The sequence below is a fragment of the Ischnura elegans genome, assembly GCF_921293095.1.
Source record: "Ischnura elegans chromosome 13 unlocalized genomic scaffold, ioIscEleg1.1 SUPER_13_unloc_1, whole genome shotgun sequence".
Taxonomy (NCBI): Eukaryota; Metazoa; Arthropoda; class Insecta; order Odonata; family Coenagrionidae; genus Ischnura; species Ischnura elegans.
In genome coordinates this window covers 6,831,033-6,947,035 of record NW_025791657.1, presented here as the reverse complement: position 1 = coordinate 6,947,035, position 116,003 = coordinate 6,831,033, and the positions used below count along the sequence as shown (strand labels likewise).

Below are 116,003 nucleotides of genomic sequence, written 5' to 3'. Positions count from 1 at the left end.
ATTCACATCAATTTTGATTGATTACATCCCAAATATATATGGCTAAATACATAGATAAGATTCATTCCTGTTCATGCCTTTTATGAAATTATTTGTTTCTGTAAATAATTTAATAGATGAACACTATCCTGTTTTAAAAATGCATCATAATTTGTGAAAGTATTCTATTAATATTGTTGTTAACAAGTTTATTTTATATATTATGTTAAATTAATTTGTGGTTAAAGTTTAAATATGACCTCAGTATTAATAAGTTACCTGTACCTTGGTTGTTACCATTGTTGGGAAATACATTTTTTAGGTACTGAGATGCTTATCCTACATAACAGCCTTAAAAATCTTGGCTAAGGATATGGTGTGCAGAGGGTTACCCAGGAATTACACGGGGCCAGATTCTTCAACTCAATTTTCTATGAACCAGTTGCCCAGGTGCCCTGATGACGATGGGCAACTTGTTCATCGAAACTTTGGCTGATTGTTAGATGGAGTTTGATAACCTGACCCAGTGGAATTCCTGACTTACGTTACACAGTACTATACTCTGGGAAAACCTGTGATAATTCTTTATATGCTATGCATGCCTGACAGGTTTATTGCATTCTTAATTTTTCTTGGGCTACCAATTTGAAGGGTGTGTACGGAACGGAGCAAATAATAATCAGATGGTACAATGTCTGTGGAATTTGACTGGTGCGTTCAGCCTTTGTTTTACAGTGTTTCCAAATAGGTTTTCATGTTTAATGTTTTAGGTTTTCTAACATTAGCTCAAGCATTTTATGTTGTGGAATCACTATAGAATCATTGGGAACCCAAGTTTCTTGCTTAATATTTAATTCCCAACACATGCAATCACTAGGAAATGGCTTGGTTGGTAACTCCAACTAAAAAGCAAACTCTTCTTGAGTTTAGCATTGATCTTCCTCAAGAAATGTCTCCAATAATGATTCTTTGAAGGTGTTTGGCCTTCCTTTACGTGGACAGTTGTCGTCATTGAAATTACCGTCGTTGAAGCAGTGATACCAATCATGTCACATTGTCTCTCTTAGATCAGCATCATGGTTAAATTTATAGGGCTCTTGATGCACTTTATCCTGTTTTATTTAAATGACAGAAGGAAATCAACTGCTCATGCAAATGATGGTTAATTGGCTCAAACCCAGAAATTTTCTCACAACACTAAGTATCCATTGCCAAGACAAATTCATCATGGTCGTCCAGCAGCTTGTTTTCCAAATGCCTAGGCTTAAGTAATGATGCTACTAATATTTCAAAATCGACCATCTGTCAGTGCGATATCCATCTATTTACTAACAGCAGGAACTTTGTTTAGAGGGTAATACATAATTGTTGCATGATTGTTTTTGCAAGTTTAAAGGATAATAATATCAGGGTTATTTAAAAACAGTTTCATGAAATGGTTTTGTAAGAGAAGGTGACTTTAAGGTTTCTTTTCTTCTACATAACCCAGTACCTATTGCAACGAGTATTCTCTTCCAGAGTTAATATTTAAATGTTAGCAGAAGGCCTAGAACGTAATAAATACATTGACATTATGTTCACCATGTTTTTTCCTCTACTTCTCCTTCGAGAAAAGAATAAATTGACATTTCAGCCTTTTAGAAGCCACTTATACAAAAAGTATGACTTCACAAGAAAGAATCAGAAGTATAAAAATCAAAAACTGTGTCATTTTATTTTCTGAACGGCAAAAATTTTAAATCCTCATTCTCTAATTTGATTTCGTGTAATTTGAAAAAAAAACTGAAAATAATACCGCTGGATGATCCCCATTCTCTATCGTATATTTTGCAGTGAAGGACCAGCTACTATGGTCCCAAATAAATTTAAAATAGGCACAGCAGTAACTCAGAATATTAGGGATCTACCTGCGAGAATTTGTTTCATTCAGAAAGATAGATTTTCAGTGACTGATTAACAGGCAGGCAGACACCACTCTATTTTTATATGAAAGCATGGACAGTATGTTGAACATCCTTCTTCATATTGCTTAAGATCATCCCATATATTTATTTTTAAGGAGATAATTGTTTTTTCTATTACTTTTTCTGCAGAGTTTTAAAGAACGAGGGGCAGGTGATGACCATTCGGGGCCTTATGTGGAGACTAAGGGCTGCATTCAAGATGTGATTGAAAACAATTCACAGCTCACTTGCTCATCCCAAACCACTGAAATATACCTTCCTGTGCCAGACTTGGTACTGCCCAGGGACAATGAGTTGGTAAGTTATGTTGTAGTACACAGTGAAACCTGATTTGAACCACCTTCAGTTATACAAATTTCTCAGTTGCAATAAGAAAGAGAGTATGCCTGTTATAAAAATGAGTATATTTATGGGAAGTTACTCACAGTAATGCCACTGTCAGTTGAGGTCTTTTCCAGTTGTAATGTATGAGGCAGAAAGCTGAACCGCACTAAATTTTTCTGTCAATATCACTTGTACAACACCGGAAATCCTCGGATAGAGTATCTGATGGAGTAGACTTGTTGATAACTATGTGAAATGTCTGCTTAAGCCATTTGTCTTAGCTATAAGTGGGCTTTGTCTCATTATTGCCCTGTCTTTGTTTTAAGCCACCTTCCTCCTTCATTTCAATGAAGGATCCAGCTCTAACTCTTGTGGCACCTCTTTATAAGACTGAGTAACAAAAGATGAGGGCAATTAAATGTACAGTGGAACCTCGATTTATCGTTCCAGTTGTTTTACCTCTGCTCTAAGTGACCATAACTCTCATTCAAACCGCATTCCCTTTGTGATATAACTCCCCCTCCTTAGATGAACGTTGATATTCTAGAGTTTGATCTGTGAGTGGCAAGAATCTCATGACTACATTGGCCAGCTGAAGTGGTTTCAAGCAAAAGAGGATTTTTTATTATTGAATTAGGTTCTTATTGTTTTCCTTTTATTGAGTGAAGCCCATTATTCTGTCCTAGTTTCATGTGAAAGACGAGGACGAAGGTAACCTCAGTGAAGGGAATTATCCTGTGCTGTACACATCAGATCCAACAGGAATTTCAACTGATGTGTCAGATCCATTAGCCACTGATGAATTGGTGAGTTTACTTGTGCCTTGTACAGTTCTATTTTTCTACTGCATAATATCATTCCTTTGTGGAATATTCGCAACACCTCTCAGCAGAAACGGAAACCATTCTCCCTCAGCTGATCAATAATGACCAACTACAGAATAATTTCACGAGTGAGTCATTTAAAATTAATTATTCGTAATAATGAACGGTTTTTTTTTTGCTAAAGTGACACTTCAAATTTGTTTACTAAGCGAGTGAGCACACTGTCTTCACATTGGTGAGCAGTTATTGTTCTCTTGATTATATAACACAGTTTTCACTTCTGTTCATGACAGAGTAGATGTGTGATTAGGAATTGAGAGTTAAGCGGAGTACTGTTGAGTTTGGAACAGTTTAATAGCATGACCATGACATCATGATGCAGCTGCTAGCACGGTCTAACAACATAGCTTGTTCCTTATGAGAGATTGATATTCACAGGAATCAGATCAGGTTTGGATTTTTTGATGAAAGTCAACAGGAGTTCAAAAAACAAGGACTAGGGATTTGTCCTTCTTTACCACTTTTGTATAGGGTGTTGTACATTTTGCAATTCAAATGGATTACCAAAAGACGTCAAAAGTTAGTGACATGAACTAATTTTTATATACTTTGACTCAATTTTCTGCTGCTGTTGATCATAGTCTTGAGACTCTTCCACTATGATTTTAATATTTTGCTTATTGTTGGATATTTATTAGACATTTTTGTACACACTCATCTTATCTTTCATCCCTGGCATAAGGCAGGAATATCCTTCATTTTGGTAAAATGACTGAACTGAGTCCACAGTAGTTTGTTCTATGTTTTTGCCCCTCCTTGGATCTGGTATAGCATTCCATATTCACTAACATTAAATCTGGTGGCTACGTTTTTCGTGCTCCACAAAGTAGGAGCTAGTGTTAGTATCTGAATTATCTCTCCCCGACTGCCTGCTGTCACCAGTTTTTCTTTTAGTAACCCCACTAGCACATCCATATCACTTGCTTTATCAACAACTTTTAATTCATGCTCTGGAAGGAAATCTTTATCCAATAGTTTGCAAGCCTTTTTGTTCAGAGTAGAAGTTGCAACATTCAGTTACCTTTAGGAGACATTGATTTGCTGTGAGATGCAACTGCATGGAGATTCAAAGGAGATACATCCATTTCCTTGAACGATGAATTCATTTCCTCCAATTCTTTTCTTTCGATGAATCTTTGTCGAAATCTACTATGCTATCATCACTGCCAGCAATTGGGATTAGCTCTTTAATGCCAGTTTTCTTCAATATGTATGGTGTATGTATTTATCCACTTTTTCTGTACATGAATCACGTATCTTTTGTCCCGGAATTTCTTTTAACAGTTTCTAGTATGCTACTTATCATGAATGAAAATGCTGGTTTACTGGCTGAATGAAAATGCTGGCTGTTTGTAGTGATTTACTCCTTTTTTTCTATGACATCTCAATGGATCACAGCAAATTATTTGATACGTTTTACATTTTTCTAAGAAGTAGGTTTTTTGGTGCTCACAATTACTCAAAAGAAGTCCAGAACTTATTCCATGCCTGTGTTCACTCATTTCTCTTTCCAGTGTACTTTATTCTTCAAATTTCAGGAGATTCACTTAGTGTAGCTAGTTTATGGTACTCTGTACCACTAATTGTAAGTTCTTCTCAACTACAGTTACCAGGCTCTTGATACTGGGCCATTATAAAGACATCAGTCTGAATGATAAATCAATATATGAGAGTGAAAAAGTATTGTTAACTGAGAAAGAAAAAACAAATTTTGTCAAAATATTTTCCATAAGGCTTACATACCTGGTTTCTAGAGATGGACACAAATATTAACTACAGTACTTGTTGGAAAAAAACTTGATGATCGCAATGCCAAAGTTGGAGGGCAACTGGGGAAGACAAAGGATAAACAATAGCTACCTTCCGAGAAAAAAACTACATTGTAGAAATGGTGAAGGTGGCAGGCCTTACTCAGCTCATTTTCGCTTTCTGTTCAATGAACCCTGTTCAGGTAAAAAATATGTGGTTACATTGCTGCCATATTCCAATGTAATCTGATCATTTTCTAAGCTCCACTATGAAGTTAAAAAGTATCATTTCTTCAAAGGAGATACAGCAACAAGTTAATATCTAATCCTCAATAGAGTAAATGCTTGTCAAGGTTAGACAATGTATCTTCTCACATTATTCTTATAAGTTGCACATCAATCATAAAGTAAAACATATTCGTGAAGTTTTTGTCAATACAAAATGGAGAAAGTTAACTTGTACTGACATGTATCCAGTATTTTAATGTGTTCTATAAAGCAACAATCAAGTTATCCCCAGCAATGATGGGTAAGTGCTATGAATTCCTTAAAATATCCTGTTTCTAAAGTATATTTCTCTTATCGGGAGAAAAACAACGTGCACATAAAAAATGGTTTAATGTTGGAACTTATTATGTGCAAGATTCATGTCATAAATATTTACTTAGATAAAGAAAACGGAAAACACAAGCATTTCATCACACTTGAAGTAGAACCCAACACTGACTGCCAGAGTTGTGAAAATGGATTTATTTTAAATAATTTTTTTAACAACAAAACAAGCAAAAAGCCATGAATTTTATTTTTATAGGTGGTGGGTCATACATTAAGGAATATTGGAAAAATAACATAGCTCTATTCAAATATTGCCTCAGGTCAAAGTAGAACCATATTTTTTTAGGAAAAATTTTCTAAAATCTTATGAAACATGAGTTTAGAGAATTTCCTTTATTCCTTAGGATATTTTCAATTGGTTTTTGGAATCCTCATGACTTCTATAGTAAACCTGTAAATGTTCATAGTGAATCAGATGAAAAATATGGCTGAGACAAATTATTTCCCTGTGTAGGTACTATCATTTGCAAAAGTTGTGTAACAAATCGAGCAAATTAGAAAGTAGAATATTAATCACATTAGCTTCCTTAATGTTGACAAACAAACATCACACAATGGCGGAACAAAACTATGGCTTTGGACTTACTTATCAATGATACTTTTAGTCTGCAGTTGTTAGGGCATCTGCTGCGAGGTCATCATTGTCTAGATCTTCTATTTAATCATCCAAATATCATAGTGTTGTCTTTCTCCTCTACCAAGTTCTCTTGTGCCATTGTTATGACTACATACATTGTTGGTTCATTGGCTCTAAAGTATATTGTGTCTCTCACAGTATGCAGTTTTTATCCTTTCCATGCAGAATATCACTTTACATTTAGGTTTCTTCATTCTTAGGATATTTTTCAATTAGTTTTTGTAATCCTCATGACTTCTATAGTAAACCTGTAAATTTTCATAGTGAATCTGATGAAAAATATGGCTGAGACAAATTATTTCCCTCTGGAGGTACAAGTGCCTCTGGAGACCGCATTCATTGAAAAACTGCGGTTTCACCAAAACTTCAGATAGTCGCAAAAGAACTATAAGAGGAAGACAAGAAATATTTTACACTGTTTTATTCCTATATGGAAGGATGAAAATTTTCAAGTGTCATCAAAATACGAGTCGGTGGGTGTCATGCCTGGATGAACTGACCCAATGATGATTTAAGTTTCAATTACCCGGTTTCACTGCTCTGCGACTCCACTCAAACGACCCTTCTTAACGAATTAGCTGCAAAAAAGCTCTCTACGAAGGGGACTGAAGAGCCTCTTTGGGCTCAGTGTAGCAGTAATGCTATGGCGAAAACTCCACCATCTGGAAATGGTTGAAGGTTGAATGAATATTTATTTTCCTTAATAATCTTTTGTACTGTTATGGAAGGTTAGCAGAAGAAAGTATTTTTAATGTGAGGCAGGTGACATGATAATTTGAGGTATTGCTGATGGAGTATTCAGAATGTAATTTGAAGTTATTTCCCACCAGCTTTATTTCTATAGCTTCCTTTGTGAGGCTGGCGCAAGGGTAGTTGGACCCCATGGTCAGCGCACAATGAATTTTTTGAAAAATATGTAAAATTACTGCAAAAATACAATTTTAATACATAATTTTATTTTTACCTACACCAAAAAGAAATAATAAGAAATTTATAATTTTACAGAAAAAAAACAATGAATTTGACTTTGATTTTGGGCAATAAAACCTTCTTTCTCTTCTTTCATACACCAATCTAACACATACTTTTGACCTTATACACGCAACAATGCGAAATATCCGCTAGAATATTTCACCTATTTCAAAAAACATTGATCCAAATTCTACTTATAATCCACAGATTCTCTCAAAATCATGCTCGAACGTTTTATAAATGGGTCACTTTGATAATAAATCCGAGATTTGTTGAAAATATTGAGGTAACCATGAGGTAACTGGGGGATATGCAGCTATAAAATTAGTCAAACACAGAGAAGAAACCTATCCAGAAAATGGTTCTAGAAACCGCCGCCAATCCACCAATGGTCAAATAAGGGGTTCCAACTCTGTTTCACCCATGAGGCAATCCCAAAAACCTTTGGTGTGGTCTTTGAACTCGTTGAACTTTAATAAATGCTGAATACCTTGTGCATTGACAGGCCCTCAAAGGTTGTGCGGAGGCAGATGGACCTGAAGGTGATCTTCCTGAGAAGCAGCAATCTCAGGAAGACGATGAGGAGGAGAGCTTCTGTCCAAAGCTGGAGAGCGATTTGGATGAACGGGATGAGTGCAGAAATAGTGATGCCGGAACCAATGTGGTGAGTTTGGGATACTCCCTGATCGACAGTTTTTTAGTAGACTAAGTACAGCAGACTTGTGATTATCCGGCCTCGAATCATCCATGCATGATTTTCACTCTCGCTCAGTATTTAATGAAATAAAATGCATTTGTATCCAAAAATATCCGATCCAAAAGATCCAGCTCCGAGAATCAAGGATTTGATCCGAATCCGGATCAGAAAAAAATCCTGGATCTGTCCATCCCTGAATAAAAGCATGGTGTTACAGTTGCTATTAGCGCCCATACTTTTTCTTTGGCAGAAAGACATTTCTGTAGATGATTAGAGGGACGGAAAAGGGGCATGTCGAGTGACAGGAAAAGGAATGCGTACAAGGAGGTTGTAAATATAACAGACTCCTGATAATCAGGCTGCAGTATCTGTGTTGTGGATTACGTGCGTGATTTCACTCTTGCTCAATATTTTAGCGACCTTTATAAAAAAAGAAAATTGGATGCAAAATCATTGGAATAACTTCATTAATACTAGGATACACCAAGCATATTATTTCTGTTGGAATCCCCTTCGAAATGGAAGCAATAGTGAGCTAGCTGCATTCTCGGGAGTACCATGTTCCTTTTTTCCAAGCCTTGCAGCTCACCACCGCGCTCCGTGATCATGGATACAAGTCCCGCTGCAATTGCAAGCAGGGAAACTTGTGTGATCAGCGACTACATGGCATGGTGCCTGACAGTGTAATTTCAGACATCGAGCAGTGGTTTTGAAGCATTAGTCCAAACCACTTTTCTGTATCCTTGATCACACAGCCACGGATGTATGGTTTTCACAACCAGGCCTTATATGGAGCATAAATAACGCAAGTACAACCATGTTATCACTGCTAAAAAGATCGCGAACTGGCGAAGAAAGCTGTAATTGTGTCAAGGGAGCACTTTAAAATAGCGGAATTATGTCATTAATAATAATATATTTTGTGTTTTGATGTAAATTATGAGCATAATAATACCAATATGAAGTGAAAGTTTGGGTTATCCGTGTTCTCCGATTATTCGTGTCGTCTCTTCCCATCATTTGTATGTCCCCTTTTGCGTTTCCTTATGGCTGCATGGATCACAACCAAAGCAGACAGAAAGGTGCATAGCATGTGCCCGAGCCCCCCAGTGCAACTTTTGGGTGCGTCTTGTCTCATCTTTTGCGTCGTTATCTCATTACCCTTTGTTACATCACATCGCACAATTTCTGGTAATCCAGACACGAATTTCTAGTAATCCAGACACATAGGCACACCTCTTGACACGCTCAAAGATGAATGAAACATTTAAATCCTATATGATCGAGGAGGTTATTACTATCTGGAGGCTAAGATATGCGTAGGATTAAGTACTATGCAAATGTTAGAGATTTTCTAAAACATTTTTTCCTCCATTAGATATGATGTCTTATCATAATTTAAATGGCAAAAGTAAAATATTTTGTAATGGACGATATACAGTATCCTTGATCTATTGTATAGCAGCTTTGTTTGTTTACCTTCCAACAAACAGCACAAATATCTTTATCCTTCTCAGCACTGCTCAACCCATTAACAACCTTATCTAATATTTCCATGTTTTCATAACTAAGGTGAGCCCTTCTTCTATGCTTCAGTGCAGTACTTGAAGTTGCTGTTTAAGTATTCCCTATTCCATATTTATCATTGTCTTTTTTCTTGGACATCATTAGTTTCCAAGGTGGCTTATTGATTGTGTCAATTCAATTTATTCCTAGAATTCTTGATAATTTACTGGATGCAGTGTAGATGAATGGGAGTCAAGCCATCACTACTGGTTTCCTTTTTTTGTTTTTTGTTCTATTGAGGTTGACATGTTTTCCTCGTAGGGTTTCTTAAGAGCAGGATGGATGTCCCTTTCACAACTGAAATTTTTACTTCACTTTGCTATCACAAAGGACTACATAATGTGTAAAAATCGTGTATTTTTATCCAGTCCCATCTGAGATATGCAGCCTCAAACTTAGCAAAAATTTAAAAAAACCAAATTTTAAAAATTCATTAACAATTAACGAGTGAGTTGTCAATTCTTATACTCTATAAAATGTGTGTACCCAATGATATCTTACTGTAAAAAAGTGTTAACTCTGATAAATTTCTCCTTCATGGTTTTTTTTTAATTTCTAAAGAGTGGAATTCTTCAATTTTTGACCCCCTACTTTGGAGACCATTTAGACAGGTAAGATTTGCATGGGGAATTATGGCTATGAAACACTATTGTATGGAAGAAAGTATTGTAAAAAAACGATGCCAATTTCAATCTTGTAGCATGATGCAATCCAGGGATAATCGACAATACAAACGTCTTCAAAGGGAAATAAACGCTCCGTGATTCAAAGCAAAAATGTCCACCCCATGTAAAGGGTGTAGAATGAAATTTTTTTGAATCGGTTTTGAACTTCCCATTTGTGTAGTAAAAACATATTAAAAAATTAAAAATATGAAAAATGGTTAAGCAACCTACCTTTGATCACTTCAAATGGATTGACCATTAGGGTGCCTCGTTTCGCCACCTTTTTTTGGGAGCGAATCGTAATACCCGGCAAAAGTTGCGTACCCGGGTGGGTATTACAGATATGATTTTTTTTTTCAAAATCGGTTAATATCTTCTGTTCGCCATTTTGTCTTGAAATTTCGAAATTTTTAACAAAAAACGTTGAAAATGTAAATAATTTAAATTTCGTTTTGGCAAGCACTCATTTTTTCCAATTGTGTGTAACATTGGTCTTTCGTTGATATTTTAGACCAAACGCGACAGCTCTATTCCTTCTAATTATCGAGAAGATGACCTTTTCTCGTGTCCCCGAGAGCAGTTTTGAAGGTAGGCAATCCGCAACAAACCGTCTAATTTTACGCTATGCATGCGATAAATGACGCGAAATAGAGATGTTTTTCAGTTAAAAAACGTGTAATGAATGTAAAACGATGAATCAATTCCTCGGTGTCGATGTCAATTCTGCGGTCCCTCAGGAGGCCCTTAAGTCACCTACCTCTCTTCTAATTCACAGCACTATTGTTTCACACACTGCACTACAACTACGCACACAGCACCTACAAATTTGCTTAGATAATTATTGACTTAAGTCGCATTGGACTACTAGATGTCCCTGCACAATTATATCATATCGTCGTGTGAGCACCAAGCGAGCATAAAGTATCTATTTGATTTTTTTTCATTCTGGGGAGGATCAATCCCCCTTGATCCCCGCCCTTGCAATGGCCTTGCCTGATGAGAATGACTCATTTGTTAATTTTGATGTAGGTTACTTTTTTACCACTTTTGCTTTCTGCGCAGATCATCAAAGAGGAGGAGGCAGCTAATGATAATGCTGGATCTTCTGCTGGCACAAAAGAATGTGTTCGAGATGCGATTGAAGAAACTTCACAGTTTGCATGCTCCGTTCAAATGACTGAAATATACATTCCTGTGCAAGACTGCCAATTACCCGGAGCCAATATTGTGGTAAGTTTTATTATCATCTAGGAGCAGCATGGCCTTTATTTGAGTAAAATTCTTAGTTGTATGACAAAATTAGGATTGCGTTGAGTGTATGTATGCGTTTGTATGGGATGTCACCCTCAAATGTGCGAGTTTCTGTTGTGCAACTTTTCCAAATGTACAATATAATACAAAACCATTGAGATCTTTATCGATTTTCATGTAAATCAATCTTTTTTGTACAGCATCACTATTCTTCTGACGGAAAAGTGTTTCATTCCATTGAGTACTCCAGTGGTGAACTTTATTTTGTCTACTTTCAAGGTAAAAGTCTTTGCTATGTCAGAGAGCCTAAACACGAATCTTTTTCACCTGATTAGATCCTTGTTGTAAAATCCTGCTAATTTTCTCATAGAAAGGTGATGCTTCCCATTCCTTTAATTATGTTTTGCTCTGGTTGAAACCTTGCATCTCTATTAATTCCATTCTTTGAGAGTCCAATTCCAATCACCTCTTTGTTGATCCGATCCCAATATATATCTGCATAGATGAGAGATATGGCTTCATTAATCAGAATGGTGTAATTGTATGCGATACAGTGGTTGGCTACTGTAGATCCCCCTGGGTATCTTAGTCTTATGCAACGTTTGTGCTCTGACATCTTGGTTTAAATAGTTATTCCAGTTTTACCAATCTGTATGTCTCCACACTCATGAGGCATGTGATAGTAGTCGCCAGAGGTCTTTAACCCTTATATGCATTTGCTGCACCTTAGCGGTGCTCGTGGTTTTAAAATTGGTGCAAAAATTTTCTATTCCGATGGAAAGATGATGATGAAAGATTCAGATGTTCAGAGACTCTCGTTAATACGAACAACGTTATTACGAAGTACTCGTTTTTACAAAGAAAATCGTTGGCCTCAACGAAAAGGCCTATCCTAGCTATAGGAAAAGAAACTTTAGTACGAAATTTTCTTTTTTACGATATTACGAGCCTCATTCCCGGTCCTGGCGGTTAAAAAATGAACTTTATTACGAAGTTCCACGCATAAGCTATGGAATTTAGATTGATATTCACTACGCTAAGTTTTAATAATCACGCCACGTTTAACTTGTCCTCGTGTACTGTGACCGAGAGCGTCATTTATGGTATTTCTTCAACATTCGTGCAACGTTATGCCATAAGCTTCATTCCTGGGGGATCATGGTGACAGACTCATTACAGCTCGTCAATTTGATGTACAGTTAGTGCTCTTCCTACGCACATTCGATTTACGAATTTTCAGGTATGACAGCATTAAAAATTTCAAATTTGGAATTTGGCGCCTTTTGATTTGGCCGTTTTACGCCGTGCGGCGTAGAGGAAATCGTACTCTGGGCATAATCTGAACAAAGTATCATTCATTCCGGCGTGAAATTAGGAACTGTTCAGCGTTTCGCCCGTTGTTCCTTGCCGCGGAGAATGATTTTTTCGGCTCCGGCTGCGTTGCACGCCCATTTAGTTCACTTCGTCACAATCGTGAGTTAGCGCATGATTTTTGTGAAGTGTTGCATTGTGCAGGATAACCGTACTCCTCAATGCCTTCCATACAGTACGACCGGTCCGGTGACGGCACAATAGGGGTGCGGATAATCCTTCGCCAGCACGGTTTGCAGCCAATCGCTGTCCCCCAAACGCACCTCACATTATCGCCTAGTCATATAACGTTGTCAAATTCATACAGAGCAGCGGAATAAGCCTGATCCACTAAAACATGCCTTTTCTTTGAATCCCCAAAACAAGTGATTCTTCCACTGGGTCCTTCACGCTCGTCGTCCTTTTCCTCTCCTTTGTTCACGGAGGCCATTATAGGCGTTTCACTTTCTCACCGGCAACGCTGCCCCAACCTAGACTATTCTGCAGTCATCAGACAACTCTCGGCGGCCGGACCGTGGGTTTATCAACTTAGGACCAAGGTCGTGGAACGCATCGAGTTCGTAAATGGTGCTTACTGTATTCGGGAGGATATCAACCCTCGATTACGTCATGCCGCATGCCGAAACTGAAACGAATTTTCCTGTTTATATATATTTCCGCGTAATTCAATCGCATTTATCATCCACGGAGTTTTCGACGATTCCTGAAAGACTCGTTCATACGAACTTCGTTATTACGAATCTCCATATTTTCGGTCCCGTGACTTCGTAATAACGAGAGTACTGTTTTTACCATTATCAGTAGAAATTTTTTAAATAAACGCTAACTTTGAAAGAAATTATCTAAAAATGAAACACCATCTCTGCGGCACCGTTAATCCTGTGACGTAACTAAATTCGTAAATCCATATGAGGGTTAAACTCTGCACTTAAGCTCCGTAGATTTTCAGGATGCATGTGGATTGTCTCAATGTTTCCATTTTTACGAAATGCATGACAATTTTCCAGAAAAAGTGGAAAGAAATGAAACAGCGAAAAGGGAATTGGTGTCAACACCACCAGCATCTTTCGCCAACATTGAGAATGTTGAAACATCTAGGTTGGTGAAGCTGGAAGAACAAAATATGCAACCCCTTGGTTGCCAGGCGACGATGTTTGCTTGCTGTTGCTGAGTCAGCAAGTGCATTAACCCTTTCTCTGCCATCGGGCCGATATATCTGCCCTTGCTGGTTGAGCGAAAAATGCCAGGGGCCAATTTATCGGCCCTAATGGGGAGCATGCACAATTTTTTTAAAGTACTAGAATAAGAAGTCCTTTACCTCAAATGTACTTGCCGAAGATTTCGCGTATGAATAATGCTTTTCAGCTGAGTTATGAGTCTTTAAAAATTGATCTTCATCGGCTGCTTGAAAACACAACGTCATCGGAGCGTGACGTCATGGCACGGTATCCACTGATGACACACTGAGAAAGTGGATAGAAAATCGATCTACGAGGGTTCAAATGCAAATTTGGCGAAAATAATTGCTGTTATAACGACAAAATGCAGACTGTGAATATTTTGGGTTGCCAAGGCGTTGTTGAAATAAATAAAGGGGATTGTTTGGGGAGATTTGGAATGAAAATAAAATTAGCCTCCATAAGGAAATCGAGCGAAAGTAAACTGAGGTATTTTGCTTTCTTAAATCCCTCATAAGTCAATTTGTCCTTTTAGGATCTACTACACAGCTCGACGAAGATTTTTACTTCGATATCTTGCATTCAAGGCTCTACCACTCTACTCTTTTAGCGAAGTGAAAGGTGTACCATGCGATGCCATGAGGAGGCGTTTCAGGCCACGTGACTTCAAGCGATATTTGAGCATTTTTAATTAGCAATTATTGACGTAAGCAGAGTACTAGGAGAGTTTTGGCTCATGTATTTGGACTCGTGAGAAAATTTTCTACTCAATGAGACTAACTAGCATGATGAACAAATTTCATGCATGTTCCCCATTATTTCACTTTTTTTCCTGATTGTGGCCTTTTCAGCGGCTGTAATTTATGTAAACCCCCATAATCTTTCTGTGGTTATAAGAGGTAAATATATCTTAAGAATTGGGAAAAAATCTATACGTATTAAATAAAATTGAGTAGCTGTAAATTTTTTTAAAATCTGAAATGATGCTAATTTCAGAAAATAGCCTTGGCAGTCTTCGTACATCCCACTTGCAATTGGCTGGCAGTGAAAGGGTTAAGTTTGGTCATAAGAATCTCAGGCATCCACAGTTTCGACCAGCTTGAGTGGTCTCTGGAGTAGAGCATGGTTCTATTATTATGGATTAGAGATGTTATAGTTATTATATAGCTTTTATTGAGTGACACTCAACTATCCCTTTTAGTTTAATGAGAAAGAGGAGAAGGAAGAGCTCCTCAATGAGAAGAATTATCCTGCATTTAACTCACCAAATGCAGTTGGCATTTTAAGTGATGCTGTAGACCCCCTGGAAGTTGATGACGAGGTAAGTGCACTTTTACCATGTTAAGTTTTTCTGTCTCAAAAATTCATTCCTCTCTGGAACTTTCCTGAAGTCATTCAGTAGAAGCATTCAATTTTTGTCTCACATGGTAATGTAAACTGTCCCTTTTGTTCATTACCTACAAGTTTGAATTTTGCTCCTGAAAAAGCAGTGAAATCCATTTATTTGCCGATGATAATGTCATAAATATATCAAGCTAGTGTTTGCTCTGACTTTTAAATTCTGCGTTTGGATTTGAATAATGTTTATCTGAGGAGAAAAGGGTGGGGCATAGGAGTTAATCTGAGTAAATCCTACTTAACTCATGGGGCTGGGTCTGTGAAAACTTTGCATGGTTGGCACTTGAAGGAACATGCATCCTTTGCAATCACAGTACCAAGAGCTGACGAGGACCGATGTGAACGGCATATAGAGTTTTGAAGCAGTGGTCGCACTCGAGTGACCATTCAATCCCAAGGGAAAATGGCATAACTTTAGCAATAACTTAATTTCCCCTCCATTTTGCTGAAGCTTCGTTGGTGTGCATTATCAAACTTATTGTTTCAAAATGATAATTTCATTCTTCTCTTAATACCCCAGCTATTATTGGCCACACCAACATTGCTTACCATAACCTGGTGGTAGCATTAAAAAATACTGTTATTGATACAAAAATATTATTTCGGTAACCCGTGGACGAAGTCTTTGCGCAACTATGCAAGCTTCGGCAGTTAGCCTGGAAAAATCAGGATCCAATATCTACTTCGAGTTTTTATTCTCAACCATTTGTAAAAAGACTCACAACAAAGTAAAACAACAAACCCTGGACTACAAAAAAGTACTTAGATACTTTTTCTGTTAATAAAAAAATGGCATTGTCTGCAAATATACAAAATTATACATTTCATATAAATCTTAACAGTTATATGTATAGGTAACCAATCGGGTAGTTTCCTTCATCATAGAAAACGAAAGGCATTGGTGCGATTCATTACCCACCATTAGTGAATTCATAATATACAAATTCTTTCGTTTTACAAATCCCAGTTTAGACATGTGGCAAAGGTCCATTTAACCTGCTTTAAAAAAGGCCAGATTGGCGCCCATGCGATGCCACTCCACATGACGTCACAGGGACCTAGTTTCTATATGAGTCGATAGGAGTTTTACATCGTCTGAGATTAGCAATGCATACATGTGGCACAGAGCTCAGGGAAACATCCCTTAATGATCACCTATTAAAATTGCCTAAGTTTGGAAAGTTTCCTTTGTTTGATAGGGGAATAACAATCCTTGTTTAAGCCAAGAGCTACCTGCTAGGAGGTACTCTGCTACCTGCTAGCAGTCTGCATCACAGTGGCTCACATATAATCACCACAAGGTCACCTCACACGATGGCAGCGGGAAACAGAATGAAGTCACATGGGCTTTTCCCATCATTCATACTTAGCTGTCACATTTTCGTGCGCTTGAAAATTTTCACTTCATTTAATCGCGAAAAATAGATATTGTCATTTAAAAATCCAAAAGTGTTAAATGCGTACTCCAGAGGTAATAATCTTTCGATTAAGGCAATAAAAAATTCAGTAAAACCTTTCTACATCGTAATGGAGGGGACCAAAATTTGAAATTTGGGCAATTTGATGTATGTAGGTTCACTATAGAGAGGTTTCAGTGGTAGGCAACATTTTTTCATATCCTTGGGAAATGAAAGGTGTACAGTCTTTTTAGCCATTATATTAATATATTTAAACATGTATGCATGCATAGGTAAACAGATATTTACAATTTAATGATTAAACAAAGATAAAAGTAACTTGTTCAAGAGGCCTTCTTAGAAAATAAATTAGTTATTGAGTTTGCTTAAAAAAATTTTCAAACTCTTTCGAAATAATGTTTTCAATTCCATGAGCACTTTTTAAGGTCATTTTCACTATAAATAAATCACTAGCTGTTTTCGTTAATACCTTTTGACCTAAGAAATAATTCCCTGGTCTTAGAGTTGTAATTAACTAATAGTGTTCGGAGGAAAGTACAATAGTTTTATATTTCTAAACATAATTTCTTCATCCTCATATTTCACAGCCTGAGTTATTTTTATTTATGCAGCCTAGATATACATTTTCTTATGTTTTTCTCGGTTTTTTGAAATAGATTTCAGGGTGAATGATGGCATTCCAAAGGTCACTGCTATATCTTTCTTCTGACTGCCCTCTTTGATGGCTAGGAAAATTGCTAATTATGTGGTAATATCAAGCAGTTGCCTTTTATTTCTCGAATCCATCATCAGCCTATGATGAGTTAAGTAATTTTCATATGTTATGGCAAATAATTGAAAATACTCCTTATAAAATCTTTCAGAAAATTGATTTATTATTCTTATAACATGTGACTTGTTAAAGATTATAATAAAATTAAAAAAACACGTGACTACTGCAAAAAAAAATAGACAAGAAATTGAGCATAATTTTCAAAATTTCGTTGAACTCCCTCTCTCCAAAATACAATGAACGTAGCGTTCCGAAGAAAAACTCAGTCGAGGGCACACAGAAATGCTAGTTCTGCATAAGGAAGTGATTTCTTGGTGAGAATGCTGGGCGAACTACTTCAGAATGTGGCGGCGATGGTAAAAAATTTCAATACCCTACCGCGTATCAGCTAGTTAGCTGTCCTTCACCTACCGTTGTCGTGCAAGGATTCATTCAGTATTGCTAGAACCAATTCCGATACCCGGACTCCCGATGGAAGAGTAAGATTTCGCGGCATAAATACGCAGGCAAGACATGACTGTTGCTAAGTGCAATAAATTGTAAAGTACCATCGTTCAGGAAAGCATCGAAAAAATTACCAAGGCGGTAGTAAAAAAGTGCTACGCCGGGAAATATGGGAATAAAATAATTGTAAAACAGTATTTGATTTATTTCAAGTCGCGGTGAATTCATGAAATATTTTCATTTTGGAAGCGGAAGTAGCAATGCGGTTGAGTAATGCAGTCTCCATGGATGGGAGTGAAGTTGGTTGAAATATATCCGCCAGCAAGCGATTCAGGGTGCGCTGGTGGCCTCTTTTATTAACTGAACATAGTATGTAGGCACTTGCAAGAAAATAAAGCCATAAGTAAAAGAAAGCAAGTGCTATCGCGCGATTTTGTCCATGATTCGAGAGAAAACGACGTGTTCCATCTTCATTTACTGTCACTTAATGTGATTACGATAGTTGGATGCCTTTTTCTTATTTACTGTCAGGTATGCTCTCCTATGGAACAAAATTGCCCTAACTAATGGTTAACGTAATTGTTTAAGGTTTATAAAAAAAATAAGCCTGAAAAATTTATTGCTGAAAATGTCATTCCATGTAGGTAATCGCGGCTGCATTAATGGTCTCTAGTGGTCTCGGTACGATTTGCGGAGGTAGTTAGGCCATCTCGGGGGTGTCTTGTTGGTATGATGTATGGAGGTTTTACGAGATAAAGATGGTCACTATATAGAGGTTTGCCTATAAATATACATGTAAATCTGATGGGACCAGAGGGTTGGTACGAAGTATGGAGGTTTACGATGTAAAGAGGTTCACTACATAGAGGTTTTACTGTAATAGGAAACCACCCAATACCTGTTCAGATGATGGTGTAGGCCTAAGGTGTTACTGACCATGGTTAAGACCGCAGTTGGGTGAACAATTAAGTGAATGATTTTCTTAAATAAATATGGAATCTTCTAGTTATATAATGGACCAAAACAGAAGAATTGTTGCTTCGATTACACAGATATTTACTTTGCAAAAGGATTGCCCTGTGCCAAAATATAGCCTTTATTCTTTGCAGCACAGGAATTATTACTGTTGAATATAAACTTTTGGGCTATGTCACCGTGTCAATTACTGGGATGGCCTAACATAACCGACCGATTCTGGTCGCTTTCTCAAGGGTGACGTGTACCCACAGAAGTAATAAAGAATCAGGAATTATAACCTTTGTAGGGTTGGTAATGTTATTAATGTATATCGCTTCCATGGACAGTGGCTAGTTTTCCATTGGGTAATGGAATTACTATCTGCTCTAAAAGTAGCTCTACATTCTGTATGAATCATGAGAAAATGAAGTCAACGATAAAAATTGTATAAATGATTACAGGAATGGCACAGTATTTAAGGCACAGTTATTCAATTTAGAATGAACATTATTCAAAGACTGTCTCATTGTTCAAAGAAATTACAAAGTGTTCATTGCTGTATATGTGTGGATGATAGTTCTATATTGTAAAAGAATGGTGTATTAAAAGAATATTGATTCTTATGTGCATTGATTAATGAGTTGATTCCTACTTTCAGCTTATGTTTACAGAGGACGAAAAAGTGATTGGTAATTCTGAAATGACCAATGACTCTATGACTGAGGCTATAGGTGAGTAAACTCTAGGTCTTGCAATTTATGCGTAGAGCTGTTGTTGTAACTTTTTTGGAGAATGAAGAACCTAAGTTAGTCATCCATGTGTAACTTTTGTTTTATTTAGTTTACATGTCACTTAAATATGAGAGAATGTTTATCTTTACATTTGTGTGGTCTGGATTTCTAATAATATGAAATGTAATGTATTATATTTGTAAATGTAATGTATTTAATGTAATGAATTATCACAATTTCCTTTAACATTTATGTACAGTAGAAGTCCTTTTAATGTAAAATATTTTATTCTGATGAAGTCTATTGATATTTAACTTGTGCGACCATTGGCTAGTAAAATTTCATATTTTAGTGACATATTGCATTTATGGCAGTGAAAGATTCGTATAAGATCTGCACTCTAGTCCAGTCAATGAACTTCAACAAATGAGTTCTTTATGACTGGTGTTATAGACAAAAATTTCTAATTATTAATGATCCATTACGAGTGCTTAGCATGAGAAACCAGTGCCCGTACAACTAAGGGTGGTATTTGCATAAAAACATGTGGGTGGAATTCAGTGAAATGACTGAATGAAATTGTTTCCGACTTTTTTTGGCAGAAATGCCATACATCCATGTTGAAATACATAACACCGGTAGTACTTTCCACCCATTTATGCACTACTCCACCGCCTACTTTTTGCCTAGCTTTGACACTCAAATGTCATTCTGAATTCTTTCTGGCCTGTGTCTATGGAAGGAAAACGTTTTCTGTGCTATGGGTAGCATGATAATATTTGAAACCTCTTCGCAAGGAGTTCTTTTTTTTGGGGGTTGAGTTACCCTGGTATCCTTTTCCTTGTTATTTGGGACCCAGCCGGTCCCTTACTCCAACCACTGGAGTGGACCGTAGAACCCTTTCTTAGCACGAATCCACATTCAACTCATTGCATTGCTAGTGCATTTTTCTACGAAATATTGCAATTGATTTTCAAAAATTTATTCTTCCAAAAGAAATACTAACATTATATAGGCATTTTTGAATTTTAAATGGATGTCTAGCATTAATTACAGCCAAATTAGTGAACACAAGGTACTGAGAGTTGAAGTCCAGAAGTGGTATTAGCATGTTAAATTAAAAAAATTGGCTTGAAGTTTGTAATGCACAGTCTTATTCAATTATTTTTGTAGGCATGAAAACTGCTTGGTTAGGTGTAACAGTGAATCATGTCAGAAAATACTTTGTAACAGAAAGTAAGTAGATATATTATGGATTTCAGAAATAAATACCAGAAGACAAATCAATACTGCTAAGTTGCAGCACAACTCAATTTGAATAACTTGTGTGTTACAGTTTGCTGCTATTGATTAAAAAAATGATAATCCCTAATATTTAAATATATAAAATGATGTTTCCTGGAGTTTAGGTCAATAAATTAAAAGTTAGCAGCCAACGTTTCGTTTTATTTTAAAAACATCTTCAGGGCTATGTTAGAAAAAAAAAAAATTATGAAACAATATAAAATGCAGAGAATTAGGCAATATACAATATATATACTTAAAAAAGGAGCAATCGTGCCTTTTTTTATATAAACAATATAATTAATAGAAATATATATAAACATATATATATGAACAGAATGGATTATACAAAAAATTTTGACATACCTCTAAACTTTGAATACATTTATTGATATTTGGTTTCTACGGTATTGAAACAACCTAGGTTACCATTAATTTTGATGTATTAAATAAAAATAAATTTTGCTGAGGTTATCGATGTCTGTTTTTTTATTACAGCAATTTTTTGTTTTTGAAATATAAACCATTTCTTTAAAAAGTCTTTTTTTCAATATAATTTCATGATCCAAAATTTCGGCGTTCTCAAAATCAAAAATATGGCCATTGTTTATGCTATGGCTAGCTAGAGCACATAGAGTTATACCACCTTTTATTGTTGATTTATGTTGAGAAATTCTATTTTTTAAATATTGCGATGTTTGTCCTACATAACAAGTGTCACAGTCGAGGCAAGAAATTTTATATATTATATTACTGTTTAGATTTTTAGGGGTTTCAGATTTTATTTTTGTGTAAATGAGCTTGTTTAGAGTGTTATGATTCTTGTGTGCAATTTTATAATTTATTTTTTTGAATACGTTCGAAATTTGTTCAGATAATTTACCAATATAGATGATTCCACGGTATGGGGATGTTGTACTTGCTGAATCATTTTTGTTTAGTGAATTTTGAGTACGTGAAAGTCTAGTGTTGTTTTTGTAAAGTATAGAATGAACAAGTTTTTTTGGAAAATGGTTTTTCTTTAGAATATCCTCAATTATTTTAATGTTTTTTTCGTGAAATATATTATCGCTCAAATTCAGAGCTCTAAATTTTAGTGCAAGCGCTACATTTACTTTATGTTTAAGAGGGTGATGTGATTCGAAATTCAGAAATCTATCCGATTTGTGTGGTTTCTTCCACCAATCCACATGAATCGAACCATCATGATTTCTAATGGTCAGCATATCAAGAAATGGTAGAGTATTGTTTTTTTCATATTCTATTGTAAATTGCAATTTAGGGTGGAAACTATTAAAATAATTTAAAATGGTGTCTTCCTTGATGTCATTGGGAAGTGCTAAATATAAGTCATCAACAAACTTGTAAATGAAAGGAATTTTGAAAGGTAAACTAGTAATTACATTGTCTAAGAGATGGTTCATCGTCAAATCAGCTAAAATGGTCGCTACTGGGGAACCCATGGGGACTCCATTTTTTATTTGATATTGACGGTCCTTATATTGCATATATCCTTGATTGACAGTAATATCATACAATTCAAAGAATTCTTCCTTGTTTAATATTGTATGATCAGATATTAAAAGCCAATTTTCTATAATAAAATTGTTTAATAGATCTAGTGGGATGTTTGTAAAAAGAGATTTAACATCTAGAGAGCACAGTTTATGATTTAAGGGAATCGTTTGTTGTTTAATTGTATTATAAAAATGAAAAGAATCTTTTAAGTTATATTTATCTGAGGATAGATTCTTAAGAATGCAAGCAAGGAATTTGGCACATTCATAAGTTGGACTATTTATGAAACTCACCACCGGTCTTAGGGGTATGTTAGGTTTATGGTCTTTAACTAAACCATACAATTTTGGAGGAATACCGTTGTTTTTTGTTAATTTACATTTTGTCTTAAAATCTATTTTCTTTTCTTTAAAAAGTTTTTTAACCAGTGTATTTACTTTAGTTTGAAGTGAAGTAGTAAAGTTTTTATTTTTTGGAATCTCCGTATATATGTCATTATCATCGAGTAAATCATTAATTTTTTTATCATATTCTTCTCTATACATTATTGCTGTGTTATTAGTTTTGTCTGTTTTAAGTACAATTATATTTGGGTTATTTTTTAAAAAAACCTTTGTTTTATGCAATAGATTGATCATATTAGACGATTTAAAGTTTACCTTTTCCTTTTGAATGAAGTTAGTTATTATATTAGTGCATTGTGCTCTGATTTTGTTTCTAATTGATGAATTGTTCAATTCAAATATAATACTGTCTATATCTGCTAAAAGTTGTGTTATTGGAAAATCTTTAATTGTGTAGGGGAGGGCAAATTTTGGACCTAAGCTTAGAAAATTGGATATGTTATCCGGTATATTAATGTCTGTTAAGTTTTTAAGCCATACAGTATTATTTCTCTTTAAATCAATATCAATTAATTTTTTAAATTTATTAATGTCTCAATTTTATCTGATTAAAAAATTTTTCAAAAAATTGTTTTTGGAAACTAATAAATGATTCATATAAAAACTTAGGAATAATCAAAGATAGTGCCTCCTTTTTATAATCGAGTTCCTTCAAAATTTTGCGTAATTCCCAATTACAAATTCGTATTTCTGTGAGTAGTATGGATCTCTTAAATTTATAAATCATCCTGTCAACATCATTGGTAAAGGGATGATTTGAGTTAACCAATGCATGCGTACATTTCACATTTTGTATTATATGTGATGGAAAAACATTTGATAATTTACATTTCAGTAAAAATATGCTTGCATTCTTTTTTATCGCCAAATGCTTGGTAAGATTTGAAATTTCCTTTGCAATTTTTTAAACAATTTTATTATAGAAAATTGGCTTTTAATATCTGATCATACAATATTAAACAAGGAAGAATTCTTTGAATTGTATGATATTACTGTCAATCAAGGATATATGCAATATAAGGACCGTCAATATCAAATAAAAAATGGAGTCCCCATGGGTTCCCCAGTAGCGACCATTTTAGCTGATTTGACGATGAACCATCTCTTAGACAATGTAATTACTAGTTTACCTTTCAAAATTCCTTTCATTTACAAGTTTGTTGATGACTTATATTTAGCACTTCCCAATGACATCAAGGAAGACACCATTTTAAATTATTTTAATAGTTTCCACCCTAAATTGCAATTTACAATAGAATATGAAAAAAACAATACTCTACCATTTCTTGATATGCTGACCATTAGAAATCATGATGGTTCGATTCATGTGGATTGGTGGAAGAAACCACACAAATCGGATAGATTTCTGAATTTCGAATCACATCACCCTCTTAAACATAAAGTAAATGTAGCGCTTGCACTAAAATTTAGAGCTCTGAATTTGAGCGATAATATATTTCACGAAAAAAACATTAAAATAATTGAGGATATTCTAAAGAAAAACCATTTTCCAAAAAAACTTGTTCATTCTATACTTTACAAAAACAACACTAGACTTTCACGTACTCAAAATTCACTAAACAAAAATGATTCAGCAAGTACAACATCCCCATACCGTGGAATCATCTATATTGGTAAATTATCTGAACAAATTTCGAACGTATTCAAAAAAATAAATTATAAAATTGCACACAAGAATCATAACACTCTAAACAAGCTCATTTACACAAAAATAAAATCTGAAACCCCTAAAAATCTAAACAGTAATATAATATATAAAATTTCTTGCCTCGACTGTGACACTTGTTATGTAGGACAAACATCGCAATATTTAAAAAATAGAATTTCTCAACATAAATCAACAATAAAAGGTGGTATAACTCTATGTGCTCTAGCTAGCCATAGCATAAACAATGGCCATATTTTTGATTTTGAGAACGCCGAAATTTTGGATCATGAAATTATATTGAAAAAAAGACTTTTTAAAGAAATGGTTTATATTTCAAAAACAAAAAATTGCTGTAATAAAAAAACAGACATCGATAACCTCAGCAAAATTTATTTTTATTTAATACATCAAAATTAATGGTAACCTAGGTTGTTTCAATACCGTAGAAACCAAATATCAATAAATGTATTCAAAGTTTAGAGGTATGTCAAAATTTTTTGTATAATCCATTCTGTTCATATATATATGTTTATATATATTTCTATTAATTATATTGTTTATATAAAAAAAGGCACGATTGCTCCTTTTTTAAGTATATATATTGTATATTGCCTAATTCTCTGCATTTTATATTGTTTCATAATTTTTTTTTTCTAACATAGCCCTGAAGATGTTTTTAAAATAAAACGAAACGTTGGCTGCTAACTTTTAATTTATTGACCTAAACTCCAGGAAACATCATTTTATATATTAAAATAAGGTCAAGAAAAAGGAGAAAATATTTAAATATACTTATGAGGATCTCATCAGGAGGTTGATCAGGAAATGATTTAGATTGATATCATATTCAACCTGGAAAAATGTAATTGCTCCCTTTATGACTTTTTAACTGTTATCCTCAAGCGGAAAAAAGGAGGAAATTATTTAATTTTTAAGAATTTTTATTTTTTTTAATCAAATTTACCTCTGATTGTTAACTACGCTTGGTTTATGGTTGATGCATTCCTTTTTCAACAAAAATGTGGTGTGAATTTTTAAATAAAAATGCATTAACTATTGCCTCTTCCATGGCACACGTGTTTCTATTGCTAAGTACTTTATGAAAAATGTTTATTTACTGACGTGAAAAGTAATTTGTAGTTGCTAAAAGTAAACTCATATTGAAAATCTGGAGCAATTTAATATTTTTGGAATTATATTCCTTAAATATTTTGATAATTGTTGTTCTCTCACGTAGAAGGATTAGGACAGCATTATTTTCTCCTCAAGTATTCTCAAAAGAAAAATCTATGCCATTTTAAATATTAACTTAAGGAACATTACGATGTGTATAATCCATAACCACTGAACACATGTTTTTGTCTTTTAAATGGATATTTTTTAAAAGGGCATGATTTCATTTTTCTTCAGCAATTTCAAGCTTGATATGAGATAATTCTTGATGCCTGACTTTTCTTTTTGGACAAAATTGTAGTTTATTGAAATTACCAAAAAAGACTGACTTCTGATCTACTTGCAAAGGAATGAAAGGAAAACATTATTCTCCCCTTAAGTATTCCTAAATGAAAAATTATTTGTCATTTAAAATATCAGCTTCAAGAATATTACAATTTACATAATACAAAATTACTGAGCACACATTTGTCTTTTGAATTAACAAATTTTTATAGGGGATGATTTCATTTTTCATCAACAATTTCAATATAGTGATTATTATGGATGCCTGCCTTCCCTTTTCAGACATAATTGAACCAATATTGGAATTGCCAAAAGGGAATGACTCCTTATTTGTGTTTAGCAACCAGCGAAAATATTAATTAAAGGGAATAGGTTTCAATCTATCAAATGGTTTTTAAAAATTAGATCTTTGAGTCCTAGATTGTAATATGATTTTCTTTTCTAGGGCTGTCAATTCCTGACCAAGTGCTGGTAGAAACAACACCAACTTCACACCTGCTGGCAGAAAGAAATGTATGGAATGACCTTAAAGATGATTGTATTGGTTCATCAGCCTCAGTGACACACATTCAATCCAAGACTGTGGCATCTCCATGTTGGGATGGAATGAATTCGAAGGATAAAGATTTGAAAGAAGGCATTGCCCATCAAGCTGACAAGGTACTGTCTAACTCAATTCCTGATGATGGACACAGTTATATGGAACACATTCCAGCATCTAGAAACAGTGGAAATGGAGCCACAATGACTGTTGTAGGGGATAGAAGGGATGCACCAAATATCACAGGTAGCCTTAGGTTGATCAGAGTCACTGAAAACAGAAGAATTGGCATTGAAGCAGTAATGGAAAACCAAAAAGAGATGAGTTATTGCTTCATCAAAAATCCTAGAAATGGTAAAAATTCAAACGAAAAGTTATATTATTGCTCCCACTGCAGAGATGGATTCAACACCAATGATGATCTGATCAAACACATGGAAATTCATTCTGGTACCAGCAATTTGGATCCTAATGATGAATCATCTATGGGAAAAGATGAGTCATTCACAGTCCCCGCATCAAGAGAAGAAAGTAATAATTCTCCTGAGTCGTCCATCTCTGAGACATTGACGGGATTGAAAAGGAGAAGACGAGGGGCGATGCAAAAAGTAAATACTCCTGTGTTAGAAATCTGTGGTGGAATTGGAGGGAGGAAAACTGCGGAACGAGTGGGAAGTTCTGATGGGGATGGGAAACCATACATGAAGAATATGTCCTCAGAGTCCACCACCTCTTGCGCGAGAAACCTCAGAAATGATGCGCTAGGAGGCGCAAAAGGAGGGCCTTTCAACTGCAACGTGTGCAACAAATCGTTCACTCGGAGAGGCATTCTTGGCAATCACATGCGTTCGCACAAAGAAAGAAAACGTTATCCGTGTACGATCTGCAGAAAGTCTTTCGCTTCGAAGTTTCACATAGCTCAACACATGCGCACGCACACGGAAGAGAAGCCTTTTTCATGTAGTGATTGCGCAAAGTCTTTCTCTCTTAAATGCAACCTCATGATGCATTTGCGCACCCACACAGGGGAGAAGCCCTTTTCGTGCAATTATTGTGCAAAGGCTTACACAAGAAAGGAGAAACTCATCCTACACTTGCGTGTACACACAGGAGAGAAGCCTTTTTCTTGCAATTATTGCGCAAAGGCTTTCAGTGGAAAGGACAATCTCATCCTACACTTGCGTGTACACACGGGGGGGAAGCCCTTTTCGTGCAATTATTGCTCAAAGGCTTACTTTAGAAAAAATACACTCGTCCAACACATGCATACGCACACAGGGGAGAAGCCTTTTTCGTGCAATTATTGCGCAAAGACTTTCTCTCTTAAATGCAACCTCATACAACATTTGCGCACCCACACAGGGGAGAAGCCTTTTTCTTGCAATTATTGCGCAAAGGCTTTCAGTATAAAAAAGAAACTCATCCTACACTTGCGTGTACACACAGGGGAGAAGCCCTTTTCGTGCAATTATTGCTCAAAGGCTTACACTAGAAAAAATACACTCGTCGAACACATGCATGCGCACACAGGGGAGAAGCCTTTTTCGTGCAATTATTGCGCAAAGACTTTCACTAGAAAGGACAAACTCGTCGAACACTTGCGTGTACACACAGGAGAGAAGCCTTTTTCGTGCAATTATTGCTCAAAGGCTTACACTAGAAAAAATAACCTCGTCAAACACATGCATACGCACACAAGGGAGAAGCCTTTTTCGTGCAATTATTGCGCAAAGACTTTCATTAGAAAGGACAAACTCGTTGAACACTCGCGTGTACACACAGGAGAGAAGCCTTTTTCGTGCAATTATTGCGCAAAAGCTTTCCCCAGAAAGGACAAACTCATCCAACACACGCATACGCACACATGATAGAAATCTTTTTCATGTTATCACTAAATCTTTAATTAGAAAAGAAAGTCTCATCGGATACTTGCATGCACACACACAGACAAGAGACCGTTTACATGCAAGATTTGCAGGAAGTCTTTCACTTCTTCTCTTACCAATCACATGCAAAAACACTCAGGAGAGAAACCTTTTTGTAGAGATGTGCGAACAGTATCCGCGAATACTCAAATGCTAGAAAGTATTCCATATTCGAGATCTCGATTAATTATGCTACAGCTAAAATCTTGAATGCTTTGAATTTCGTGCCATACACTGTCGCACGCACATCGTTGGTACTTTTTTCAGAAAATGTAGAGAACTCTAATCACTTAGTGCATGCAGTGCTGCTTTAGGCAAGTTGACGAAATACATCAAATTCGCGGATTAGAGTGGTGAAAAGAGTTCGACATGAGAACTGAAAATGACTGGGTGTAAAAATCGGAAAATCCCCAGTTTCCCCCACCAGGAGAACCTCAGTGCCATGAGATAGTAACTGTGTGGCACAATTCCCAAAATCAGCTACCCCCTCCATCCATCAGTCATCGGCCCCTTCTCCGACGCTTTCCTCCTCTCCAAAATCGAAACGGCCCCAGCTTGCGCAGGGTTCGTATTATGAAGACCATAAATCAAAAGCTTCAAAAGAAAATATCAGGTTACAGGAGAATAATAGAAACATGTTTCGCTCTTCCCTTTTTCTCCACACTGACCTTTTTCTGCTTACCTGATTCGAAGTTCCCCATTTCTGGAGGTCAACTTCTGCATGAGTTATCTGCTTGCCCAAAAGCTGTCACACAATGACTTTAGGCAATTGATATTGCACCTTTATTAGATTGAAATATTAGTAATGTGCGCATAATGTAAAAAAATAATAAGACCTAACACGACATATTTCTGACTTTATTTAAGCATTTAATGTAAGGAAATAAATGCCAAATACGATGGAGACTTATTATTCTGGCAACACTCAATGTCCTTGCCACTTAGTTTCTGGGAAGTTGATGGGGTATTTTTTTTTGCAAATATATCAAGTTACAATTTATGACTATGCTACGAATCTATTGTCACAGTTACAGATGAAGGGGTATTTTTTTCAGGATATTTGGTTTCTCTCTGCTAGCAATTTGAATTCATCTGCCTATCTTGTGAGAACTTTGACTGAAAGTAATTCACGAAGAAACCCTGGTGGAGAAGCACGTGTGTTTTTCAAAATGCCTCGGATTATCCACCAGCACTTGACAGTAGGAGTCAGGGTAAAGTGATCTACCTGTTGAAAATAAGAAGTTGGATTAAGCTGAGTATCAGATGGGCGAGCCTCTGAAATGGCTTTTGGTAGATAGGAATGTATACATCAGGCAGAAATCCATGGTAGCATTGTAAATGCCGAGATGGCATGCAATCATTTTTTGTGAGGTGGTGTCCCCTTTGGATATGTGAAAGAGATGTTAGTTGAATCAACTATATACCCTAATTATTTCCATAAAATTAAAATATTCCATTAATCAGCTAAATTTCTGTATCAATCCTTTAAAGGATATCATAAATACTCACCAAAATCCTGGGTTTCCTGCTGCACAGGCCACCTAGTCAAACATTCCTATATTCATCGTTTTCTCATCCATCCCCTTGAAAAAGGATTGATCGAGGTTCCATTGTAAGACATCTTTTTCAATAATTATTGTGCAGTCTTTCTCTCATGAGAGCAACCTCACTGTACACATCTCCATAATACCCCGCAAGCCGCCTATAAGGCATGTGGCAGGGGGTGTTTGGACGCCAGCTGTTTACAGCTAAAAAAATGAAGTTCTCTAACAAGGTTGGGACTAGCATTTATTAAAGTCCTTTATGGTTCGGGGGAAACAAATTCCCATCTCTGTCCGTTCGGCAACACATCTCTCTTAATTTATCGCTTCTGTCGGACCTGGAAATATAGTGTGGCTCTAATATTATGTTTTCTGTGTCGCTCTTAAAGATATCCATTCTCAATTGTTCAAGCAATCTAAGCCTAGGAAGCAACCTCTGAGTCTCCAATGGCTCCCAGCCTAATTCGCTTAACATCTGGGTAACACTGTCTGCATGCCCGAAGCAGTTTTTGACGTAACACACAGCCTTCCTTTGTATTTTATTCAGTTTGCAGATTGTCTTTCTGCACCGGATACAATACGCTTGCTGCATATTCAAGGTGCGGTCGGACGAGAGCGAAATAGCACCTTACTTTTACTTTCTCATCCAAAAATCTTCCCACAATGCGCTTGATTAATCCTAACTTCTTCTGGGCTTTGCCACAAATATTCTTTATATATGTTCCCCACATGAGGTTAGTGGTTATCATAACTCCCAGGTACTTCATTTCGCCTGTTGCTTTTATGTAAATACCATCCACTGCATAACACATGGTTAGAGTTAGACGAATTCCGCAAGAAATGTACCACCATACATTTGCTCAGATTAATTTCGAGTTCCCACTCTTGGCTCCACAAATGAACATTTTTTAAGTCGATGATAGAATTTCATAGAGTGATCTCTAATTTTGCGATAGATGACAGCGTTGTCAGCAAATAAACATATCTTACTGGTAATGCGGGAGAAGAGATCATTAATGTATATAATGAACAACAGGAGGCCGATTACGCTTCCTTGTGGAACACCTGATGTAACTTTGACCACATCAGTGCTAATTCTGTCAAGAACTACTTTTTGTTTACAATCTCTGAGGATGTCGCATATCCAGTTTACAACTGTCTTGTTAAATCCGCATGACTGTCATTAGTATAAAAGTTTGTTGTGGGGTACAGTGTCGAAAGCTTTCTTAAAATGTAGAAATAGTGCGTCAACTTGTCTTTTCAATTCACCAGATTTTATAACGTCGTGAAGAAAGAGCACGAGCTGTGTTTTGCAATATCTAACTTTTCAGAATCCATGCTGACAGTCATGGAGGAAGTTATATCCTTCCAAGAAAGTCATGATATCTATTAAATTTATTATTATATTATGTATATTATTTATTATTAGATATCTATTACTATTTATTTATTTTATTTTAGAAAATCGGTGTAAGAAAGAAACCTCCAGAAGCGAGAAAATGAGGCCGATCCTTTGACCTCGTATTTATCAAGGTTTTCAACTGTACTTACATTTTTCTCATTACGACTGTAAAAAAGTAAACCACTGATTTTTCGCCCATTAAAAAAACCCATGATAAAATACCTAGCATATCCTGAATGCTATGCAGTCCAGTCTGGCCTACAAATTTAACAGTGTTGCATTTTGTAAGGATGACCACTCGTGGCTGGAAATTGCGGGCCCGTTTGTACATGTATATTTTTTTTCAATTAAATGTTATATGCACCCATTTGATCCCTCAATGCTGTGATGCGTACCCAGTACACTGACTGATCTTCTTCAAGGAAAAAATTTCTCATTGAGATATTTTATTTTGAATAAAAGAAAATCCAGTATTTTTTAAGGAATTGAAATAGTAATGTGTACTTTGTTTTTCTGACCCCCATGGCAAAATTATTAGGTATTTTCCATTCATAATACATTTACAGCGGTATTTTGTATTTTTTGTAGCATTTTTCTCGTTATGTCTGTAAAAATAAACCACTGATGTGCTACTAATAACAAAAAACCATTGATGAAACATCAAGCATATCCTGAATCTTATGCACTCAAGCCTTTCCTGCGAATATAGGAGTGTTGCATATTATAAGGATGACAACTAGTGGCTGGAGAATGCAGACCTGTTTGTTCATTAATTTTTTTTTTCAATTAAAATGCTACACATACGGCATATTTGACCCCTCAACGCTGTGCTGTGTACCCAGTACGCTTACTGATCTTCTTCATGCAAACATTTTTCTCATTGAGATATTGTTTATTTTGAATTTAAACAAAATCCGTTTTTTGAAGGTATTTAAATAGTAATTCGTAATTTGTTTTGCTGACCCCCAAGTCAAAACTACTGCGTATTTTCCATTTAAAATACATTTGGAGTAGCATTTTGTATTTTTTGTGGCATTTTTCTCGTTATGCCTGTAGAAAATAAACCGCCCATGTTCTACACATTACAAAAACCCTTGATAAAACATGAAGCATATCCTGAATCTTATGCACTCAAGCCTGTCCTACGAATGTAGGAGTGTTGCATATTACAAGGGTGACAACTAGTGGCTGTATGTCGGAACGGTAGATTGTACCTTTGCTCTGTGAATTAAACATGTGGAACCAGACGTCTGACTTGTCATCTCATTCTGCCTTCTACGAACCTTGCCCTTCCGATTAAGCTTAGCGCTTACAGTGTATATTTTATTTTGTATTTCAAATATGTTCAGAGTTTTGGTATTTACCCATTCTAAAATAAAAAAATGCGTCTTTAAAATACTTTTGGAGTAGCTCTGATAACACTTCCGTAACATAATAATTCAAAGAATACTTCTTTTTTGTAATTATAGTTTTCTTCATGTTTCCAACTATACATAACTTGCCACGGAGGTTATATTTTTTTAAGATTCTTTAGTTTCCATAGAAATGTTTTTCATATTTTAAAAGGTATTTACATAGTAATTCGTAGTTTGATTTTCTGACCCCGAAGTCATAGGAGCGGTATTTTGTATTTTTATGTAGCATTTTTTCATTTTTATCGTTATGTCTATAAAAATAAACTGCTGATGTGCTACCCATAACAAAAAACCATTGATGAAGCATCAAGGATATCCTGAATCTTATGCACTGAAGCCTTTCCTACGAATACAGGAGTCTTGCATATCATAAGGATGACAACTCGTGGCTGGACCTGTGTTCATTTATTTTATTTTTAATAAAATGTTACACATACGGCATATTTGACCCCTCAACACTGTGATTTTTTATTTTGAATTTAAAAATATTACTGTGCTTTTTGAACGAACGTTTTTTTCTTCCCAATAAATTTTCATTGTGATTTCATTTATAAAAATTTTATTTTGTAGTTTTCCATGACTTTCGGTTTCACACTGGTGAGTTGGCGAATTTGGTCTGAAAAGTAAACGCCTTCCTTTAACTGTAGTATCTTGAAAACTGCTGCCTACTCTGCTAGTGAGACGTCAAAAGGTGTCAACTCCTTTAGCATTAGATGTCTTTGTTATTAGCTCACTGCTCTCTCTTTGTCTTTTGCTTGTGTGTCATCACCTTGAGACCCAATATATACATGCAGCTAATAAACCACATGCACCAATACCACTCTATTTCTAAGACCGTGGCCAACACAGAAGAATATAAAACAAGTGAACACATTCAATTGACAAGCAAATTGTTGCATGCTGATAGTACGACATATTAAACTACCACACAATGATAGAATTATTAGAGACATTTGAGTGAAGCAAGATTGAATCAGGTCAGTAAATGGTGGCTGAAGTGAAGGACTGTCTATTTAAATCATTCACAATAGTTTAATTAATAAATACGAGAAAAGAACGTCATTGACACAATGCTTGAAAATTTGGAAGAAAGTCCTAGAAATCGATGCTTTCATTTCAACTTATGCAATGATCTTTGAAGTTGTTTTTGATTGAAGAAGAACATTGTTAAAGTTCTCCTTGTCAAACGGAAGAAAAAAACAAGAGTCAAATGTCATTGACTACAATTCTTGTTGTCCACTTAAAAATAAAAAAAATGAAGTCAAGGAATGGAAATTGTGGTGTTAGGTCAAATGCATTGTCACTCCAGATAATTCGTCCTGAAAATTTATCCATTCTGTTCATTTGATTTGTTTAATTGATTAAAACGTTTACTATTGGCACCACAACATGTAGGGTATGACTACTCCTTCAGGCAAATGCCATTGGAAAGCTGAATTATAGTTGCGTAGATTGTGGAACTTTCATAATAGCAGGTGTGACTAGAGATTTTACGAGATAAACAAATGATCAGATTTGAAAAAACATGCTAAGGGAACGGGGATCAGTGATTCAGGGGGAAAATTTAAAATTAATTGAAACTGGTGAAAGAAGGCCTCGATATAAAAATGGATGAATTTATGATTGAGACTGAACAGAGAAGAGAAATTGAAGTACAGGTACTACTAAAACATTCACTGAAGAACATGAGAGGTGAGATAGGCAGCTGAGAGAAGAACAAGCACAGAGGGATGGGACAGTAGGGGAGATATAAGAGAGTTTAAAGGATATACAAGATGGCCTGGGAATTAACTAGAAGGCGTATAGTGGGAGATCCGGCAAACATGGGCGTACCCAGCAAGGAGCAGGAGGCGACAGCTGCCCCCTTCTTTTTCAAAACTATTTAGGCACTGTTATATTTTGTTAAAATATTGGTTTCATGCTTAACTTTTACTACTTGAAAAACCATGGCTTGCCCCTTCCCTAGTTTATATCCTGGGCACTCTCGTTAATCGGATAATAGAGGAACATACGCAAATATGTTATCAGATGAGACAGGTGATCGCTGACGTAAGCGGTTTATGGTAGATAGCAAAACAAAATGCAAAAACAAATATTTTGAAGAGTAAAGAGAGGGTAAATAACTATTGTGGGTAAAAATTATTATGACTCTATGTATATTCAATGTATTTACATTAGTTTGTAGTAAAGAGATGGCCAAGAAGGAACAGATATGGAACTTTAGGACACTCTCGATTATTTGGGCTAATGATGGGGGAGAGAAAACACGGATAACCCAAAGTTTCACTGTAATGTCTTTTAATGCTCATGGTATGGTATTTGGAGGAGGCGATCGACAGCTTAGGTCATTTGCGCCATGAGGGAAGGGGTAGGTAAGGAAGGGTGGAGAGAAACCTGGCGTCGGCATTAGCCTGCTCTTAACGAAAGGCGCTAAGGGGACCACGGCTTAACGTCCAATCAGACGGACGGAGTGTTGCGCTTGAAATGTCCTCCACAGAACACTCAAGCAGGGATCGGGCAGTCTCTGAAAAATCTCTGCCACCGCCGGGATTTGAACCCGAGCCTTTTAATGCTCATAATTTACCTAAAACGGACAATATGTTGTTACTATTAATGCCGTTATTTTTATTTTAGAGTGCTTCCCGGACTCATTGACATCTTTCTTCACCAGTTCGCGATCTTTTAAGCGACGACAACATGCTCGTACTCGTATTATCAATGCTCCATGTAAGGCCTTGTTTCGAAAACCACACATCCGTGGCTGTGTTCGCGGATTCAGAAAATTGGTTTGCACGAATGCTTCAAAACCACTGCTCGACGTCGGAAACTGCACAGTCAGGCACCACGCTATGTAGTCACGTCTCGCACAAGTTGCCCGGGTTGCAATTGCTGCGGGATCAGTGATCACAGAGCATGGTCGTGCACTGCGAGGCTTGAAAAACAGGATCATGGATCTTGCGTTAACGCAGCTAACGTGCAATCGCTTCTGTTTTACAAAGAGGATTCTAACAGAAATAATAAGCGCGATGTATCCTAGCATTAATGAAGTAATTCCGATGAATTTGCGTACGATATTATTTTTTTTAATAGCGCGGAAAATGTTGAGCGAGAGTGAATATTATGCACGGATAATCCACAGCACAGATAATCCGCAACACGGATACGTTGCAGCCGGATAATCGGGAATCTGCTGAAGTTGAAAACACAATAATTTTTGCATTGGAGCAGTATGAATGTGTAATTTGACATATTCACAGTGCTGGTTAACCCTTTCACCGTTGTTCAATCTCCAAAAACTTTCTCCTCTCATGTGGCGAAAAGGTTAACATGCGTTTCGTAGATCCATGGAGAAGGTACTACCAGGATGGATTCTCCGAGCTCACCCTCGCTGGTCCCTCTCTTCGACCCTCCAAGCGAGGGGCCTCCCTCCCCAAACGGGACCGCTGTGACTGCATTTTGAAAATCTTTATCAATCAATCCGATCATCAAAAAATGATCATTTTCATCGCACTCCTGCCAATCAAGCAATCAAATACGCCTTTGAACCGTGTTACTGCGATGTTAAGTAACGATTCTGTTAACTGTGATAAAAACGTGGCTGCGGACCACCGGAAAATGGCCATTTTAGCAGGAGTGCGATGCAAACAATTATTTTTTGATGAACGCAGTGATTGATATAGAATTTCAAATTGCAGTCCGAGCGGTCACTTTCCGGGAGGGAGGCTCCCCCGCACGGAGGGTCGATGACAGAAGCCAGCGAGGGTGAGCTGGTCGAGGAAAGGGTCCCGGATTAGCGACCCTTCGGAGCGCTTCGGCGAAAGTGCTGACCGCTTGGCAGGGACAAAGAAAAACTTCGTTCACAGCAGCCTGCCGTGCGAATGCACCAGGTACGTTCACATCAGTGAAAGGGTTGAAAATGAACAGGAAGGAGAATTGATGCGACGAATAGTAACATGAGAATATGGTTTTTTTACTGCCTACATCGAAAGATTATTACTCCTGGAGTGCGCATTTCACGCTTTTAGATTTTTAAATGACGATATCTATTTTTCGCAATTAAATCAAGAGTGAAAATTTTCAAGCTCGCGAAAACGCGACGGTTAAGTATGAATGATGGGAAAAGCCCAAGTGACCAAGCCCAAGCCAAAGCCCAAGCCCAAGTGAAAAGCCCAATTTTGGTTCCCGGTGTCGGCGAGTGAGGTGACCTTGGGGTGAGAATATGTGCACCGCTGAGATGCAGGCTGCTAGCAGGTAGCGGAGTACCATGCTAGCTGGTAGCGGTTGGCTTAAATAAGGATTATTATATTTTATCAAACGAAGGAAACTTTCTGACCACAGGCGATTTCATTAGGTGATTATTAAGACATGTTTCCCTGAGTTCAAGTGCCTCATACATGCATTGGTTATCTCAGACGATGTAAAACTCCTATCTATTCGTATAGAAACTAAGTCTCTATTACGTCACGTGGAGTGGCATGGTATGGGCACCAATCTGGCCTTTTTTATATGAGGATAAAATTGACCATTGCCATTCGTCTAAACTGAGATTTCTAAAACCAAATAATTTGTATATTATGAATACAAAAAATGGTGGGTAACGAATCGAAATCAATGCCATTCGTTTTCTTTGATGAAGGAAACTATCTTGTTCATTTATTCGACCGAAAATGACATAAGGTTACACTCGAAGGTGTTGGGGCTTCGATTGTAGAAAATAAGAAAGACTATGGCTACACAATAGGGTAGTTTCCTTAATCAAAGAAAACGAAAGGAATTGATTGTGATTCGTTGCCCACCATTATTGTATTCATAATATACAAATTATTTGGTTGTAAAAATCCCAGTTAAGACGATGGCAATGGTCAATTTTAACTGCATTTGAAAAAGGTCAGGTTGGCGCCCATGCGATGCCACTCTAAGGGTGCGGTCCAATGAATGCTATTTTTGCCACCAGACGCTACAGACGAAAGTGCTCCGGAGCACCGGTCCATAGGCGCTACGTTCGCTACGAGAATTTCTTTTCGGACCAGTCAGGAGCAAAGTCAAAATGGAGGAAATGAACGAGGGCGGGAAAACTGGTATTATGAAATCAAAGAAATGGTTTTAAATTAAAATTGAGGCGATTATGGTCATTGAATATTGATAAATATTTTCCAATATCATTTTAATGAATTTTATCTTCCAATAGCGAGGTTCCACAAAGTAAAGCAAGAAACTTTGGACCATATTTCTCACACCTACTCTCGCCTACCCCTTCTAATATAAAATCATTACCCTAGTACAGGAAAAAGTAGGTACTCTACCGTTTTCTCACTTGAAACATATTAACTTATTATGGCTGACAACTATTATAAAACATTAATCCATTCCATGTTTATCCTATTTTTCTTCAGATTTTAATTTATGGCATGAGTTGATGCGTCGATATATGTTCTTACAATCCTTTCTTATAGTACATGTCCCTTTTAATAATGTTTTGTTGCCTTTTGAATGTTACGGTTGCTTCCAGAGACATTTGAGTTCATTTTGGGGGAGATACGAGAATGTCTACGGAGATATAGTGCTTGCTACATATTTATTTTAATCGCTATAAAATTTAAATCTATCTACTATGTGAGCCTACTTCGTAGTCACCTTTACAGAAAAAAGGCGTCCAATAACGGCAACGTTAGTAAACTCTCCATAGCCTCGGTGAATTCCCTTCGAATATCCGCCAAAATATGACTCGCTCGTTCGCAGACCCTAGTTTTTACGGGAGTGTCTGGAGCGGGGCGAGAAATGGGTGTATGACGTTTCCCCGACGTCAAACCTTAACCTGAAGCGCTCCGTAGTGAATGACGGACCGCTTGGGAGCTCGTCTGTGGCGCAGCGAAGAAGTAGTAGCGTTCAACGGACTGCACCCCAAGTGACGTCACAGGGCCCTTGTTTCCATACGAGTAGATAGGAGTTTTACATCGTCTGAGATTACGAATGCATGCATGAGGCACAGAGCTCAGGGAACCATGTCTCAATAACCATCTACTAAACTGCCTACGGTCGGAAAGTTTCCTTCGTTTGATAGGGTATTAATAATCCTTATTTAAGCCGAGAGCTACCTGCTAGCAACCTGCATCTCAGCGGCGCACATATTCTCACCCCAAGGTCACCTCACACGGCAACAGCGGGAACCAGAATGACGTCACGCGGAGTTTTCCCAGCATTGATATTTTGCCGTCGCGTTTTCGCGCACTTGAAAATTTTCACCCTTCATTTAATCGCAAAAAATAGATATTGTCATTTAAAAATCTAAAAAATGTGTGAAATACGTACTCCAGGAGCCTTTCCATTTCGGCAATAAAAAAATCAAAGAAAACAACCATATTGTTTGGCTGCATTATCAAAGTTTCGATGTCTTTTTCAAGAAAATGGTTAGGCACATAAATAGTTTCTTTAAAATATAGAAATTTACAGCCAATGAAACATTTTTCCGGGACAATGTGAGAAAAAAACAGGAAATATATAATAATGGATAACAATTTTTATTTTTACAGCTAAAATAAGGAAAAAGAGTATCATATAATTGAAACAGTGGTGTTTGGTCGACCGTGTTATCCTTCCTAGTTTTTCGTCCTGATTGCCAATCAATGGTGTCTTTGATTTGTATTAATTCGATAAGTGTAAAGAAGGTGAGCATTTCATTATGAAAGAATAATGGGCGAATCAAAACTTTATCTCAATAGTTAACTTACTAGCATCCTTTACTTCAGCCATTGGTATTTGGGATTTTAAGGTCCTATGCCAACGATGACATAAAAATTGTAGTGAATATGCCAAAAGATGAGCTATGGTTCCAATCTTAACCCACTGTAACCGGATGTTCCTTCACATAGGGATGCAAGTATAGAATTACAACTACAAAAATCACATCAAAAACACAAACATTTTCAGCTCAGTTCAGGAAAAATTTCAAGTTACCTTAATGTTGTATTGTTAAGTTTAAGGGTGAAAATAAATAGCTGCCACAATAACTATGAACGATTAGAAAATTTTTTAATTGGAAAGTCTAAAATTTTATTATTCCCTGAAGAAGCTCTGGGTTAAAAAGGGTGAAATTGGATATCCTAAAATTCTTTCCTTATTTTATATACCTACAGTGGTTATTAACCTTTTCGCGCCGAGCTCTTTCGCGGGAAGTTGCTTTCGCCCTCTACGGAGTTTTTTTTTCGGCTTGGGACTGACCAGGTACCCTTTCCTCGGCAACTGGGCAAATATAATCCTCGACCCTTTTCCCCGAAGGCAGCTAATCCCGGCGTACTTTTGCGGTCAGTTTATTATTGCCAGTGCAATTTTAATTTTTTTAATTGTTACTGTTGCATTAAATGTCAGTTCATCAATGTATTACTTTCATTTTGCAATGCCTGTAGAACTTTTAAACGAAGTTCTACGGTTATTTTTAGGGTTTTCAGCAAAACGGCACTATATCATTGCCAAATGAGCTTTTCCGAGAAGAGTGAGGTTATCATCTTCCACGTGCATATTTCAGTAGGACAATACTTACACGAATGAGAGTACTTACAATATGAGCGTAATTACCTGGGTAGAGCAGTTCTTATTCCTGCATTGGTATGGAATGCTTCTCACATGTGTCTACGTAAAACATTCCCTATTGGTACATTAAATTTACGAATTTTTAGGATATGCATTAATTAGTATTTATAGCAAAATTCGTTTATAATACCTTTGTATTTAAAGGTTGGTAAGAGGTTATTAAAAATAGCCGCTGTAATTTTGGCTCACGACAAAGAACTGAGAGAATCAAATTTTATTACATTACGAGGGCTTTTTTCATAGAAGTTAAATCGGATATTCTATCGAATTTCACCGCAAATGTACACTTAGAATGTAATTACAGAGTAACGTATATTTTTAGATGTAAATCATTACAATATCGCTCCTATAAACTTGCTAGTAAGTTATAAAAATAACAATTAAACATCTAACCTTAGCGTCTCCAAAAATTGTTCTAGGTGATGATCAACTCCGTTAATATGAACGCTAGAATTCCGTTTAAAATTTGGAACCAATCAGCAGAACATACAGAATGTAATTCCTCGCATTGATTTTCAATAAATGTAACATGAACGTTTTTAGTTATTCCACCTTATAAACAAATAAGTGACCATGAGCACCTTCCTTGAGTGGGACACTGAGAGCCGGAATGGGCCGAGGTAATCCCCACACGGACAATAGGAAAGGGTCGGACCTCTCGCGCCGAGGGACCCTAATGACGGTTGGGACCCACTTGGCATTCTTGACCGCGAAACCGTGAAAACACGGCCTTTGGCCATTTGCTTCGAAAAATACAGGCCGTGAAATCACGCCCTGCGTAGGGAAGAGGTTAAAAGACTTTTCTATAGTCCATTCCTAAAAATCTGTAAAAACCCAATGCAGCAGCCATACCATTATGACTTATGGAAACTGGGCCTTTTAATAATTTGCAATTGAGTGTATATAAATGCCGTATTATATTGAAAGTATTATACTCTAGAAAATATTATCTCTGGATATAGTCCTAGCCATACATAAGCAAAAATTTGTAGTAACAAATTTTTAAATACCACAGGGACCAATGAGACATAGATACCATGGAATTGTTGGTAATTCTAATGGAAATAAAATTCCCTACATTTCTTAGTGGATTCACTGTTAATTACAAATACTGGCCGGCAATGTTTTGTATACAGATGCAGTTTATTGCCATTTGTTTAACACATATAGGTGCATAATTACAGTAAGAAACAGGTTACCCTAAAACACAACAATCACAAGGCTAATGGGAAGCACATGGTAGCAGCAACCATAACACAGACCCCTAAGTCAGATGCCTTAGGTTAGACACTTTCCATGTCCACCCTACTTTACCATCTAGTTGATCTATAAAGAGAAATGTATTCTTGAGATACAGTCCAGAAAAATCAAATAATAGACTAACAAAGGATTGATTACAATAAAATAACTACGATATGCGAAAGGAAAAATTTTCAGTAAGAAAGAATTGTGACAGTTGTATGACAATATTTTACAATATAAAAAGACAATATTTTACCATAGAAAAATTATCATCATTACCATTCCCTACTGGGCATTTTCTCGTCATTTTTAACAATACTTGTGTAAACGACAATGAATTATGCGCCTATATATAGATTTGTCTACGGTAAAATAAGAACAATCGTGTTACAAGTGTAACAATATTTTTGGGCTATTGTCACAATTTGTACGATTTCAACCCAAAAAACATCATTGAATACATTATTAATTCACACTGAGACATACTAAGGAATAAGAGGAACATAACAAAGGAGATTAGACCATAGCAGACAAATTTGAGTAAAAGTAAGTGGCATATTGTCTTTATGCAGAGTGAGCTAAGTGCCTTGCACTTTTTTGCTACCCAGCTCCTTCAAAATACAAATAAAAAAATCCATGACTTGTTCATGCATTCACTACTACGCCTCACCATCCCTATTGGATATTTGCTCATCATTATTAAACACTGCTTGTGTAAACGATAAAGAATTACGCATCTCCTGAACACAGATTTGCTTAAGGAAAAATGTCAACAAATGCAATATCTCAATGGTGTATCATTCCAGCGAGTATGCATGCCAGGTGCATTTCAGTAACCAATTTGAGTAAACCCTTCATACCGTCAACTAGAACAATAATGCCTCTTGGATGTGGGGACGGAATTGCCTCATGAAGTCGCTCTTCCCAGAGAAACTTTTCCCACATTCCCTGCAAGAATAGGGTCTCCCTCCTATATGGGTGATGGTCGAGGGTGGACTTGTGAGCAAAAGACTTGCTGCAGACATTACCTGAATAAGGTCTAACTCCTGTGCGCGTGAGCTTATGTACGGTGCATGGAGATTCTAATAGAGAAGGATTTCAAGCAAATGCTACATGCATAAGGTTTGTCTCCTGAGTGCGTATGTTTGTGTGTGGTTAGCTGGCTACTGTGATAGAAAGATTTGCAGGAAATGTTACATGAATAATGTCAGTCTCCTGTGTGCATGTGCATATGGCTTTTAAGGGCACTAGTATGTGTGAAGGACTTCCTGAAGACACTGCAGAAATAGTGTTTCTTCCGTGTGTGTGTATACGCATGTGCTTGGTAAGGTTATAATTATGACTGAATGATTTACAGTGTATTCTACAGGTAAAAGTTTTTTCTCCTGTGTGCGAAAACATATGGCTGTACAAGGTGCTTCCCTGAGTGAAGGATTTCCTGCAGACACTCCTGGGTGTATACGCATATGCTCGGTAAGGTGATCACTACGACTGAACGATTTACAGCATTTTTACATGAATCAGGCCTCTCTCTTGTGTGTACCCATGTGCTTGTTGAGGTTGCTCCTATGAGAGAAAGACTTATTGCAGACACTACAGGAATATGGCTTATCCCCCGTGTGTATATGCATGTGCTTGGTAAGGGCATCACTGCGACTGAATGATTTACAGCATATTTTACATGAATAAGACCTCTCTCCTGTGTGGGTACACATGTGTCTGGTGAGGTCAGAACTCTGATAGAAAGACTTATGGCAGATCCTGCATGTATAAGGTTTCTCTCCTGTGTGTGTACGCTTGTGTTTGGTGAGGTTGCTCCTCTGAGAGAATGACATATTGCAGACACTACAGGAATAATTCTTCTCCCCTGTGTGTACACTCATGTGATCGTTGAGAGTAGAATATTTAGTGAAACACTTATAGCACACACTACAGGAATAAGGCTTATCCCCAGTGTGTGTAGCCATATGCTCTTTGAGGTTGCTCCTGTGAGAGAAAGACCTATTGCATACACTACAGAAATAAGGCTTATCCCCAGTGTGAATACGGATGTGCTCGGTAAGGGAATCACTGCGACTGAATGATTTACAGCATATTTTACATGAATAAGACCTCTCTCCTGTGTGTGTACACATGTGTCTGGTGAGGTCAGAACTCTGATAGAAAGGCTTGGTGCAAATGCTGCATGTATAAGGTTTCTCTCCTGTGTGTGTACGCATGTGTTTGGTGAGGGTGTCCCTAAGAGAGAATGACTTATTGCAGACACTACAGGAATAATTCTTCTCCCCTGTGTGAACACGCATGTGATTGTTGAGAGTAGAAGATGTAGTGAAACACTTATAGCACACACTACAGGAATACCTCCCTCTTGCGCTTGAACACTTTCCCTTTTTGATTTCTCTCTCACAAGGGGAGGAATTTGAGGAAACACTTTCTACACATGGGTCAGCTCCTACAGCAAATTTTCTCCCTTTTCTACCCTTTCCTTTCTCCTGAGTCCCTCCGGATATTTCCTTTATAGGCCCATTTCCTTTTCGACTCAGCCCTTGTCTTTTACTATCTGCATCTTTTATATCTAGCACATTGGATGACTCAGCATCAATGTCCAAATTGCTGGCACCAAAATGAGTTTCAAGGTGTTTGATGAGCTCCCTTTTGCTGCTGTATCCACCGTTACAATGGTAGCAATTATATGAATTTGTGTTTGATCGTTGACCACTAAGAGGATTTTTAGCCTCGCAATTGCTAAACTCATCTGTGTCCCCCATGACTGCCTCTGTGCAACACATCTTTTTACTTATTCTAATCATCCTAAGGACATTAGGGATAATTGGTGCGTCACAACCACTTCCACCCCTCCCAACAGACCTTGTGTCTCTGCCTCCACTGATGATGGATGCTTGTTTGTCCATCGCCAGGAATTGAGCAAGACGTTAACTTATCAGCAAGAACAGTTCCACGTTTTTCCAAGTCTTCATTCATCATATTCCTTCATTCCCCTGTATCGGATGGTCCACTCTCAGATTCAACGAATGTCAGTGAGGCTGAGGAAAGAATAGTCACCACTTAGATGGTTCCCTAATCTTCCTTCCACCAGCTGGGAGCCCTAGAAAAAATTTAATATTTTAACCACAAAAGAAAGTTATGGTGATCTAACTTCTTAAAGCACTTTGGTTGATAACCAAAGCAATTTTATAGAAAGCAAAAACCTGCTTCAAAGATTCAAGACGGTCCGCCCCTTTTAATATATGCTCGTTTAGAAGTAAATTGTGAGTTAAATGCTAATCTAATGTAACAAACAAAAAGATACCATAAAGCGTAACCTGTATCAAGTTAGGTAACCAGAATTAGAAATAAGCTCAGGAATAGGAATTAATAAATGGTGTAAGCACAAAAGAGAAAAGGGGTAATGGGTGAGGAAAAGGAGCACACACTATCAACTATTCAAGAAATAAAGATCTGGATTGAATAAAATGAGGGAGTCATAGAATGGACATACAATCTAGCACTTAAAATTAAGCTACTTAAAGGAAAATCAAACCATAATCTGTGGGATCTATGAAGTTTTTAGTTTCTATCGTTCTTGTGAGATAAAGGTGAGCAAATACACTTTTATTTTGCTGTATTACGTGGATATTTATTACAGATTTGAAAGAGTACAGGATTTAAAAAAAGTCACTTGTCATTTCAAAAGGTGACAATAAAATAATCAATTGTAGAGACTACAACAAAATAAACCATGCTGTCATTATTCTGAAGTTCCTTCTGAGCCAATGCTGGGGCTAGAAAGTCTTTTAGACAAGTGAATTGTTTTGGAAACTGTAGAAAGGATTCTGAAATATTCCACTCAGCAAGCAGTATATGATTCCTGTTGCAGGAGTATGATATCCTACCATTCACAGTGAAACTATCCTTTTCTAGATACATAAGGCTATTTTATCTGGGATTCTTTTCGTCAGTGGTGATCACCCAGTCCTCCCATTAATAATTTACTCTGGTTTACTCTGCACACGGTACTACCACAAAATAGGAACTTGGGAATCATTATGGTGACTTAAAGAAAATAACATTTAAACTACTGTGGCAAAGATTCTACCTAGTGAGCAGAGAAGGAACTATAACCACCATACTCCAGAAGAGTGAAGCACATGACTAACTGTGGCTCTTGGCTCCATAAGTCTCTCTTTCTGAGAAGATATCTAGTTTATACAAATCAATACATTTTTATTTATAAACAGTCACTGCTAAATTTTCACTTGACGACAAGCATTGTCCATTTCGAAGGTAATGTCAGACTGTTCTAACATGCCAGGTTCTGGGTGTAGGTATATAATTAAATTCAAAATTACAAGTCGTTATGTTTAACTAAAAAGCAAGCATAAGTTAGTACATAATATTAGAATGTAGAACGAAGTCAACATTCATAACATTGGAAGCAGAGATAGCCCACAGGTCTACACCAGTAATCCATGTGAACATTAAAAACTACCTGACACCTATGATGAAACCTTGTACTACTTGATATACCTATACTAAAAATGCCAAATGTAGTAAAAATCAAATGATATTGCAAGAAGGGATAACCTTTAGACATAACGCAGTCATGCTCATAAGCATGAAAACAAAATTAACATGTTTACATTACACGATGCAATATTAAAACAGAAAGCATCATATTGTTGGCAGGGGTAACGTTCAAGCATACCTCAGTATATCATATGAATATAATTACCAAATTGACAGAAGTACCTAATGTTAGAATGCAAGCTGTGGTCAAAAATCATCATAATCGAGGCAGAGATAACTGTCAGGCATATCTCAGCCCTTCATGTAAACAAATACTCTAATTAACGTATATATTTTGCATGAAAAAGTCACACTTATTGTTACCCTACGCATGGAAAATCTACCATGCATACCTTAGTCCTCCATGTAAATATTAAAACCCATTTCAGAGACCTAACCCTAGAATGCAAAATTAAGCCAAAACTCTTAACATGTTGCGGACCGGTCACTGAGATCTCCATGTTTTGCGCGCTGAAGGCTGAAGACCGGCCACGGAGATTTCCGTGTCTTCACATATGATAATAAAACTTATTCTGCTTCTTTTAACATTAGTTACTTATAATAGCATTTCCTTCAGTTGAATTTCAGAATGTGTTTTTATTGATATAGATTAGGCTTATACCATTCAAATTATAAATTTATCAATATTATTTCAATGAACGTAATCCACTTTTAGAGATTACTAATGTATAGGAACAAAATGTCACTTAGCCGTAACGTGTGAAAAAAACTTGAATAAACATTCATTTTTCTATAACAGCAACTCTCTAAATTCTACAATATTCTGAAATTACGAATTATTGTATTTTAGATTATCGGGAATAATAATGGTTGGATTTCTTAGATCCTTTCATATGGCTCCATCAAAATCTATTGTCGGTAATTCTCTCATCGCCTACTTTGTGCCATACAATATAATGTACGGAGCCAAGTGAAAAATGCATATTTCACCTGAGAGTGAATTCAGCTTTCCTTCTCACGCGCCATGGTCTGGATTCTCACAAGACATCCTATCTTCAGCACTCCATGTAAACACATCAACGAGTCTTGAGGGGCAAGGACAATGAGGGTCATTTCAGTGGGACCCTATCTTTTGGTCCTTGATAGAAAAGGACCAGATGGCCACAACGCTTATCTTTGTTAGTCTCTAATGTTTCCCTTTGCTAATAATGCATATTAGTCTCCTTTGGGACGTTCTTGTGTCGTTTACTCTCTTCATTAGAGATCTGAAGTCACGTAGTTTAGTGAGGAATCAATTCCTTGGATGAAAATTGGTGTACGTTTACCCTACGAAAGTGCATGCATATGTAGCCTACGTATATTTCATTAATTTCCAGCAATAATTCCTGTGTACCTTACCAACTGAAAAATTACTCCAAAAACAATAAGACCCCGTCTATAGTAATGGCGTTAACTAGTGGTGGTGCTTGCGTGTTGATGGAGAAGGATATATATGAAGAACTTTGTGTTGATGCATAATCAGACATGTCAGATGATAGTGTAGACAAGTGTGAGAGCTCAGATAGTGAAATTGGTTTTGATATTGGTGGAAGACGACCTAAAAGAAAAGCTGCACAGTTAGCTTACCCTGATGATAGTGACTGGGATGCAAGTGATAGCAATGGTAGCTTAGTAAAAGACACCTCCGTAACATGGAATAAAATTGACCTTCCAAGAAGTTTGGAAGATTTTCAGGGAGTGGCAGGAATCATCAATAATAATCCTGATAATGTGTTTCAGAAGTGGCAAAAATTTTTTTTTGGGATGATCATCTTGAAATGATGTGTAAAGAGACCAATTTGTATCGAATACAGAAGAAAGGCAGATACAAGTCTTCGCAGAAAACTGGGAAGTGGAAAAATTTAATGGTGAGAGAGATGAAAGATTTCCCAGCAATTATAATTTTGATGGGAAAAGTCAGGAAATATTCAATTCAAGGAATATTGGAGCACTGATAAATTTATCAATACACCCAATTTTAGCATTTTTCTCAGCAGGAACAGATTTGAAAAAATTTGGAATTCTAGGCATTTCAGTGAAAACAAATCAAATTCAAAATCATCCAATAGGCTACATAAAATTAGACCAATACTATCATATTTCTTACAAATTTTTAAAACTGTCTGTATGCCTAAATGTGATCTCTCCCTGGACAAATGAGTAATACCTTGGAGGGGAAGATTGAGATTTAGAACATACAATCCAGGGAAATTGGTGAAGTGATTATGTACTGGTGAGAATGGTGTGTGAGAGTGAAAGTGGTTATATTTGCAGCATAGAAATATACACAGCTGAAGGAAAAAAATAAGAGGAAACCATTTTGACCCTTTTAGATCTGTATTTACACCATTGGCATCATGTGTTCCAAGATAATTATTACAATAGCGTACAAATAGCTGAAAATCTTTTAGCGAAAAGAACTCAAGTTTGTGGAACCATCCATGCCAACAGAAACTTCCCGCTGAATTTAGGCATGAAATAAAAAGTATGAAGAAAGGTGACTACACATTCTGTACACGGGGGAAGTTCTGCTGCTTGCGTGGAAGGACAAGAGGGTGGTGAGGATGATTTCCACACTCCGAAACTCGAGTATGGGCGAAGGAAAGCAAAACAGATGGACGGGACAGATACACAAAAAAAAAGATTTGTATTTTGGAGTACAATAAGCACATGCGAGGAGTTGATAAAGCTTATATGAACTTGGCTTACTTTTCAGTACTAAGAAAAACTATGAAGTGGACAAAAAATGGTGTTGTGGTTGATCAACTGTGCCCCATTTAATTCTTTTGTGGTTTACAAAACATTGAGCACTTCTACCCGTTTGACCTTCAAAAAAGTTGTTTTGGAAGTAGCCTAGGGCTGGGTTAAATGTGAGGAGGGAAGAAGTGCGTCTTCCCGCGATGATGACAAAGAGGGCGAGATGGAAAGGCCAACTCAGCGAGCGCATCGTGGATAGCCCGGCAAGGCTAGCAGAGGGAATAGTGAAACACACTCTAGAGAAGATAGTGGGGCACGGAGAGAAGAAATATCCATCACGGATATGTCGAGTTTGTTCTGCTAATAAACTTAGGAAGGAAACTCGGTATATCTGTGGATTCTGCAAGGTTCCCCTGCACAAAAGGAGCATGTTTCACCAAATATCATACAAAAACTAATAGTAAATACTAACACCTCTGGTAAGAAAAACGCTTCAAATTTTATTAACGTACGTTGAAAAGTAAAAATTTTTATGAGGGTTTTCATGTAAATGTCATTTAGGTTAAAGCTCCTTTAAATGCCCGGTCCTACCCGATGAGATTGGAATTAAATACCCAGTCCCCAACGTGTTAATGATGGAGGCTAACATAACATTCTAGGCATATATCTCCTTCATGGAAGCAAAAATAAAACCTAGGTACTTCACTTAAGTACCTGACCTAACAATGGGGCATTTTATTAGACCTATAGCTATTCGAGGCTTGGTTGACCCACTAGGACTATCTCACTTCTTCACAGAAACATTAAAACCAATTTTGGCATACCTTAGCCCTGCTTCAGAGATTCAGCTAAAATACGAAGGAAATGGTAAAGTAGTAAAATTTAAAGCCAGAAATGTTGCCCAAGGTTTTTCTCAGATACCTGGTGTGGATTTTGATGAGATAACTAGTCCTGTTTTAAAGAAGAAATCAGTAAGGATACTAATTGCATTAGCTGTGAAAAACAAATGGCATATAAATCATCCAGACGTCAATAGTGCTTACCTTAAAAACCCCATCTGCGATGAAGTTTATGTCGAACAGGCTGAGGGATTCCTGGATGGGGGAAGTGTTCAAAACAGTTTGTGTACAAATTGAAAAAAAGCTTATATGAACTATATCAGTCAGAAAGGGAATGGAATACATATGTCGATGGATTGTTAAAGGGCATGTCATTGAAAGAATGTATGACTGAACCATGTGCTATTCATCTGAAAACCTCATAATTGGTATGCATGTAGAGGATTTATTGGTAATTGGGGAAGAAAATAAGATTAAAGGGTTCAAGAAATCATTGGGTAAGTTGCTACATTTTAAGGATTTAGGTCATCCCAATGATATTTTATCAATGAGTATTTCCAAGGAAAGGAAAAATGTTGTCCAAATCGGTCAAATGAATTATATGGAGAAAATTTTGAAAGGGTTTCCAATGGACAATTCCAAGAGCTGTTCTGCTCCATTGCTAGTGGGAGGTGAGCTAAAAAATATACAAAATGATGAGGCTTTTGATAAGCATTTATATCAAAGAGCAATTGGGAGCCTACTATACCTATCAAATTGTACCAGACCAGACCTAGCATTGACAGTATGTAAATTAGGTCAAAAATGTATTTCTCCTTTGAAAAGTTATTGGACGAATGGAAAACATGTACTTAGATATCTTGTTGGAACAGCAAATTTAACTTCGATATATCTCAGAAAACAGGAGCCTGTTGTGGTTTATTCGGATGCTGACTGGGCGAACGATCCAAGAGACAGAAGAAGCCTAAGTGGCTTTGTGATTCTTCTCGCAGGTAAACCAATTGTTGGGCAAAGCAAAAAGCAGTGAGTGATGGCAAGTTCCACAGTTGACGCTGAGTATAGAGCACTACATGAAGCAGTTAAGGAGGTGTTGTGGTTGAAACAATTTTTATTTGGAACTTAATCAAGAAAAATTTGTGACATTACCAATCAATATTTTGGCTGACAACCAAGGCACAATGTGTGTCCAAAAACAAAATTTTATCTTAGCAAACTAAACATAAAGACGTTAGGTTTCGTGCAATTAGATAGAAGGCAAATGATGGTGTCATTGATTTAAAATATGTGATATCAAGTGGAAATATAGCAGAAATGTCAACTTAATCTCTCTCAGGACCAAAGACATTGGAATTAACCAAAACCTTAGGATTGTCATAATAAAAAAATGTTAAGTGTAATATTGTATGTTTAAAAAGAGAAAAAAAGTGTTTAGACTGATGATAAACCATTGCTTGTCAAGGGGAAGTGTTAGAAGCTAAATTTAAAATGTGTGTGCAGGGCATTGGTTGTTGCTTGTTTATTTTTTGTAATGATGATTTGCTTGTTGTCGGAGAAGCCATATTACTAAATAAAGTGAGACATAGAGAAACTGAGTGAGACAGATATTTTAAAAAATTTTAGACAAAACATACGCCATGAAAATCCCCCAACGACAGCACTAAAAGTAGCAAATAGAACAAATGAATATAATCACTTAATTAAGGCAAATAGAGAGAGTACATCGAAGTCATAAGGATAATCACAAGCACAAAATAATCAGGGAGCTTCAAAGGGATTGTCACGATAATCCCCCAAAACTCAACGTTGAAAGAAGTATTATGAACTAATGGAAATAAATAGTACATGATTTCAATAAAAGAGAGCATCTATCAGCACTAGAAAAACATGGTGAGAAGCATAAAACAATAAGAGGGCCTAAAATGAAATGTCTTTAGAACAGCACAGTTTTTGGAACTTAGCATTATTATTAATCGGAAATAGGAAGTATTTGATTGCCATTCAAGAGACAGAGAAATCAGCATGGCTAAAGCAAGCTCACAGGCACAAACTGATCAGACAGCTTTAACAGAATGTGATGAGCATTCACCAATACTAAGCACTAGAAGAAGCATTATAAACAGATGGATATAGGCAAATTGCATATAAAAAAGGGCCTGACATCACTCGAAAAAAATGTTCATAAGTACAAATTAATCAGGGGGCTTCAAAAGGAAATTCCATGAGCATCACTCAATGGTGAGCACTTACAAAAAATTATCAACAAATGGGAATAAGCTCTTCATGGTGACCATAAAAGGGAGCAACTATAGTATATATGACAATTGAAAAGTATTTTCACAAGCACAAAACCATTAGGCAACTTAAAAAATATGAACATTCCTCAATGGTCACCACTAAAAACTTTCTGAAGAAATGCAAATTACAACTTTATCAACACTCAAAAAGTAAATTCAGAAGAACAACACAATAAAGAATCTTCGAAGCATATGTCATGATAATCCCCCAAAACTCAGTGCTAAAATTAGCTTCAAGAAAAAATTGAAATAGGTGCTTCATGATGGCAATGAAAGATAGCATTTATCAGCACTCGAATAGGATTTCCCAGAGCACTAAGTAATCATGCAGCTTCAGTGCATATAAGTTCAGCATTCCTCACTAATTTGCACTGCAGGAAGCATTATAAAGAAATAAAACTACGATCTTTAAAATGGCAGTCAAATATATCATTCATCAGCATTTAAAAAAATGATCTTCAGCACAAATAAATTAGGGATTCTGAAAGGAAAAGTCAAGAGATTCTCCCAATACTCTAATAAAGCATTGAGAAAAAATGTAAATAAGCAATTAATGAAATCGTCTATCCGCAATAGAAATGCTAACTCACAAGCAAAACAATTAGGCAACGCCAAGAAATTGACATGAGCTTCACCAATGCCCAGCACTAAATGAACCAGTACGAAAAAACGGCAAGAGATACATAATTCATGATAGCAATTACAAAGTGCGTTCATGAGCACTCATTTAAATTACCAGCATTGTATCTAATGGATGAAACATAGGATGAGTCGACCACCACACTGAATTGTTTACGATAAACGAACTTATGCTTATATCGATCACGTCAACCATTATGTCATCTTATTTGATACCGATTCAGCGTAAATTATCAACCGAGACATCGAACCAGGATGCCCTCCAACGAAATAATGTTGATACAATTGGCCGGATATATAAAACTTATATTTTCATTGTTGATAAGTGGACTTTCGTATTACGCCATACTAAACCACAGCGTCACTCATAAATTTCTCAAGTAAAAAACAAATTTTAGGAGCTATACTATAAAAACGTTCGAAACAGGGTCGTAAATTGTTTTATTCTTATTTGACATCACATTCCAGAACAGATCTTTGGCATTCACAATTCTCTAAAATACAAACAGAAGAATCAATTTTTAAATTACAAGTGAATTGATACGTTGACATTCAATTGTAATTGCAATCGTTAGAGGTTTCCTGCCTTTACACTAACGATAGTTTATTTTCGCTAATTTTCCCAAATATTATACATAGCTGTAATACTTAAAAGTAGGTACTGAAATTTTAAACGATTACATTGTGAGAGTGAAAATATTTCCGCGACGCTGACTGAGAAAAATGATAAACTAGAATCGTCACAAGAGGTACTTAAACAAATCTATCACTCATAGGGAGTAAAAACACAAAAGATTCATGGTTGGTAGCATGATTTAAATACCAGCGAACATTTAGAAAACATAATCAAAATATCAAGAGAACAACACAGAAATGTATACAGAATACTCAAATATGTAGACTAGCTATTCACACCAAGAAAATAATCTTAGTTCAAGAGAAACTATACGCATGATGTTACTATGAGATTCTAATATGAAATTGTGTATTTTAAGAGACCTATCATCACAAAGACACCATAGCAAATGCTCATTACTCACCGTAAAAATATGGATTATATACACCAATACTAATTCCGTGCTACGGCATTAGAATACAAGATTACGTTTAATTTCCTCAAATTATGACAGGCATCAGTGGATCCAGCACCAACTCAAAACCTATATAGCAAATAAGTAAATAAACGGAAGTCTTCCGTTAAAGGCCAACAAAAACATGTTAACATAAATAGCGTAACCACTAACTTTCTTACAAACAAAAACTAACCTCGAGTAATAGAATGTCCGGCATCAATATAAATGTTTAATTATGAGACAATATCTCACAAAGCACACAAAACAGAGAATTATTACTCTCCGGGATAACAATGTTCCTGCAAGCGCCCGCTCAGGAAGAAATCGACCATCGATAGCGTCGCTAGGCTCAACACCACGTCACCACGGCACTCAGAAGGAAACTGATCTTGGGTCTACTTTGACCGCTAGGAGCGCTTCGTTCGCGGTACACTCAGAGACGCCTGGCGCTATAACAAAAAAGTTCAGAGGCCTGGTGAGGATTTGACGCTATGACGGGGTCCTTTAAAATTTACTAATAAAGGAGATAGGAACAATCTAAATGTTAATTGATAATTTTGTAGAGGAATAGGCCTTTCCTGGTGGATCCTTTGTCGTGCAAGAGTTTTCAAATTGACTAGGGAAAGAATATATGAAGTGTTTTAATCAGACAGTGAGATTCCTAAATCGTAATTATTTAATTTGAGTAATTTATTTTGGACACGTTCAAGCCGGATTGAGTCGATATTATAATAAAGTGACCAGTTAACAATATATTCCAATTTGGAACGTAGCAAAGCGACATATCTACTATCTCTACCACATGAATATTGTTTATATTTGGACCAATTCCCATAATGAATACCACAGTCTTTAAAGTTTTACCAACAGTTCGGTCTACCTTTAGTTATTGCACATGAAAACATAATATTCCTTTGCTTCTTAATTTCCAAGATTTCAATGTCCTCACGCAGTATCGTCGTCGGTTGACACAATTCCTCAACGAGGCAGCACTGAGTTACGATGGTAACTTTACATGTGTAAACGTGCAGTAGTCGCGATCGACGTCGCGACGATCGTTGTGTAAATAATTTTAAACGTTGTGTAAATAAAAACGGGGCATAATTTTTGGGTCAGAAGTGGAATTAAAGCGCCATATCGGCAGCCTCAGTGACAAACATAATTCCTAAATTTCTTTTACATGCAATTCAAAAAAGGTTTTCTAAAAAACCACTTACGAGTTCATGCAAATAAATTCAATATATATCAGTTTACGTTCAGAATACAAGAATTAATCAATTTTCGATGGTTACAAGGTTCCCTAGCGGCAAGAATTGCAGCTACAAACCTGGACTCTAAACCAATCTTTTCTTACCTTGTCCGATATAAAATAGGGAAACATATACCACAAAAAGGGACTATAAAAAGCTCACATTTAAATATCACCTAAAAATCACATTGAAACATATAGACATAATATACAAATACTCACTGAAACCCTAGTTTAAAATAGCCCAGTCAAGCAAACAGTAGTTCAGACCTAGGGCTTTAATTGCGTATCTTACCACGAGAAGACCACGTATACAATAGGCCTACCATCGAAAAATGAAGAATTCTTCCATTTGCATTAATTTAAACTGATATATTATTGAGGTTTATTGCATTAATCCTGACATGGCTATTTTGAAAAAAACATTTTTGAACTTTAAAATAAAGAAATTCTGGAATCCTTTTGCTGACAAAAGGGAGTTAAGCACTGTAACCGTAAGGGAGCTGAAATTGGGCTTAAATTCCTTTCTGGTCTTATATTTACGTAATCTTAACAAAAAGTTGATAATCTACCGTAAATAAAAGGAATATAGATGAATTACAAATGAAATGACCAATGGATGCATCAAATGGAAAGCAAGTTGTCCTCAAACACGGATATTTGGCCTGTTATATAGGTATGCTCTTAGCGGACGAAAAAGCAACTATAAAACCGCGATTCTAAACCAATCTTGTATACACGATCTTATGATAACATACTAATTTCACAGGTAAAATGACCGTGTCATATGGTCATGAAAATTGTTGATAATATTCTCTATCCATGCTGTTGCATCGATATATATATTTGAGATGATTTATTAATAGTTGACTTATTTGGACCTTTCCTTGAGCATTCCTAATTGTTTTCACGTATCATCCAAGTGAAATTAGTTTCCTCCTGGGATTTTGTGATCTTTGTCAGTGCTGTGTGGATGATTTCTTTGAAGATTGATCTGATTTAAAGATTGCATGAGATTTTGAAGTGAAAAAATGAGTCGTACCACTGGAATTTTCACGGATTCGTCGGAAAGGAATTCAGGGAATGACCTTTGTAGACTTTGCAGGAGGAATCATGGTTATTATTACAACATATTCACTTCGAAAGTAGAATGCAAAACAACTGTTAAGGATGCCCTGCATGATTTAGTCGGTTTACAAGTAAGTGGCATATTATTCCTTATCAATTTTTTTACAATGGTGTTACTTCATCTCGCGTTTGCCCAGATAATTTCGAATAATGTTGACGAATACTTGTTTTTTTGCTATCTCAGGTTGCTGTGTTGCTGTAAGGCCTGCCCACTACCATGTGCCCACTGTGTTTGAAGAAACTCACGGAATTCATTGTTTTCAAAAACACTTGTTTGGAATCAAACGCCGTTCTGAGAAAACTTTTGCCGAGAAATTACTGCTCGGTGAGTACTTTTCGTTTTTTTTGTATTTTTATTAGAATCCTGGTTCATCATAAGTTTCGGTGAGTGTAAAGTGACACACTTGCGTTGTGTGACAGCAGAAAGAACTGTAGGGACATGATTTTTTTGCGGACTGAAATAGTTATGGTATACATTTGTAAGGATTAACTGAATATGGTGATAGATTAATCGCTTGGTGGCTCAAGTGGAGGAAAAATATTGTGTAATTGCTTGATGCCGTTGAATCCCATTTTAACTATATAAGCACTTCGATTAACGATCAATTGTAAATTGAGCCTACTTATTTTTCAGCTACAATAATGGGGGAATGATTGGCTTATACATGGTCTACGTAAAGGGTTAAAAGTCCGATTTCCCACAAACGGTTTTTCCCTTTCTGTGAATCCTTGCAGGATGCTATTTATGTTGTTCAGCGGCAACGACTGAAGACATTTGTCTTCAGGCGAAACTTGGTGTGTACTAAAAAATGATATCCAGGAAAGTATGGCATTGAAATTGAACATTGATCAATTCACAAAGGTAATCAACCCCTTCGGTTGTACCACACTCCCTGTTTGAGTATTCGATTATGTAACCGGAGTATATGAAAAGGAACAAACAAATCCATAGCCATTTGTTACTAAATAATGAAATGTGAGAGACCTAAAAATTAGTTCATCAGTTGTCAAGCATAGCCTCTTGTGGATGTATACATATGCAAATATATTGGCTTAAATGAGATGCATTTTAGTTCGTGCATAGATTTTTGATTACTATGATCTAATTTGGGGTCTATTTCCTTGAAACCTTTTTTTATTTGTTTGGATAGCATTTTGTGTAGTAATTCCGTAATATTTGAAATGGGATAATGTTTTATTTTGTTGATCAATTTTATTCAGTGAGTTTGAAGTATGTGGACAGAAATCATTTTTAAATTCACAATGGAAATTTTATTGTTGTTTGGTGATTTTTTTCAGGATATAATCGACTCTATGCAGATTTCTGTGGTGAAAAACTTTTTCACCTATATGTTGAGTTTAAAATTTTCATTTCCTAGATTTATTAATTTTGCATTTTAATGGTTGATGTGATTAATAATGAAAAAACAGTGATCGATATATTCTATAGGGTTTGATCCACCCCACTATAGAAATGGAGCTATCAGGATTTCTTATAGGTGACCTTTCAGGGGAAGGAAGTGTCCATTGCTAGCTGCTATTTTTCTCGGTCACTGTAGCAGAGCTCTAATACAATAATGGTTAAAGTGTTCATCTTTTGAGGCTCTCCATGAATCAAGCCATTTATTTTTATGCCTTCACATGAGCAAAACTGCTGATCTGCCAGAAGGTGTACCATCAAACAGAACAAGTAATTATCAGATTGTGCAATGTTTGGGGAATTCTGGGTGTGAGTTTGGTCTTGCCATTTGAGCATTTCCCGTTAGATTTTAATAGGTTTTGCAATGCCAATTCGAGCATTGTCATGCTGTAGAATCGCTGTCGAATAATTAGGAACCCTAGGTTAGAAATTATCACCCAAGAATAAGTATATATTGTGGAGCAAACTCATCATGGCTGTTGAGCAGTTTGTGCACCAAATATTTAAGCTTCAGTCACGATGTTTCAGGTATGTCGAAATCCAGCAGCAATCACTCCCACAGCCATCTATTGATAGACAGCAGGAACTTTGTTTCACACCTGATACATAATTTTCTACATTATTGGTTTTGTCAGGTTTAAGGATAATAATATTAGGGATAGTAAAAAAACAGTTGAATGAAATAATTTTAGTATTGAAAGTTACTTTCAGGTGTCTACTCTTTCTGCATAAATATTACACCCCATATTGTCTTTTCGACTTCATATTTGAATATTAAAACAGATCCAGGGCGTAATAAATATATTGAAAATATGTTCTACATCAATGGTTCCTACTGTAAGGCTCCACTGTTTAGATAAGAATAAATAGTTATTTTGGCCTTTCATGAGGTACTACTCTGAAAATTATATTTGCAGAAGCAAATTAAGAGTTAAAATGAGAATCTATTTTTTTTTTCATTTCCTTAACTGACAATTCCAAACCCCATTCCTTATTTTGAGAAGCCCTAATGTAAAAAATGGCAATTTTGATTTAAAAAAAATGTGTTTGTATATCACTCTTACCTTCTTTGTAGAGTATTGAAGGAGATGGAGTAGCTGATGACAAGTCTGGGCCTTCTGTGGAGACAAAAGACCAAACCACTAGAATATACATTCCTGTGCAAGACTGCCTACTTCCCTGGAACAATATGCTGGTAAGTTTTATTATCATATGCAGTGAACCGTGAGTTGAACCACCTTCAGTTGTAAAAAGGTTGTATGGAGAAAGAGGGTGTGTCTGTCATAAATGTTATTATTCCAACATACTTTTATTGGCACTTTGGCAAGTGGCCTTCTTGCCTCCACTGCAAGGGAACGGAGTGAGGGTGCAAGCGAATTAAAGCTCTATACTAGTGAAGAATCTCACCTCTTTCCCTGCAATGAGTAGCAAAAGGCTGTACTCCTGCAATGTAGGGGTGTGGATTCCCAGCGGTAGGTACTGTTCGTTGAAAGTACAGTGACCATTCTTCAAGATTCCTTTTCTCTTAATTACGCAGGAGTATTTATATGCTTATGTGTGTTATGTATGTGTGTTACCTTTTGTGCACACCGAATGAAAAATAATTAGGTTTCTTGTCCAAAGAACAATAATAAGAAAGTGTGCATCTCTGTATAAGTGTATATGTATGTATGTATATATATTTCACTCATGTGTGTGTATATAGCTTCAGAAGAGATGCATAATTTTGTATTTTTTTCCCTTATGTATAATCTTGTATGAATACCTAAGCATGTTTTCACTGTAATGTAATTGGAATTTTGTCTATGATAACATATGTATACTCATTTATGAATATCTACGAATGTTTCTATTGGCATGTAATGCGCAGGTATGAAATTCAAATAATTGGTTTATAGTCCATTTGCAGCACCAAAAACTAAAAAAAAAAGGTTAAATTGTAATCCTGTTCCATAGGACACTAGTCCTCGAACAATAAAATTCTATTCTATTCTATTTACAGGCAGTGCAACCCATTCAGTTCCAAGTTTCTAAGAACTGAAAACATGCATTCTTATCTCAAAAGAAGCCGTTTTTTCCATTTCATGTTGTCTGCAAGTGTTGCAGTGTACTCGCTTTTAATTTTACCTAGTTAAACTCTGCTATTGAAAAATCACATCTCAATACGATAACTGTTTTACTATGAAAAATCCTGGAACCAATAAATCATATCTCATGAAGATGTTTACTTTACGATATAACATCCTAGGACTGATAAATCATAGCTCATTAAGAAAACAAGGTCTCAGATTGCAATCAAACTTTTTAGTGATGTAGTCCATCAGGGGCTGTCCACAAACCACCCACCACATGGGGTTATGTAACCAATGGTTTAAACTGAAAACGCAGTTCAACATTCACAGATCTATTTTTTCCCATAGAAACGGTCTCCCTTCAAGTAGGAGTACTAGCCCAATAGTTATGGTGCGTGACTACTATCGGGATGTCCTAGCTTCAATTTTTGCATTGAGCACTTTAATCATAATTCGTTTCTACTTTTCACTTAACAAATTTCTGCTGTTCATCATTATCTCGACGATTATCACTGAAAAATTTAGTTTTCTGTGTGGATATCTTTTTCTGCAATGTGGCGGCATCAAATTTTTTCCCATTTTTTCGCACAGATGCCTAGTTTCAATTATGTTATTTAGGTTCTTTCATTGTCAAAGAAAACTTAATTCTTTTACAACATCGTTTGAATAGAATAACATAAATTGCAGAGGTATCTAATGAAGATAATATTGCAGTGCAGGCGTAACATATATCATAAACCGCTTTCATGGTGAAAGAAATGCGTGACATATATTTAATTTTCTGAGAGTTGAATAAACATTTATTCTGTGCAAAAAATATTTCTTAGGAATACCAAATTTTTATGTTACATGGTTTATAAATTAGTTTTAGTCAATCATTTAAAAAATATCCTGTATCCACTGTTAATGCACGATTTGTATCTTGATGATCACTTCCAGCCTACTTCAGGCGAGAATGGGGACCCAATTGAGAGCTCCACTTTTGCCCTACACTTTGTGTCCACTACAGGGGCATCTGGTGAGTTCTATTATGGATTGCAAACAAATAACACCATACATGGAGGAATTGATGTCAATAATAATGGACAATGTACTTGTTAATCCTTTAATTTACACAACTTTTCGTGTGACTTCAGAAATGATTGAGAATTTGACAGTGGCCCGTGAATCCGCAGTAGACACGAAGTGATCTCAATGGCTACAAATAGCTGTATACAGTTAAGGCTTAGGCTACCATCAGATGGCACGGCACCACGCTTTCTATGATCATATGTCTCTATGGATGGCTTCAAACGAGTCAAGAATTCACTAATTCTTGATTAACTTTGTGGTGTTCTTTTATGTTTTCCTGGATATAAGACAATTACTTATACCACTTACTTTTTATCTGAGCACGACCTCGGTTTCAATGAATTATCATCATCTTCATAATTTGTGCCTGAAGTGGTATAAGTAATTGTCTGATATCCAGGAAAACTTTTAGTAAAATATCACCAGAATTTAGCACTTGGTGTGAACATGGAGTATCTATAAGTAAATTTCAGTGTTCATAGGAAATGTGAACATGTAACTTGTGCAAATGAATGCAAAAATTATATTTGCTTTTCGTCCATTTTATGTTAGTGATAAAATAAGTGAATATATTTTAAATGAGTGCATTTCCATTCACCCTTTTTTTTCCTGAGGTTGGCGTTGGTCCTTTGTAAGGTTTAACAGAGAATCAATTATGAAGACTCCTTGGAGTGGAAAATATCGTTGACATAATATAGAATTGAGATACATGCCCCGGAAATGAAATCAGTGTGGCTAATACACAACCGAACTTGATTTCCACCCCATTATTGGAGGAGTTTGGTATGTTAGTTCTGCATAGTAATGATAGAGGGGTCTCATGCTAATTTTTCTGAGTTAGATAATGTTTCTATCTATTTGTTTTATCCATATTGCCGCAGGAGCTGAATTCTGGGGCAGCCACATTTTCCCTCTAAAACCTTTGGTGCCAGCATCACGTGGAGCTGATGGGCATTAATGTGCCGAACACGTAACGTCGATTATAGCTGTTGTGGATTTTTCAAGGCAAATGACCGGACGTTGGCTCTCGCCCTTAGGGCCACTCTCAGGCAATTTATTCTTTCCTGCCGACATCTACAATTGGAAAATGCTTTCTTGCTATGAGAACCATGAGAATATTTTAACCTCTCTTAATGGAGCTTTTCTTAATGGGGCGAGTTGCAAATGTATTTTCGTCCTTCAGATCTGGGACCTAGGTAAACTAGCATCTGTCCCTTACCCAGGCCACTGACCCTGTCATAGAATTCATCCACAGTCAACTCATAGCATTACCATTGTTCATTAAACCAAACATTGTATTTGATTTTGAATAGTTTACTCTTTTAAAATAATACCTTCAGTGAGGATGGTTCATAAATGAGTGGGAGGGTTGGGCTTAATTGGCGAGGAGTAGCCCTAAGGACTGACTTCGCTGGGTCTCCGGCTGGGCCTGAATGCATCAGACAATTGCTGCCTCAGCTGTCACTCCCCTTCCCTCGTGTCGGTAAGAGCCTACGTCCGGTCGTGTGCCTTGAAAAATCTGTCACACATATACCCCACGTCAGGTCCTCTACATGTAGGAATTTTTACCCAGCAAGAGCAGAGCTGTGAGTTCATTCCTTTTTGGTTTCCGGAAGAAATATATGCTCATTTTATACTGCCCCAAAACAATAAATCAGTTATTGGTCTTTCCCCAATGCATCACGAATCTGCCATTGATGCTGAAATATAGTTATAGTCTACAAAATCACTAAAATGGACGACTATCTACTGGATCAACTCTGTGCAAATTATATTATGTGGCGTGGAATACAAGATGGTGGCCAATGGTGATTTTTTATAATTTATTTAAAATATCCGCTCTTATATCTGTGTTTTCATGGTTGATTGAATAACTTCTGTAGTTATAAGAAATTATTTTTTTTGCTGAAGATAGCTTGGGAAATGGTTAACCTGAAATAATGAAAAAGAGTGGAATTACTACTGTACTTAATCTCTTACTGTACTAATTCCCCTGGAATAGAATCCTTGTAGTCATCTTAAAGATCTTTTTCCAATCTTAAAAAATAATAATTCTACAGCCAATGTTTTTGTCAAACCTTTCTGATTTATTTCACTCGACAACACCCTTACAAAAGTCACCCACTACTGCCAATGGTATACCTTCGCCTTGTGGTCATCCTAGAAGTAGAACCTATCCAGTTTTCACCCCTCCTTCTGTCCCCAGTCATCTTCCCCCTTGTCTAAGATCCCCCTGCGGCCTATTGTATTTCCAAAAATGTAAATTATCTTATTCAATGTCAACACGCTCCCTCCTTTTGCATAGGTAAATCCTCAACCTAACCTAAGGATCAACAACCTCAGGGCATCATGCGCTCTCTCCCACTTTGTATTCCTCCATGTGGAAAAACATATAGCCACCCATAAATGTCAATTCAATGATTGTTACAATGTTTAAGTTTTGGCCTCCCTTCCCCCATAGACCACCCACTTAAATTTCATTCCACCGAATTAACTTAAATATGACTTTTTGTAAGCATTACTTCCTCCCGGCTTAAATATTATCAGATAATCCCTTTAATTGCCTCAGCACACTCTTCCCCCTTGCACCCTACCTAGCCTCCATTCCCCCTTCCCTCTCCCTCAGCTCTCTCTCATCCTTAACCTAGTCATCTGTCTAACTCTGAGGAAGGTGGATGTGTCCTACCAAAAATTTAGTTCTGTGAATGCTTTTATCTTTATTGTTTCTTTTGTATGTGCTCAACCTGGGATGTTTTTGTTACATATATATTCCATGTTCATGCCAAAAATATAAAACATAGACACATAAAAAGGAACAGTCACAAGAAAAATTAAACTTGGGGCTTTCAAAGTGGTAACCTTCTTTCTCAACCAAAAAATAAGAAGCTCTCTTAACAGAAGAGTGTTTCTTTGGTTGAGAAGGAAGGTAATCACTTTGAAAGCTCCAATTTTTTTCCTATGAGTGTTTTTCGTGTTTGACTGTGATAGTTGTAATTTGAAATTCTTTTCCAGGGCTCCCAGCTCCTGAAGAAATGCCCACGCAAATATCATCAGCTTCGTATCTCCATGATGAATGCATTGGTCCCAAATCTTTGGTGGCACAAATGGATTCCAAGACTGGAGCATCCCAAGTAAGGATTGGAAGAAACGTTATGGATAAAGACTTGGAAAATTTTGGCGCTCTTGATACTGATAAGATATCATGTTGCTCAATTCCTGATTATAGACTATGTAATACAAAAGAAATTGAATCACTTAAAAGCAGCGGAGGCAGAGCCACAATGACTGTTGCTGTGGACGAAGCTGGTTTTGTGGCACCAAATACTACGCATAGCCTTAGGTGTATTGGAATCTGTGGAAATGACAGGAGTGGCTGTGAGGTAGTCATGGAAGACAATGAAGAGGTACTTGATTGCCCAATCAAAAATCCTGGGAACAGTTACAGATCAAACGAAAATTCATATCATTGCTTCCAATGCAGAGATGGATTCAAGAAAAAAATGATCTGATCAATCACACGAAGACTCATTTTGTCGCTCGTAATTTTATTGCTGTAGCTGAATCATCAAACCAAGATGTATTTTCAAGCGGAAATGACAGTTCTTGCGAGCCTATCTCCTCCAAGACCATAAGTGGAGTGGTGAGAAAAAGACTAGAGCCGAGGCAAAATGAAAGTGGGCTTCCCAGGAAAACCAGTGGGGGGAAAGGCGATAGGAAAAATATGAGACGAGTGACGAGAAGCGTCGATGTTGAAGAGAAATCGACTTCTCAAAGTCATCATGTAATAGAAACCTAAACGATCATATGGGTGCGAGGGAGAAAGAGAGACCATTTTCATGCAGTGTGTGTACCAAGTACATCGCTCAGAAAAGTTACCTCGCCTTACACAGTCTTACGCACACAGGAAATAAAACTTATTCATGTGGTAGCAAGTCTTTCACTCAGACAGGTAATCTCGACAGACATATGCTAACACAAGTGGGAGAAAAGCCTTATTCATGCAACGAGTGTGGAAGGTCTTTCTCGACAAAGGGCATCTTAGTAACACATTTGCGAACGCACAGTGGATAAAAACCATATTCATGTAACGAGTGTGAAAAGACTTTCTCGTATAAGAGCCACTTAGTCATCTACGTAAGCACACAGGAGAAAAGCCTTTTTCATGCTTCGAGTGTGGGAAGTCTTTCTCGACAAAGGGCATCTTAGTTACACATTTGCATACGCACACAGGAGAAAAACGTCATTCATGTAGCCAGTGTGAAAAGTCTTTCTCATATAAGAGCCAGTTAGTTAGTCATCTACGTAAGCACACGGGAGAAAAGCCTTTTTCATGCTTCGAGTGTGGAAGGTCATTCTCGACAAAGGGCATCTTAGTGACACATTTGCGTAAACACAGTCGAGAAAAACATTATTCGTGCTACAATGTGGGAAGTCTTTCTGGACAAAGGGCATCTTAGTGACACACATGGATACACACAGTGGAAAAAAACTTCATTATTGTGCTGATTTGGAATTCTTTCTCGACAAAGAGCCTATTAGTATAGACATCAGTACACAAACCCTTGAGGAGCCTTATTTCTGGTACATCTGCAGCATGTCTCTAACTTATTATTGCAACCTAGAAACATTCCTACACACACGAGAGATGAATCTTATCAATTTAACATTTTCCGGAGAGCAAAAATTATTCATGAATAGTCTGCATCAAGTCCTTCACTCCAAGGAACAGCCCTGACTACCACATGTGTGCACATGCAGTTGTGAAACATTTTCTATGCTGATTTTTCACTGTCTTTCTCTGTTAGTTCTAACCTCAACTACTACTTCCACACACACAGTTAGAGGCACTATTCATGTCGTGTAAGTTGTGATACTTTCACTCAGATGAGTAACCTTTGCTCACAGACAGGATAATTCATATATATATATATATATGTGTTACAAACTTTTAATTCAGCTTCATTCATGTCTGTACTGAGGAGGTCAATTGTTGATTCTCGTCTTCACAACGAGGAATGAATGATAGTATAGTGCCAATAGGATTGATAGACCATCTATATATTTTCATGAAGTACATACCAAGTCATATTTTTTTGGATTTTCATAATGAATATTGAAGGAGAGCAGTAGCATAAAAGGACATGCCCTGGCTAGCAGATCGGGATCGTGAATCGTGCATGCTAATTTTTGGTTGCAGGCATGCCCATAATTTTCTGTAAAAGTTGTCTTCCTCGGAGACCATTCTAAATTGTAATGTCCGTAATGGTTCTGAATTTTTCTGAAATTAATAATGTTTGCTTGCAGCATACTTGGTTGAAATAAACAAAATATTTGTGTTTGTTGGTGATAATGTATTATTTTGCATAGTAAAAATATACTGAGTTTGTCAATTATATAAATTTTAATGTTATTTTAGTTTCTTAATATTTGAAATTTTATTCCGTATCTCTATTTTCAAAAATATTTGTTTAAAGATAATTACATAAGTTGAATTAAAGCAACGAATTCTATGACTTTCTTTCAAGCATTGTGTCATAGATGTTCTTTTCTCGAAATTATTAAATGAACTATTGTGAATGATTTACATAGATAGTCCTTCACTTCAGCCAACATTTACTGACCAGCTTTCATATGTCTCTAATTCTATCATTGTGTGGTACTTTAATATGTTTAACTATCACCATGTAACAATCTCTTATTTTTCAATGGAAATAAAATGCATTGGCTAAGAAAATGTGGCAAAACATTGTTGTGGCATAAAAGTGGTCCCACTGAGAAATGTTGGGAATTCCATTTCCATATTGATTTCCAACAATGCCAGAGTGAATGTCTCCGATCCATTAGCAGTTAACCTGTTGACATCCCTTCGATATATGAAGGTAGATTCAACGAAAATTTTATATTTTTAATACGTGCTCATGCAATGCTAGGACCCTGTCTTGAGATTACTTTATTTAAAATGTAATATTTTGCGTAAAGAATTTGACTTATATTTCTTTAAGCATGAGAAGCCCCAGGCCTAAGATGACGAATGCAAGATTTCTAGGTTGAGTATTTTCATTCGCTTGGTAAGTGGTGTGAAATAATGTGTTTTAACCAAACTTTAAGGTTTAAAAAAGCCACTTTTGCTTGAATTTCCATTGAATGTTATTAAGTTTTAAATTGCAGGAACGGCCATGGCGCTTTTAACCGGTGACCTATTATTCCTGAACCTCTGACATTACCAACATATCTATGCATTTTTGGAATAGCAAAAAATGTAGAGATTGTGTGTAAGGAAGTCCGGAGCTTCGGCCATTTTTGGTACTCATTTAAGTACTCTGCGACTGAAAAGGAAGAAAACTAAAACAGGCTATTTAAAGAATCATTAATAGGTCATAACCATCTCGTACAAAACTCACGCACCTTAAGGCAAATTGACCATTATTTAGCACGAGAACCGCGGGCGGGACTTTTTTGTCCCATCGCCCTTTGCAAATGTTTTGCCATTCATGCGCTAGTGGTTTGATCCCTTTGAAATTGACTAACTTTTACTCATCTTTTATGCTCTTTAGAAAAATCATATTGAAAATATTGTACGATGTTTGGTTCGCGAGAAAAACTATTTACCTAGAACCGCGGGATGGGACTTTTTTGTCCCATTTGGGGAAAGATAACAATTACAGTTTTTTTGTACACATATTTTGTATTTAGTATAACAGTTTATTACGAAGGGGATCGATGCACAGATACCGTTATTCTGCCAGTTAGAAGCGCACGCTCACGCAGCGCCGGCCGCGTCACCTCTGCCCGGCGCATCTGCAGGTCTTACCTTGCAACCAACACGTCAAAATAAGTTTACTGTATTCCTAGTTATACTTAATAAAACGTTTTAAACATTAGCTAAACACGTGTTTTGTTCACACAAACCACAAAGAACCGTCAATTATACTTACACATGACAGGATCAACGTATTTTGAAAATGGGACAAAAAAGTCCAATGCCGCGGTTTTGGTGAGGTTGGAAAGTTCATCGGTTCTACTGTTAAAAGCCAATTGTGATATTTAATTTACCGCAACAAAAAACTGCAATTGAATCCCGTCACACATACTTTTCCTGATTCTCCGTACTGTCCAAATCTTAAAATAAGCGACTTTTAAAGAAAACATCATCGGTTAAAGTGAAGTATGCGATGGAGTCAACTTTGGAGAGGGAACGTTCTAATTGAGATCGATTCATTAGAAAATTCGTCGCCCTCAATTCTTTGTTTAGTCTCATCTTTAATGTCTGTAATTAAACTTTTTTTTGTCACTCAGAGTACTTCACTTATTTATTTTACATATAATTCCATTCCATTCTATGATTGTCTAATTAACACCATTATGTACAGTGACGAAAAAAACGCAAAGCTCATTGACCGCCGAATGCGGCCCTCACAAGAACTATGAGTTGAAGACTTACACCTTTCGAAATGTTGTCCGTTTATTCTTTCAATCAACTAGGATTTTCCTGTGATCATTATGTATTAACAATAGTTATGATCCCAGCAGTTATTTTGCGAAATTAGTGTGAACCAAAGAAAATTTTAAAGGTTTTGCGATCCAATTTTTGTTACGACAAAATCGTTCATTGTTTCGGGTAATCTCTGCCTATTCCGTCAGGTATGGCCGTAAGATGGGGTTTTTCAGGAAATCATAAAGAGATTTTAGAGCGTCAAGGTTGTCTTAAATTCAGCCTCCGCCATAAATAATGCAGCAACTTTCTTCTGGGACCATGACTTTTTAAGTGAAAACTTCTTTAGCGGCGTTAAGCACTTTTGCGGGATGGGGAAAAAGCATAGAATTCGCGTGAGCGTCACCGACCCGACACCGCGATCGCTACAGCGGTATATACGTTAGCATCTTAAAATTCGTCTCTTTGTATCATATTCTCGGAAGTATAGTGGGCAGTATCCCCGCCTGTCACCCGGGAGACCGGGGTTCGATTTCCCTGCGGGGAGGATTTTTTTCTCAATCTCATACAATTAAAAAAATTACAATGGATGTTTCAACTACGCAGGCTGACTACGTATAGTAAATAAACTTAGCTAATATATAGACTTTTGAAGTCTATTTTTTTTAAATATTAAATTGAAAATAAAAATCTATAGAGTATATTGGTATAAGTTCATTAAATAAAAAGAGCTCGTGCATGAACGTGCAGAAGAGTGTGCACGCTATAAAAATACATGTCAGTACAATTTAAGGCAGTTTATTTTATGTGCATAATGAAAAATTATTGGTTTTAAACATATTAAATAAAAGAAATAAAAGCATATTATATTCTAATACTTAAATAATATTACTTTCTATTCATACACATCATATTTTTAATGTATGTTTAATAATAAACAGTTTGCTCAACAAAATAATTTCAATTCTTGCTGAAAAATGAGTAATACAGAAAAAATTAGTTCTTTTAGGATAATAAATGGATAATAATTATTTCAGTTTTCACTTCTGTCGGCCAGTGCCACAACTGCCTCGATTTTTTCCTCCTTTTTCAATATCATATGGACATCACGTCGTGTAACCAAATGAGGAGGCATTTTCCATAGAATTATTTAAGTATACTATATAAGATTAAAAGATAGACTTCAAATTGATAGAACCTCGGGTTCTTCGGGTAACTTCGAAGTTAGACTATATCCTAATAAGTTCACGGGCAAGAACGCATGGTAAATGTAGTTCGGGGATGAGTTGTCTAGACAGAGAGAGACATGAGAGCTCTCGTAGCACGAGCATAAATAAAAACAGTGAAAGAAAAAAACAGAAGTGACGATGAAAATGCTAAAAGAACGAAAGCGCATAGCATAGGTCGGATGGAACTGAGAGAATGATGCACGTATTTGAAAAGCGAGTTCTCCTGGAAATACCGCGGTAAGCCCGTCACAGGCTCCGTTCCGCTGTGTCATAAAACGACCTTTTTCGCTTAGAATCCGGGGTGTTAGGGATCGCAAAGTAAAGAGGGTGCGTAGATATTAGGTGGTATCTTTGCAAGAGGTATTTCTGTATGGGTCTCAGGTAAATAGCTAACTTTTTCGAGGTTTGAACACTTTTAATAAAAGCATGGTCCCTAGGCTGGTCTTTATTTTACAGAATTGAGAAAATTTATGTTTTCCTAGTCTCAAAGTGATCCAAATGAAGTTCATATTTCCGTATTAAAATTTGGTTACTTTTAAATGACGGCAACCGCACCCAGTTTTGATTCTAGGTATGCCCATGCTCCCTCATCAGCTAGGAAGACCTCATCATGATTTCAGCTCTACCAACACTCCAGTCAAGTACACCCAGGACTCTGTCATCAAATATGGGAGCTACTTACCAAGCAGGAAGTGGTTGGACTGACCAGACATCTGCAAACTATCCCAGACAGCACACAGTGGAATCCATATGGATTACAACTGTAGTCCATGGAAATTCCATGATGGAAATACCGTGGTTCAATGTGGATTCCATATGTATATTCCATAGAACATAGGCGGATCCAGGGGGGGGGCACGTGCCCCCCCTCAGACCCTTAAAAATATGCTAGATTTTTAATACGGTCCCATTATCATTTCGTTCTTTTTGTATAAAAAAGTATCCTTGTGCCCCCCCTGAACAAAATCCTGGATACGGCCTTGCTTGTGCCCCTCACAGAAAGATATCCTGGATCCGCCCCTGCCATGGAAAGTACTGACAAAAGTCCTCTAAATTCCATGGATTCCATATGGAATCCGCATGGCTAATTGTCATGGAATCCATGTATAATCCATGGAATATTTACACATGGAATTTCTATGGAAAATTGTCATGGAATCCATGTATAATCCATGGAATATTTACTCATAGAAAATTTACATGGAATCCATATGTAATCAAGTGATGACCTAGATCAAATGCAATTTTTGGTTTGTCCATTGGATAGTAAATTTCGAAAGAGACAGGAGGTCACATAGATGACCCCCTGTCTCTTAGAAAGGGAGCTTTGTAGTTGTGGAGCAGCAAAAAATTTTCAGTGTTCTGGAGAGTTAACACAAAATTATAGTCAACTCTTCGTGAAACTAGGTAGTCATCATCAGCTTGTCACGATGGTTGTCCCCGATTGTTAACATAGCCTCACTGTAACTTTCTGGTGTCTCTTAGTACCAGAATGCAATGTGAAGTTCTTTGTTAGCATCAATGGGTTTCATGCCGCTTTTGTTGACCATATCTACATCTGTATTAGCTCAATTATTGTATTTTTATTGCACCTGAAGTAGAATTTGATGTCCTTAAAACAATGTGATTTTTATTAAATATTTTACATTCACAACTGTTTTCATATAGTATAATTTGTAGTTATAGAATCGTATTACCTTCAATTCGGATTAATTAACCCATTAAATCCCAAGCACCAATTAACTTGAAAATTCCTAATTTTTTGATAAATTAGCACTAAAACTAACTCAAATAAGGGAATTTATCCACTTTTATATTTTTATTGCTTTTAGTTAACCGTTGGTGAAACGTTGCGTATACGCAACGTTGGGAGTTCTCCGGCTAAAATGAGTCAAAACCTCTTTTTTTTCATAGCATGTTTTATTCGTTCAAAGCATATTGTTTTTCTGCAACACAAATACATAACTTACAAAAAGTACTAATTAAACATTTTTTATTCGTGAAATTGGGAAAAATAATCTGTATGTAAATGAACATTACACTTTTGACAAACATAAATGGTTTGGCTGCTACACACTCGGCATCGTCGTCTTGAATTTTTTTCATGGCGCACAATTACGAGACCAGCCTTGTCTTTTCTAACAGCATTTGGCAAACTGTTTTTTCCGAAATGTCCCATGTTTTGGCACTTATCTCTCACTGTAGGTACACCTTCACTTTCGTCTTCCTTCTTGAGGAGACATAATACAATATCGGACCGAAAATCTACCTGGCTGATGGTTGATCCCGTAGCGACTTTGTAAATATTTCAGGCATTTAACAAAACACTATCGAGGCCATTTGCAAATAAAGGCCACCACCACTTTTTGCCTCTAATTCTAATTCTATAATTAGCGATTGCATTATCGTGCAGATCAACTCCACCCATCCCCTGGTTGTATTGATTCACTGTGTCGGGCTGAGGAATCATTTCATGTTTTTTTTCTTTGCGATTGTACCGTTTCACATTTACAAATGGTTCCAATGAACCAAAATTGGTCGCTACAGTCACAACTGAATTATCGTGCCAACGCACAAAGAATAATTCATTCTTTTTGTCATACATGTAGTCATAACAACCTTTTTTTCTTTCGAAAGTTCTTTTGGACTGCGAAGAGGGCAATTCGCAATCCTGTTTTCCCTCACAGTACCAGTGGCAAAAAATCCCATTTCCGATAAAAGAACCAACGGAGAATGACTCGTGAAAAAATTGTCAAAATACAACAAGTGATTTTTTGGATTTTCAATAACCTCTGTCAGACCAACTACTACTCTTTCCCCTAAACTCAAAGAGTTATCAGTTTTTTGTGATGCTCCCCCATACGGAGAAAATTGAAATAAATACCCTGAGGACGATGTTATGCACCACAATTTTAAACCAAACCTTACTGGTTTACCTCTAATAAACATTTTTGCAGAATGACGGCCAAAATAAGGCACCATCTCCTCGTCAATTGATAGTTTGTGAGAAAACACCCCAAAACGAAGAAATCTTTTGCTGAGTTCGTCAAAGAAGGGACGTATCTTAGCAAATTTATCCCCCTTATCCAAATTGTTGTTATTTGACAGGTGTAAGAATTTTTTAATCTCAACAAAACGGTTCCGAGACATCGTTTGGCGTATGATCGGAACGCCCTTATCAGCATCCTTACTCCAGTAATATTTTGTTTGAGGTAAGGTGTGATACCCACTAAGCAACAGAATGCCAATAAACTTCCTCAAGTCCGTTCTTTTCAAAGAAAAGTTATGCACATTTTTGCTTAAGGCATAATTTAACGAGAATTCTATTATCATATCTAGAAATGCATCATCAATAAAATACTCAAAAATTTCAATTGGTGTAAAGCCACCATAAACAGTTTTTATCTGCTCTACTTTCTCTTTTTCTGAATTGAATGGAAGTTTGCTATAGCATGGAGCTGATTTTACCCATTCTGTACCAACATTTTTTTTCTTCCTTGGATGCTCACCAGAAATATTTTTTTTTTGCTTCGAGCAGAAGTCAACGGTTGTATTGGTTTGAAGTTCAAATGTTCCTACCACATCTGAGTGAAGGTTTCCTGCGGCATCACAGATCACGATTTCGTCATCTTCTATATTCTCCTCGTCGGTCAGCTCATCTGCATCTGGCGGCAAAATAACTGCGTCAATTTCTGTAGCGTCGATGTCCTCAATTGCAGTTTGAATTTCCTCCACCGTGCGATATATTCGACCATCACAACTCATTTCTGTAATGTTAGAAAAAACTGTTAAGAAAAAGTATTTCTAAATATAATACTGCAAGTTTAAACTGCAAAATCACTATGGATTAAAAATACCGACATAAGGGTAATAAACTTACTTTTTGATAATCAGCCTTGAAGAATGGAAACCGTATTCAACACTGTTACTTGATGAGGTCTGGCGTAATTATAGATCAGGTACCTCTGCGCAAGAATGTGTGCAAACTTGACGTTCGGAATTTCAAAATAGTGCTCTTCATAGCTTTTCACAGAGTGGTATACTGAAGGATTTGCGATAGGTCACAGCATTATATTTGGTAAAACCTGGTGGGTGGGGTTGGTGGGGAGGAAAGGGATTGGGGTGGGCGTCGTTGCGAGGTGTGTTAGGGTTCGAACCTGAGAGGGACAGAAAAAGGCGTAGTTATGCTAAGCAGGGATATCCCAGCGCAAATGGCTCTCCGTGGGGTGGTTGGGCAGGTGGTTAACGAGGAAGGAAATAGGATGGAAGGATTAGTGAAGGGAACATTATCACAATATTTTCTGAGAATTTTACGCACGCTGGTCACTGACCATAGTGAGAAACTTAGGCTGCAAATGTTGGTTCAGGCCATTTGAAGGGTACAATTGTTCAACAGACAACCGCAGTTACAAGAAAAGTAGACGGGAAATAACGTTCCCCTTTCTCTATACAGTAAATCCCAATACTCAAGCTATCCCTCTAAGCCATTACCTGAGTCCATTTACCAAGAAATAGTTTTCTTGGAATCGCTTTGCATTCATTGTCACCCAACGTTCTTAAGAAATTTCTCCACGAATAACCTGGAATCTCATTGGAAGTATTCGTCAGTTAACAGTGTGCATGAAGTTCTCGGAATATACTGCGATAGTGTGACTCGTCCAATTTTTGCATTCTTTTTACTCACTTGCCAACCACCGCAGTGCGCCGAGACCCTTAGGGGCCGGGTTATCCTTGCCCAGTATAACTCTGCCTTATTCCCACCAACCCCCTTCCGTTAGAATATATATCAACGACACCTTCCAATTACGATTGTGCCTTTCCTAACCCTCATGTTCTCATCCACTTGCTTTTAAATACATTTCAACTGTGGTAAACATATCTTTCTAATCTTAGGATGCCACTTCATCTTTGGACTGGAGAAATTTTCGGAAATCACTGTATTTTCTGGATGCCTCCAAGATAAAGTTTTAAAACATTCTATATTTTTTGGTAAAAGTAAATATATAGTAGATAAATAGAATATATAGTAGTATAAATAAGTAGTATAGCATAACTAAACATTGAATTAATACTGCTTGATACGTGAAGTTAAAAATATCAAATATAATCAGTACTCGGTGAACACACATCACTTGTCAACATTCTTGTAAAGACACTGCAGCACCTATGTAGATGTAATTGGAATACTAAAATATTGTACAACTATCTTTTTGGGTTAGAGCTAAACTTTTGCCATAGAAATGTAACGTATTCTTTAACAACGTTTTAAAGTTGTGTTCTGAAAGGAATGCTCGGAACGAAATACGCCGTTCCCATAGTTTACTGGAGTCCTGCCAACGTTGCGTGAACGCAACACTTCGTTAAATATTTAATAATTTCAAAACTGCTAAATATGTTCCGCCAATTTTTTGCAGTGGCCTAGAATTAAGATGTATAATTGTATATTTAGAAAGAATTACTCACTACGGGCCTAGGTATTTTCATAATCGGTAACAAAAGGAAGTGTCTTGACATCACTACATACAAGTACATGAAAAGGTGATTACAAAATCAAAACGTTTTAAATGACATCAATAAAAAAAATCACATAAAGTGAGAAGGCATTGAACTACGTACACACAAAATTTGAACTGCGTATTCTTTACAGGTAGGGAGAAAAAAAATCGCAAAGTATGCGTTGCGTTCACGCAACGTTGGGAAGAAATGGGTTAATTTTGTTCACTTTAGTATATATTAGTTTATCTTTTGCATCTTAAATAACTTTTGTAAAAGAGTTATTTTCCGCACTGTCATTGTACTAGATATATTCTATACTTTTCAATTGAATGTGTTCACTTGTTTTATATTCTTCTGTGTTGGCCACGGTCTTAGAAAAAGTTGTTTATGTGCATGTGGTTCATTAGCTGCACGTATTTATTGGGTGTCAAGGTGATGACACACAAGCAAAAGACAAAGAGAGAGCAGTGAGCTAATAACAAAGACCTCTCATGCTAAAGGAGTTGACACCTTTTGACGTCTCACTAGCAGAGTAGGCAGCAGTTTTCAAGATACACAGTTGAAAGAAGGCGTTTACTTTTCAGACCAAATTCGCCAACTCACCAGTATGAAACCAAAAGTCATAGAAAACTACAAAATAAAATTTTTACAAATGAAATCACAATGAAAATTTATTGGAAAAAAAAACGTTCCTTCGAAAAGCACGGCAATCTGTTTAAATTCAAAATGAAAAGTCTTAATGAGAAAAATTTTGGCATGAAGATGATCAGTAAGCGTACTGGGTGCACATCACAGCGTTGAGGGGTCAAATATGCCGTATTTGTGACATTTCAATTGAAAAAAATAAATGAACAAACAGGTATGCATTTTCCAGCCACAAGTTGTTATCCTTATAATATGCAACACTCCTATTTTCGTAGGAAAGGGTTGAATGCATAAGACTCAGGATATCCTTGAAGTTTCATCAATGGTTTTTTGTTATGTGTAGCACATCAGCGGTTTATTTTTACCGACAAAACGAGAAAAATGAAAAAATGCTTTTAAAAATATAAAATACCGCTCATACGACTTGGGAGTCAGAAAATCAAACTACGAATTACTGTGTAAATAACTTTTAAAATATAAAAAACATTTCTATGGAAACTAATGAATCTTAAAAAATATAACATCCGTGGCAAATTATGTATAGTTGGAAACATGAAGAAAACTATTATTACAAAAAAGAAGTAATCTTTGAATCATAATGTTACGGAAGTGTTATCAGAGCTACTCCTAAAGTATTTTAAAGATGTATTTTTTTATTTTAGAATGGGTAAATACCAAAACTCTGTACATATTTAAAATGCAAAATAAAATATACACTGTAAGCGCTAAGCTTAATAGGAAGGGCCAGGTTCGTAGAAGGCAGAATGAGATGACAAGTCAGATGTCTGGTTCCACATGTTTAATTCACAGAGCAAAGGTATAATCTCCCCTTCTGACATACAGCCACTAGTTGTCACCCTTATAATATGCAACACTCCTACATTCGTAGGATAGGCTTGAGTGCACAAGATTCAGGATATGCTTGATGTTTTATCAAGGGTTTTTGTAATGTGTAGCACATCAGCGGTGTATTTTTACAGACATAACGAGAAAAATGAAAAAATGCTACAAAAAATACAAAATACCGCTCCTATGACTTGGGGGTCAGAAAATCAAACTACGAATTACTGTGTAAATACCTTTTAAAATATAAAAAACATTACTATGGAAACTAAAGAATCTTAAAAAAATATAACCTCCGTGGCATGTTATAAATAGTTGCAAACATGAAGAAAACTATTATTACAAAAAAGAAGTAATATTTGAATCATAATGTTACGGAAGTGTTATCAGAGCTACTCCAGAAGTATTTTAAAGATGTATTCTTTTATTTTAGAATGGGTAAATACCGAAACTCTGAACATATTTGAAATGCAAAATAAAATATACACTATAAGTGCTAAGCTTAGTAGGAAGGGCCAGGTTCGTAGAAGGCAGAATGAGATGACAAGTCAGACGTCTGGTTCCACATGTTTAATTCACAGAGCAAAGGTACAATCTACCGTTCCGACATACAGCCACTAGTTGTCATCCTTGTAATATGCAACACTCCTACATTCGTAGGACAGGCTTGGGTGCATAAGATTCAGGATATGCTTGATGTTTTATCAAGGGTTTTTGTAATGTGTAGAACATTGGCGGTTTATTTTTTACAGGCATAACGAGAAAAATGCTACAAAAAATACAAAATACTGCTCCAAATGTATTTGAAATGAAAAATACCAAATACTTTTGACTTGGGGGTCAGAAAAACAAAGTACGAATTACTATTTAAATACCTTCAAAAAACACAGGATTTTCTTTAAATTCAAAATAAAATATCTCAATGAGAAAAATGTTTGCATGAAGAAGATCAGTAGGCATACTGGGTACACATCACAGTGTTGAGGGGTCAAATATGCCGTATGTGTAATATTTTGTAAAAAAAATACATCTACAATCGGGCCTGCAATTTCCAGACACGAGTGGTCATCCTTATAAATGCAACACTGTTAAATTCGTAGGCCAGACTGGACTGCATAGCATTCAGGATATGCTAGGTAATTTTGGCATGGGTTTTTGTAATGTGCAGAAAATCAGTGTTTTATTTTTTACAGTCGTAATGAGAAAAATGTGAGTACAGTCGTAAACATTGATAAATAGGAGGTCAAAGGATCCGCCTTATTTTGTCACTTTTGGAGTTTTCTTTCTTACCCAGATTTTCACATAAAAAGGTTCTGGTGAGACACCACTAATTTACAGAGGTAAAAATAAGAGAGTAGGAGGTAAGAGCACGAAATCTGCACTTATTAACTTATTATGTAGGCAATCATGTACACACTTTAAATTATTCACAATGTTTACAAAAGAAGTTGATTAAATAACATAAAATATAATCTATAAATATCTTTTAGATTGTGCTATGGCATTATTTATTTGTTTTTTCGATCCCATAATTCTCATTAATTTTTTTTCCTTTTTGCAACAACTCTACAACACATCTCGATTCACTGTATTCAAAGACGCAACAATTTTAACTATTGAAATTTTCTTCTCATTCCAGCGGTGCCAAACCATTTTTCCTTAAGATCAAAACCTTGCCACTCCCTTCAGAATGAATGTAAGTTAATGATTGCTTCACTAAAAATAACTTTGCAGTCTTCTGCTAATTGGAAACATCACCATTTACCCAGGTCTTCGTTGATGGGGATTGGAGGAAATGCATTTCAGTACACCATAATCATTCATGCTGAGTGGTGTTCTTTCAGGTTGAGACGTAATTCTCCTTGGGCGTACTCTCTGTGTGGGGTTACTTTAATGCTTAGGGATCGCTATGATGACTTCAGCAGGTACAAAAAGATTAGAATTATCAGGTGTCAACAAAATATTGAAGAATTAATAATTTGCAAGTTATTCTGATGAAAGTGCATCTTTGACAAGCAAGGATGTGTCACACAAGGGTGTGAGAGAAATCACAAGCATGATTTTAAGTACTCAACCACCAAAACCATTGCATTAGTCTGCACAACAGATTGTGAATGCAAGAGGAAAACTCACCTCATTCCCTTCCTTTTCAATTACCAGTTCACCATGCAAAGGTACCTCAACTTTCTCAGATTCCAACGTATCCTCCGTCAAGGAATGCATCATGAATGAATCATTAGAAAAGAAAAAATTGGAACGATCTCAGAAGGAAACAGTGAAATTTGAATAATACTTTATCTCATTAGGGTACAAATACTTTTGGGTTTATTCACTAAAGGGAGAATTTCCCTGCAGCATCCGAAATTCTCTGCAATAAAATCATCTACCTTCTCCTGGAATTTGAAATGTGTTCCTCCATATTCTGTCAAGCAAATAAAGTTAAGCATTCCAAAGTTGTCCTTACCCTTTGCAGTCCACACAAGAGGAACACCTGACACTCACCTCACCACTGCATAATGAAACACTTGCACTCTTTCACAAACTTAATCACTTTTTCCTACATACATATTAGTCTCTTGCCAAAACCTAATTTTACTGACGGTTCCATCACAGAATAGTCTTATATTGCTTTTGCTTGACCTGAAAGGAAGATTTGGTTCCAGGATGATGGTAAAAAATATCCTACACTTCAGCAGATAAATCTTTCTAATTTAGAAGTTCACCATTGAGATATCCCATGCTTGACACATTCCACATTCCCTAAACATGATTATGGCTTCAAATGGACTGAATCTCAAGATAGCTAACTAACTATGCATTTGTTCCTGCAATATTCCTTCATTAAATCAACTAAAGAAATAGCCAAAACTCATTTCACCTGTTTCTAATCATGTTACTGTTACCTAATTATTATTTACGGTGATATATCTTACGTGAAATGTTTTAAAAAACTTCTGTTAAGCTCTCAAATGTCCTGAAGGCAAACCCCACAAAGTGGCACTGCTGTAGCCTGTGTCGCCTCTTGTCAGAGACTGGATCACAAGATTATTTTGGTCGTCTCAAGAAACCTCTCCTATTGGGAAGTTAGGATTTAAATTCAACTACAGTTGCATCAAAATTCATTAGTTTTCACTCTGTATTGTGTTTGCGCTCACATACTTTCTTACTTATAAGTTAAAGATAGTAACTACTAAGTACCATTCATTTAAAGTCAGTTTACCTAGTATGTGCATTTCATGTGGCTCATCATGAAGTACTTCCTCATACACGTAGTTCTTCTCCTTATAATTTAATTTTCTCTTAATTATTTGATATCTTCCACATTTTTTTCTTCTATGATTTGATTCCCAAACTTCATGCTCATTTCTACTAAATGGTTTATTGCTCCAACATTGCTTCAATTTCCTGTCCCATAGATGTAGTGAGACATATATCACCTTATATCCTGTAACCCTGTCTGTCCTGTGGCATGTTTACTTAGTGATCGTATTGGTCTCCTATCATGTGGAGGTTGTCATTTATCATTTGAGTCACAACAGTTATTTTTGAAATTTTCTGTGATGATTGCATTCCGCTAACTATCTATATCTCATTGCAACAAACTGCTGTCACTGATATATGATGCATGTGCATGTCAAATGTCCATGGAATTGTAAACTTCAAGTGAATTCATTTCCAATATGTCATATTTTAATTGATATTATTTTACTTTTGTTTTCAGTTATCTTATAAATAAATGACCATGCACATAAAAGTAAGAGTTACCAAGATTTCTCATGTTATTAACTACCAGAATGCCAATTAACTTAGGTAAAGCAAACTAGGTAGGTAAATAACTTAGGTAAATACACTGAGTAATTTTGTCATAAGACTACATTCATGAACATAGTTTCTTATGTTGGAGTAACATTAGTGAGGATAAATTACACTGTGCGAAAGATCAATACTACTGATATCTTTATTCTAACTTCACAGCAGCACTATACCACAGAGTAGGGATATACAGAGATGACAAAATGGCTGAAGGCGGTAATCAGCTCATTGTGCATTTCACCATGTTATAAATAAGGAAACGTGGCTTGAGTTGCTATCGTTGCTATCATTCGCCAATACCAATTATGTGCGTGCGACAGTGTATGGTGCGAAATTCAAAGCATTCAAGATTTTAGCTGTAGCATAATTAATCGAGATCTCGAATATGGAATACTTTCTAGCATTTGAGCATTTTCGGATACTGTTTGCACATCTCTACAAAAAAGGTTTCTCTCGTGAGTGTTTTTGCATGTGATTGGAGAGAGAAGAACTCGAAGTGAAAGACTTGCCACAAATCTTGCATGTAAACGGTCTCTTGTCTGTGTGTGCACGCAAGTGTTGATGAGACTTTCTTTTCTATTGAAAGATTTAGTGATAACATGAAAAAGATTTCTATCCTGTGTGCATATGGATGTGTTGGATGAGACTGTCCTTTCTAGTGAAAGTCTTTGCACAATAATTACATGAAAAAGGCGTCTCTCCTGTGTGTACACGCGAGTGTAGGATGAGTTTCTCCTTTCTAGTGAAAGCCTTTGTGCAATAATTGCACGAAAAAGGCTTCTCCCCCATGTGGGTGCGCAAATGCGTCATGAGGGTTCCTTTAAGAGAAAAAGACTTCATGCAATCACTACATGAAAAAGGCTTCTCTCCTGTGTGTACATGCGAGTGTTGTATGAGTTTTTCCTTTCTAGTGAAAGTCTTAGCACAACATTTACATGAAAAAGGCTTCTCCTCTGTGTGTACACGCGAGTGTTGGATGAGGTTTTCCTTTCTAGTGAAAGTCTTAGCACAAAATTTACATGAAAAAGGCTTCTCCCCTGTGTGTACACGCGAGTGTTGGATGAGTTTGTCCTTTCTGGCGAAAGCCTTTGCGCAATGATTGCACGAAAAAGGCTTCTCCCCTGTGTGGGTGCGCAAATGTTTCATGAGGCTGCATTTAAGAGAGAAAGACTTTGCGCAATCACTGCATGAAAATGGTTTCTCTTGCGTGTGCGTGCGCATGTGTTGAGTAATGTGAGACTTCGAGGCAAAAGACTTGCTGCAGATCTCGCATGTAAACGGTCTCTCCCCTGTGTGTACACGCGAGTGCAGGATGAGTTTCTCCTTTCTAGTGAAAGCCTTTGCGCAATAATTGCACGAAAAGGGCTTCTCCCCCGTGTGGGTGCGCAAATGCGTCGTGAGGGTTCCTTTATGAGAGAAAGACTTCATGCAATAACTACATGAAAAAGGCTTCTCATCTGTATGTGTGCGCAAGTGTTTAGTTATGCGAGACTTCGAAGCGAAAGACTTTCTGCAGATCGTACACGGATAACGTTTTCTTTCTTTGTGCGAACGCATGTGATTGCTAAGACCGCTCCTCAGCGTGAACGACTTGTTGCAGACGCTGCAATTGAAAGGCTCTCCTTTTGCGCCTCCTAGCGCATCATTTCTGAGGTTTGTCGCGCAAGAGGTGGTGGACTCTGAGGACATATTCTTCGTGTATGGTTTCCCATCCCCATCAGAACTTCCCACTCGTTCTGCAGTTTCCCTCTCTCCCATTCCACCACAGATTTCTAAAACAGGCGCATTTACTTTTTGCATCGGCCCTCGTATTTTCCTTTCCAATCCCATCAATGTCTCAGAGGTGGATGACTCACAAGAATTATTACTTCCTTCTATTGATGCAGGGACTGTAAAAGACTCATCTTTTCCCATAGATGATTCATCATTAGGATCCAAATTGCTGGTACCAGAATGAATTTCCATGTGTTTGATCAGATCATCATTGGTGTTGAATTCATATCTGCAGTGGGAGCAATAATTTAACTTTTCGTTTGAATTTTTACCATTTCTAGGATTTTTGATGAAGCAATAACTAATATCTTTTTTGTTTTCCATGACTGCCTCAATGCCAATTCTTCTGTTTTCACTGACTCAGATCAACCTAAGGCTACCTGTGATATTTGGTGCATCCCTTCTATCCCCTACAACAGTCATTGTGGCTCCATTTCCACTGTTTCTAGATGCTGGAATGTGTTTCATATAACTGTGTCCATCATCAGGAATTGAGTTAGACCGTACCTTGTCAGCATGATGAGCAATGTCTTCTTTCAAATCTTTATCCATCACATTCGTTCCATCCCAACATGGGGATGCCACAGTCTTGGATTGAATGTGTGTCACTGAGGCTGATGAACCAATACAATCATCATTAAGATCAATCCATACATTTCTTTCTGCCAGCAGGTGTGAAGTTGGTGTCGTTTCAACCAGCACTTGGTCAGGAGTTGACAGCCCTAGAAAAGAAAATCATATTACAATCCAGGACTCACAGATCTAATTTTTAAAAACCATTTGATAGATAGGAAACTATTCCTTCCTATACATATTCCTATACCTGTTCCTTAAGGAATTATAAATTCGATATGCTAATACCACTTCTGGACTTACAGTCTCAGTAACTTGTGATCACTAATTTGGCTGTAATTAATGCTAAAAATCCATTTAAAATCCAACAGTGCTTAAATAATATTAATAATATACCAGGGTATAATTAATACAAATAATATTCTTATTTGGGACCGGTTCGGTCCCAAATAAAAAGAAAAAGAAAACCAGGGTAACTCAACCCCAAAAAAAACTCCACACACAGAGGTTTCAAATATTCTTATGCTACCCATAGCACAGAAAACGTTTTCCTTCTGTAGACACAGGCGGGAAAGAATTCAGAACGACATTTGAGTGTCAAAACTAGGAAAAAAAATAGGGAAGTGGAGTAGTACATAAATGGGTGAAAAATACTACTGGTGTTGTATATTTCAACATGGACAAATCACATTTCTACCAAAAGAAGTCGGTAACAATTTCATACAGTCATTTCACCGAATTCCACCCACAGGTTTTATACAAATACAGACTTCAGTGTACAGGCACTGGTACCTCATGCTAAGCCCCCGTAATGGATCATTAATAACTAGAAATTTTTGTCTATAACACCAGTCATAAAGAACTCATTTGTTGAAGATCATTGACTGAACTAGAGAGGAGATCTTATATGAATCTTTCACTGCCATAAATGCAGTATGTCACTAAATATAAATGAAATTTCAGTAGTCAATCTAAGTCAAAAATCGATCGACTTCAGCAGAACAAAATATTTTACATTAAAAGGGCTTATAGTATAAATAAATGTTGAAGGAAATTATAATATTTCTATAGAATACATTACACTTCATATTATTAGAAATCTAGACCACACAAATGTAAAGATAAACGTAAAGATAAACTAAATTAAGCAAAAGTTACGCATGGATGACTAAATTAGGTTCTTCATACTTCAAAAAAGTTACAACAACCTCTCTACGCATATAATTGCAAGACCTAGAGTTTACTCACCTATAGCCTCAGTCGTAGAGTCATTGGTCATTTTAGAATTACCAATCAGTTTTTCATCCTCTGTAAACAAAGGCTGAAAGTAGGAATCAACTCATTAATCATGAATGCACATAAGAATCAGTATTATTTTGATAAACGATTCTTTAACAATATAGAACTATCATCCACACATATACAGCAATGAACACTTTGTAATTTCTTTCAACAATGAGACAGTTTTTGAATAACTCTCATTCTAAATTGAATAACTGTGCCTTAAATACTGTGCCATTCATGTAATCATTTATACAATTTTTATGTTGACTTCATTTTCTAATGATTCATACCGAGTGTAGATTTACTTTAATAGCAGATAGTAATTCCATTACCCAATGGAAAAGTAGCCACTGTCCATGGAAGCGATATACATTAGTAACATTACCAACCCTACAAAGGTTATAATTCCTGATTCTTCATTACTTCTGTGGGTACACATCAGACTCCCTTGAGAAAGCGACCAGAATCGGTTGGTTATGTTGGGTTATCCCAGTAATTTATGCGTGACATAGCCCAATAGTTTTTATTCAACGGTAATAATTCCTGTGCTGCAAAGAATAATGGCTATAGTTTGGTACAGGGCAATCCTTTTGTAAAGTAAATATCTGTGTAAACGAAGCAACAATTCTTCTTTTTTGGACCTACAGTGAGTCATTGTTTAACATCACTTACCGTTCCTGAAAAATGTGACGATAAAAGAAATGACGTTAATCGAAGCACAATATCCCGTAAGAAACAATGTAAAAAGTGATTATCGGCTCCTAGACCTCACAATTCCTACGCGAAAAAATTTTAGCGTGTCATATTTGGGCCATTTCTTACGATGAGAATGCCAAACTATGGCATAAACACGAGTCCCTGTCTTCATTGACGGCAATACCAGCAGCAACGTACATCCTTTTCCATTTTTGTATCTTCCCGCGTTTGTTTTTTCGGCTTCGCTATGGTGGTCACCTGGGTATCATCATCGCTGAAACATCGTCGCAGTTACAGGAACCAACATTATTGAGATCACGGCGAAAAAGTGACGACAAATACTCCGAGTTCTACACGGAAAAATTCCTAGAAATCACTTTTCAGGTTCCAGAAAACCGTTATGTCAAGTAAAATTTGCTAAAACTTTACTTGACATTTACGCACTTAACATTTGCGCACCTACCTAAGAATTCGTTTTGCATAAAAGTTGGTATAAACGTAATCGAAATTGACAATAAACACACCGTTTTACACTTCGTTCAGACTGACTGCATTACCGCCCACAAAATGAACAACCTGCAACGCCCGCCGCTTCGCATTTTTTTCTCGCGCGAAATTTAAAAGACCTGACCAGACCTGACGTTATCGCGAAGCAAAGGTGCGATAAACGAATGATGGTCTCAAAATTTTCGTGACGTTATCGCGAAATGACGTTAAACGGGGTGACGTAGACGAGGACTCACTGTATATACAACTAGGAGACGCCATGTTTATTTAAGAAAATCATTCACTTAATTGTTCACCCAACCGCGGTCTTAACCATGGTCAGTAACACCTTAGGCCTACACCATCACCTGAACAGGAATAGGGTGGTTTCCTATTATTTTTATTGCCTAAATCGAAAGATTATTTCCTCTGGAGTACGCATTTAACACTTTTGGATTTTTATATGACAATATCTATTTTTTGGGATTAAATGAAGTGAAAATTTTCAAGTGCGCAAAAGTGTGACAGCTAAGTATGAATGATGGGAAAAGCCCATGTGACTTCATTCTGGTTCCCGCTGCCATCGTGTGAGGTGGCCTTGAGGCGATGATATGTGAGCCGCTGTGATGCAGGCTGCTAGCAGGGAGCAGAGTACCCTGCTAGCTAGTAGTGCTTGGCTTAAGTAAGGATTATAATAACCTTATCAAACAAAGAAAACTTTCCAACTTTAGCCAGTTTTAATAGGTGATTTGTAAGACATGTTTCCTTGAGCTCTGTGCCTCGTGCATGCATTGGTAATCTCAGAGATTGTAAAACTCCTATGAAACTAGGTCCCAGTGATGTCACATGGATTGGCATCGCATGGGTGCCAATCTGGCCTTTTTCAAATCACTTTAAAATGAACCATTGCCATGCGTCTAAACTGGGATTTCTAAAACGAAATAATTTGTATATTATGAATTCACTAATGGTGGGTAATGAATTGTACCAATGCCTTTCCTTTTCTACGATGAAGGAAACTACCCGATTGGTTACCTATACATATAACAGTATTTTTAATGCTACCACCAGATTATGGTAAGCAATGTTGGTGTGGCCATTATTAGCTGGAGGTATGAAGACAAGAATGAAATTATCATTTTAAAACAATAAGTGTGATAATGTACACCAACGAAGCTTCAGCAGAAAGGAGGAGATTTTGAAGGAGGAAAAGTTAAGTTATTGGTAAAGTTATGAAATTTTCCCTTGGGATTGATTGGCCACTGGAGTGCGACTACTGCTTCAAAACTCTATATTCCGTTCACATCTGTCATAGTGAGCTCTTGGTACCGTAAATGCAAAGGATGCATGTTCCTTCAAGTGCCAACCATGCAAAGTTTTCACAGACCCAGCCCCATGAGTTAAGTGGGATTTACTCAGATTAACTCCTGTTACGCCACCAGGCGGTGCCCCCCCCCGGGAGATGCTGCCCCCTGAAGGAGTGACCGTGAACCAACTGAGGTGGCTCAAGGGGACGCGTCGAGAAGCCGTAAGGAGAATTGAGTCGAGTGAGCCGAGGGACATGGAGAGTGTTTAGGCTGGAGAGTCCTATTTGTAAAAGTGCGAATAATAAAGTGTCATAGAAGTAAATGAGAGCGAGGATCATTTCCAGAGTAACCCAAGGTCACTTTAACACTCCCATGCCCCCCTCTTTTCTCCCCAGATAAACATTATTCAAATCCAAACGCAGAATTTAAAAGTCAGAGCGAACACTAGTTTGATATATTTATGACATTATCATCAGCAAATAAATGCATTTTACTGCCTTTTCAGGAGCAAAATTCAAACATGAAGGTAATGAACAAAAGGGACAGGTTACATTACCATGTGAGACAAAAAATGAGTGATTCTACTGAATGATGTCAAGAACGTTCCAGAGAGGAATGAATTTTTGAGACAGAAAAACTTAGCATGGTAAAAGTGCACTTACCTCGTCATCAACTTCCAGGGGGTCTACAGCATCACTTGAGATGCCAACTGCATTTGGTGAGTTAAATACAGGATAACTCTCCTCATTGAGGAGCTCTTCCTTCTCCCCTTTCTCATTAAACTAAAAGGGAATGTTGAGTGTCACTCAATAAAAGCTATACAATAATTATAACATCTCTAATGCATAATAATAGAACCATGTTCTATTCCAGAGGCCACTCAAGCTGGTCCAAACTGTGGATGCCTGAGATTCTTATGACCAAACTTAACCCTTTCACTGCCAGCCATTTCAATTGGTATGTACGAAGACTGCCAAGGCTATTTTCTGAAATTAGCATCATTTCAGATTTAAAAATTTTCAGCAACTCAATTTTACTTAATGCATCTAGATATTTCTCCCAATTCGTAAGATATATTTACCTCTTATAACCATAGATAGATTATGGGGGTTTACATAAATTACAGCCATTGAAAAGGCCACAATCAGGAAAAAAAGGAAATAATGGGGAACATGCATGAAATTTCTTCATCATGACAGTTAGTCTCATTGCATAGAAAATTTTCTCACAAGTCCAAATACATGAGCCAAAACTCTCCTAGTACTCTGCTAACCTCAGTAATTGCTAATTAAAAATGCTCAAATATCGCTTGAAGTCACGTGGCCTGAAACGCCTCCTTACGTCATCGCACGGTACACCTTTCACTTCGCTAAAAGAGTAGAGTGCTAGAGCCTTGAATGCAAGATATCGAAGTAAAAATCTTCGTCGAGCTGTGTAGTAGTTCCTAAAAGGACAAATTGACTCAAGAGCGATATAAGAAACCAAAATACCTCAGTTTACTTTCGCTCGATTTCCTTATGGAGGCTAATTTTTTTTTCATTCCAAATCTCCCCAAACAATCCCCTTTATTTATTTCAACAACGCCTTGGCAACCCAAAATATTCACAGTCTGCATTTTGTCGTTACAACAGCAATTATTTTCGCCAAATTTGCATTTGAACCCTCGTAGATCGATTTTCTATCCACTTCCTCAGTGTGCCATCAGTGGATACCGTGCCATGACGTCACGCTCCGATGACGTTGTGTTTTCAAGCAGCCGATGAAGATCAATTTTTAAAGACTCATAACTCAGCTGAGAAGCATTATTCATAGGCGAAATTTTCGGCAAGTACATTTGAGGTAGAGGCCTTCTTATTCCTGTACTTTAAAAAAATTGTGCATGCTCCCCATTAGGGCCGATATATTGGCCCCTGGCATTTTTCGCTCAACCAGCGAGGGCAGATATATCGGCCTGATGGCAGTGAAAGGGTTAATACACTTGCTGACTCAGCAACACAAGCAAACATCGTCGCCTGGCAACCCAGGGGTTGCATATTTTGTTCTTCCAGCTTCACCAACCTAGATGTTTCAACATTCTCAATGTTGGCGAAAGATGCTGGTGGTCTTGACACCAATTCTCTTTTCGCTCTTTCATTTCTTTCCACTATTTCTGGAAAATTGTCAAGCATTTCGTAAAAATGGAAACATTGAGGCAATCCACATGCATCCTGAAAATCTACGGAGCTAAAGTGCAGAGTTTAAACCTCATATGGATTTACGAATTTAGTTACGTCACAGGATTTACGGTGCCGCAGAGATGGTGTTTCATTTTTAGATAATTTCTTTCAAAGTTAGCGTTTATTTACAAATTTTCTACTGATAATGGTAAAAACAGTACTCTTGTTATTACGAAATCACGGGACCGAAAATATGGAGATTCGTAATAACGAAGTTCGTATGAACCTTTCAGGAATCGTCGAAAACTCCGTGGATGATAAATGCGATTGAAATACGCGGAAATATATATAAACAGGAAAATTCGTTTCAGTTTCGTCATGCGGCATGACGTAATCGAGGGTTGATATCCTCCCGAATGCAGTAAGTACCATTTACGAACTCGATGCGTTCCACGACCTTGGTCCTAAGTTGATAAACCCACGGTCCGGCCGCCGAGAGTTGTCTGATGACTGGCAGAATAGTCTAGGTTGGGGCAGCGTAGCCAGGTGAGAAAGTGAAACGCCTATAATGGCTTCCGCGAAAAAAGGAGACGAAAAGGACGACAAGCGTGAAGGACCCAGCGGAAGAATCACCTGTTTTGGGAATTCGAAGAAAAGGCATGTTTTAGTGGATCAGGCTTAGTTCGCTGCTCTGTTTGCATTTGACAACTTTATAAGACTAGGCGATAACGTGAGGTGAGTTTGGGGGACAGCGATTGGCTGCAAACCGTGCTGGCGAAGGGTTATACGCACCTCCTATTGTGCCGTCACCGGACCGGTCGTACTGTATGGAAGGCATTGAGGAGTACGGTTATCCTGCACAATGCAACACTTCACAAAAATCATGCGCTAACTCACGATTGTGACGAAGTGAACTAAATGGGCGTGCAACGCAGCCGGAGCCGAAAAAACCATTCTCCGCGGCAAGGAACAACGGGCGAAACGCTAGTCAGTTCGTAACTTCACACCGGAATGAATGATACTTTGTTCAAGTTATGCCCAGAGTACGATTTCCTCTACGCCGCACGGCGTAAAACGGACAAATCAAAAGGCGCCAAATTCCAAATTTGAAATTTTTAATGCTGTCATACCTGAAAATTCGTAAATCGAATGTGCGTAGGAAGAGCACTAACTGTACATCAAATTGACGAGCTGTAATGAGTCTGTCACCATGATCCCCCAGGAATGAAGCTTAAGGTATAACGTTGCGCGAATGTTGAAGAAATACCATAAATGACGCTCTCGGTCACAGTACACGAGGACAACTTAAACGTGGCGTGATTATTAAAACTTAGCGTAGTGAATATCGATCTAAATGCCATAGCTTATGCGTGGAACTTCGTAATAAAGTTCATTTTGTAACCGCCAGGACCGGGACTGAGGCTCGTAATATCGTAAAAACGAAAATTTCGTAATAAAGTGTCTTTTCCTATAGCTAGGATAGGCCTTTTCGGTGAGGCCAACGATTTTCTTTGTAAAAACGAGTACTTCGTAATAACGTTGTTCGTATTAACGAGTCTCTGAACATCTAAATCTTTCATCATCATCTTTCCATCGGAATGGAAAATTTTTACACCAATTTTAAAACCACGAGCACCGCTAAGGTGCAGCGAATGCATATAAGGGTTAAAGACCTCTGGCAACTACTATCACATGCCTCATGAGTGTGGAGACATACACATTGGTGAAACTGGAATAACTATTGAAACCAAGATGTCAGAGCACAAACGTTGCATAAGACTTAGATACCCAGAGGGATCTACTGTAGCCAACCACTGTATCGCATACAATTACGCCATTCTGATTAATGAAGCAATATCTTTCATCTATGCAGATATATATTGGGATCGGCTCAACAAAGGGGTGAGGTGGACTCTCAAAGAATGGAATTAATAGAGTTGCAAGGTTTCAACCAGAGCAAAACATAATTAAAGGAATGGGAAGCATCACCTTTCTATGAGAAAATTAGCAGGATTTTACAACAAGGATCTAATCAGGTGAAAAAGATTCGTGTTTAGGGTCTCTGACATAGCAAAGTTTTACCTTGAAAGTAGACAAAATAAAGTTCACCACTGGAGTACTCAATGGAATGAAACACTTTTCTGTCAGAAGAATAGTGATGTTGTACAAAAAAGATTGATTTACATGAAAATAGATAAAGATCTCAATGGTTTTGTATTATATTGTACATTTGGAAAAGTTGCACAACAGAAACTCGCACATTTGAGGGTGACATCCCATACAAACGCATACATACACTCAACGCAATCCTAATTTTGTCATACAACTAAGAATTTTACTCAAATAAAGGCCATGCTGCTCCTAGATGATAATAAAACTTACCACAATATTGGCTCTGGGTATTTGGCAGTCTTGCACGGGAATGTATATTTCAGTCATTTGAACGGAGCATGCAAACTGTGAAGTTTCTTCAATCGTATCTCGAATACATTCTTTTGTGCCAGCAGAAGATCCCGCACTGTCATTAGCTGCCTCCTCCTCTTTGATGATCTGTGCAGAAAGTAAAAGTGGTAAAGAAGTCACCTACATCAAAATTAACAAATGAGTCATTCTCATCAGGCAAGGCCGTAGCAAGGGCGGGGATCAAGGGGGATTGATCCTCCCCAAAATGAAAAAAATTAAATAGATGCTTTATGCTCGCTTGGTGCTCACACGGCGATATTATATAGCTGCACAGGGACATCTAGTAGTCCAATGCGACTTAAGTCAATAATTATCTGAGCGAATTTGTAGGTGTAGTGTGCGTAGTTGTAGCGCAGTGTGTGAAACAATAGTGCTGTGAATTAGAAGAGAGGTAGGTGACTTAAGGGCCTCGTGAGGGACCGCAGAATTGACAACGACACCGAGGAATTGATTCAACGTTTTACATTCATTACACGTTTTTAACTGAAAAACTTCTCTATTTCGCGTCATTTATCGCATGCATAGCGTAAAATGAGATGGTTTGTTGCGGGTTGCCTACCTTCAAAACTGCTTTCGGGGACACGAGAATAGGTCATTTTCTCGAAAATTAGAAGGAATAGAGCTGTCGCGTTTGGTCTAAAATATCAACGAAAGACCAATGTTATACACAATTGGAAAAAATGAGTGCTTGCCAAAACGAAATTTAAATTATTTACATTTTCAACGTTTTTTGTTAAAAATTTCGAAATTTCAAGACAAAATGGCGAACAGAAGATATAAACCGATTTTTTTTTAAAATCATATCTGTAATACCCACCCGGGTACGCAACTTTTGCCGGGTATTATGATTCGCTCCTAAAAAAATTGGCAAAACGAGGCACCCTAATGGTCAATCCATTTGAAGTGATCCAAGGTAGGTTGCTTAACTATTTTTCATATTTTTAATTTTTTAATATGTTTTTACTACACAAATGGGAAGTTCAAAACCGATTTAAAAAAATTTCATTCTACACCGTTTACATGGGGTGGTCATTTTTGTTTCGAATCACGGAGTGTTTTTTTCCTTTTGAAGACGTTTGAATTGTCGATTATCCCTGGATTGCATCATGCTACAAGATTGAAATTGGCATCGTTTTTTACAGTACTTTCTTCCATACAATAGTGTTTCATAGCCATAATTCCCCATGCAAATCTTACCTGTCTAAATGGTCTCCAAAGTAGGGGGTAAAAAATTGACGAATTCCACTCTTTAGAAATTAACAAAAACCATTAAGGAGAAATTTATCAGAGTTAACATTTTTTTATAGTAAGATATCATTGGGTACACACATTTTATAGAGTATAAGAATTGACAAATCACTCGTTAATTGTTAATGAATTTTTAAAATTTGGTTTTTTTAAATTTTTGTTAAGTTTGAGGCTGCATATCTCAGATGGGACTGGATAAAAATACACGATTTTTACACATTATGTAGTCCTTTGTGATAGCAAAGTGAAATAAAAGTTTCAGTTGTGAAAGGGACATCCATCCTGCTCTTAAGAAACCCTATGATGAAAATATGTCCATCATTAATAGAACAAAAAAAAAAGGAAACCAGTCGTGAGGGCTTGCCTCCCATTCATCTACACTACATCCAGTAAATTATCAAGAATTCTAGGAATAAATTGAATTGACACAATCAATAAGCCACCTTGGAAACTAATGATGTCTAAGAAAAAAGACAATGACAAGCTTGGATTAGGGAATACTTAAACAGGTACTTCAAGTACTGTACTTTAGCATAGAAGAAGGGCTCACCTTAGTTATGAAAACATGGAAATATTAGATAAGGTTGTTAATGGGTTGAGCAGTGCTGAGAAGGATAAAGATATTTGTGCTGTTTGTTGGAAGGAAAACAAACAAAGCTGCTACACAATACATCAAGGATACTGTATATCGTCCATTACAAAATATTTTACTTTTGCCATTTAAATTATGATAGGACATCATATCTAATGGAGAAAAAAATGTTTTAGAAAATCTCTAACATTTGCATAGTACTTAATCCTATGCATATCTTAGCCTCCAGATATTAATAACCTCCTCGATCATATAGGATTTAAATGTTTCATTCGTCTTTGAGCGTGTCAAGAGGTGCCTACGTGTCAGGATTACCAGAAATTGTGCGATGTGATGCAACAAAGGATAATGAGATAACAACGCAAAAGATGTGTCAAGACGCAACCAAAAGTTGCACTAGGGGGCTCGGGCACATGCTATGCACCTTTCTGTCTGCTTTGGTTGTGATCCATGCAGCCATAAGGAAACGCAAAAGGGGACATACAACTGATGGGAAGAGACGGCACGAATAATCGGAGAACACGGATAACCCAAACTTTCAGTTCATATTGGTATTGTTATGCTCATACTTTACATCAAAACACAAAATATATTATTATTAATGACATATTTCCGCTATTTTAAAGTGCTTCCTTGACACAATTACAGCTTTCTTCGCCAGTTCGCGATCTTTTTAGCAGTGATAACATGGTTGTACTCGTGTTATTAATGCTCCATATAAGGCCTGGTTGTGAAAACCATACATCCGTGGCTGTGCGATCAAGGATACAGAAAAGTGGTTTGCACTAATGCTTCAAAACCACTGCTCAATGTCTGAAATTACACTGTCAGACATCACGCCACGTAGTCGCCGATCACGCAAGTTTCCCTGCTTGCAATTGCAGCGGGACTTGTATCCATGATCACGGAGCGCGGTGGTGCGCTGCAAGGCTTGGAAAACAGGAACACGGTACTCCCATGAATGCAGCTAGCTCACTATTGCTTCCATTTCGAAAGGGATTCCAACAGAAATAATATGCTTGGTGTATCCTAGTATTAATGAAGTTATTCCAATGATTTTGCATCCATTTTTTTTTTTTTTAAAGGTCGCTAAAAATATTGAGCAAGAGTAAAAATCATGCACAGATAATCCACAATACAGATACTGCAGCCGGATAATCGGGCATCTGTTATATTTACAACCTCCTTGTACGCATTCCTTTTTCTGTCACTCGACATGCCCCTTTTCCGTCCCTGTAATCATATACAGAACTGTCTTTCTGCCAAAGAAAAAGTATGGACACTAATAGCAAGTGTAATACCATGCTTTTAATCAGGGATGGACGGATCCAGGATTTTTTTCTGATCCGGATTCGGATCGGACCCTTGATTCTCGGAGCCGGATCTTTCGGATCAGATATTTTCGGATCCAAATGCATTTTATTTCATTAAATACTGAGCGAGAGTGAAAATCATGCGTGGATAATCCGCAGCCGGGTTATCGCGAGTCTGCTGTACTTAGTCTACTATTCGAGACTCAAATGACCGATGGCGGCGCTGCTGTCAGTGACGTCAATTTCCAATATGGCCGCCAGAGTGATGGTAAAATCAAAACAATCATAAAGCTTTGGCGTACGGAGAGAACATAAACCATAATATCAAGAGCTAATAAGATAGAAATATTCTTTAAAAACCTTCGTACGGTGTATTTCTCGGCTTCTTTCGTCCGTAAGAAGATCTAGAACTGAAGAAAACTGCTTGACGATGGAACTAAAGGTGTTTATAATGTACCTAATCATTACGAGTCAGGTTTGATTCTCGACTCGTATCGCGTTACTTCCTAGCCATTTCTATGGAATACACTACAAAAGAACTTAATAGTATTTTATACACAATCTGCCGCTTCAATGCATGAAACCATAATCCATCCAATGTTGTATTTGGGTGCCACAGCCGTCTGCTTCAGTGATGTGGATTGCTGTGTTCACCTAAATTATTATCATATTTCCGGATAAGAAATGAACTAAATCGTTATGTGATGTGATTTACCATTGGGAAATGAAATTGTTTGGTATGATTTAGAAATTGAAGGACGACTTAAGGATCTTTACTGTTGATTCCCTGTTCTTGGTAAAATCATGGAGACGATAGTTCTTCATTCTTTATCCCCATGTTGAAGTATGTACATACGAGTTACTGAACAGCAAGGTTTCAGATAAATAATGTCTACTACTACTAATTTAATAATTTTTTTAATAATTCCTCAGATGAAAATATACAAGTAAGTGTAATTAATAATTTGCAAAAGGCTCGTATGTATGTTAGGTTCTATAAATCGTCTGCTTTGAGTAACAAAAACACATTCATTTGCTCGAAGTATTGCATTCAGAACTGGTATGCCCTATTCTCGAATTTAACAGAGTTATATGGCATCCTTATTATAAAGTGTAAATGATTACAACCGAAAGGGTACAAAGCAAATTTTAAACTACTATGGTGGATTCAATACTAAACATACCCCATACAGAGAAACAATGCATATTTTGGATATCCAACCGATGATGGTTAAAAGGAAACTGAATGACCTGATATTTTTACATGAATTATGTCATAGTATGATATGTTGTACTTGTCTTAATAATATTAGTTTTAGACGTTCGGCTACCTCAGAAAGGAATTGCAATATTATCTTTGTAATATTCTGTAGAAACAATATTACTTAAAGCAATTTTATTAACACCAGTTTATGGTTATTTTACAGAGCATCGCATGAAATTGGCTAGGTTTTGAATTTAAATTGGGTGTCACAGTTAAATAATAATCGGTTGAATGAGTTATTGTAACTGTCTACGGGGAAAGGAATTTGGGGACTAAGTTTCTTTGCCCACTATTACATTTCAAAGTCGAAATGAAACTTGGCATTGCCTTGAATAGGTGAAAGTCGTCCATTTCTTGTCTGAAAGCAGTATGTTCTGTGACTATGTATGACTTCGAATTGACACGTGGAATCAATCAAAATAAGCTAACAATGTTTACTATAATACATATATTACTAATTTACATCGTGAGACGCTGCTAAAAATCGAACGTTCAATGGTACAGTAGGTTCATCCTCCTTGCTATTGAAACTTAACGTAAATCTTGAGTTACTATACTCAGCAACTTTAGGTAAATTGTTCAATAGCACATCGCGCACAGAAGAAAAAAAACACATTTATCAGACTAACACGGGCAAATACCATCCCGCTCATAATAATGGCGATGTAATTATTGAGTATGTTATATTGAAAATCTTGAAAACAGATACTTTGATGCATTGGATATACGCTATTTTTCTACTTTTTTCTGCGTAACCTGATACATGAACGATTTTCAATTTAAATAACACTATATTAATAGCTATAACATGTAAAACCAACGTATCTCCATTAAAATCGTCCCTAGCAAGAGCTTTCTGCTCCTACCTACGTGCGGGACCAACAGCCGTCGCCTCGCTTTGAAACAATTCCACTTGTGCTGCAGTTATTACAGGGTCGTAGAATTACAGAATATTTAACCTCAAGTAACGGTAATAATTGCTTTGAAACCAAAAAGTAGGTATCACCCCGTAACAAGTCAATAAAACAGTGTAAAGGTCTCATATACACTATTCCTCATAGCACTACCGCGTCATGACCATCGTTCCTCTGTTTCGAGCGTTCTCCGCCAGGTGGTGTCTCCCTTGGCTGGAATCGCGAATAAAAACTGTGTCGATCTGGGAGTATCCCAAACTCACCACCTTCGTTCCTGCATCACTATCTCTGCACTCATCCCGTTCATCCAAATCGCTCTCCAGCTTTGGACAGAAGCTCTCCTCATCGTCTTCCTGAGATTGCTGCTTCTCAGGAAGATCGCCTTCAGGTCCATCCGCCTCTGCACAACCTTTTAGGGCCTGTCAATGCACAAGGTATTCAGCATTTATTAAAGTTCAACGAGTTCAAAGACCACACCAAAGGTTTTTGGGATTGCCTCATGGGAGATCCGGAGTTGGAACCCCTTATTCGACCATTGGTGGATTGGCGGCGGATTCTACAACTATTTTCTGGAAAGGTTTCTTCGCTGTGATTGACTAATTTTAAAGCTTCATATCCTCCACGTCATAGTGACCTCATTTTTTTCAACAAATCCTGGATTTTTTATTAAAAAAACATTTAAAAAACGTTCGAGCATGATTTTGAGAGAATCTGTGGATTATAAGCAGAATTTGGATGAATGTTTTTTGAAAGAGGTGAAATATTTTAGCAGATGTTTCGCATTGTTGCCTGTTTACGGTCAAAAGTATGGGTTAGATTGGTGTATGAAAGAAGGGAAAGAAGGTTTCATTGCAAAAAATCAAAGTCAAATTCATTGTTTTTTTTCTGTAAAATTATAAATTTCTTATTATTTCTTTTTGGTGTAGGTAAAAATAAAATTATGTATTTAAATTGTATTTTTGCAGTAATTTTACATATTTTTCATAAAGTTTATGGTGCGCCGACCAGGGGGTGCAACTGCAGTCACGCCCGCCTTACAAAGGAAGCAATAGAAAAATAGAAATAGAGACGGAGGGAAATAATTTCAAATTACATTCTGAATACTCCATCAGCAATATCTCAAATTATCATCTCACCTGCCTCACATTAAAAATACTTTCTTCTGCTAACCTGCCATATGTGTACAAAAGATTTAATAGGAAAATAAACTTCCATTCAACCTTCAACTCTTTCCAGATGGTGGAGTTTTTTCCTTGGCATTACTGCTACACTGAACCCAAAGAGGCTCTTCATTCCCCGTCTTATGGAGCATTTTTGCAGGACATTCATTAAGAAGGGTCGTTTGAGTGGAGTTGCAGAGCAGTGAAACCGGATTAGTGGAACTTAAATCATTATTGGGTCATTCCATGTCAGTTCATCCAGGCATGACACCCACTGACTTGTAATTTGATGAAACTTGAAAATTTTCATCCTTCCATGTAGGAACAAAACAGTGCAAAATATTTTTTGTGTATCTCTTATACTTCTTTTGTGACTATTTGAAGTTTGGGTGAAACTGCAGTTTTTCAATGAATGCGGTCTGGAGAGGCACTTGTATCTCCAGAGGGAAAAAATTTGTCTCAGCCATAGTTTTCATCAGATTCAATATGAAAATTTACAGATTTACTATAGAAGTCATGAGGTTTCCAAAAACTAATTGAAAAATATCCTAAGAATGAAGAAACCTAAATGTAAAGTGATATTCTGCATGGAATAGGATAAGAACTGCATACTGTGAGAGACACAATATACTCTAGAACCAATGAACCAACAATGTATTTAGTCATAACAATGGCACAAGAGAACTTGGTCAAGGAAAAATACAACACTGTGATGTTTAGATGATTAAATAGTAGATCAAGACAATGATTACTTTGTAGCATACGCCCTAACAACTGTAGACTAAAAGTAGCATTGATAAGTAAGTCCAAAGCCATGGTTTTATTCCGCCATAGTGTGATAAATGTTTGTTTGTCAACATTAAGGAAGCTAATGTGATTAATATTCTACTTTTTAATTTGCTCGATTTTTTATATGACTTTCACAAATGATAGTACCTACAGAGGGAGATAATTTGTCTCAGCCATATTTTTCATCCGATTTACTATAAAAATGTACAGGTTTACCATAGAAGTCATGAGGATTCCAAAACTAATTAAAAAATACCCGAAGGGATATAGGATATTCTCTAAACTCAAATGTTTCACAAGATTTTAGAAAATTATGCCTTAAAAATGTGGTTCTATAAAAAATCACAGTTTGACCTGAGGCAATATTTGAATAAAGCTATATTATTTTTTCAAATACATATTCCTTAAGGTATGACCCACCACCTATAAAAATAAAATTCATTGCTTTTTGCTTGTTTTGTTGTTAAAAAATTATTTAAAATAAATCCATTTTCACAACTCTGGCAGTCAGTGTTGGGTTCTACTTCACGTGTGATGAAATGCTTGCGTTAACTGTTTTCTTTATCTAATTAAATATTTATGACACGAATCTTGTACATAATACGTTCCAACATTAAACCATTTTTTATGTGCAGGTTGTTTTTCTCCCGATAAGAAAAATATACTTTTGAAACAGGATATTTTAAGGAATTCATAGCACTTACCCATCATTGCTGGGGATAACTTGATCGTTGCTTTACAGAACACATCAAAACACTGGATACATGTCAATACAAGTTAACTTTCTCCATTTTTTATTGACAAAAACTTCACAAATTTATTTTACTTTATGATTGTTGTGCAACTTATAAGAATAATGTGATAAGATACATTGTCTAACCTTGACAAGCCTTTAATGAGGATTAGACATTAACTTGTTGCTGTATCTTCTTTGAAGAAATGATACTTTTTAACTTCAAAGTGGAGCTGAGAAAAAGATCAGATTACATTGGAATATGGCTGCAATGTAACCACATTTTTTAGACCTGAACAGGGTTCATTGAACAGAAAGCAAAAATGAGCTGAGTAAGCCCTGCCACTTTCACCATTTGTACAATGTAGTTTTTCTCTCAGGATGCAGCTATTGTTTGCCCTTCGTCTTCCTTAGTTGCCCTCCAACTTTGGCAGTGTGAACATCAAGTTTTTTTCCAATAAGTTCTGTAGGTAATATTTGTGTCCATCTCTAGAAACCAGGTATGTAAACCTTAAGGAAAATATTTTGACAAAATTTGTTATTTCTATCTCAGTTAACAATCATTTTTCACTCTCATATATTGATTTATCATTCAGGCTGATGTCTTTATAATGGTCCAGTATCAAGAGCTTGGTAACTGTAGTTGAGGAGAGCTTACCATTAGTGGTATAGAGTGCCATAAACTAGCTACACTAAGTGAATCTCCTAAAATTTGAAGAATTAAGTACACTGGAAAGAGAAATGATTGAACACAGGCATGGAATAAGTTCTGGACTTCTTTTGAGTAATTGTGAGCACCAAAAAACCTAATTTTTAGAAAAATATAAAAGGTATCAAATAATTGGCTGTGATCCTTTTAAATGTCATAGAAAAAAAAGGAGTAAATCACTACGAACAGTAACACCAGCATTTTCATTCATGATAAGTAGCATACTAGAAACTTTTAAAAGAAATTCCGGGACAAAAGATACGTGATTCATGTAGAGAAAAAGTGGATAAACACATACACAATACATATTGAAGAAAACTGTGGCATTTAAGAGCTAATCCCAATTGCTGGCAGTGATGATAGCATTGTAGATTACGACAAAGATTGACTGAAAGAAAAGTATTGGAGGAAATAAATTCATCGTTCAAGGAAATGGATGTGTCTCCTTTGAAACTCCATGCAGTTGCATCTCACAGCAAATCAATGTCTCATAAAAGGTAACTGAAAGTTGCAACTTCTACTTTGAACAAAAAGGCTTGCAAACTATTGGATAAAGACTTCCTTCCAGAGCATGATTCAAAAGTTGTTGATAAAGCAAGTGATATGGATGTGCTAGTGGGGTTACTAAAAGAAAAACTGGTGACAGCAAGCAGTCGGCAAGAGATAATTCAGATGCTAACACTAGCTCCTACATTGTGGAGCACGAAAAAAGTAGCCAACAGATTTAATGTTAGTGAATATGGAATGCTATACCAGATCCAAGGACGGGCAAAAACAAAGAACAAACTACTGTGGACTCAGTTCAGTCAATTTATCAAAATGATGGGTATTTCTGCCTTATGCCAGGAATGAAAGATAAGATGAGTGTGTCCAAAAATGTCTAATAAACAATAAGCAAAATATTAAATTCATAGTGGAAGGGTCTCAAGACTATGAACAACAGCAGCAGAAAATTGAGTCAAGTATATAAAAATTAGTTCATGTAACTAACTTTTGATGTCTTTTGGTAATCCGTTTGAATTGCAAAACGTACAACACCCCATACAAAAGTGGTAAAGAAGGACAAATCCCTAGTCCCTGTTATAAACTCCTGTTCACTTTCATCAAAATATCCAAATCTGATCTGATTCCTGTGAATATCAATCTCTCATAAGGAACGAGCTATGTTGCTAGACCGTGCTAGCAGCTGCATCATGATGTCATGGTCATGCTATTAAACTGTTCCAAACTCAACAGTACTCCGCTTAACTCTCAATTCCTAATCACCCATCTACTCTGTCATGAACAGAAGTGAAAACTGTGTTATATTATCAAAAGAACAATAACTGCTTACCAATGAGAAGACAGTGTGCTCACTTGCTTAGTGAACAAATTTGAAGTGTCACTTTAGCAAAAAAAAAAACGTTCATTATTACGAATAATTAATTTTAAATGACTCACTCGTGAAATTATTCTGTAGTTGGTCATTATTGATCAGGTGAGGGAGAATGGTTTCGGTTTCTGCTGAGAGGTGTTGGGAATATTCCACAAAGGAATGATATTGTGCAGTAGAAAAATAGAACTGTACAAGGCACAAGTAAACTCACCAATTCATCAGTGGCTAATGGATCTGACACATCAGTTGAAATTCCTGTTGGATCTGATGTGTACAGCACAGGATAATTCCCTTCACTGAGATTACCTTCGTCCTCGTCTTTCACATGAAACTAGGAGAGAATAATGGGCTTCACTCAATAAAAGTAAAACAATAAGAACCTAATTCGATAATAAAAAATCCTCTTTTGCTTGAAACCACTTTAGCTGGCCAATGTAGTCATGAGATTCTTGCCACTCACAGATCAAACTCCAGAATATCAACGTTCATCTAAGGAGGGGGAGTTATATCACAAAGGGCATGCGGTTTGAATGAGAGTTTTGGTCACTTAGAGCAGAGGTAAAACAGCTGAACGATAGATCGAGGTTCCACTGTACACTGAATTGTCTTCACCTTTTGTTACTTAGTCTTATAAAGAGGTGCCACAAGAGTTAGAGCTGGATCCTTCATTGAAATGAAGGAGGAAGGTGGCTTAAAACAAAGACAGGGCAATAATGAGACAAAGCCCAGTTATAGCTAAGACAAATGGCTTAAGCAGACATTTCACATAGTTATCAACAAGTCTACTCCATCAGATACTCTATCCGAGGATTTCCCGTGTTGTACAAGTGATATTGACAGAAAAATATTAGTGTGGTTCAGCTTTCTGCCTCATACATTACAACTGGAAAAGACCTCAACTGACAATGGCATTACTGTGAGTAACTTCCCATAAATATACTCATTTTTATAACAGGCATGCTCTCTTTCTTATTGCAACTGAGAAATTTGTATAACTGAAGGTGGTTCAAATCAGGTTTCACTGTGTAATAGAACATAACTTACCAGCTCATTGTCCCTGGGCAGTACCAAGTCTGGCACAGGAAGGTATATTTCAGTGGTTTGGGATGAGCAAGTGAGCTGTGAATTGTTTTCAATCACATCTTGAGTGCAGCCCTTAGTCTCCACAGAAGGCCCCAAACTGTCATCACCTACCCCTTGTTCTTCAAAACTCTGCAGAAAAAGTATTAGAAAAATCAATTATCTCCTTAAAAATACATATATGGGATGCTCTTAAGCAATATGAAGAAGGATGTTCAACATACTGTCCATGCTTTCATATAAAAATAGAGTGGTGTCTGCATGCCTTTTAATCAATCACTGCAAATCTATCTTTCCGAATGAAACAAATTCTCGCAGGTAGATCCCTAATATTCTGAGTTACTGCAGTGCCTTTTTTAAATTTATTTGGGACCATAGTACCTGGCCCTTCACTGCAAATTATACCATAGAGAATAGGGATCATTCAGTGGTATCATTTTCAGTTTTTTCTTCAAATTACACGATATTAAAGTAGAGAATGAGGATTAAAAATTTTTGCAGTTCAGAAAATGAAATGACCAAGTTTCTGATTCTTACGCTTCTGATTCTTTCTTCTGAAATCATAATTGTCGTATAAGTGCCTTTTAAAAGGCCAAAATCACTATTTATTCTTTTCTCAAAAGAAAAGAAGAGGAAAAAAAATGTTGAACATATTTTCAATTTATTTATTATTTTCTACACCTTCTGCTTACATTCAAATACTAACTCTGGAAGAGAATACTCGTTGAAATACTAGGTTATGTAAAAGAAAAAAAACTCAAAATCATCTTCTCTTACAAAATTATTTCATGAAACTTTTTTTAAATAAACCCTGATATTATTATCCATAAAACTTGCAAAAACAATCATGCAACAACTATGTAATACGCTCTAAACAAAGTTCCTGCTGTTAGTTAATAGATGGATATAGCACTGACAGATGGTCGATTATGAAAGATTAGTAGCATCATTACTCAAGCCTAGACATTTGGTAAACAAGCTGCTCGACGACCATGATAAATTTGTCTTGGCAATGGATACTTAGTGTTGTGAGAAAATTTCTGGGTTTGAGCCAATTAACCATCATTAGCTTGAGCAGTTGATTTCCTTCCGTCATTAATATAAAACGGGATAAAGTGCATCAAGAGCCCTATTAATTAAACGAAGATGCTGATCTAAGAGAGACAATGTGACATAATTGGTATCACTGCTTCTACGACAGTCATTTCAATGACGACAACTGTCCATGTGAAGGAAGACCAAACACCTTCAAAGAAACAGAATGGGAGACATTGCTTGAGGGAGATTAATGCCAAGCTCAAGAAGAGTTTGCTTTGTAGTTGGAGTTACCCACCAAGCCATTTCCTAGCGATTGCATGAGTTGGGAATTTAATATTAAGCAAGAAACTTGGGTTCCAAATGATTCAACAGTGATTCCACAGCATAAAATGCTTGACCTAATGCCACAAAACCTAGAAACATTAAACATTAAAACCTATTTGGAAACACTGTAAAACAAAGGCTGAACGCAACAGCCAAATTCCCCAGACATTGTACCATCTGATTATTATTTTTTTCCTTTCCATACACCTCCCTCAAATTGGTAGCCCCAAAAAAATTAACAATGCAATAACCTTGCCAGGCATGCATTGCATATAAAGAATATATATTGCATGCAAAGGTTTTCCCATTCTATAGTATTGTGTAAGGTTACTCGGCAATTCCACTGGGTCAGGTTCTCCAACTCCATCTAACAATCAGCCAAAGTTTCGGTGAACAAGTTGTCCATCGTCATCAGAGCACCTGGTACATAGAAAATTGAGCCAAGACAGAGTTGAAGAATCTGACCCAGTGTAATCCTGGGTAACCTTCTGCATACCATATCCTCTTAGCCAAGATTTTAAAGGCTGTTACGTAGGATAAGCATCTCCGTACCTAAAAAATCTACTTCCCAACAATGGTAACAACAAAGGTACAGGTAACTTATTAATACTAAGGTCATATTTAAACTAAAACCACAGTATAATTTAGGTAATATAATATATAAAATAAGCTTGTTAACCACAATACTAATAGAATACTTCCAAAAGTATCAATGCATTTTTAAAAACAGAATAGTGTTCACCTATAAAATTATTAAAAAAAACAAACAATTTCATAAAAGGCACGAACAGGAATGATTTTAGCCATATATTTTGGGATCTAGTTATTAAAAACTGATGTAAATATTAAAATTATATTCAAATATTGGAAAATAGTATTTACAAATTAACTTTACAGCTTCAGAAAATATATATCACATCAAAATTCCTTATTTCTTCCTAATTTTACATTTTTAATGAAAATATTTTCATGGATAATTTTTGCGCACTAAAATTAATTTATAATACTTTGCTAATCTTGCCTTTGTGGCGCAATATCTGCCACAACAAGCAGTACAGAATATTGGGAATAATCCAAGAACACCCAAAGCAGCATTCTGCGTTGGCCGTAATATATAAGCAAGCGATATCCACCAACAATAATTCAGTCAGTGAGTCTGTACTAGGGAGTAAGAATAATCGCTTCGTAATAGAAACGACACAAGTGCATCATTTAGCGTATGAAAGTATTATTCAGCATAGTAAATCGCTACACCTTCATTGTACCCACCATCCATTCATATAAGAAGCCTTCAAAATAAACAACCAATTTCTGAAATTTTGCTAAGATGTTTTTAGTTGTACATAACCTTAGCCTCATGAGATCATAGTTAAACCTAAAGGAGAGGTCACCAAAAAGAAATATAACATGTTTGCATGCACTCGGTACTATATTTAACAACCGATCCACAAACTATTTTCAAGTTCTCTCACCTTTTATTATTTAGCAGCATATGGTCAGAGAATTCTTTGTTCCTAAAAAACTTGAGTATTGTAGAGGAGTCATTCCATGTCAAATCAACCAATATTTTGACCAAATGACACCCAATGTCTCAGATTTTCCAGATACTTTCCATGGTCATACATCCTGGTATAATTAGAAATTGTGTACAATATTTGCCTCCAATTTTCAAATATTAATGAAATATGAGCAATCCGAATTTGGGAGTGACCCCTTGGGTACCGCAACGTGCAACACATGGTGATTTTTATTTTCATCCATAACTCCATTCCTGTGAGATGAAAAGCCATGATTATTTTTTCTAAAGCTAAGTGTTCCATATTGATCCCACGATAATCGTTAAATATTCACAACATGAAGTCATTCATGCAGTGAATATTTCATCAACAATAGACAACTGGAGGCTAAAATTTTACACAATTTCTAATTATATCAACAAGAATGTATGGCCATGGCAAGTTTCAAGAAAATCCGAATCGGTGGGTGCCATGGCCTGGTAGATTTGAAATGGAATGACCCAGAGCCAAGTGTGTGGATTGCCTTTCTACGTTGATAAATGGTAAATTTAAATCCCATTCTACCCGAATATTATTGTATAGTAAACACTAAGTTTTGCCAGAAGACGGCATGTCTTCAGTCTTTGACACTGAAAAACCAACTGCAACATAAATAGCATCTTGCCAAGGGCTCACATATAGGGAGAAACCGTTTATGGGATGTTGGACTTATTACACTATTCCGTGTGCCATGGACGAGGGCCTTTCATGTAACCTTTTACTGTAGATTAACAAAATGTATGCTAAATTATCTTTCGACCGATAATCGAAGTACCTTTTTAGTTAGTGTTCGATTAAATGGCCACCGGTAGTTCTACAACATTATATTTCTCCAATTGTGCCACCAAGAAGTTAATCGATTACAATATAGTTTATCCTCAAAACTTCATGCCATAACTATTTCAGTCCGCAAAATTTATCTTTCTACATTCCTACTGTAGTCGACAAATACCGAAGAGTGTCACCTCTAACTCTGCCATGCCTATACTACGCCAGCCATTAAAGAAGAAAAAAGGATAAGTACTCACCCTACAACAATTACTCTGCAAACTTTTTCTAAGAACTGCGTCTGATTCTAAACAAATCTTTTTGAAGACGCTGAATTCCGTAAGTTTCTTCAAACACAGAGGACACATGGTAGTGGGCAGGCCATCTCCCACAGCAATCTGAGACATTAATAAACGAATTATACGTCAACAGAAGTAATTATCTTGGAAAAAACAAAATGAAGTAAGCACCAAAGAAGATCGATTGCATTTGATATGCCACTCACACGTAAGCCAACGAAATCATGTATGGCATCCTTTACAGCTATATTGCATGCCACATTCGAAGTGAATATGTTATAATAATATTCATGATTTTTCATACAAAGTCTGCAATTCCTTCCTGAAGATTCCGTGAAAATCCCGCTGGTGCGACTCATGTTTTCACTTCAAAATCTCATTCACTGTTTAAATCAGTTATATCGTCACAGACATCATCTACTCACTGACAAAGATCTCAAAATCTCACAAGGAAACTACATTCACTACGTTGATGTTTGAAATTGAAAATGCCTATGATTATTATGCTCAACGAAAGGACCAACGACGCCAACAACAAACAACAGTCGCCTGAGAGACATTCCACCACTCAATAGCATGGGCTGAGAATATTTTCAACAATTTCTGACATGATTATAAATCTTACGAACACAACATGCACGACGAAGATCGATCCGCAACGTTTATTTGTTAATACAAGAACATGCAATCAAGCCTCAACATAGAATCGATGATACCTAGTTGCTATTTTATCCGCAAACAGCACACCTATAGAACAGGCCTGACATCCGAGTTTCAAGACAATTTTCTTTCCATTTGAAAAAATAAAAGGACATTTAAATTATATTCGTCAATTTTATTTTAATTTATTGTAGTATTATAGTTTATATTTCATTATTATTCAATGCTTAGGCTAGAAACTGAATTTAAGGCCGACTTCAGCTTCCACACGGTCACCGTGCATTTGCGGTCATATGATAAAGGGTACAAAATATCTTGAAAGTTGTATTATAAAAATTACTAAAACATTCATGTCTAAAACAATGCTATAAAGCTCAATAATAATTTATCACTCATCGTTGCAAATACCTCATCTATTGATTGTAGGCCTACTGCGTACGTTATCCTCTAGCGCTAAAAGAAGCAACTTAAGTTCGGTATCTGAGCTAAATCTTGCTTGTTTGGTCTATCATAATGGGTGCTTTCCATTCATGCGACTTATGAGTCGACTTGTGTCAGCTCGCGGCATTTGTTTATAACTTTCCTATTCCTGTGCGTTACCGTTTGTTGACTTGTGTCACAACAGTCGGCGACACACACCGAATGGAACACGAAAACCGCGACGCAAGTCGACTTGTGTCGACGTGTGTCAATGAATGGAAAGCACCCAATGTAGTGCGTCAATAAACATGGAATTCGTTGAAATATTTGCTGATTACTCTGCTGCGATGTGATTTCTTTTTGCGGTCATATTTAAATGTGAGCTGAACACGCCCTTTTTCTTAATAATTCCAAAGTTTTTTCATTGGTGTACGTAATGGAAATGATCGTAATTTATTAGGAATTTAGTAATCACTGAGTGCTGTGTGGATGCTTTGCTTGAGGAGTGAACTGGTTTAGAGACTGATTTAGTTATTGCTGTGAAACCATGAGTGCTACCACTGGGAATTACTTAGAGTCTTCAGACAGGATTCCCGAGGGCACCCCGTGCAGACTTTGCATGAAGAAAAATGATTATTATTACAACATATTCACTTCAATTGTAGCAAGCCAGACAACTGTAGAGGATGCCTTATATGATTTAGTCGACTTAAAAGTAAGTGGCGGGTTACATGTTATCGATTTCCTTGCCTCTTGTTTTATTCCGTTCTATGAGTACATATTATCCTTGGTACGTCTGAAATCTCTTGCAAATATTTTCATACTTTTCTTAGGTTGCTGTGGGAGATGGCCTGCCTGCAACATTATGTCCACTGTGCTTAAAAAAGCTCATCAAATTCTACGATTTCAGGAATATTTGTCATGAATCGGACGCAGAACTGAGAAAATTTTCGTCCAGCAATAACTTCAGGGTGAGTGCTTCTTATTTTTTTTTCATTGGAAGCCTCGTGTAACATCCACATGATGTTAAATCATTCTCGCAAACTGATATTAACTTGTTCGTGATTATGTACCGTGCTGCCCGGTATTAGTAGTTTTAAGTTTATATCAACGGGAATGAAAAATATAGCAAGATGTTTGTATTTGTTGGTAGAACTGGTTATAACAGTAACTTGAAAAATTAACTTCATTGTGTATTTGATGAATCACTGGCCACGACGGGCAAAGTATAATGCTTTATGACTGTAACAAACTGGTACGTGCAACGTTTGTTAAAAATCGCTTTGATTAGGCATCAAAAGTTAATGCGGTATTAAATTTATTAATGAACAACAGTAGATGGTGCTAAAGGCCCTTGTGCATGATCAACTGAGCAATGAAAAAGAGTCCAATGTCCCACATATTGTTTCCGAATTAGTTAATCCTGACGAGGTATTAGTTAACTCGCAGTTGGTTTCTCAATGGTGACGAGTGAAGTCGTTTTTACTTTTTGTATTGTGAATGTGAATGACCAACTCAAAAAAGATATCAATGAATATGAACATTTTTGTGGAATATATTTTCGATGTATTTCTTTTGCTTTTTACCTCCTGTTTGGTTTTAAATTCAACACTTACAGTGTACATAATTTATAGAATCGTACTTGCCGACTTAAAGAAGTTTATTTACCATTTTTGAGCTGTAATACACGAAGATATATCGAATGAAATATTTCAACAAATCGATCGAAAATGTTTAGAACAGGTTAAGAAAATTTATTGTACATACCTGGCTATTTAGTCTAATGGTTCGTTGCAATGTTACAATATTAAGCCTATGCATTTTTTTTGGCAACATATCTGATTGATTTGGTAACAATATTATTTGCTAAAATTATCTTTGTCAGCTGTTTATCAAATGTTTTATATCTTTGCTTATATAAACCGTTAATGAAACGATTCTTCAATAATAATATTTTGTGTGCATGATTTTGGTGCTATCAAACATCATTTACACAAAAGTGTGTTTTTTATTTATCGAGAGTGCGATTTTTATTTATGGAGAGTTTGAATTTTAGTTATTACACTGTAACAATGGGTACATTTTTATAGGTATCCTAATTTTAAGACATGTTGTGAAATACTATTTTTTATGTATTGAGATGTTTTTCCCATGTAAGAATCGTCATAATTGTGGATGGGGATATTGAACGCTGTATTCCTTTTTAAATCGGTAGGGGTTGTTGCATTACGGTTCTTGCGTAAATGTCTGTTTACTCCATGAATTTACCTGTGCTAGTTATTGTCTAAGTAAATGAATCCAGAAATGTACACAAGAATGCATTGGGAATCACACCCAACTTGTGTGAATGCATGAATAGAAAATAGAACCTGTCTGATTTGGTCCTTGCATTCATTATTCATGCATTCACACATTAACTTCCATATGATATTGTGTGGTGTAAACAGGCCTTAAAAATATGAGGTGATGATTTTGATTCATCATGTATTTTTTCGGTCATCAAGTTTTTTTTGTAAATAGCTTCATGGCATAGGGAATGGGATGTATTTCATTTTGCAGATCTATTTTGTTTAATGAATTTAAAGTGCATGGAAAAATTGTTGGAGTAGAAATTGGAATGTACTACTTGAATGGGAAGATCTTCTTTTCTTGTATAATTTTGGGATATATAGCATTTTAATTTTAATGGCTGTCTTTCCAAAATCACCACCAGGTTATAACACACACAATAAAAACTTTAGAAAGCAGTTTTTCTGAGGCCAAAATATCATACTGTGTTGTGTATGAGTGTGTTACTTTGCTTTGTGCAATATTTCTTCAGCAGACGCTCGCTCGTTGACATGTAATTTTGCATTGCACGTTTCGGTGTCTCTTCTTGAAAGATGCAACCCATTAAGCACTAGCTTAGAATTCTAATCCTGGAGATATGTGATGAAATCACCCTGAAATAGCCTATTCTTGTGAAGTCCGCATCATCACCAGTTCATTCCTGTTCCTGGCTTCCACAAAGCGATCGTATACCCATCTGTTGATCATTTCAAGCTTGTCAATTTTCATTCTCCCTGATTTTATGTCTTTCTCCCACATGGAAACTGGGCAACTCTTCAAAGACAGTATGTTTCAAATCTTTTGCTCTGAAAATAAGTTCCCTTCATTTTGATGCCAGTACCACAGTTTAACCACTCCTGCTTGGATGAATCTTGGCGATATCAGTGTCAATATAGGGCTTATTCTCAAGAAGCAGTCAAGTAAAAAAATGTAAAACGTCTGAAAGCAACAAATCTGAATAAGATGGAAAAGATGACAAAAAATGGCGGTGGCAGACTGGAAAAAAATTACTCTCTCCGAGTCTCGAACCCTGGTCCTTCAAAATGAAACTCTGGTACGCTACCACTAGGCCAAACTGGCTTTGAAACAATGAGCCAAATTATTTAATTAAATTCAATGTGATTGTATTTTTTAATTTTAAATGCTATTTCCTTCAAAACCCGGGCGTATATGGACAAAACCCTTCAACGGTATTCATATCTTATTGTCTACTTTCAAATAGAAAAGGTGTCATCGTCTTTCTTGACATCACTTGCACAAAGCCTCCATTAAGAGATACTTAATGTTGATTTCAGGTTGCCTCAGGGGATCCCATTTTTTATTTGTAATCAATTACCTATGCTTTCATTTAACAGCCATAGTCAACATTAACATAAAATAATTTTTACAAATATTCTTTCCTCATAATTGTAATCTGCATTGTTATCTCCTATTTTTTTCAATGGCTTTTAATGATTAACTTCAGTTTCATACAGTTATAAGAAGTGATTTAACTTCAATGGAGCAAAGTCTATTTGAATAATGTAAAGGAAAACTTACTTCATGCATTTCATTAGAGAAATCTAAGGAAACGTAATGCTGTATTCATATAATGATACGTTAGTAATGATTTTTTAAATGAGTTAAACGCTCTCATGAGTAGGTAGATCTGTGTATGAAACTAAGAACTGGTTTATGGTCTCTATCCAAATCATTATGTTTTTTTTTGGTAGTTTCATTGTTCATGGAAGGAGTTATTGTTGCTTATTATCAATTTCACTTTGCTTTGAAAAGCTTTTTTTTATAATAGAATTTACCCTTGATCAATGTTATGTTGTCAGGTTCTTATGTTTTACAATGTCAGTACAATTTTGTTTTTCAAAATTTGAGTTTTTTAATATTTCCTTACTGTAACTATCGTTTGAAACACGTAAGTATCGTAAATGTAATTTTACTAGGCAAAAAGCATAGCCATGGTTATCTATTCTCATTTAAGCAAATCCTAGCTTCACAAAACTGCTTATCTTCTGTCAGAAATATCACATGTCGTATGGAGTAAGGCTATGGTAATTGGAGACTAATCTATTTAGATGCTAAATGTCTTCATATTAGACCGAATATTTTCTTCAATGTGACATGTTTACATACATAATGAGGTCATCAACAAAATAAACACATCCACTTCAGTTTCTGAGACACCACTGTGAAAAATTATTAGTTAGTGATTTTATCCTAAAAAACCCAACTTCTATGACAATTAATATTGCAGATGCAAGTTCAGCATCACAAAATTTAGTTTTTTTTTTCATTAAACAGTGATAATTGTTACCCTAAATCTCTCTTTAAAGTACAAGCTTGTAACTTGAAAAGAAGGATGTTAGGATACTTTGCATGAGCATGATATTCCAGGGGTAACGAGAATTTTCTGTGAATGGGACGATTAGAAGGCCTTCTCCTGGCTCCAAGGATTTTGAGACAAAGCCATAATAAGAGATGAGTTTCAACAAGCTTTAGCTTTTACTCCATCTGGCAAGGTCACCAGGTACCACACTTTGTTATACTTAGAGGACTGCATTTCCTGATCCAGTGCCCTTTTCCAGTATGACCTTTCTGGGCCAGCCAAGGCCTCATCGATGGAAATAGGATCCTTGCCACTTTCAGAACTACTCGAAGCTAAAAATGAAGGTACAAAGTCAGGGTAAAGCTTAGGGGTCCTATTTCTTAAAGGATATTTTCTCTCTCTCTCTCAATACTGGATTCCCTGACTTCAATGGATTCACCACAATTTTCAATACCAAGGACATTGTTATTGGAGTCTACTTCCCCATCCAAAACACAATCTTGACTTTCTGTCATTGGTCCTTGCATTCTAATCTCGTTAAACCCAATTGACTTAACATTATTTAAAGGCAAACTAGATTCATTCCTTGGAAAAAATGTTAAAAAATGGTACACTGTATCATTCTTACCCTTATTGGGTACACTTTCATCCCTTACATTAGGCCTTGCATAATTTTCTAACAAAACATGTCTAGCCTTAATGACTTTTGAGGTATTTTTGGATCAACTTGTATATAACCTTTTCTTGTTTCACAATACCCAACAAAATTAACCTTTTCCCCTTAGCATCCCACTTATTTCTTTTCTGATCAGGACACCAAAAAAACCTTAAATGTTTGAATGATGACATTTTTCCTCCCCACAACTCTTGTGGATCCTTACCTTGAATAGCTCTATGTGGTACACGGTTTTTAATGTAGACTGCAGTGTTACAGGTCTCCACCCAATAACCCTTTGGTAAGCCTGAATCAAACAACCTGCATCTAGTTTTTACACACATTGTGCGATTAGCACATTCTGCCACACGATTCTGGTCAGGAGTATATGGGGTTCTAATCTGATGCTCTATTCCATGTGCCCTTAACCCTAGAACGACGGACTTGGTCCAATGGACCCAGTTGGTAGTTTTAAAAGTTTATAATTATATCAAAAATGCACGAAACTGATTTTGATGACGTGACTTTTCCTAAATGTATGTCCTCTATAGCATAGCCAGAAATAACGAGAATATGCTCATTACATTTTATAGTATATTACAAAGTTACATAGTAGACCGACTGGGTCCATTGGACGTAGTTGACTATTTTCAATGCTATGGGTAATTTATTTCAACTTATCAGCAATTTTCTTATTTACTTTGTATTTTTGTGAGATTCAATGTGTATGGAGTTATAAACAAAGTTGTAGGCGACACTAATTACCAATTAGTGGGCAATTTTTATGGATTGGCTTGAAGCCTTTCATGTGCTCTTACAACGTCACATTTAGATAGATACGGTCAGAAACATGTACCCAGATCGTTTTGTAATGGGTAGTATTTGCAACTTTCTTTGGTTTGACGCATACACAGTGTGAATTATCTACATTCAGTCCCATAATCTGTCAGTTTTATGTGCGAGACCGTTCATCTAACGTCTGAGGTGCTTTCGTGGTGGTGAGTCAGAAGTTACGCTCGCAAGCTGGAGTGGTCTAGCTGCCTGCCGACATATGCTGTTATTCCAACTACCTAACTGAAGACATTGAAGAATTTGAATTGATAAGTACACGTCATGATAAGTACAAATCTTTATGGGTTATATAAAAGATTATATTCTTTCATTCTAATGCACTACTTCAGTATTTACCTCATTTACCAAATCTTTTACTCCTCAGATGGATTAGTTAGATGAAGTGGTGTATTGATTTTCATCTACTATGATATACATCAATTTCATTATTCCTATCTTTACAGGATGCTTGGTGGTACCAAATTTTTGTAGTGAGGTATTGATGTGACTGAATTCAAAGAGTGACTATTGATTTACTGAGTAGTTGAGGAGCTAAGAAATCGGCGTCAACCTTTGGATATTACATTCAAAATAACTATCAAGATATTTTTAAGGTAGTAATAAAAATAGCATTTTTTATAATCATTATAAAAATTAGTTCTAGTAAAATTATTGAGCTCTTTTAATTGGTTGATGATATCAGAAACATAATAGGAAACAGTGCTTTGCTAATATTTACCTCAATTCACAGCTAAGGAGTTGCACGAGCAATATTATCTTCCATTTATATCTAAGTAAAGTTTGGAATGAAAAATAGATCAAATTCATCGTCACTTTATTCACAGCCTTGCTAGTAGCGACACACATTTGGAGTACATTCATCTAAAGATTGCAGAAGGACATGTTCAGCATCTGAACATACTGCGCTGACAGGAGCAGGGTAGTAGTGACTCTGGTGGAGATAAAGCCTAAAATTTTGAATGAGGATGGAGGAGAACTGAACCTTGGCCGATCTTCCTTCATCTTTCTGAGAAGATGATAGAAATGCGAAAATAGGGAATTCCTATCGGGAGAAAATTTTTGTTTCAAGCAATCCGAAAGAGGAGTGATAAAAAAAACCTCATGCCACTAAAAAGGATAGAATGCGAAGGCGTAATATTTTTGCGTCATATCCTGTACGCCGTGCGAAATTTTTATTCTGTCTTCTGCTCTTTTGCTAATTTTGCGTCCTAACATCTTTGATGTTGTTAGATAATGGACCACCATTGAAAGGCAGGTAGTTTTTCAAGCTTTGTAGAATGAAAATAATGAATCTGTAATAAATGAGGTTCTGAGATTGCTAATATTTATCGTTTTTACAAGTCAAAAATGAAAATTGTTCACAAAGTAAACTAGACGGGAAACCAATATTCAACAGTATTATTGGGAGGAATAGAGTCAAAACATTACTGCGGGTTATTCGATTTGATAATGCGGCAGAAATGAGGAAAAGCAAAGGCAAAGTAAGTTGCAGACAATTTGAAAGATATTTGATGGGCGCAATGAATATTGGACATATGCATTCATGCCACAATCCTACGTGACAGTTGACGAACAGTTATTGATGTCCGTGGGCGCTATACCTTTAGACAGTTTGTTTCATCGAAACCAGGAAAGTATGGAATTAAAATTTTGAATAAAATTAAATTTTTGGCTGCAAGTTTTTGTTAGAAAATGGACCACAGACATTAGATTCTATTTTCTTTAGTGATTCATACAAGTGGAATATCCAACTTTACACAGGTAGAGACTCTAATAAAAGCCGAGAGGTCAATCAAGAGAAAAGATTAGTTATAGGTATGGTTGAGGGACTAATCAGCCAGAAACATAATATGTGAAAATAGGCCGTCTACTTCTTTCCAAACGTTTAGTGATTGTAGAGATCATGAAGTAAAATAAACGAGGGATCCTACCCGATCTCACGTCTATAAATGCCATATAGCCTACAGGGTTTCCTAACAAAGTGGTATCTCATGAATATCATAGAATCCAAGAAAAATCAACTATCGGAGGAATTGACATCTTGAAAAAGAAAATGTGACAAACTCCTTGACAAACTTAGCAACCAAGCCCAAGTGTTGTAAGTGCAAAAAGTATAGAAGGACACGAATATCCTCTTCACGATGTGCACAAAATATATGCCAAAAGCGTTCATAAAGTTTATGCAATCAGTGCTTGTAGTTGCATATCAGTTTTTAATAACATATGTAAATGCATCATGCTTTAGTTTCATTAAATTTGTTACGTATTATATTTACCTTTGAAATAAATTCATTTTCTAATTTGTATTAATGTAATTGTGCTAATGAACATTTATAAAAATGGGAAAGGTGGGCTGCTATTCTGGATAAGCGTTGCAAAAAATAGCATATGCTATTCTGCGGGTCATTATTGCAACGACCCCGTATTCAGAATGAAGCGTAGTAATAATTTTGTTCGGAATAGCAGCATGCTATTTCTTGCGTGAGCTATTTGGAAGCTCCGCCCCTTCCCGTATGAAAAACTTTCTGAACAGTTTGCGCAACCAATGAGGGAGAAGATATTTTATATATTTTTCTGTATTTTATGGAATATTGACTTGCAATTACAAATAATTGCTTCATTTGCATTTAAAAATTATATTAAACCGTGGATTTATATAATATGCTTTGAAAATCTCGTTTAGGAAATCAGCTGATTGTTGTTGTTTTGATAATATCACAATGGCTTCAGACAGGTGGGTTAGGTCATAATTTTACTGTTATAATGATGATTTATCGGGCATAAATATTGAATCATTTACCTATA

At 36.5% G+C, this 116,003-nt stretch overlaps 5 protein-coding genes across 5 annotated transcripts; 2 read left to right on the top strand and 3 right to left on the bottom strand.

The window, feature by feature from the left end:
- Positions 1-7,431: 7,431 nt before the first annotated feature.
- Positions 7,432-28,573, top strand: LOC124172378 (zinc finger protein 2 homolog). The gene is made up of 5 exons (XM_046551827.1): positions 7,432-7,787; positions 11,114-11,281; positions 15,053-15,172; positions 19,499-19,571; positions 26,350-28,573. The coding sequence occupies exons 2-5, from the start codon at positions 11,225-11,227 to the stop codon at positions 28,311-28,313; spliced, it is 2,214 nt and encodes a 737-aa protein (XP_046407783.1). The 5' UTR covers positions 7,432-7,787; positions 11,114-11,224; the 3' UTR covers positions 28,314-28,573.
- A 13,593-nt stretch (positions 28,574-42,166) lies between these two features.
- On the bottom strand, positions 42,167-54,008 carry LOC124172387 (zinc finger protein 391-like). The gene is made up of 3 exons (XM_046551838.1): positions 53,859-54,008; positions 53,633-53,752; positions 42,167-44,663 (listed from the first exon to the last, which is right to left on the bottom strand). The coding sequence occupies exon 3, from the start codon at positions 44,467-44,469 to the stop codon at positions 43,078-43,080; it is 1,392 nt and encodes a 463-aa protein (XP_046407794.1). The 5' UTR covers positions 44,470-44,663; positions 53,633-53,752; positions 53,859-54,008; the 3' UTR covers positions 42,167-43,077.
- Positions 54,009-55,704: 1,696 nt separating this feature from the next.
- Positions 55,705-66,329, top strand: LOC124172396. Its single transcript, XM_046551851.1, has 5 exons — positions 55,705-56,113; positions 56,227-56,367; positions 58,538-58,657; positions 60,474-60,552; positions 63,618-66,329. Exons 2-5 carry the CDS (start codon positions 56,260-56,262, stop codon positions 64,112-64,114), a joined length of 804 nt encoding a protein of 267 aa, XP_046407807.1. The 5' UTR covers positions 55,705-56,113; positions 56,227-56,259; the 3' UTR covers positions 64,115-66,329.
- Positions 66,330-81,053: 14,724 nt separating this feature from the next.
- LOC124172404 (gastrula zinc finger protein XlCGF8.2DB-like) lies at positions 81,054-82,171 on the bottom strand (the record flags this gene model as incomplete). Its single annotated transcript, XM_046551858.1, has 1 exon — positions 81,054-82,171. A coding segment is annotated over exon 1 (1,107 nt), but the record flags the coding sequence as incomplete, so codon positions are not given.
- A 16-nt stretch (positions 82,172-82,187) lies between these two features.
- Positions 82,188-101,144, bottom strand: LOC124172403. The gene is made up of 5 exons (XM_046551857.1): positions 101,110-101,144; positions 90,721-90,888; positions 86,845-86,964; positions 83,658-83,730; positions 82,188-82,558 (listed from the first exon to the last, which is right to left on the bottom strand). The coding sequence occupies exons 2-5, from the start codon at positions 90,775-90,777 to the stop codon at positions 82,197-82,199; spliced, it is 612 nt and encodes a 203-aa protein (XP_046407813.1). The 5' UTR covers positions 90,778-90,888; positions 101,110-101,144; the 3' UTR covers positions 82,188-82,196.
- Positions 101,145-116,003: the final 14,859 nt, after the last annotated feature.

Coding starts and splice junctions, on each gene's coding strand:
- LOC124172378 (XM_046551827.1), top strand. CDS start 11,225: ATGACTGAAATATACATTCCTGTGCAAGACTGCCAATTACCCGGAGCC. Junction 15,173..19,498: donor CCCTGGAAGTTGATGACGAG/GTAAGTGCACTT, acceptor TCCTACTTTCAG/CTTATGTTTACAGAGGACGA. Junction 19,572..26,349: donor CTCTATGACTGAGGCTATAG/GTGAGTAAACTC, acceptor TTTCTTTTCTAG/GGCTGTCAATTCCTGACCAA.
- LOC124172387 (XM_046551838.1), bottom strand. CDS start 44,469: ATGGACAAACAAGCATCCATCATCAGTGGAGGCAGAGACACAAGGTCT.
- LOC124172396 (XM_046551851.1), top strand. CDS start 56,260: ATGTGCCCACTGTGTTTGAAGAAACTCACGGAATTCATTGTTTTCAAA. Junction 58,658..60,473: donor TTCCCTGGAACAATATGCTG/GTAAGTTTTATT, acceptor GATCACTTCCAG/CCTACTTCAGGCGAGAATGG. Junction 60,553..63,617: donor GTCCACTACAGGGGCATCTG/GTGAGTTCTATT, acceptor ATTCTTTTCCAG/GGCTCCCAGCTCCTGAAGAA.
- LOC124172403 (XM_046551857.1), bottom strand. CDS start 90,777: ATGACTGAAATATACATTCCCGTGCAAGACTGCCAAATACCCAGAGCC. Junction 86,965..90,720: donor TACCCAGAGCCAATATTGTG/GTAAGTTTTATT, acceptor ATTCCCTTTTAG/TTTAATGAGAAAGGGGAGAA. Junction 83,731..86,844: donor CCCTGGAAGTTGATGACGAG/GTAAGTGCACTT, acceptor TCCTACTTTCAG/CCTTTGTTTACAGAGGATGA.